This window comes from Gymnodraco acuticeps, unplaced genomic scaffold, assembly GCF_902827175.1.
Source record: "Gymnodraco acuticeps unplaced genomic scaffold, fGymAcu1.1, whole genome shotgun sequence".
In the NCBI taxonomy this organism is placed as follows: Eukaryota; Metazoa; Chordata; class Actinopteri; order Perciformes; family Bathydraconidae; genus Gymnodraco; species Gymnodraco acuticeps.
The window spans coordinates 3,137,656-3,263,786 of NW_022990042.1; the positions used below are offsets into that span (position 1 = coordinate 3,137,656).

General features: G+C 42.3%; 6 protein-coding genes across 7 annotated transcripts; 4 read left to right on the forward strand and 2 right to left on the reverse strand.

The window, feature by feature from the left end:
* Window positions 1-31,833: 31,833 nt before the first annotated feature.
* LOC117545523 (profilin-2-like) lies at window positions 31,834-35,825 on the forward strand. Its single transcript, XM_034215340.1, is given in 4 exon segments — window positions 31,834-32,196; window positions 33,644-33,793; window positions 33,795-33,837; window positions 35,658-35,825. Coding segments are annotated over 4 exon segments (420 nt in total). The 5' UTR covers window positions 31,834-32,067; the 3' UTR covers window positions 35,756-35,825.
* A 4,279-nt stretch (window positions 35,826-40,104) lies between these two features.
* Window positions 40,105-52,249, forward strand: LOC117545620 (protein piccolo-like). The gene is made up of 9 exons (XM_034215473.1): window positions 40,105-40,363; window positions 40,510-40,659; window positions 40,749-40,870; window positions 40,945-41,110; window positions 45,885-46,000; window positions 46,075-48,363; window positions 48,408-49,361; window positions 49,406-52,084; window positions 52,170-52,249. The coding sequence occupies exons 1-9, from the start codon at window positions 40,108-40,110 to the stop codon at window positions 52,173-52,175; spliced, it is 6,738 nt and encodes a 2,245-aa protein (XP_034071364.1). The 5' UTR covers window positions 40,105-40,107; the 3' UTR covers window positions 52,176-52,249.
* A 588-nt stretch (window positions 52,250-52,837) lies between these two features.
* ahsg2 (alpha-2-HS-glycoprotein 2) lies at window positions 52,838-56,337 on the reverse strand. The gene is given in 10 exon segments (XM_034215342.1): window positions 52,838-53,735; window positions 53,737-54,080; window positions 54,194-54,265; window positions 54,363-54,458; window positions 54,557-54,711; window positions 54,813-54,894; window positions 55,164-55,274; window positions 55,983-56,017; window positions 56,020-56,053; window positions 56,055-56,337. Coding segments are annotated over 10 exon segments (1,158 nt in total). The 5' UTR covers window positions 56,184-56,337; the 3' UTR covers window positions 52,838-53,635.
* An 813-nt stretch (window positions 56,338-57,150) lies between these two features.
* On the forward strand, window positions 57,151-74,246 carry LOC117545518 (sentrin-specific protease 5-like). Of its 2 annotated transcripts, XM_034215333.1 has the most exons (11): window positions 60,042-60,247; window positions 65,819-65,947; window positions 66,040-66,821; window positions 66,929-67,034; window positions 67,750-67,897; window positions 67,998-68,045; window positions 70,529-70,606; window positions 70,699-70,836; window positions 70,954-71,038; window positions 71,170-71,220; window positions 73,661-74,246. In XM_034215333.1, the coding sequence occupies exons 3-9, from the start codon at window positions 66,590-66,592 to the stop codon at window positions 71,035-71,037; spliced, it is 834 nt and encodes a 277-aa protein (XP_034071224.1). In that variant the 5' UTR covers window positions 60,042-60,247; window positions 65,819-65,947; window positions 66,040-66,589; the 3' UTR covers window position 71,038; window positions 71,170-71,220; window positions 73,661-74,246. The 2 variants fall into 2 exon arrangements, with proteins under 2 accessions (XP_034071223.1, XP_034071224.1); XM_034215332.1 differs by lacking the exon at window positions 60,042-60,247 and adding an exon at window positions 57,151-57,343 and having other exon boundaries at window positions 65,819-66,821.
* Window positions 74,247-74,685: 439 nt separating this feature from the next.
* LOC117545621 (protein crumbs homolog 1-like) lies at window positions 74,686-88,336 on the reverse strand. The gene is made up of 9 exons (XM_034215475.1): window positions 88,288-88,336; window positions 85,177-86,148; window positions 82,230-82,780; window positions 81,959-82,124; window positions 79,138-80,053; window positions 78,624-78,665; window positions 78,163-78,282; window positions 77,186-77,488; window positions 74,686-74,695 (listed from the first exon to the last, which is right to left on the reverse strand). The coding sequence occupies exons 1-9, from the start codon at window positions 88,334-88,336 to the stop codon at window positions 74,686-74,688; spliced, it is 3,129 nt and encodes a 1,042-aa protein (XP_034071366.1).
* Window positions 88,337-90,200: 1,864 nt separating this feature from the next.
* zbtb41 (zinc finger and BTB domain containing 41) lies at window positions 90,201-99,962 on the forward strand. The gene is made up of 11 exons (XM_034215310.1): window positions 90,201-90,547; window positions 91,508-92,721; window positions 93,641-93,848; window positions 94,651-94,720; window positions 94,982-95,129; window positions 95,244-95,373; window positions 95,498-95,593; window positions 96,455-96,561; window positions 96,669-96,774; window positions 96,873-96,961; window positions 98,571-99,962. Exons 1-11 carry the CDS (start codon window positions 90,420-90,422, stop codon window positions 99,161-99,163), a joined length of 2,889 nt encoding a protein of 962 aa, XP_034071201.1. The 5' UTR covers window positions 90,201-90,419; the 3' UTR covers window positions 99,164-99,962.
* Window positions 99,963-126,131: the final 26,169 nt, after the last annotated feature.

The window sequence follows — 126,131 nt, forward strand, 5'->3', positions numbered from 1 at the left end:
ACTGATAATATCAGAGCTATCCTACAGGAGGCATTTCACGTAAAGAGATCACAGGATCCTGTGGTTCTTGTTTTGTGAAGGTTCTTTGTTGAAAAAGAATTCCCCGGGACTTTAGCAGAGTCATGGAAAGGATCATGAGAATATGAAGGGGTATACCACAACTCAGCAACAATCCCACTGCCTTTCTTAACTCATTATTTACAACACAGCATAGGTCAGTTAACCACATTGATATGACCTTCAAGACAACTTTTTAATGAATTTAAACTGCATTATTGCTCCTTTTTTTACACAAGTCTTCAGTTTGCTTCTGGGTTAATATATCAGTCAGCATGTGGCAGAGCATGCAGTACATCCTGTGATCACCACAACATGTTGTACTCTTTTGGTATAAATTCAAACTCTTTTTAAGAAAGCATTTGTTCTGGATAAATTGACTAGAAGTGCATTTACTAAGCTGTGTTTGAATAAACATATTGCATCATGCATGTCATAGAATTGCCTTTTATCTGTAGCATTTGGAAAGAAAGAAGGGAACTCTGAATAAGCTTTTTATTTAACAATGTCAACACAAATAAAATAAAAATATGCATGTACCCTTTGTTTCCTTACCATCAAAGGGTTAAATACTTGTTTTGAATAGCTCTGCACCAGACAGATACTGTATACTGAGTCACGAGTCTTCCCAAACCATAGAGAACACTGTCCCCTGTGGCCAAGGAGGGAATGTGTTACTTTGAAAGGGTCTCGTGCTTCTTTATCCTTTTTTGGTGATTAACCTTGAAGTGTCAACCATCTAAGCTGGTTTATATCCTTGATTGCTATTTTTATTACAGCATTTGGATAGTAAATGCAAACACTGTACTGTCTACAATGTTCTTCAAAATGCACATTAATAAAGAGACAAAATAGGTGACACAATAAGGTGGTGAAAAAGTATTATAAGAAATAGCACCATGCATTTTACACATGGATATTTACTCATGTTATATAATCCATTCCCATATTATATGCTGGTTTTACTGCTTTCATTCTTTCTGCAAAATACATTGTTTGCAGCCTCTGCTTTATTGATGATCTTTTTTTAACATCTATTTACATATCAGAATATCTTTATTCATTCCACATGGAGGCACATTTGCATTTGTTACAGCAAAAAAAAAGAGCCAAAGACAGCTTAATATTAATCAAGAAGCATGCATAAATAATATTAAAGACAACAACATTAAACAATTTACAAAATACACATCCTGTAACAGTTCTGAGATATAGTAGCCAGGTACAGTATGTATTGTTGCACAGCTAAATGGCAAATATATATACTGGATCCGCACCAGTCTGGTTTCAAGGCAGGTCACTCAACAGAAACTGCCCTCCTTGCTGTCTCTGAGGAACGGCAGCCTCCCTCTCCTCTGTCATCATCCTTTTGGACCTGTCTGCTGCATTCGACACGGTGAATCATCAGATCCTCCTTCACACTCTCCAAGAACTCGGAGTTTCAGGCTCTGCACTTTCCCTCCTAACCTCATACCTCGAAGACCGCACCTACAGGGTAACTTGGAGAGGGTCCAAGTCCGACCCTTGTTAATTAACTACAGGGGTCCCTCAGGGCTCTGTTCTTGGTCCCCTCCTCTTCTCCCTGTACATAAACAGTTCTGTCATTAGCCTGCATGGTTTTTCATACAATTTAGTTTAGTTTAGTTTATTTATTTTTTCGAGCGTGTAAAACCAAAGAAAATACAAATGAAACAAAAGATGATACAGACATGATACAGTACTATACAAATGAATGCAATAACAAAACGAAATATTTAATTAATAATTGAATAATCTGTAGTATCATTGTCTGATATCAATAAACAACAAAACGTTAGCTAATTACACGTCCGAATAGGGGTCGGAAGAAGTTTACACTTATTTAATCCGACCCCTTCTCCCTTTTTTTTAACTTTTTTTTTGTTTTATTTTTACATCTTAATATATGTTAACATACAATATCAATGTATACTTTAACCTTGAATAATTTATATAATCATTCATATAATATATACAGGCAAGTTAGGAGAATGGTCTCTATATATTTATATATATATATATATACAGTGGGGCAAAAAAGTATTTAGTCAGCCACCAATTGTGCAAGTTCTCCCACTTAAAAAGATGAGAGAGGCCTGTAATTTTCATCCTAGGTATACCTCAACTAAAAAAAATCCAGAAAATCACATTGTCTGATTTTTAAAGAATTGATTTGCAAATTATGGTGGAAAATAAGTATTTGGTCAATAACAAAAGTTCATCTCAATACTTTGTTATATACCCTTTGTTGGCAATGACAGAGGTCAAACGTTTTCTGTAAGTCTTCACAAGGTTTTCACACACTGTTGCTGGTATGTTGGCCCATTCCTCCATGCAGATCTCCTCTAGAGCAGTGATGTTTTGGGGCTGTCGCTGGGCAACACAGACTTTCAACTCCCTCCAAAGATTTTCTATGGGGTTGAGATCTGGAGACTGGCTAGGCCACTCCAGGACCTTGAAATGCTTCTTACGAAGCCACTCCTTCGTTGCCCGGGCGGTGTGTTTGGGATCATTGTCATGCTGAAAGACCCAGCCACGTTTCATCTTCAATGCCCTTGCTGATGGAAGGAGGTTGTCACTCAAAATCTCACGATACATGGCCCCATTCATTCTTTCCTTTACACGGATCAGTCGTCCTGGTCCCTTTGCAGAACAACAGCCCCAAAGCATGATGTTTCCACCCCCATGCTTCACAGTAGGTATGGTGTTCTTTGGATGCAACTCAGCATTCTTTCTCCTCCAAACACGTCTAGTTGAGTTTTTACCAAAAAGTTCTATTTTGGTTTCATCTGACCATATGACATTCTCCCAATCCTCTTCTGGATCATCTAAATGCTCTCTAGCAAACTTCAGACGGGCCTGGACATGTACTGGCTTAAGCAGGGGGACACGTCTGGCACTGCAGGATTTGAGTCCCTGGTGGCGTAGTGTGTTACTGATGGTAGCCTTTGTTACTTTGGTCCCAGCTCTCTGCAGGTCATTGACTAGGTCCCCCGTGTGGTTCTGGGATTTTTGCTCACCGTTCTTGTGATCATTTTGACCCCACGGGGTGAGATCTTGCGTGGAGCCCCAGATCGAGGGAGATTATCAGTGGTCTTGTATGTCTTCCATTTTCTAATAATTGCTCCCACAGTTGATTTCTTCACACCAAGCTGCTTACCTATTGCAGATTCAGTCTTCCCAGCCTGGTGCAGGTCTACAATTTTGTTTCTGGTGTCCTTTGACAGCTCTTTGGTCTTGGCCATAGTGGAGTTTGGAGTGTGACTGTTTGAGGTTGTGGACAGGTGTCTTTTATACTGATAACAAGTTCAAACAGGTAACATTGATACAGTTAACGAGTGGAGGACAGAGGAGGCTCTTAAAGAAGAAGTTACAGGTCTGTGAGAGCCAGAAATCTTGTTTGTTTGTAGGTGACCAAATACTTATTTTACCGAGGAATTTACCAATTCATTCATTAAAAATCCTAAAATGTGATTTCCTGGATTTCCTCTCTCATCTTTTTAAGTATTCCTCTCTGAAGAACCAGCACCTTACCGTGGTAGAGAGGTTTGTGTGCCCTGATGAACCTGGGGGCTGTGTTGTCTGGAACCTTGTGTTCCTGGTAGGGTCTCCCATGGCAAATTGGTCTCAGGCAAGGGGCCAGACTAAGATTGGTTCAAAAGACCTCATGAAAGAAAAACTAAGAAGTGAGGATACCCGGCCCGGAGGAAGCCCGGGGTCCCCTTCTGGAGCCAGGCCCAGAAGGAGGACTCGTCGGCGAGCGTCTGGTGGCCGGGCTTGCCACGGAGCCCGGCCGGGCCCAGCCCGAAAAGGCAACGTGGGCAACACCTCCGCTTCTCCGTCCCGCGGGCCCACCACCTACGGGAAACATCGATGGGGTCGGGTGCGCTGCCAGAAGGGTGGCAGTGAAAGCGGAGGGTCTCGACGGACCAGACCCGGGCGACAGAAGCTGGCTTTGGGGACGTGGAACGTCACCTCTCTGGGGGGGAAGGAGCCGGAGCTTGTGCGGGAGGTGGAGCGTTACCAGTTGGATCTGGTTGGGCTCACCTCTACGCACAGCGTCGGCTCTGGAACCTTACTTCTGGATAGGGGTTGGACTCTATTCTTCTCCGGAGTTGCTCAAGGTGTGAGGCGCCGGGCGGGTGTGGGGATACTCACAAGTCCCCGGTTAGGTGCTTCGTTGTTGGAGTTTACCCCAGTGGACGAGAGGGTCGCCTCCCTACGCCTGCGGGTTATGGGGGGGAAAACTCTGACTGTTGTGTGTGCTTATGCACCCAACAGCAGTTCAGAGTATACGGCCTTCTTGGAGACCCTGGAAAGAGTCCTGTATGGGGCTCCTGAAGGGGACTCTTTAATCTTGCTGGGAGACTTCAACGCACATGTGGGCAATGATGGAGACACTTGGAGGGGCGTGATTGGGAGGAACGGCCCCCCTGATCTGAACCGGAGTGGTGGTTTGTTACTGGACTTCTGTGCTAGTCATGGATTGACCATAACAAACACCATGTTCGAACATAAGGATGCTCATAAGTGTACGTGGTACCAGAGCACCCTAGGCAGAAGGTCCATGATCGATTTCGTTATCGTATCATCGGACCTGAGGCCGTATGTTTTGGACACTCGGGTAAAGAGAGGGGCGGAGTTGTCAACTGATCACCATCTGGTGGTGAGTTGGGTCGAGTGGCGGGGGAAGCCTCTGGATAGACCTGGTAAGCCCAAACGTGTAGTTCGGGTGAACTGGGAACGTCTGGAGGAGGCCCAAGTTCAGGAGGCCTTCAACTCACACCTCCGGCGGAGCTTTTCGGGCATTCCTGTGGAGGTTGGGGACATTGAACCAGAGTGGTCGGTGTTCAAAGCCTCTATTGCCGAAGCCGCGGCGGGGAGCTGTGGTCTCAAGGTCCTAGGTGCCTCAAGGGGCGGTAACCCTCGAACCTCCTGGTGGACACCGGTGGTCAGGGAAGCCGTCCGACTGAAGAAGGAGGCCTTCAGGGATTTGTTATCCCGGGGGACTCCCGAGGCAGTTGCAAGGTACCGACAGGCCCGAAGGGCAGCAGCCTCATCCGTGGCCGAGGCAAAGCAGCGGGTGTGGGAGAAGTTCGGAGAAGACATGGAGAAGGACTTTCGGGCGGCACCAAAGTTGTTCTGGAAAACTGTCCGACACCTCAGGAGGGGGAAGCAGGGAACCATCCAAGCTGTGTACAGTAAGGATGGGACGTTGTTGACCTCAACTGATGGAGTGTTAGGGCGTTGGAAGGAACACTTTGAGGAACTCCTGAACCCGACAACTCCGCCCTCTATGTTAGAGGCAGAGCTGGAGTATGACGGGGGATCAACACCAATCTCCCGGGGGGAGGTCACTGAGGTCGTCAAACAACTCCACAGTGGCAAAGCCCCGGGGGTGGATGAGATCCGCCCGGAAATGCTGAAGGCTCTGGGTGTTGAGGGACTGTCATGGTTGACACGTCTCATCAACGTTGCGTGGAAGTCGGAAACAGTGCCGAAGGAGTGGCAGACCGGGGTGGTGGTCCCCCTTTTTAAAAAGGGGGATCAGAGGGTGTGTGCCAATTACAGAGGCATCACACTACTCAGCCTCCCCGGGAAAGTTTAAAAGTTTAGCTTTTTACTCTCGCAAGGATCCTGGAGGGGGCCTGGGAATACGCTTATCCGGTCTACATGTGTTTTGTAGACTTGGAGAAGGCGTATGACCGAGTTCCCAGGGAGTTACTGTGGGAGGTGCTGCGGGAGTATGGGGTGAGGGGGTCTCTACTCAGGGCCATCCAATCTCTGTACTCCCAAAGCGAGAGCTGTGTCCGGGTCCTCGGCAGTAAGTCGGACCCATTTCCGGTGAGGGTTGGCCTCCGCCAGGGCTGCGCTTTGTCACCAATCCTGTTTGTAATATACATGGATCGGATTTCGAGGCGTAGTCATGGGGGGGGGGGTCTGCAGTTCGGTGGACTAAGGATTGCACCACTGCTTTTTGCAGATGATGTGGTTCTAATGGCTTCATCGGTCTGCGACCTTCAGCACTCACTGGATCGGTTCGCAACCGAGTGTGAAGCGGCTGGGATGAGGATCAGCACCTCCAAATCTGAGGCCATGGTTCTCAGCAGGAAACCGATGGACTGTCCACTTCAAGTAGAGAATGAGTCCTTACCCCAAGTGAAGGAGTTCAAGTATCTCGGGGTCTTGTTCTCGAGTGAGGGAACAATGGAGCGTGAGATGGGCCGGAGAATCGGAGCAGCGGGAGCGGTACTGCAGTCGCTTTACCGCACCGTTGTGACGAAAAGGGAGCTGAGCCAGAAGGCAAAGCTCTCTGTCTACCGGGCCATTTTCGTTCCTACCCTCACCTATGGTCATGAAGGATGGGTCATGACCGAAAGAACGAGATCGCGGATACAAGCGGCCGAGATGGGTTTTCTCCGCAGGGTGGCTGGTGTCTCCCTTAGGGATAAGGTGAGAAGTTCGGTCATCAGGGAGGGACTCGGAGTTGAGCCGCTCCTCCTTCGCGTCGAAAGGAGCCAGTTGAGGTGGTTCGGGCACCTAGTTAGGATGCCACCTGGGCGCCTCCCTAGGGAGGTGTTCCAGGCACGTCCAGCTGGGAAGAGACCAAGGGGTAGACCTAGGACCAGGTGGAGGGATTATATCTCTTCGCTGGCCTGGGAGCGCCTTGGGATCCCCCAGTCAGAGCTGGTTGATGTCGCCAGGGAAAAGAAAGTTTGGGGCTCTCTGCTGGAACTGCTACCCCCGCGACCCGACCACGGATAAGCGGAAGAAGATGGATGGATGGATGGATCTTTTTAAGTGGGAGAACTTGCACAATTGGTGGCTGACTAAATACTTTTTTGCCCCACTGTATATACACATATGTACATACACAAATTCATAAATAGAATACAAAACAAGAATAGAAACAGTTATGGTTTAGCAGTGTCCTCCCTGTACCTTGTGAGAATTATGTCTTTATACCTCTTGTTGAATAGTTTGATGTTTGGACATCCCTTTAGCTCCTCACTCAAATTGTTCCAGATCTTCACCCCACAAACAGAAACACAAAAACTTCTCTTTGTTGTGCGCACCCTAACATTAGTGAATATAAATGAACCACGTAAATAATAATTCCCTTGTCTTTCATTGAACAATATCTGAATATTCCCAGGTAATTGAAAGTTTTTTGCCTTAAACATGATTTGTGCAATTTGGAATTCAACAAGATCAGACAGTTTTAATCATTTTAGCTCTAAGAATAATGGGTTTGTATGATCCCTATAGCCGACATTTTTAATAAGTCTTATTGCTCTTTTTTGTAGAATAAATAGGGATTGTGTTGTAGTTTTATAATTACTGCCCCAAACCTCTGCACAGTAACTTAAATAAGGTAACACCAATGAACAGTAAAGAATGTAGAGGGAATTTTGATCAAGAATCTGTTTTGCCTTGTTTAATATTGCAATACTTCTTGAGACTTTGGAATGAATATGTTGTATGTGTGGTTTCCAGCTCAGTTTCTCATCAATTGTGATTCCAAGGAATTTATGTTCTTTAACTCTCTCAATGAAAATCCCATCTATCTTAATGGATGCTAGTGTATTGCTATTTCCAAATATGATTAATGTTGTTTTATTCAAGTTTAATGATAACTTATTACTGTTTAGCCATAACTTTAGTTTGCATATTTCAGCTGTGATCTCTTCCAATAGTAGCTGTACATTGTCCCCAGAACAAAATATATTAGTGTCATCAGCAAACAAAACAAACTTGAGTACTGTCGATACATTGCATATTTCATTAATATACATAATAAATAGTTTCGGCCCCAATACTGACCCCTGGGGCGGACACCGCATGTAATGTCCAAATATGAAGAACAATACTCTCCCAGCTTCACAAACTGTTGCCTGTTGGTTAAATAACTCCTTACCCATTCCAAAACTACACCCCTGATTCCATAACGTTCCAGTTTCTTTATTAATATGTCATGATTAATTGTGTCAAATGCTTTTTTTAGGTCAATGAATATTCCAATGGCATGTTTCTTTTGGTCAATTGAGCTAGTAATTTCTTCAAGTGAGTCTAATAAAGCCATCGATGTTGATCTATTGGCTCTGAATCCGTATTGACTTTCGGTGAGAAGTTTGTGTTTTTCTATGAAATTGTCCAGTCTGTTATTGAAAAGCTTTTCAATAATTTTTGAGAATTGTGGTAGAAGTGAGACAGGTCTATAGTTTGTGAAGTGATGTTTGTTCCCAGCTTTGAACAAAGGTATGACTTTTGCTATTTTCATTTTGTTAGGAAATGCACCAGTTTGGAATGATAAGTTACATATGTGTGTGAATGGTTTTGAAATAACATCTATAACCTTTTTTAATACATTCATGTCAATGTCATCACAATCGGTAGATTTTTTGTTTTTACATTTCGTTACAATATCAACTACTTCCCTTTCATCCACTGCTGTGAGGAACATTGAGAAAGGATTACGTTTTACAGCTTTTTTTCTGATGTTCCTCCATCAGGGATTTTGCCTGCTAATTCAGGTCCAACATTTACAAAGAAATCATTGAAACTGTTGGATACAACAGCCATATTTTCCTCTTCCTTATCCTTGTCAATAAAGTATGTGGGATAACTCCTTTTTCTAGACCCATTTTTTATAATACTATTCAGTATGCTCCATATTCCTTTAATGTTGTTTTTATTTTTGTCTAGTATTTTCCGATAGTATTCACTTTTGCAGGTCCTTATTATAATTGTTAATTTATTTTTATATTTTTTATATCTAATCTCTGTCTCTTTTGTTTTATTTCGCATGAAATCTCTATACAATGAATTTTTCTTTTTACAGGCATTTTGTAAACCCCTTGTGATCCATGGACATTCTACATATCTCATTTTTCTACTGTATTTGACAATTGGGCAGTATGTATTATATAATGATAAACAAATTCTCAGGAATTGATCATATGCACTGTCAATATTGTTTTCTTTGTATAAATCGTCCCATCTTTGTGCCAGTAAAGCATTTTTTAAAGCGTTCATTGCTTCCTCTGATCTAACTCGTCTGTATTGAATAGCATTGTCCGGCATGTTATTACTGTAGTTTCTGTCATAAACTGCAAATACTGGTCGGTGGTCACTTATATCATTTATTAAGAGTCCACTAATGGCGCATTTCCACTGCAGCGGGTAGCCCCGTTTAAGCGTCCTTAACCGTCCTCAAGCGGCCAGGCCGGTTTTTGGTGGCGTTTCCATATAGCCTAGTACCGGCTAGCGGGTACTTTTTCCCTCTTTTTCCGGCCCCATAAAATCGTGGTTCCCTCAGACCAGGGCCAGGGCTGAACTAGTGACGTCAACACTCTCGACTGCTGATTGGTCAGAGAGAATCGTCACAAGATTGCGCGCGAGTTCATCCCTAGCGTTGCATATATATTTAGAAGCAAGCTTGCAGCATTTTTATAAACAGCATTTTGTAAACGGATGAGCTACAAAAATGGCTACGTCTAATAAGAAAAGCACACCGTGGTCGACCGAGGAGGTGACGACGTTCCTATTGAGTATCTCATTGGGGATGATCAAATCCAGCGGGAGCTCGAAGGAACAACTCGAAATGTGAACAAAAACAAAGCCGATCGCCCCGCCTACACTGCGTTGCTACCCCAGGTCCTAAAACTGTAATGGAAATGCGCCACGGCCTCGGACGGCCAGCGAGGCAGCCCTCGGGCTGCCACGCTGGCCGTCCGAGGCCGTGGCGCCTGAGCGAGGACGCTTAGGGACGCTTAAACGGGGCTACCCCGTTGCAGTGGAAATGCGCCATTACTGTATTGTTTTCTATGTCATTTGTTTATGTATTGTCTATGAGAGTAGCACAGTGCGATGTGATTCTGCTGGGTCTAGTAATTTTTGGATATAAACTCATACTGTACATTGTGTTGATAAATTCTTCTGTCATGCTGTGATTATTTGGATTTAGAAGGTCAATATTGAAGTCACCACAAATGAAAACTGTTTTATGAATCACTTTTGAGAATATTTCCTCCATCCAGTCCTTGAAAATCTCAATACTAGAGCCGGGTGCTCTATATATACAACTGATGATTACATTTTTCGTTTTTTCTTTGCAGATTTCAATCGTGATACATTCCAATACATTATCAATCACTGTTGACATATAATTCATCACCTTAAATTGTAAAGTATTGTCCACATACAAGGCTACTCCTCCTCCACCCTTGTTTTGTCTATTTATGTATCTGAGTTCATAGCCCTCCAGCTCAAAGTCTATGCCTTTGTCCTCCGTGATCCAAGTTTCAGATATGGCAATGATGCTAAATGTTTGTTGAAACTGATTTAAATATTCCTTGATGAGGTTAAAGTTTGCATACATGCTTCTGCTGTTGAAGTGAATAATAGATAGCTTGCCCTCTGATGATATGCTCTGGTTGTACTGTTGATCAGTGTAATAACAGCAGTTGTTGATGATAGAAGAAATTATTGTCTGGGTCTATTTCATAATCCAGATCTTTTGTTTTATAGTCAGTGTATTCAAATGTTTTTTAGCAACAGTTGGTCTTGTTCCTTGATCATCTGAGACATATTAAAATGTTCCCCCTGAAGATGATTGCCTCCATTCAGTGTGAGTCATGGTTGTGTGTAAGTGCTTGTTACCTTATGTGTGGTCCAGAACATGAAGATTATTGGTATTTATCCAGATCCTCCATGTTTCTGATGACCAGTACTTGTTGTCCAGGTGTTCTGAATTTTCTTCTGTTTTTTCATGAAGCGAGCCTTTCTGGCTATGTCGCCGTTGTACTTGGTCAGATGCTCGTTGATGTAGACATCTGATCCTTTCAGCTTCCTTCCTTGTTTGAGTAAGGCCGTTTTGTGTTTCCTGTTCACAAACCTGATGAGAATAGCCGGTTTGTTGCCAGCGTTACTCCTTGGCAGGGGGTGGCATGCCTCGATGTTCTCACAGCCCAGTTCGATCCCCTTGGACTGGAGGAAAGCAGCCACCTGTTGCTCCGTGGAGCTGACATCAAGCTCCCCGGGCTCACCCCTGTTGTTAACGGTCACAGCACGAGCGTATGACCGGGGTTTTATGTTGAGCCCGGTAACGATAACATTGTTCATCCTGGTATATTGCTCAAGGTCCTCCACTCTGCTCTCCAGGTAAGTTATCCTCTTGTCCTTCTCAGCATTCTGGATCCGCAGATCCTTAACCTCTTTTACAAGGTCCAAAATAATTTTCTGCTGCAACCTGACAGCAGAGATTTCCTCCGCCAGGAAGTCGAGCGACTTTTTAATGTCCTCGACCTCCTCCGCAGCGATAGTTTTCTTTGGACCCATGAAGTACTTTGATAGAATCCAGCGATTAAGATGTTATATTGTATGTTACGCATGCACAACAGTAAATTGTCAATAGTCGCAAAAACTTCGCTCTGCACGCTGTTGCTGCTGCTGTTGCTGCTGCTCTCGCGATATTCTTAGAATCCGGTCCAATTATACGCTACGCTGACGACACCCAATTAATTATGTCCTTTCCCCGCTCAGAGACCCAGGTCGTCGCACGCATCTCTGCTTGTCTAGCGAACATCTCTCAGTGGATGTCTGCTCACCACCTCAAGCTCAACCTTGACAAGACTGAGCTGCTCTTCCTCCCGGGAAAAGATTGTCCCACTCTTGACCTGACAATCAACATTGGCACCTCTGTTATTTACACGACTCAGACTGCAAGGAATCTGGGTGTGACCCTAGATAACAAACTGTGCTTCACTGCAAACATCGCTGCTACAACCCGCTGCTGCAGATACACGCTTTACAACATCAGGAAGATACGTCCCCAGCTGACTCAGAAAGCGACGCAGGTTCTGGTCCAGGCTCTCGTCATCTCACGCCTAGACTACTGCAACTCCCTCCTGGCTGGTCTACCTGCATGTGCCATCCGACCTCTGCAGCTCATCCAGAATGCAGCGGCTCGTCTGGTCTTCAACCTTCCTAAATGTTCCCACACCACGCCGCTCCTCCGCTCCCTTCACTGGCTTCCGGTAACTGCTAGAATCCACTTCAAGACAATGGTACTTGCGTACCATGCTGTGAATGGATCTGGCCCTTCCTACATCCAGGACATGGTTAAACTGTACACCCCAGCACGTGCACTCCGCTCTGCATCAGCCAAACAGCTCGCTGCACCCGCACTGCGAGGGGGACCCAAGTTCCCATCATCAAAAACATGTGGGTTTGCTATCCTGGCTCCAAAATGGTGGAATGAGCTCCCCATTGACATCAGGACAGCAGATAGCTTGCACATCTTCCGGCGCAGACTGAAAACTCATCTCTTTCGACTCCACTTCGAGTGATAGAATTGCTAACAATGCACTACTAATAAAAGACTGGCTTATCTAAAGCCAGTTGAGTAGCACTTGAAATGTTTTAGCTCTATGAAACCTGATGTACTTATATGATTCTGTTTTCTTCAAGTTTGTATCTTGTTGGTCGAACGCACTTATTGTAAATCGCTTTGGATAAAAGCGTCAGCTAAATGCAATGTAATGTAATATATAGCACATATTGCACATCATTGGTATTGCACAACAAGGGGTGTTATAGTCTTTGTTGTTATATGTGTAGGGGTCTACCAGGGGCCGTGCTGGTTGTATAGTCTGACCGCTGCAGGAAGGAAGGCACAGAGGGTGCAGCAGCCTGTCGCTGATGGAGCTGCACAGTGCAGACAGGGTGTCCTGGAGGGGCGGCGGGACACATTGTCCAGCAGGAAGGACAGCTTGGCTGCCATTTTCATGTCTCCCACCCCCTCCACAGTGTCCAGAGGACTCCTTTCTCCCACCACCTCCACAGTGTCCAGAGGACTCATGTCTCCCACCCCCTGCACAGTGTCCAGAGGACTCCTGTCTCCCACCACCTCCACAGTGTCCAGAGGACTCCTGTCTCCCACCACCTCCACAGTGTCCAGAGGACTCCTGTCTCCCACCACCTCCACAGTGTCCAGAGGACTCCTGTCTTCTACCACCTCCACAGTGAGGACTCCCGTCTCCCACCCCCCCCACAGTGTCCAGAGGACTCCTGTCTTCTACCACCTCCACAGTGAGGACTCCCGTCTCCCACCCCCTCCACAGTGTCCAGAGGACTCCTGTCTCCCACCACCTCCACAGTGTCCAGAGGACTCCTGTCTTCTACCACCTCCACAGTGAGGACTCCCGTCTCCCACCCCCTCCACAGTGTCCAGAGGACTCCTGTCTTCTACCACCTCCACAGTGAGGACTCCTGTCTCCCACCACCTCCACAGTGAGTGTAGAAGTTGTCGATACTTCTTAATACATGCATGTGTGTATGTACAAAGAATACACAATGCATAGGCAAGTGGTGGCTTTATTTATGACCACAGCATGCACAGTGAACATGTACGTTGCATGCCGACTATCAACTGAATGCCCATTACCTTAACACGTCACCGGGTGGCGCACCAGCTACGGTGGCCTGCAAAGGACAAACTTAAATCATATGAGAATGATCTACATCCCTTCTCTTTAGCTGATGTTTCTATCTGAAAGTAAATAACATTTAAGGCAGATGATATTGAACATTCCTTTAGCATTTGGTGACACAAACAATAAACCATTACTAAATACCTTACCAGGTAACAAGAAAAGGAAATGACTAAACATATCACTTTAACAAGTATTGTCCAACAGTGTTACTGCACATATTTAGGGTTTGGTTTGCATGTGCGACCTGATCGTGTTATATATGGCGTGTCACTGTTGTTGCAAGGGAAATGTGATGTGTGTCTTGGTAGTGAAGGGGAACTGTTCTGTGTCAGCTTGCTGTTTCTCTCAGGTGTGTTTGTGGTGTGTGGGGTACACAGTCCATCATAGAGGGGTCGGTGTTTTGAGGGTCGAAATCTTGAGGCTGCTGTTGCTGGGGCGACGGCTCGGGAACAGGAATGATGTGACGACGATTCCGTCTGTATGAAGTCCTGTCGGCTTGGATTATGTAAGAGCGTGGTTTCTCGCTCACTTCCTTGACAACGCCAAGCCGATCGTATCCTTTTGGGGTCTGCATCCCGATCACTTGTCCCTCTGCCAGGGGTTTCAGAGGAGAACTTGAGATGTCATAGTGGCTCTTTAAGATGAGCCGCTTGTTGAGGTTTGGCTGTAACAGTTTGGTGCTCACAGGGATGGCTGCACGTGTTTGTCGCGACATCAGGCGTTCAGCAGGAGAGCCTAACGTCAGATCACGGGGAATGTTTCTGAGATTTACCAGGTTGAGGAAGACATCTGGGCCATCTCTGTGTGAACGTTCCATCAGCTGTTTTGTACTGCGAACTGCTCTCTCTGCTAGTCCGTTTGACTGTCGGTATTCAGGACTGCTGGTGATGTGAACAAAGTCCCACTGTTTTGCAAAGTCCTTGAAATGCTGACTGGTGTACTGTCCAGCATTATCAGAGATGAGTGTGTGTGGTGTGCCGAAAACAGAGAAATGTCTCTTCAATTTAGTTATCACAGTTGATGAGGTCACATCCCGGAGAAGGTCGATTTCAAACCAGCCAGAGTATGAGTCAACCAGCACCTGATACCGTTTTCCATGCCACTCGAAGGCGTCTGTTGCCACTGCGGACCATGGGAGATCTGGCACAGGATGAAGCTGGAGGGGCTCCTTTTGCTGATGGGATCTGGTGCTGTTGCACACTGCACATGAAAGCAACTCCTCAGTGATGTCTCTAGACATTTCTGGCCAAAAGATGATGCTTTCCTGATCTGCGTTTGGTTGCTTCAATGCCGGGGTGTCCTCTGTGCACTATTTTGATGTACTCTCTGTGCAGGGACTGAGGAATGACAGTTTTGTGGCCTTTCATGACAATTCCCTCTTCTACTGTCATTTCATCTCTGTAGGGAAAGAAGAGACGGACAGCAGGTTGGAGCTGATTCTGTCGGATGGGCCATCCTCTATTAATGACTGCACTGAGGGCTTGCAGATCTTTGTCCTCTGCTGTGTGCTTTCTGAGTTCTTCCAGGCGGGCTGTGGAGATGTAGCTCACAGACATAACTTCCTAAGCATCATTTTCAGCAGGGCTTTGAGATGTCTGTGTGGTTGGGGCACGTGAAAGAGTGTCTGATACATACATATACTTTTTGTACACCAAACTGATGTCGTAGCTCTGCAGCCGGAGCAACATTCTCTGCAGACGGGCAGGGGCTGTGTGGATGGGCTTCTTTAAGATAGTCACTAAAGGTTGGTGGTCAGTCTCCACCACTACAGTCTTTCCATACACAGTCTTTGAATTTTGTACAGGCAAACACGACAGCTAGCAGTTATTTTTCAATTTGTGCATACCAATGTCTCTGTGTCAGTGAGGGTGCGTGATGCAAACGCTACTGGCCTGCCATCTTGCATGCACGCTGCTCCAAGTCCGTAGCATGACGCATCACAGGTGAGCGTGACTGGTCTTTTGACATCATAGTATGACAGGACAGGTGGACTTGATAAGCATGATCTAAGAAGGTCAAATGCATCCTGATGCTGCTGGAACCAACACCATGCAGTGTCCTTGTGGATGAGTTTTCTCAGTGGTGCTGCGATGTCGCTGAAGTTCGGGATGAACTTGCCGAGGTAGTTAACCATACCGAGGAAACGCTGTAGTGAGACAACGTCTGTGGGGACTGGCATGTTAGTGATTGCATCTGTCTTAGAAGGGTCTGCCTTTAGGCCTTCACTTGTGAAAATGTGACCTACATATCCTACATGATCCAGGCGAAACTTGGACTTGGCTGGACTCAGCTTTAGGTTGACTTCTCTCACTCGTTCCAGCACCTTCTTGAGGTTGGCATCATACTCAGCAACTCCGTCACCAATGATGATGTCGTCAACGATGACAGAACATGGGTAACCTGCAAACAGCTGTTCCATCGAGCGTTGAAATACCTCACTAGCAGAGCTAATGCCGAAGGGCATCCGTAGGAATCTGTACCGCCCAAATGGAGTACTGAAGGTTGTCAACATGGAGGATTTCTTGTCGAGACGTATCTGCCAGAAAGAGCTTTTAGCATCTAGCACAGAAAACACTTTTGCTCCTGACATCTGTGCTGCAACTTCTTCTACTGTTCTCATAGGGTGATGTGGTCTTTTCAGCGCTGTGTTGAGGTCTTGTGGATTGATACACAGTCTTATTTCCTGCTTGTCTTTTTTGTGTGCTGCCACCATAGATGAGACCCAGTCTGTGGGCTCAGTAACTGGTATAATGACACCTATGTTTTGCATGCGGTTAAGTTCAGCTTTAACTCTGTCTTGCATTGCAATAGGAATGCGGTGGGCAGGTCTAACCACAGGTTGTACACTAGGATCAACTGTCATGGAGTAAGTGATTGGTAGTTCTCCAAGTTCATCATCAAACAGGTCTTTGTACTGCATGAGTGTCTGTGTGGTGAAATCCGTGTTGCTTTCCGTAGTGATCTGGTGGACATCTTTGCTCAATGTGACAATTCCCATGTCCACGCATGCCCGAAATCCCAGTAGTGGCTGCACATCTTTGTTCACTATGAAGAAAGGCAACAAATGGTGCTGCTCCTTTAAGCAGCAAGGCAGTGTGACCAGGCCTTTGGTCTCAATCCTGCTTTCTCCATAAGCAACAAGGTTTATAGAACACGTGGGTTTGCTGTCCTGGCTCCAGGATGGTGGAATGAGCTCCCCATTGACATCAGGACGGCAGATAGCTTGCACATCTTCCGGCGCAAACTGAAAACTCATCTCTTTCGACTCCACTTCGAGCGATAGAACTATTAACGAAGCACTTTTATACTAATAAAGGACTGGCTTTTCTAAAGCCAGTTGAGTAGCACTTGAAATGTTTTTGCTCTATGAAACCTGATGTACTTATATGATTCTGTTTTCTTCAAGTTGTATTTTGTTGGTCGAACGCACTTATTGTAAGTCGCTTTGGATAAAAGCGTCAGCTAAATGCAATGTAATGTAATGTAATAGCAGTCTCTTGCTTCACAAGTTGCTCGCCATTGGTCACTTGTGTGAACGTTTCTTGAGACAACACATTGCATTTAGCTCCTGTGTCAACTTTCATTTCAGTTGGTGTGCCATTAATGTAACAAATCCTTCTTCTTTGTCTTAAGCTTGAGGATTAACACTATCAACACGTCTTTCGATATCTACGCCATCCACATAGAACGTGTCTTCTCTGTGTGTTGTGGGCTCTTCCACTGTTAATTCATGTACAGACTGGATAAAATTATTTCTATTTGAATGACTGTAGCTGCGTGGTTTAGACTTGCAGCATTTTTTGTAGTGATTCACTTTTTCACAGTTATGGCACTTTTGCCCGAAAGCTGGACACTTTTCTCGCATAGCTGCATGGCTGCCTCCACAATTATTACAGTTAGAGATGCTCTGGGAGTGAGCGAGTGACTGTGGCTTTGGCTGATATTTTCTGCTAGAAACAGGTCTCACTGCATCAACACTGGTAGCTTGAACGGCTAACGTCCTGCTGCTTTCCTCTGTCATTTCGTGTATACGGCAGACTGAAACAGCTTTAGCAAGTGTCAGTTCACTGTCTCTCAACAGTTTTTCTTAAAGAGTCATTGATTATGCCACATACTATTCTATCACAGATTAGTTCCTCAGCTAAGTCTCCAAAATGGCAACTTTTAGCTTTTATCTTCAGATCGCTGCTGAATGACTCAATGCTCTCACCTTGCTTCTGATTTCTTGAATGAAACTTGTGCCTTTCCATTATTTTGTTATGTTGAGGGTTGCATATTTCACGGAATTTCCGTAACAAACAGTCCGGGTCCTCCCTTGATTCAGCTGGGGAGATCACCGCAGCGCCGGGGCCTGGCACGCGCACTTCAGCTACATACATAAAGGATCGTTCACGTTCAATGGCTTCTGGTCCAGCGAGATTGAGGAGGATATAAGCCTTAGTCCTGGCAGCCTTGTCTGGGTGCGCTGCGGCGATGAAGATTTCATATTCCCTCTCGAAGATCCGCCAGCTCTCCGCAACGTTTCTTTCAATTCAATTCAATTCAAAACCTTTATTTATCCAGGTAAAATCCCATTGAGATCAATGATCTCCTTTTCAAGGGAGACCTGCAGCAGTAGGTTCCACAAGAAGACATAAACAACAGAACAACAAAAGGACATCATACAGCAAAATGTACAGGGATTACAATTTACATATTTAACCACAAGTACAGGTACCAACAGTATCTGATTTTGTAGCATCCAACCGAGCTTTAAAAACATGTAGTGGTACTAGCTTGGTAATTTTCCATTCTTTTTGCAGACTGTTCCATGTTAGTGGAGCTGCACATTCAAACATTCATTTCCTCCTTCAAACATAACAGGGTCGGGACCATAGATATATATAAACACTAGATGACTCACTCGCGCTGCTGGCCAATGGAGACCGACGTTGCCACATGGCGGCCATCTTGCCACAGGCAGCTCACTCATTCATAACATTATGTCTATGGTGCACTGTTGAAATAACCGTAGATTGCTCCATTTTCAAACGGTTTGGTTCGTTATAAACATCAAAGATGTAGTTATGATACTGCATACTTATAATTATAATCATTAACTTTTTTTTTTCAACATGTCTTGTTGTCTCCTGTATTATAGCCATGCTAATTCTTTCACACACACATACGGGTTTTGGGCCGAGGGCGACACCGTACTTCCGGTATCCACCATTTCACACGAGGTGCAAGCAGAATATGATAGTCTATTGCCTTAATCAATATCTAGTCAACTCTAAAATACCACATATATGCATTGGCATGATAATATTATTGTGACAAGTGGGGTATTCACCTGGTGTTTCTAGAAGATAGACGTAGATGCTGCCAAAATCGACCGAAGGCCACTTTCGAGAGTCGTTTTTCCATACATCTGCAAGCAGTCTGTAAGGGAAATCGGACAACCCACACAGCTCTAGTTTACGCTGGTAACGACCTAGAGCACACCCCTCAAGTCCAGAGATGTAATCCGAAGACATGCAGCGATTTCTTCGGTCGTTAATTCAGAAAAAAAACCTAGTGCGCTCTGCCTGGCTACATTACCTAGCTGTTTATATTAGCACCTCCAGGATATTAGCACCTCCAGGAAAATTGTGTATTTCTATGGAGAGGCGAAGTCACGCCCATCTACTTCCGGACCATGGGACCCCGGAAGCGAAACATTTACATTGAATTCAATGGAGAGAGAACACGTATCTTTTGATCCCGTTTGAATTGTGCCACGAACTACACATATGATGTTTGTCAATCTTAAACAATCATTTCCATGTCAAAAAAGTCACATTTTGTCGTAAAACTGCTCAAATATAAGACTATGAAAAATACGCTACTACAAAGACTACAAATCCCAAATCCCATTCTGGGTCGCGTAAGTGATGTCACAGGCATGCGCGGTGATTTATAATAAGACTCGTAATTAAAGCGAAGAAGAAGAAGATCTCATAACTGATTTATTCCCTCCAATAAATTATAGATCGCTAAAAATAAATTCACTTTTACAAGATGCCTGTGTGCTTTGTACCAGGTTGTAGTCATACAAATTATCATACCACTTGCTCCTTCTATCGATTCCCGTCTGATGAAAGGACCAGGAGTCGCTGGATCAGACATATCAGGTAATATCATAATATACATGTTGTGCATGGAACATAGTCAAGTTAGCTACCTAGCTAGTAGCGACGAGTAGCGAGCACGTTAGTTAGCATTACATTACTTAGCCTTGTCATTTTTAGTAGCCTTACCATGAAGTTATTATTTTATTACATGAAGTAAACCAAAATGTTAAACAGTAACCAAACATGATGGTAAGTATTTCGTGAAACATTTGAAGAGTAGCCTACTGCGCCCTCCACCAGGTGCTAAGGAAGCAGTTCAGGGAGAGTCGAAGGCAGGCATGGAGCTTTGCATGACATTCTTCTGGACGTGTTTCATTGTGATGACAATCTGTTTGTTGGAAAGACAGTCGTTGTGTGCTTATTGAGAGAAAATTGTTAGAAGAGATAATTATTCAAAGTGTTGTTACTTTAAAGTGTTGTTACTGACCTTTTTCTCTTTTATTTTCTTTACCTCACCTGTAACTGCTGAGATGTTGAGGAACATGCACACTGACCTGCTCTGGCAACCTGATTTCCACTGTACGTAATAGTATTTGGTTGTGGTATATTATTTATATACATCAAAGGCACAATGCACCCCCCAGAGACACACATGTATTGAGTGTGATATTTTGCTAGGTCATGTGAAATCATCTTTACATACTAGAAAACTGTAGGAGCGGCAACTTGTTTTGAAATTGAATTTTTAATATCCGATAATAAAGTTGATCTGTTTTCTTTATTCTTCTCTCTTCCCAGCTCCATCCATCACCATTCTCTGTTCCTGCAGGTCCTGCTTGCTAATCAATGCTCATATTTTTTGACACAATTACAAATAAAGTCATTGTATTGTATGACATGAAGTTGTGCTTCATTCGGAGTCAATAATAAATTAATTCTGCCTTCAACTGCGCAATGATTGTGGACTGCACCGACATCCATGTAGCTGCCCCCCAGTAAGATGAACCAAGCAAAGAGGGTCCCCATCATGCCCAAGGACATCCAGCTGGCCCGCCGCATCCGTGGAGAGAGGGCTTAGACTGACCTGAGACCAGCACACCCAAACACAACGGCTCTTTTAAGAGCCACCTACATTTTCAAAGAGTTGCAATCCTACGTTATTATAATGATTAAAGGGATAGTGGAAATCCGCGAATTTTGGGTTTAACTTATGTATTTTTATTAAAAAGAAGCATATTAAACAATTTTTTTTAATTTCATCCGCCTAGTTTCATTTTATTTTCAATTTGACTGCGCCCTCTCAATGAAACGAAATACTTCGGGAATCGTCGGGAATCTTCGGGTGATGACGAGAGCTCAGGAAGACGGGCACAAACAATGGCGGACATTCAATAGCATTTGCATGTGAATAGCCGACCTTTATTATGGTGAATAGATGTGTTTTGTATGGCTGTAGTGCGACAGAAAAATTCTACGTGACACAACGACATTGGATTAACCTTGAGATGCGTTTTTATTCCGTTGAACACAACTTTTGATCACAAATCAAAAAAGGTAAGACGTAATTATTCTAATATTTTTGGAACCGGATGTTGTTTACTTTCTCTTTTCTGGCTGATAGCTCCAGGATTTCGAGGTCTTACAGTGATGACATTACATGTGTGGAATCTGTGGAGTCTCAGCTTTAAATCGTATATCTTGTTTGTGCAGTTAAGATAGTAATAAGGGCATTTCTACCGTGTGTTGTGTGTAAAAAAGCGTTAGCATTAGTTAGCATTTTTTCGCTCAATGCTAATTCAAAGGCTTGGTATTACTCTTGTGTTTTTTCTAGCTAACAATTGTTCTTATTGTCAGTTAGCGGAGTTTCTTACCTTTAAAAGGGTATGAAACATTAATAGTTTCATAAATGTTAAGAAGCCCTGAGACATGTGAGAGAAAAAAAACGGTGGGAGGGGTCCACTGGGGGGACCTTCGGCCTTAACTGGTTAACAATGATTAATATTTGTAAAGGCTACAGGTGATCTTAAGATGCGTGAGCTATGCTTAGGGACCTACCAGTCAAGATTATTTGTGCGTAGGGGTGCATCATCTGGCGCCTGGTCCTGGTCATCCTCGCCATTGCCCATGCCATCACCTCGGGCTCGGGCTCGAACAAATAAGGACGTAATGGTCCATCGTCTGGCTCAATATTGTCACCATCGTCGCTTACTGAACCGGATTCAGATTCAGTTCCTAAAACGACATTTTCGTAGGAAAGCCGAGAGGATGTTTCTGACTCGCTATCATCACTGGATACCTCGTACAATCCTTCTTCTTTGTCTGGTATATTTGCCCTTCCACGTTCATTCTGCATAGACGCCATGGTTTGTTATCGTATCGTCTTCCTGAGTTTTCGTCACTTCCGGTTAGGCTGAGAAACATTTCGTTTCTAAAAAACTTCGGGGAAGCTGCAATAAAGTGCTTCTAACATGCGTAAGGCAATTATTATATTTTTTTAATCAGGTGTGATTGTTTTGGTACGTAATTATGCTTGTATATAAGTTAAAACGAAACTATTTGAGGTTCCATTTCCACTATCCCTTTAAACTGGTTCATGTATCACTTAGTTTACTGAACCGTGATGAATGAAAGTGAAATGAGTGAGGTAGTGGTTTACTGAAGTTACAAAGACATTAATATATGAGTAACAGTAAACACAAGCTTCTGTCAATTATGGATCATTCAAACTATTAATATAAAAATATGTAATAAAGTTCTAAAACAAGTATTCGGTATATTCCTTGATAGCTTTTGGAGAAGGTTGTTTTTAAGTTTACTAAAATCTATCGTTTCAACTGTTTCACTTTATAAAAAAGGAACAGGTGAGTAGAGCATCATTGAGTTTCTTATTCTGTCAGTAAATTATCCAAATGAATGTTTTTCATTATTGTAGTCAACCCTAAACAAATTGATTGTACCTTTTAATGATGACCTTACATGGTCGGCAAAGTTAAATTAACTTCAGAAAATCAAATCTGTTCTGAGAAAAAACTAATAAATGTTTAAAGATAGGAACTTGCCATCCCACTGAAAAACAGTCCGTAGAGATTTAAAGGCGTAGTTGTAGTTCAATCCAACGTTTCATTTGGATTCATTTGACAACAGTCAACTATTTTCATAAAGAATATATATATTTTTCAAAGTCAACTTTATTGTCAATCTTACTCAGTTTGAGAGATCAAAAAGACGTTTAAATAAAATTATACAATTTACAGATATGTATACAAATATATATATCCTATATACACCATCATGTATAATGATGGTGTATGATGTAGAAGGAAGTGTGGTAGATAACAAGTAAATATAGAGTTACATACAGATCCATGTTACAGCAAAAGATGGAATAACTCAGAAGCACGCAGTATAATAATAATTACATGCAACAATTAAATAACTGCTCAGCATCTCCACCACAATCCCAATCTGCTGTGTCCTGTTTTCCTCCCCTCTGCATAACACCCCATCACACATACGAAACACAACGCAGAGTCCGAGGGTGTTAAGAGTATGTTTATTGAAATGTGCTCCTCTCTACTGGCCAACACAGGGAGCATATGCTGGGTGTAGAATTGTTCCAGGAGGAGGAGATTTCCATGCCATGCAGGGTCTTTGGGGATGGGGATGATGATCGCCTCCTTCGTGATCCACACAACAAAGTAGCAGAGACTCCGGTCTGTGATATGCAGCTGCCCTTGGACCTGGTGCCAGTATGGGTGATTCTCCTTGAGAATATATGACCCACCCTCCTCACGGAGACAGAAGGATGGTAACTGGACTGCCTCCGCGATGGTCATGTTCCTCTGGCTGTGTGGACACTTCACCTCCAGCAGGGCAGATGGCTGCACAAGTCCATCGGGTGATGCTCCCAAAACACCCGACTCACTCACAAAGAGACCAGACTCGATTCTAACACTGTCACTTGATAGGCCTCCACAAAAGCCTTCACCCCTTCGGCCTCGTTTACAACCCCCCAGTTGACAGTTGGCGATGTCTCTGGCCAGTGGGTTGTATGCTCCTCTCGCTGTTGGTAAAGTTGAGACACCGGCAGGACTACTTTGGAAGTGCCAGGCTTCCTCCACTGGCACTCAACATCTGTGGAGCTGATCTGCCACATGGCAAATATTGCCAATGCTGCAGCGTGGCTGCATTTGTACATCTCCTGTGCACAATCACAGACAGCGCTCTGCATCGCGCCATCGTCTCCCATGCAGATCTGTAAAAATAAAGTAAGTACCATTTGTTAGCATGCTATAATAGATTGAATGAGCAATAATACAAGAATGGTCCGGATCTGGGGGTGGGAGGGTTTATTTTTCCATAGTTTTGTCCTCTTGTCTGTTGTTATTGTTTGTTTTTTCTGTATTGTTTGTAATTTGTGTTGTATTGGTTGTGATTGTACATTGTATTTTTCTAAATGTGTATGAATACATTTTTGAAAAACATTTGATCAACAATAAAAAAAGGATTTGGTCAGGATCTAGACTCAGTGTGTAGTTTATTAATTAATCAATGCTCTCTACATTAGGAAAACACATACCGGTGTACCAGAGGGAGTCACACACAGCTGTGCCTAGATAACCAAAATCCTTGAATCTACACACAGCAAATAAACTCAAATGACACAACGAGAAAAAGGAGATCACACATACAGTATAGTCGATATAAAACTGGCCGCTTCAATCTGAAGAGCAACTAAAACAAAACACGGGAGTGTACCTTGTTCTTGTGAACACTAATGTTATCCACAGCATACACAGAGACCACAAAGTTCTTAAGGAGAAAACTAGTTGCTAAAACAAAACACGTTAGTGTACCTTGTTAGCTAATGTTAGCTAGCTGACATTAAAGTTACACATTGCACTCATATTACTCACCGAAACCTTGTAAAGCCGGTCCCGCATGCTGGCTCACAGAACCGACTAACTCCCCTTTCATATAGGTACAGTTCTCAACGTGCCTAGACTTGTAGTGATTTTCATCTCGTAAAATACTTTTATTCTCATTCTGAAAGAATGACTTCAATGTATAATTTTCCGCTTCCGGGGTCCCATGGAGGCTTTCGGAAGGGGAGGGACTTCGCCTCTCCATATAGATATATGGCGCGTGTTGCATTGTGGGTAGCTCGTGACGTCACTGTGTGTGAAAGAATAACGTTTATAATAAACCAAACCGTTTGTAAATCACTCACCTCACAACAGCTGTAGCAGTAGTTGTTGACTGTGGCAAGATGGCCGCCGGTGAGCTACACTGGCGACTCGGTGACTCCCCCTTGAGCCATCTAGTGTTTATATATATCTATGGTCGGGACGGCGAAATCTATCCGCCATTGTAGCTGGGGCTAGCTTTAGCCAGCTAGTTAGTGTTAGCACGGTCCGTGGAAAAAAAATGCTCCAGACGAGAGGAGAGGCTCGTGCTGTCTTCTGACACCATGTAGAAGTTGTCGATACTTCTTAATACATGCATGTATGTAGGCCTATGTATGTATGTATGTATGTATGTATGTATGTATGTACAAGGAATACACAATGCATAAGCAAGCTTTACTTATGACCACAGCATGTACAGTGAACATGTACGTAAGGCAAGGCAAGGCAAGTTTATTTATATAGCACTTTTCAACACAAGGCAATTCAAAGTGCTTTACAAAAAATGAAAGACATTAAGAAAATGGCATTTAAAATCAGTCATTAAAAAGAAAAGCTAATAAAAGAAACATTAAAAGAAAAAATACAAGGATAAAAGTTACAGTGCAGTCTAAGATATGTAGTAGTACGTAGTACGTTGCATGCCGAAGTCTATCAACTGAATGTCTATTACCTTTAACACGTCACCGGGTGGCGCACCAGCTACGGTGGCCTGCAAAGGACAAACTTCAATCATATGAGAATGATCTACAGTGAGGACTCCTGTCTCCCACCACCTGCACAGTGAGGACTCCTGTCTCCCACCACCTCCACAGTGTCCAGAGGACTCCCCAGGACAGAGCCGGCCTTCCTTACCAGTCTGTTCAGTCTCTTCCTGTCAGCAGCCGAGATGCTGCTGCCTCAGCAGGCCACACCAGAAAATAGCGGATGCTACAACAGTCAGAAAAGTCTGAAGGAGTGTCCCCTGCACTCCGAAAGACCTCAGTCTCCTCAGCAAAAAGAAGAGGCTTCTCAATTCTTAAATGTCCCCTCCTCGACTCCCCTCCTCGAGACTTAGTCCCGCCCACAGGAGATGCGAGCGGAGGACCGAGGAGGGGAAGCAGCAGACGTTTAAAGAAATGATAACTCCTCTCCTCTGAGCGGTCATATTAAAGCGACGTCCGTTCATTATTACGTGGCAACAGCTGCATCAGCTGTCGATTGTTTTGTCATAGCGCTGTATTTTATAATCTCTGTTAGATCAGCTGAACATTGTTCCCCCACATATTTACTTTGAATTCATTGAGAGTGCGGTATAATGAGACAATAACAGGCTACAGATGCGGACACACACACACAAATATATTTATATAAATATATACAATTTAAAGTATGAGAGCTCAGCACTCTCATAATAACATAACACCAATCAGAGACTGGATATATCCCCCCCCCCCCCCCCTCTCTCTGGTCGCTGAAATGGGGAATTGAAATTACAGGCCAAAAGTTGTATTTACAAGTATTAAAAGTAAGCAGAGGACACCAAACCAACTGAGACCCGTCTGTCCGCCGCATCTACGCACAGTAGCTACAACACACACTGTACCACACCACACACACACACACACACACACACACACACCACACCACACACACACACACACACACACACACACACACACACACACACACACACACACACACACACACACACACACAACACACACACACACACACACACACACACAACACACACACCTACACAGTACACACTGTAGCCTACCACACACACCTACAGCTCCTAAAGCATATCAGGCTACAGCCGTTGTGTATTTTATTATGTGAAGCACTAAATGGTCTTCGAAAAATATCGACTCTTTGTTTGTAGTTATCTATTAAACTAAAGCAAATCAAGAGAGTAGGCCTGTTATACTCAGTGGTATATATTATACACACGGCTCTGCTTTCTGCACGGACCTCACAGCTGTTCTCTCTGGAAATATCGCGACGCGATGAGAGCAGTTTCTAAAATAATATCCAGGGGATGCATGCAGAGCTGTCATTGGCTGAGATAAGTCCGGCCGTGCGTCACGCCTCCACCGTTCCCGGAAATGCATCCGCGGAGGAGCCGTGGAGGAACCATCAGTGTAACCTCGGTTAAAGCTCCTCCAGAGAGCCTCCTCGACGCTCGATCCTCGGTCCTCGGTGTGCATTTAGAGAAATGAGATGTCCTTCAAAATGGCGCGCTGAAATTCATTTCCGGGTCACTACCGGAGGACCGAGGAGTCGAGGAGGGGAAATTTGAGTATTGAGAAGCCTCTCGGGTGTTTTTGTGCTGTGTTTACTTCCTTATTTGGGGCACTACAGAGCCGAGTGCTGTTTGTTTTTTTAAATGATATCGATAGGGGGAAAAAAAGTGTGATCAAATATGTGCTTTACAAAGTTGAGAAAATGTGGCATCTCTTTTTGGACCACGCCGAATCTAAAGTTTCTAAATATCCAGTTATTTAAAAGTGTTTCATTCTTGTTGCTCTTGTTTATTATAACTCAACATTTTTTTTGTTGCATTGAATTTATCCGTAAACCTCAAAACAAAGAACACAATTAAGAAATATAAAATTAATCAACTATTTTAGTTATCTCATGATCTTATGGTATCTCAAAAGTGTTAAGCATTAACCCTTTAACACAAACTGTGAATGCACTTTAAATGAAGGGGACTGAGAATAGATATAAAGCATTTCATGACACAGAACATTATTTTATGTCTCTTATCCAGAGGTGGGAGGAGTACTCAGATCGTGTACTTAAGATATAATAAGATGGACCTTTATTTATCCCTGTGGGGAAATTCAGGAGTTAACAGATTTGTCCACAAAAATAAGATATACAGTAGTAACTGTTAAGATACATACATGTTTAGGTTCAGATAGTTAGATATATTGACATGTAAGTGTGCAGATCAAAGTCATTTGTACTAACAGTGCAGATTTTATGTATGTACAGTAGAGGTTACGGTTAGCCCTTGATCGTGCAGTCTGATGGATGTCAAAGTACCAGAGTGTAGGAATATTCTGTTACAAGTAAAAGTCCTGCATTCAAAATGTTACACCCAGATCTAGGGGAACGTATGGCGCAGCATAAAATTGCCCTCTCCCAACTCTTCCCACTCCCAAGAAATGGTAAACGACAGGAAATCAGCTCTTTGAGATTTAATAAGTCAAAGAGGTGAGACAACCCCAACATAACAAACATTACATTTAGCTGACGCTTTTATCCAAAGCGACTTACTATAAGTGCGTTCGACCAACAAGATACAAACTTGAAGAAAACAGAATCATATAAGTACATCAGGTTTCATAGAGCTAAAACATTTCAAGTGCTACTCAACTGGCTTTAGATGAGCCAGTCCTTTATTAGTATACAAGTGCTTTGTTAGTAATTATATCGCTCGAAGTGGAGTCGAAAGAGATGAGTTTTCAGTCTGCGCCGGAAGGTGTGTAAGCTTTCTGCTGTCCTGATTTCAATGGGGAGCTCATTCCACCATTTTGGAGCTAGGATAGCAAACCCACGTGTTTTTGCTGATGGGAACTTGGGTCCCCCTCGCAGTGCGGGTGCAGCGAGCTGTTTGGCTTATGCAGAGCGGAGTGCACGTGCTGGGGTGTACAGTTTAACCATGTCCTGGATGTAGGAAGGGCCAGATCCATTCGCAGCATGGTACGCAAGTACCATTGTTTTGAAGTGGATTCTAGCAGTTACCGGAAGCCAGTGAAGGGAGCGGAGGAGCGGCGTGGTGTGGGAAAATGTAGGAAGGTTGAAGACCAGACGAGCCGCTGCATTCTGGAGGAGCTGCAGAGGTCGGATGGCACCAGAGGTCGCGTTAACCGAATATTTTCCGTCTGACGGATTTTTTTTAACAATGACAGACAAATCTGAAAGCAGTCCGTCATTTTGACAGGTTAGAACAAACTCGGAACAGCGCCAAAGTTTCCCCGCAGCGAGGCTCCGGTGTTATAAATGCCGTGTTATGCATGCCCTCCAAAAAGGAAATGATACCGTTTCCAAACCTAACTGTGCCGTACAAATCATTGAAATGTCTGTGAGTTTTGGCTTTATCTAGGGCCACACCCAGATTCCTTGCAGTCTGAGTCGGGGAAACAATAGAGGTGCCGATGTTGATTGTCAGGTCAAGAGTGGGACAATCTTTTCCCGGAAGGAAAAGCAGTTCAGTCTTGTCAAGGTTGAGCTTGAGGTGGTGAGCAGACATCCACTGAGAGATGTTCGCTAGACAAGCAGAGATGCGTGTGACGACCTGGGTCTCTGAGCGGGGGAAAGGACATAATTAATTGGGTGTCGTCAGCGTAGCAATGGTATGAAAAACCATGCAGGCTAATGACTGATCCGAGCGAGTTTGTGTACAGGGAGAAGAGGAGGGGACCAAGAACAGAGCCCTGAGGGACCCCTATAGTTAATTGACAAGGGTCGGACTCGGACCCTCTCCAAGTTACCCTGTAGGTACGGTCTTTGAGGTATGAGGTGATGAGGGAAAGTGCAGAGCCTGAAACTCCAAGTTATTGGAGAGTGCGAAGGAGGATCTGATGGTTCACCGTGTCAAATGCAGCAGACAGGTCCAAAAGGATGATGACAGAGGAGAGGGAGGCTGCTTTAGCAGTGTGCAGTTCCTCAGAGACAGCAATGAGAGCCTTTTCTGTGGAGTGACCTGCCTTGAAACCAGACTGGTGCGGATCCAGAAGGTTGTTCTGATGGAGATAACAGGAGAGTTGTTTAAAGACAGCGCCTTCAAGTGTTTTAGACAGGGACGGGAGGAGAGAGACAGGCCTGTAGTTTATAACATCGGACGGGTTGAGAGTGGGTTTCTTTAGGAGAGGGTTTACTCTTGCCTCCTTGAGACTGTTTGGAAAGTGACCAGAAGTTAGAGAAGTGTTGATGAAGGAGGTTTGAGGGGATAGGGTCCAGAGGACAGGTGGTAGGGCGGGCAGAGGTAATGAGGGTAAGAACCTCACTTGGAGAGAGAGGGGGAAAGGAGGTTAGTGTGTGGGTGAAAGGTGGGTCTGGTGACCCAGCGGTGAGTAAAGGTGAGTCAGAAAAAGAGCGAATATCAACCTTTTTTTCAAAGTCGCTTGACAGAAGGGAGGAGTGGGAAGGGGCATTGGGGGGGTCCAAGAGGGTGGAAAAGATGTAAAATAGTTTTTACAGAGTTTCCTTAAACTTGCCTAACAAAACAAATCAAATACAGGCTTATTATACTCTTACCAGTAAACAGGAGATAAAGGTTCAAACTAAAAGAGGGTTTCTCACTCCTAAACAAATCAAAGTGTGTCTACAAAGACATGTAAATGTAGTTTCTCTTTCTAAGGTTTCACAACAAGCAAAAGGACCGGTATAAGTATACATACAGCACAACAGGACAGCTATCTCAATACGCAAGTGTGTTGGGAGTAGGAGAAGTCTAGTCAGAGAGAGGGCAGAGGAACTGCACGGCTGCAGCTTAAATGCTCCTGTCTCCTCAGGTGGACAAATCAGCAGGTTGAAGGTAGCTAATCAGCTAACGGGCACCACCTGCTTGCTTGCTCGCTCGCACACACACACACACACACACACACACACACACACACACACACACACACACACACACACACACACACACACACAACACACACACACACACAACACACACACACACACACACACACACTCACACAGGAGGAGGGAAATATATCTACACACAAATGACATAACGACCCAGGGTCGTAACACTCAGTAAAAGTACAAAAGTATTGGCATCAAAATATACTTAAAGTACCAAAAGTAAAAGTACTGCACAGTGTTTCATTTCAGAATAATATATGATATATTTTGATTATAGTTATTGATGTATTCAAGTGTTCTCAAAGCTGGTAAAGGTGCAGCTAGTTTTAATGACTTTGTATACTGCAGGGTAGATTGTGAATTTACTCCAGGTGGAACTAAAGTCTGATTTAACACTTGATATTTTACATTATGAATCCATATCTGTAAATTAACTAAAGGTACAAAATAAATGTAGTGGAGTAGAAGTACATAGTGGAAATACTCAAGTAAAGTACAAGTATCTCAAAACGTACAGTATTGTATTGAGTTAATGTACTTAGTTGCTTCCCACCTCTTCTCTTATCATATGCATTAACAAATGAACACCAGACTGCAGGGACAGTTTTATCCTACAGGCCATAATACTGCTAAACTCCTGAGCTTGCAGTATTTTTATTATTTAAAAAAAGAATTCGTTTAATGTCTCAAGTGTATTTATGTTCCATTGTTGGAAGAACCTGTGACACAATATTTTCATTGCGCAACTACAATGTAGCTGTGTATTTGACATCAAAACCTTTGAACCTTTGAAATACATGTTCTCTTTGTTTGAGGGCCACATGTTAAACTATATAGATTATATTATATTAGAAGCATGTATTGTCATTTATACAAGTACAATAAGAAGAGTAAAGTTACTCACATTTTAGGACACTTTTTCTGAAGCACTTTTGAAATATGCAATCAGTTCTAACACAATTAGGGGGGAAATAGTATTAGATATATAAGAAAATGTTGAGTAAGGCTTGTGCCGATTACATTTTGAGTGACATATATCTCCAATAATCATGATAAACTCAGATTTAGCAGTCAGTTTAATAAAACTCAGTGCATAACTCACAAGCAAGTCAAAAATACATATAAGGCATGCAAATGAGAGGATCATTTTGAATCCATCTGGCAGATGTACCTCAGGGCACATGTTTCCTCCTCTACTACACAAACTGTCTGATGTGACAGTCTTTTACATTATTCCCACAACACGAACATACATGTAATGAATGAAAGAACTACTGCCTAAATGATTCAATCTGTACATCTTCATGTGCCTTTTTGTGTACCCCGGCATTCCCTCAGACGGTTGCCTCTTGGCTGAGCTCATAAATCCCTCTTTATTCCGCCGCCTGCTGCCATAAAAGCGCCGGGAGCTCATTGTGCGGAGGGATCTGATACAGACTACACCCAGCCGCTGCTTCACTCCCTGGCTTTCTTTGCTGCCCCAGCCTTGACGTTGTTAACGTCGTAGTGCGGGTTAGATTAGAGACTGTCCACTCGTCTCTAGGTTTCCTTCTGATTTGTCTCTCTCCTGTTTGGCAACAGTACTTCCGAAGCAGCAGGGATATCCACATAGCATCAATTTTCTTGAACATGTCTTGGCAAAGCTACGTGGAGAACCTGATGGCCGATGGCAGCTGTCAGGATAGCGCCATTGTTGGTTATACGGACGCCAAATATGTTTGGGCAGCACATGCCGGTGGTACCTTCAACAATATCACGGTAAGGGGTGAACATCGGATAATATGAGTTAAAGTGTGGCTTCGTTTAACAGTGTTTTGCAGGTTATGCACACACAGACGCTCGACAGACTGTGAACTGTTACCTTGCGGGGTCTGAATGAAGCTAACGGTACCGTGCTAGCAGCTAGCTCGTTTATCGGTGGCCTGTCCGTTATTTCCTGCTAAGGAAACGCTGCAGGATTAGACCTCGTGTTGATCAGATAAGACTCCTTGTGGTTTTCACGTACCACTAAAGCGTACAACGACAAGTTGCGGTTAGAAAGCTCTAACAGAATTGTCGAATCAGTGCTATATTAACCAAAGGCTTATTTTGAACCAGCAAGTAGACGGTGTCTGACTGAAGAAAACGGGCATGCTTTTGTGTGGCCGCTTTGATTAGCTAACGTTAAGCTTCACCGGCTACCTGTGGTTAAAAGGCTAACACTGGGGGATGATTGGTTAGCATACGAATAGGCTTCCTCGTCAGTAAAATAAGAAACTCATCTGATAATTCATACATGTATGTTTTTGGTTAGGAATGACAATGTGTTTTTTTCCTTATTCATTGAGAGGGATGGGATGAGAGCTAGTCTGGCTGCGAAGACGTCACTTAACTTCCGCTGCTGCAGGGATTGGATGTGTTCATCCCCAGAAATTCTAGTTGTAATCAATATATTGGCAAGTTTTCAAATTATGTTCATAAACATTCTCTCTTAATTTGCTGCAAATCTTAATGTTGTTTTTATATATAGGGCTGATGCCAGGATAGTCGTTATATTTCGAATAGGGCTACAAATAACAAGCAACTCTCATTATCGATTACTCTGCAGATTAGTCGATGAATCACTCGTTCCAGAACATTTCTAGTCAATACGGTAACTATAATTGATAAGAAAACAGATGTTGTGTATAAAAGTGTTTTGAACCTATTCGGTTTACTATCATGAATGAATATATAAATACCTGAAACTATTAATTGAAATTCAAAATGGTTGCTGGTAAATTGACAAGCTGCAACGATTAGTCAACTAAACGATTACTTTTTTGACAAAGTCATCTCCAACAAACTTTATAATGGGTAAACTGTTTAGTACCTTTTTTCAATACACCAGATTCATCCTCTATAAACTAGAATTAACATTTTTCTAACGCTAAAAACAAAGACTAAACTAGAAACAATCAAATCAGCTAATCATTTATATTAGTTGAGTGTTTAACTCTAGTTGACAGTGTCCACATATTTTTTTTTAAATCATAACTGCTTAATCTTTTTTTATATGGGAGGTACTACTATTTATTTATCTTTAAAACCTAACGGAGTAGTTAATTTATTTTATTTTATACTCCTGAGGAAGTATGCCAGTCATGTACCTGAAAGCGTATAAAGTAAATAATAGTATTTGTAACATGAATAAACTGACATTTCCCAATCCTGTGTATTTTTTCAGTCCCAAGAAATTGATGTCCTCATCGGTAAGGACAGGGAGAGCTTTTACACCAGCGGTATGACTCTGGGTGGAAAGAAGTGTTCAGTCCTCAGAGACAGCCTCCATGATGACGGGGACTGGACAATGGACATCAGGACGAAGAGCGGGGGTAGGAGAACCCACTTACAACGTCACAGTGGGAAGAGCCGGAAAAGGTAACATTGTAGTTCAGAATTGTTAACTTTATCATCCTAACCATTGTTGTGTTGTGTATGAGGGCTACCTCACATGAGTTTTGTGACTCAAGGTTGGACATCCAGGGGTCAGTTTTGATTACATCTACAGCAACATGATCACACTTTTGTTAATTTGAGCTTTTTAACATTTAAAGATGTCACCTCTGGATTTTTCATTCTTGCTATTTAATCTCCTTTTGAGCTAAGACACTTCAGTTATTTCAGATCTAATTGCTCACAACTAGCTAAAGTGAAACATAACCCAAGAGTCACAATAACATATGTCTGCTCGTCATCAAACCGTATCCAGGGTTTGCCTCATGGACTGTATATATCAATGGATGGACGTCACAAATAGTAGGAGTAGTGTTTAGGGGGGGGCCAAAACTGCGATATCAAGCCCCACACACCAGCTAGCTGCTAAGTTGACACAATGGTAGTGGTTTGGCCAGAAAGACTAAGTCTAACTCTTGTATTGTAAATGTATGATCAAATTGACACATGTTTGTATCTCACAGACTGTTATAGAACATTTAACTCGGAGCAGCTGTCAATCCTCACCTCGCTCTCACACTATTTTTATAGTGAAATATAACTAATTAAAACCAAACTTATCAAAACTTTTACAACCATTAGCTTGACAATTAATTCCTAGCGTGACATAAATCACCTTTGTGAAAAATTGAGTTAAAGTTTTTAGTTTATCGTCCGCCGTTTTATATATACAGTCTATGGTTTGCCTACTCCAGTCCATTTGCCTTTGTGGTCCTCAATGTCTGATATTGCTTCAGTGTTTCTCACATGATACTTTCAGTAGTCTGACTCTGTTTTGGTCAGTTATCCCTTTTTATGTGGGGAAACACTGATTGCAATCACAACCAAACTCTGTTTTCCTTTCTTTTTCCCATCACTGTTCCTCTTTTCTGTTGAGTGTCCTCCTGCCTTGCATGTTATACTCAAAGAATGGTTATCAAAAGAGCACTAACATTGCCTGTATTTAAGCACACCCTTAAGTTCCCATTGAGTCCCTGGCATGTATATTAATTAAGTCTTAATTTAGAGAAATTAGCCTATCACTTATGGGCTGTTTTCTGTGTGAGACTCTGGTTCGTCAGTCTGAAGCTGCTGTTAAAAGCAGACGTCAGCAAAAGCTCTCCTAACCAATAACTGCATAAAAGTGTTTTGATGGTGATATTCAACCATGTGTTATGGATGGCCAGTTCTGGGTGAGACATTTATCACTGTGAATATTCCATTAAAAAAAAAAACACAAGTCATTATTTGGTATGTTAATTCAAAAATAATGTAATTATCATAATTTGGCCGTCCAAACTGTACGGATAAGTGCTGCACAATTCATCTACAGTTTATCGTCGTGCAAAATCTGAATTTGTGTTTTTAAATGAGTACCATTTTGAAATGAAGTATTTTGAAGAGGTTTCCCGGCCTACAATTTGGTATTGTTCGGACTTAACAAAATACTTTTGAATACAGATCTTCTACAATTAATTATTATTTATTGATAATGATGTGAAAATAATCCAAATTGCAATATCAGTGAAATTATTTTCAATGATTTATTTCCAACCAAGTTGTACAGCGCTAGTATGGACAATGCATGATTACATTTGTAAAACTAGCATCTATGCTAGCAAATGGCGTGCCCGTGAGCCCTGAATGGCACACAGTTAAATATCTATCTTCACGCTGCTGGTGATGATTTCTTTCTTGGAATGCCTTTCCCTTTTATCCTTTTTTCACTTTTCTTAACTGTCCCTTTTCTATCTCTTCTCTTCCAGTTTTGGTTCTTGTAATGGGCAAAGAAGGGGTCCATGGAGGCGGATTGAATAAGAAGGCTTTCTCAATGGCAAAATACTTGAGGGATTCAGGGTTTTAATGTTTTACAAGCTCACTTAGATCACAATTTGAGGGACAAAAAAAAAAGAAGAGAGAAGAAATAATGCTGTTAAGATTTCTCCTGCAAGCAGTCAAATGTCATGGAAACCTTTTAATAGCAAATGAAGAGTGGTAAGATACTGTGTCACCTTTTTGTTACCCCCTCTTCATCCTGTAAGGGGGTGGGGGGAGGGGGAGACTCTTCAATTTTGTTCATTTCTCTTTTCTTCCTTATGTGCTCCAGTATTGGTTTTTGTCATGGGAAAGGAGGCGGTCCATGGTGGAATACTAAACAAGAAAGCACATTCAATGGCTGACTACCTGAGGAAGGCTGGATATTAAGCAACCTCTCCACCCATCCATCAGCCCACCCCCCCACCCAACCAACCACCCACCCACCGCATTGTGTTGACACTCCTTCCAGGATTAGACGGCATACAATGTAACATCCTACCCAGTGTACCCTTTTTAAAAACGGCCTTTTGTTTGCTAACATCCCCTCTTTTTTTTATTTTATATAAACCCCCCCCAACCCCACTTAAACCTTGTACTTTATTTTTTTTGGCACTGCAGTAATGGCATGTACATTGAAATGTTTATTAACAAAATAAAAGTGTAAAACAAATTGGGATTGGCTTTGTATAACATCACTTACGATAACAAGCAGAAGTACACATGTAACGGCGGTTTTGCTTAACCCTTATGTTGTGTTCGGGTCTCCCGTGACCCGTTTAAATTATATAATAACTACGCTCTAGTTTTTTTTTTATTAACGGAACAAGGCTTCATGATATCCTCCACAACAGCTATATAAACACTAAAAAAACTGATTTTGACAATTTAAGCTAAGTCTGATCGTCTCAACAAAAAAAAAGGTGTATCATTTGGCGTCGGGTCTGGGAAGAACCAGCCGCATTGTTGGGGGTGACTCAGGGGCAAATTTGACCCAATCAAGATTCATCTTTGACTTTAGACACCCCACCCCCTTCATCCGCTGTAACAATAATTTAAAACCTTTTGGGGGGGAGATTGTATTCTAATATTAGTCAGATAAATAATGATCCACTGTCTTCTCTATAGGAAATATGAGTGAATTGAGGTGCAATGTTTTTTGGGGCCATACAATTACAACAGGATTGTGTGGTTATGAATGCATTATAAGTGAGTTATGATGTAGTTAAAACAATATTAGATGATGGTGTTTTGGACTGAGATAAATCCTGGGTCAAAATTAACCCGCGAACATGGTGAACGGTAACAGCTTTTGAACACAACACAAAGGTTAGCAAAACCATAAAAATGGCTGTTTTTTTTGTTTGTTGGCATCTAAAGTTGCATGCATACCCTCTTTAGCAAATCTCTGTTCCTGAGTAATATTCCAGCCAAAACCCATCTTCTCTTCTGCCTCCATCTTGAAAGAAATGTCCTCTGAGAAAGTCCTGTATGTGTGTACCAATTTGCTACCTGTTCCCCTCCATCACATGCTTTTGCTGTTGTACCTGAACGTGGTCTTAATGATGTGGGCTGTCGTTTTGAGTGTAGTGTAAGAAGAAGACATATTCACAACATCCTGCAGTCTGCGGACACCTCCATGACGGCTCGGACATTTGTCAGCTTCTGCTATTTGTACATTTTTCTGTGCATCACTTCCACCATGTGAAGTTATTTTGTACCCTGCCCCCTTTGGACAAATTGTCAAAAGTAAGAGGATTAACAAAGTTTTTCTGATGGAGGATTGTTGGCATCACCTGTTGACTGTAAACCGTAAAGGCGACTTCAGATGTTAAACCGCTTCCTTAGACATCGACGCAACTTTCATCACTAATTGATTTGTAGCTGACTTCATGTCCATTAACCAATGAAACAGCATTTGACTACAGTATGAAGGACTGTACATCGAGGGTTGTTGGGCTCCTTGGAATTATTTGCCTTGTGCTTTAGTCATCAAAGGTGTATTCACAATTGTCATAGTACGGTACTTAGAAGTATATTTAAAAGAAGAAACAAATGAAGCTGTGTTCACTAAAACCTCTTGAAAATGGTGTTGGAATAAGAACATTTGTAAGTTGTCTTGTGAACATTTTCTGAGAATAACTGTATTCTGTGCCATAAAAATTGATCTGATCTGTTTCTACGAGTTGGATTATTAACTGCTGCCCCGGAAAAAGAAGTAACTTTGAATGGCACGCTCCTAAGGGGGATGTTTTGGCATCAGTAATCTCCAGACTTTGTGGAATATGTACAGAATTAAACAATGGAAAAATAAGTTTGCGATATTTTGTCTTTTTTTTCTTGTTGTAAATTCTTTCGGACACAAAATCTGCTATTTCGAATGCCATGAATTGATGAGACATCTTGTTTGCAGACAGATCAATAAAAGTTACTCCAACCAGAGGTAAAGCCAATATGTCCTGTCTGTTGCCTCGTAAGTACATGTTGTCTAATTCAAGAGTTTTATATCATTTATTTTTAATTAAGGTTATCAGTTCACACTTTTTCAATAATGATACATTACATTAGCTGTGACGCATGTCTTTTTGGGACATAGGTTAATCTTGTATTATTCAATCAATACAGCTAATCACTACTGCCTTACCATTAACTTTTGAACAAATAGATTCCACTAGAATTGTATTATGGGAGATGAAGTCAGGATTAACCTCCTACTGAATACCAGAGATAACTACTCAATATTCCTTTGCAGAAAGTTAGAGGACAATCCACATTTCTATTGCATTTGACCAGATGAGAACCAGTAGTGCCAGATATTTCGATAATGATGTTTTTTTTAAGCACAGCCAGTGGTGGAAAAAGTATTCAGATTCGTTATTCTAGTAAAAGCAGTGTTACCACAACAAATACTAACTTTCAAGTCAAATAACTGCATCAACAAGGGTACTTGTGTTAAAGTATGATTAGGATGTACTTCAAGTATTAGGAGTAAAATAACTAATTGCAGAAACAAATATTTGAAAGCAAATCTTCACATTTAAGAAACTGAAACAGTGAAATATATTTTAACAAAAAAGTTCCTAGCAAAAGTACAAGTACTTCAAATGTGCACACAAGGACAGCACTTTAAACGAAAATGTACTAGCCTAAGATTGGTTATAATAAGGGGAAATATGAAGGGTATATTTCAATTTTTGGGCTTTTTTTTTTCATCAACTAAGATGTGTTATATGTTTTCAACTTGAATTGACTAAATGTAAACATATATATTTAAGAGGTACAGTATAAGAAAAGCACAAGTTTCATGTGTGGGCTATTTTCCATAATCCTTTTTGAATTTGCTGAGGGCCAACTAGAACAACAGGCCTCAGTTGGTCCTAAGAGCAACACTAAACTACCCTGCATCCTCAGATGTACACATTTCAGAGTGAGAAGCAGTGGTGGAGTGTAGCTAAGTACATTTACTCAAGTACTATTTTGAAATGCTTTACTTTATTTCCATTGTATGCTACATATGCTTCTACTCCTCTACATTTTAGAGGCACACATTTTATTTGTACTCTTCTACATTCATATTTATTATCTACTTTGTACATGATACGATATGATGATATGCAGTACTGTACTACTAATCTAACCTTCCTCTAAAAAGTACTAAAATGGTCTCAACATTTACAAACTACAAACATTAAAATGTATCCCTTTGGTGATAAAACAGAATAATACTGTGAAAAAAGAGTCAATGTGCATATTGAGTACTTTTACTTTGGATCATTGAAGTATATTTTGATAATAATACTTCTACTTAATTCATAAATGTTACTTCTATGGAGTAAAAGTTATAAATTGGAGTATTTTCAAACCATAGTATTTCTGCTAGAAGTTTATCAGTGGACACATACAGTACAGAGTAGACAAAGACATTTTATTATCTCACGCTATAATATATATTCTGAATCTGCTTGTTCTAGCCACACCAAGTAAAATCTTCAAACCCACACGATAACATGTAAGCTACTTTTTGGTTTGCTATGACAAATTATTGCGAGTAGTGACAGCCACAATCTCAAGGAAAAGCTAAACAGATATTGGCTTCATCTGAAATCATAAATCTAAAAAAAATCAAGACAAATGTGATAAACAAGGCTAAAAACCATGGATGTCCAATAAACGTCAAAAGAAGAACAATTTAATGTGTATCTTTGTTATTCCTCCACTGCCAAAGACTACATGTCAGTAGGGTGTTCAGAGACACAAATGAACGCCCGCCCTTAATTGCTGGATTGGCAGCACCTGCTGTGGTGAGGTGTAATCAATCCCAATCAGGACCAACTGTGTTGAAAAACTGCCTGCAGAGGAGAGAGCACACTGCTACAGCACTGCTAGTGTTCCTGTGTTCCAATGGCGTGTCGAGACAGCGGGGACAGTAGGATTTTACTATGTTTAGGAGTTTTACTGGTTGCTAGTTCATTTAGCCATTGCACAAGACTGACAAAGCCTAAAGCCTTGGATACACTAAGAAGAAACTCTACAAGTAGCAATGGGCAAGCTAAAGGAAGTGAACAGCACCATGGAAGACTCTTAATAGGGCTACATTCTCAGCAAGGAACCACAAAGAACCTTCTGGATGCTGATGCAGATTACCAAGATGACATGGGTATGTAGCTGTAATACTTGCAGTCCTGCAAGTGACTACAAGAGTTGTTAATCATGTCAAGTTTTTTTAAGACTAAGTCCAATGCTTTTATTTTTTACTTGTAGTTGTGTACATTTGAATAACTGTGCAAACCTTACTTTTCAAAGCTTCGGATGAAGGCTATTCAAAGCAAAACAGTGAGGCAGTGGAACGTCTTCTCAAAATGGAACCAAAGGTTGAATGTACAGGCAACTCCATGAGACTTGAAGTCCAAGATGCTGCTTCTACCCCTGGATCTCTCTTCTTTGTGGACAGGGGTATGTTTAACGTGTGGAATGATGCATATACAGCTATTACTTGTACTGTACACAATACTTTTAAAATCTCCTGTCAAATGTATTGTCAGGAAGTGGCTTGTCTCCACTGCCTTTGTCGAAGTTGCCACAAAGCTGCGGTTACACCATCAGATCAACACGGAGAGATTTGGTCTTAGTTGCCCCTTACGATGGCTGCTTTGTCGCTGTTGAGGTGAGATATACTTAATCTTGAAGCAATGCACATTTGAACCATGTACACATGCAACATTTGCTTTCTGGCTTTAGGAGGACTACTACGTTCTCCCATTGCGTTGGTATGGGTTACCAGTGAGGATGTCATGCCCTATGATGAAGCAGTCATCACCTGACCCTCCGAGGATCACCTGCCATGATCAGGGCATGATCGTGAAAACGAGTTGGATAGTCCCTGTTGCTAAAATTGTAGTAAATTGTAAGTAGTTTCCTTTTTCTTTCGATATTTTGTATCTTAATGTTGAAGATAAATATTAATGGATGCCTATATACATTTGATTGTTAGGGCCTATGTATAGTGCATCATTGCAGTCGTTTATTTAGGGGACATCTGTGTTCTTTATGCTATTCCATGTCTGCATTGATTAAACTCTGCACATGGCACACTCCAGTTTAACTTCTCCTGGCAGTCTGTGATATACTTACACTAACTATGATTCCGTATGCATTCTATTAGATCGTTACCTCTGTCATGCGCAATGTCCACTAGTGGCCTGGTATTTGGAATCTATTTTACATTGCATTTAGCTGACGCTTTTATCCAAAGAGACTTACAATAAGTGCATTCGACCAACAAAATACAAACTTGAAGAAAACCGAATCATATAAGTACATCATAGTCTAGCAGCAAGTCCTCAAAAAAGGCTTTAGTTTTTGAGATACCCCTACCCGAGGTAGAACAAATGACAACAATGATTTTTCTTATCTTTAGGGTCTCCCATTAATAAAATTGATTGTTGTCAAATTTTATTTGAGGAAAAAAATGTTTTTTTTGGTTCTTTAGAACTACCCTTGCTCCTGTGGGTATTGTCCACAGTACATGACCATTGCATGTATGATATGTGTAATGTGTATTTGTAAAGCGCTTTGAGCATCTGGAAAAGCGCTATAATAAATGTAAGGAATTATTATTATTATTACCCCAATCCCTGAAAAAGAGCCAAATTAGACCAGGCCGAATGTGGGAAAGGTGACAAAAAGCCCATAACTTGAGAATGACCACTCTTCCTCTTCAGATTTGCTGAGGTATGAACCAGGTGGCTGTCCTACATCACCAAATAGTCAGACAATTATTTAACTAAAGAAATACTGAATTATAGTCCTGTAGACTTCGCTTTAGTTTAGACGGCAATTGTACTTTTTGGTGATAGGAACATAAGACTCCATCACTTTCCTCTCATTTATCAGAAAAACAGAAATCCCTAAAAAATATACCATTACTGAATTGTCTAGGGTGCTATTGAACACTAACCAGTAGTTATATGGAAATATCTGGTACAGTTCTATTGCAAATGAGATTTCTTTAGACATAGGCCTACCTCTTCTCTGATACAGTCACATTCCGAATGGGGGAGAAGTGGCACAATAGCCTATAAGTTAAGAATGCTCACTCTGATGGTCATTATATTTGGAGAGGGAAATACCAGGTGGCTACATCACCAAATAGTCAGAATATGAGTAACCCAATACAATCAAGTGTATTAGTTCTAAATTGCAAGCCTCTAAAACAGGGGTCCCCAAACTTTTTCCTGTGAGGGCCACATAACTTTTCCCTTCTCTGATGGGGGCCGGGTCAGTTTGTAACAGAAAAAGTGTGACGATCGCATGGGTGTCTAAACTTAAACATTTATTGTTTTCTAGAAAGCCACACATAACCAAATATTAATAACCCTTTCTGGGATCTTCACAGAAAAAAAGTCAGGAAATAAATAATAACACTATTAATGAAATAAATAACACTATTTATGAAATAAATAATAACCAAATAACCCTCTCTGGGTTCTTCACAGAAAAAAAGTCCATTGAAAATTACTGTAACTTTCTGTTGTGCCGTGCACAATCTTAACAGGTAAAAGTTTAGCTTAGTTGTCAGAGCAGAATCTCTCAAAATAAATGTGGATTTACGTAAAAAAAACTATTTTTTCGGGGTTCGGGTGTTTTGTTTGATTTTAAACAAACAAAGTCTTGGCTTTCAGAATATGAAACTTTTATTTCTCACTCGCAATCTGCTCTTCCGCAGCGCCGCCCCCCCCCCTCACTCCGCTGAAATTATGAATGTAAAAGTATAGTAATCATAGATAACACGGCAGGGTCCGTTACAGTTTGTTTTCATCTGATTTCAATTAAACAAAGTCTTGGCTTTCAGAACATTAAACTTGTTTCGGCAAATTCAGATGATAAATACAACTTTGAAGCTTCGGCATAATTACAAGCAGAGAGTAACTTAACGTCACAGCAGGCATAACAACAGCCGGTGTTTCTCGTTAGTGTTTTCCCCGGGAAACAAACACAATACACACAAACGCAAAATTACACAAGCACACACACTCACACACACACACGTATACACACACACTCGCGAGCTTCCCCTCCAAACGAAAATATCTTCCCTCGGTAGTATTTTGATCATTTGCTCCGCTAATAATCAATCAGATCGATGGATTCCAGAGAAGAGACAACTTTGAAGGCCTTTTTCTCAAAATGATGACTCGGTGACAGTCATTATATAATGTGACATATTTCGCTTAATATTTGAAGTACAAAAACAATCCTGATATCATTAGAAAGCTAGGAATATCCTCTTTCCAACAGTGTATACAACTCAAAAGGTGTCTTCGGGTCAATGCGACTGATTTAGATGGAGCAGGTCACAACATTTTGACAGGGGCTAGTCTAGCATTCGCGTGGCCAGACTGGAATTTTTTTTTTTTAAATAAATCATAATGTGTCTCTGGTATTGTTCAGGGGGCCGGGCCAAATGTGGAGGCGGGCCGTACCCGGCCCGCGGGCCTTAGTTTGGGGACCACTGCTCTAAAACATAGGTGTAAATAGTACAGGTTTTATTGAAACTTGAACCTTAATTCAAAGTACAGTATATAAATCATCAAATAATTATGTGAGAGGTCAAGTATATAGATAGATACTAGAATATAATGTTAAATGTCAGGTTCCTCAGAAACGTTAGAGGACACATTTTGACATTCTGCACAGCAGGTGCAGAACTCCGTCCAGGGAAGGCCAACAGAGGCACTTTCCACTCTCTCCACACTTTGCGTCTTTGCAATACAAGTGAGTAATGTCTCTCACTTCTGTAAGTGCTGGTGGTTTTGTAAATAGCACTGATTGAATGGCCCCATCTCTGACAATCCACCCCTGCCAACAGGACTCCATAACTTGGGTTTGGGCTGTGACACCATACCGCTGTCTGAAACATTGCTCTTTACATGTTGTTGAAATGCATCCTCTGTTGGCGGCAGATCTTCAGAGGCTGCATCTGTTGTTGATGCAATTATGAACCTCAGTTCATCCAAGTTTGTGCACATCAGTCCAATTTCCTTTTTTCCATATAGCAGAAGCGCAAATTCTCTTGCGACTGGCAAAGACTCTTTCAAGCTGGCAGAGAGTCCAACATGGGCCAGATCTTTGAGCTCGCTGAGATGGGTCTTGAGTTTGGTGAATGCTGTTGTCTTTCCGATTCTGTACAAACTACTTGTTGTGCCACAGCCAGTGAGTGCATGACATGCTGGTAGACATCATTGTAGTTGCCGCCCAGCTTCAGGACCATCTCCAACTAAACGGCCTGTTTGAGAAATTCCAGCCGGTTTCCGTTCCGCCCACAGCACTGAAACAGCTCTGGTCAGGGTCACAAACGACCTGCTATAAACACTATGTTTTAGAGGCTTGTCATTTAGAACTAATACACTTGATTGTATTGGGTTACTCTTATTCTGACTATTTGGTGATGTAGTTCAGCCACCTGGTATTTCCCTCTCCAAATATAATGACCATCAGAGTGAGCATTCTTAACTTATAAGCTATTGTGCCACTTATCCACCATTTGGAATTTGACTATCAGAGAAGAGGTAGGCCTATGTCTAAAGAAATCTCATTTGCAATAGAACTGTACCAGATATTTCCATACAACTACTGGTTAGTGTTCAATAGCACACTAGACAATTCAGTAATGGTATATTTTTTTTTTAGGGATTTCTGTTTTTCTGATAAATGAGAGAAAAGTGATTGAGTCCTATGTTCCTATCACCAAAAAGTACAATTTCCGTCTAAACTAAAGCGAAGTCTACAGGACTATAATTCAGTATTTCTTTAGTTAAATAATTGTCTGACTATTTGGTGATGTAGGACAGCCACCTGGTTCATACCTCAGCAAATCTGAAGAGGAAAAGTGGTCATTCTCAAGTTATGGGCTTTTTTGTCACCTTTCCCATATTCGGCCTGGTCTAATTTGGCTCTTTTTCAGGGATTGGGGTAGTTCTAAAGAACCAAAAAAACATTTTTTTCCCCAAAATAAAATTTGACAACAATCAATTTCATTAATGGGAAACCCTAAAGATAAGAAATTATTGTCATTTGTTCTACCTCGGGTAGGGGTATCTCAAAATCTGAGGGCCCTTCCTGCTAGACTATCAGGTTCCATAGAGCCAAAACATTTCAAGTGCTACTCAACTGGCTTTAGATAAGCCAGTCCTTTATTAGTATATAAGTGCTTTGTTAGTAATTCTATCGCTCCAGGTGGAGTCGAAAGAGATGAGTTTTCAGTCTGCGCCGGAAGATGTGCAGGCTTTCTGCTGTCCTGATGTCAATGGGGAGCTCATTCTACCATTTAGGAGCCAGGATAGCAAACCCACATGTTTTAGCTGATGGGACCCTTTAGGTTGTTGTGCTGGTTTCCCCCAAAGCCTTGTCTACATTGCTCATCTTTTTTTATCTTTGTCAATTTGAAGTATTAAACCACATTTCTCAATTTAACACTTGGTCTGTCTTTTAGCCTTAAGTGATGGGACTCAAACAGTTGAGCTGTTTTCAAATACACATTTTTAAAGGGTCACATTAGTTAAGCCTCTAATCTCAAAATAGTACTGGTATTACAGAAATGGAATTCAACTTTACGTGACAAAGATGTCTGCCCTTTGACTAGATGTGTTTTTTAAAAAGTATAACTTATTACCTTTCAGTGGATGGTAAATGGGAGCCATTGATGAAGGCATCAGCCAGATGTGGGTTCAGTGTAGTCTTGCATCCTGAAGGGGCAGTAATCTCTGTTCGCTATGCACCCTGTCTGGGCATCAAGGTATGGGAGAGTATTTATTTTTATTTGATCTCCTTAAAAAAATGTTGGATAACCAATTGATCTTATTGTTTCAGGATGGCATGTACACCCTTGAATTGGCTGGTGAGGGAGAAACTAAAATCTCCTGTCCATCATTGTCAGCTGTTTCAAAGTTTCCTGGGAAACCATATCAAGGGTCAGAGGATATCAAAGGACCCAAGTTGCCTCAACCTGCAGCTCAGGACACAAAAGCTCCCACTACTGTACAGCCATCCCAAAAATCAACCCCTTTTATAGCGACATCTGCAAGCCAGCCAGAGTCTGACAACCCTCAAGAACAATTACAACAGCCTTTCTACCCCTCCTTCCCCTACTATCCTCAGCCACAACCTGAAAAGCCAACTGCACCTCCCATACCACCCCAGCCTGACACTCCTCAGGGCCAAGTACAGCAGCCCTTCCTCCCCTTTCCCCACTACCCTCAGCCAGTGCCTGAAAAGCAAACTTCCGCTCCCAAACCTCCACAGCCTGACGCCCCACAGGACCCAGTACAGCAGCCCTTCTTCCCCTTCCCCTACTACCCTCAGCCAGAGACTGAACAGCTAACTGCTGCTCCCAAACCTCCACAGCCTGACGCCCCACAGGTCCCAGTACAGCATACCTTCTACCCCTTTCCCAACTACCCTCAGCCAGCACCTAACCAGCCAACTGCAGCCCCCAAACCTCCCCAGCCTGACGCCCCACAGGGCCCAGTACAGCAGCCCTTCTACCCCTTCCCCTACGACCCTCAGCCAGCACCTAACCAGCCAACGGCTGCTCCCAAACCTCCACAGCCTGACGCCCCACAGGGCCCAGTACAGCAGCCCTTCTACCCCTTCCCCTACGACCCTCAGCCAGCACCTAACCAGCCAACGGCTGCTCCCAAACCTCCACAGCCTGATGCCCCACAGGGCCCAGTACAGCAGCCCTTCTTCCCCTTCCCCCACTACCCTCAGCCAGCACCTAACCAGCCAACTGCAGCCCCCAAACCTCCCCAGCCTGACGCCCCCCAGGGCCCAGTACAGCAGCCCTTCTACCCCTTCCCCTACGACCCTCAGCCAGCACCTAACCAGCCAACTGCTGCTCCCAAACCTCCACAGCCGGACGCCCCACAGGGCCCAGTACAGCAGCCCTTCTTCCCCTTACCCTACAACCCTCAGCCAGCACCTAACCAGCCAACTGCTGCTCCCAAACCTCCACAGCCTGACGCCCCACAGAGCCCAGTACAGCAGCCCTTCTTCCCCTTCCCCCACTACCCTCAGCCAGCACCTAACCAGCCAACTGCAGCCCCCAAACCTCCCCAGCCTGACGCCCACAGGGCCCAGTACAGCAGCCCTTCTACCCCTTTCCCAACTACCCTCAGCCAGCACCTAACCAGCCAACTGCTGCTCCCAAACCTCCACAGCCTGACGCCCCACAGGGCCCAGTACAGCAGCCCTTCTACCCCTTTCCCAACTACCCTCAGCCAGCACCTAACCAGCCAACTGCAGCCCCCAAACCTCCCCAGCCTGACGCCCCACAGGGCCCAGTACAGCAGCCCTTCTACCCCTTCCCCTACGACCCTCAGCCAGCACCTAACCAGCCAACGGCTGCTCCCAAACCTCCACAGCCTGACGCCCCACAGGGCCCAGTACAGCAGCCCTTCTTCCCCTTCCCCCACTACCCTCAGCCAGCACCTAACCAGCCAACTGCAGCCCCCCAAACCTCCACAGCCTGACGCCCCACAGGGCCCAGTACAGCAGCCCTTCTACCCCTTCCCCTACGACCCTCAGCCAGCACCTAACCAGCCAACTGCTGCTCCCAAACCTCCACAGCCTGACGCCCCACAGAGCCCAGTACAGCAGCCCTTCTTCCCCTTTCCCCACTACCCTCAGCCAGCACCTAACCAGCCAACTGCAGCCCCCAAACCTCCCCAGCCTGATGCCCCACAGGGCCCAGTACAGCAGCCCTTCTACCCCTTCCCCTACGACCCTCAGCCAGCACCTAACCAGCCAACTGCTGCTCCCAAACCTCCACAGCCTGACGCCCCACAGGGCCCAGTACAGCAGCCCTTCTACCCCTTTCCCAACTACCCTCAGCCAGCACCTAACCAGCCAACTGCAGCCCCCAAACCTCCCCAGCCTGACGCCCCACAGGGCCCAGTACAGCAGCCCTTCTACCCCTTCCCCTACGACCCTCAGCCAGCACCTAACCAGCCAACTGCTGCTCCCAAACCTCCACAGCCTGACGCCCCACAGGGCCCAGTACAGCAGCCCTTCTTCCCCTTACCCTATTACCCTCAGCCAGCACCTAACCAGCCAACAGCTGCTCCCAAACCTCCACAGCCTGACGCCCCACAGGGCCCAGTACAGCAGCCCTTCTTCCCCTTCCCCCCACTACCCTCAGCCAGAGACTGAACAACCAACTGCTGCTCCCAAACCTCCACAGCCTGACGCCCCACAGGGCCCAGTACAGTACCCTCAGCCAGTGCCTGAAAGGCCAACTTCCACTCCCAAACCTCCACAGCCTGACACCCCAGAGGGCCCAGTACAACCGCCCTTCTTCCCCTTCCCCTACTACCCTCAGCCAGAGACTGAACAGCCAACTGCTGCTCCCAAACCTCCACAGCCTGATGCCCCACAGGGCCCAGTACAGCAGCCCTTCTTCCCCTTCCCCTACTACCCTCAGCCAGAGACTGAAAAGTCAACTGCTGCTCCCAAACCTCCACAGCCTGACGCCCCACAGGGCCCAGTACAGCAGCCCTTCTACCCCTTCCCCTACGACCCTCAGCCAGCACCTAACCAGCCAACTGCTGCTCACAAACCTCCACATCCTGACGCCCCACAGGGCCCAGTACAGCAGCCCTTCTACCCCTTTCCCAACTACCCTCAGCCAGCACCTAACCAGCCAACTGCAGCCCCCAAACCACCCCAGCCTGATGCCCCACAGGGCCCAGTACAGCAGCCCTTCTACCCCTTCCCCTACGACCCTCAGCCAGCACCTAACCAGCCAACTGCTGCTCCCAAACCTCCACAGCCTGACGCCCCACAGGGCCCAGTACAGCAGCCCTTCTACCCCTTTCCCAACTACCCTCAGCCAACACCTAACCAGCCAACTGCAGCCCCCAAACTTCCCCAGCCTGACGCCCCACAGGGCCCAGTACAGCAGCCCTTCTACCCCTTCCCCTACGACCCTCAGCCAGCACCTAAACCAGCCAACTGCTGCTCCCAAACCTCCACAGCCTGACGCCCCACAGGGCCCAGTACAGCAGCCCTTCTTCCCCTTCCCCCACTACCCTCAGCCAGCACCTAACCAGCCAACTGCAGCCCCCAAACCTCCCCAGCCTGACGCCCCACAGGGCCCAGTACAGCAGCCCTTCTACCCCCTTCCCCTACGACCCTCAGCCAGCACCTAACCAGCCAACTGCTGCTCCCAAACCTCCACAGCCGGACGCCCCACAGGGCCCAGTACCGCAGCCCTTCTTCCCCTTACCCTATTACCCTCAGCCAGCACCTAACCAGCCAACTGCTGCTCCCAAACCTCCACAGCCTGACGCCCCACAGGGCCCAGTACAGCAGCCCTTCTTCCCCTTTCCCCACTACCCTCAGCCAGAGACTGAACAACCAACTGCTGCTCCCAAACCTCCACAGCCTGATGCCCCACAGGGCCCAGTACAGTACCCTCAGCCAGTGCCTGAAAGGCCAACTTCCACTCCCAAACCTCCACAGCCTGACACCCCAGAGGGCCCAGTACAATTGCCCTTCTTTCCCCTTCCCCTACTACCCTCAGCCAGAGACTGAACAGCCAACTGCTGCTCCCAAACCTCCACAGCCTGATGCCCCACAGGGTCCAGTACAGCAGCCCTTCTTCCCCTTCCCCTACTACCCTCAGCCAGAGACTGAAAAGTCAACTGCTGCTCCCAAACCTCCACAGCCTGACGCCCCACAGGGCCCAGTAAAGCAGCCCTTCTACCCCTTTCCCCACTACCCTCAGCAAGAGACTGAAAAGCAAACTACTGCCCCACAGCCTGAAAAGGCAATGGATGCTCCTAAACAACCACAGCTACAACCCATATATTCACAACTTGTAACTTTACCCCCTGCTACCACCTTGCAGCAACCACAACAGGTCACAGCTCACTCAACAGGCATTCCATACATGCCACCCATGTACTGTCCTCAGTTCTGCCCAGCTGGAATTTCTAATTGCTGTCCTCAAATTGCTTTTCATCAACATCTCCATCAAATAGTCCCTGCTGGACTTGGCATTCCAGATTCACCTTCATTCCATTCAGGACTGCCTTTCCTTCCTTCAAAGGCATATTCTGGTTTTGGCAAGGGCTTGGGATTTGCCCCAAAGCCAACTGAAACATCAATGCAACCTACCACAACTCAGTCCCTTCCATCTCAACATGAAAAGCCAACTTCCGCTCCCAAACCTCCACAGCCTGACGCTCCACAGGGCCCAGTACAGAAGCCCTTCTACCTCTTCCCCAACTACCCTCAGCCAGAGCCTGAACAGCCAACTGCAGCCCCCAAACCTCCACAGCTTGATGCCCCACAGGGCCCAGTACAGCATCCCTTCCACCCCCTCCCCCACTACCCTCAGCCAGCACCTAACCAGCCAAATGCAGCCCCCAAACCTCCCAGCCTGACGCCCCACAGGGCCCAGTACAGCAGCCCTTCTTCCCCTTCCCCCACTACCCTCAGCCAGAGACTGAACAGCCAACTGCTGCTCCCAAACCTCCACATCCTGACGCCCCACAGGGCCCAGTACAGCAGCCCTTCTACCCCTTTCCCAACTACCCTCAGCCAGCACCTAACCAGCCAACTGCAGCCCCCAAACCTCCACAGCCTGACGCCCCACAGGGCCCAGTACAGCAGCCCTTCTAACCCCTTCCCCTACGACCCTCAGCCAGCACCTAACCAGCCAACTGCTGCTCCCAAACCTCCACAGCCTGACGCCCCACAGGGCCCAGTACAGCAGCCCTTCTTTCCCTTCCCCCACTACCCTCAGCCAGAGACTGAAAAGCAAACTACTGCCCCACAGCCTGAAAAGGCAATGGATGCTCCTAAACAACCACAGCTACAACCCATATATTCACAACTTGTAACTTTACCCCCTGCTACCACCTTGCAGCAACCACAACAGGTCACAGCTCACTCAACAGGCATTCCATACATGCCATCCATGTACTGTCCTCAGTTCTGCCCATCTGGTATTTCTAATTGCTGTCCACAAATTGCTTTTCATCAACATCTCCATCAAATAGTCCCTGCTGGACTTGGCATTCCAGATTCACCTTCATTCCATTCAGGACTGCCTTTCCTTCTTTCAATGGCATATTCTGGTTTTGGCAAGGGCTTGGGATTTGCCCCAAAGCCAACTGAAACATCAATGCAACCTACCACAACAACATCTTCACCTATACCTCAGTCCCTTCCATCTCGACATGAAAAGAAACCAAATGTCCAACCACTGGATGGCATTCCTGCTGCAAACCATGATGATTTAATCAACCCAACAAAACCTGAATGGTCAGTTTATCCTTATAGTGTACCAGGATCAGCTTATCCTAATTTGCAATATTTACCACAAGGCCAATTGCCATTTAAATACAATGTGCCTTCTAGACCACAGGCTCCAGGTAATGAACCAGTTAATCAAGTGCTGCAATATGAGCCATATAACATACAGGCCCAAAAGGGCCAATTATCACCCAGGGGCATGAGTTATCCATCAGGGCCTAATTTCATGTCCCATATTGGCCAATACTTACAACTGCAGCATAAAGCAAAGCGGGGAAATGTGCTTCCGGCCAAGGAACTACAGCCATCCAACAAAAAATCCAGTCTATCTAAAGGTCCTGAACCTGATCGTCTTCTGGTCCCGTACTACATGCTTCAAGATGCTCAAACGCGTACCGATAACAAATCAAGGGCCTCTGGCAACGCCTCACAGCCATATGTGACTGCCTCAAAGAAAGTAAATGAACATGAGCAGACTGTGCACTCTTCTGAACCAAAGAGTTATGTGCTTCTACACAGCATGGCCCACCAGGAAGGGAGTCTGATGATGATCCAAAAGGTAAACTATTGTTTTTCACTCTAAATGGTGAATGCGTTTAATGTTTTGTTACAGTGACTTGGACTAATGTGTGCCTCTCTTGCAGGACTGAGCCAACTGCTTCAGAGATGGGGTATGAAAAAGGAAACAGAAATGAGTCCTTAAATGTGAATAAACTATTTAAATGGAATACCTAAGGCTTTTGATGTTTCCTGTTACGCTTGTGGAATTCCAAATTGTATGTCTTTGGTCATTGTCTTGCAAAATGTGAGTAAGGAGGAAAGCAGAATATTGTACTAGTCTCCTTTTGGAGTTGCATTGACAATCACTGACACCCTTTATATTTGCAAGGTTTCAAGTGGACGGCTTGCCCCTTTAACTTGCTGCTATTCAGAATCAAAAGGTGCATTGCCCTTGAACTTATTTGTCTTATTTTTTCTTGCCATGAACTGGTACTTCCTGAACATTGACCCATTCATGTAAACAGACTTACTGTAATTGCCCCATTCGACAATATTGACCCTGAAGTAGAACATTAAACTCTTGTGCCAAGGTGTAACAGTTGGGTGTCTTTATGAAGCGTAAAATATTTTAAAGTGGAATTTTCCTCTTTTGAACGTGTGAATATATATTTAAAAAATGTAAGATTTGTAACTATCATTTTTTACAGTTACAGTGAACTAACCAGTGAACTACCCCCCGCCGAAACATATTTGTTTAAAAACCTGTCAAGACATTGGATGTAATTAACTGAATGTTGGCCAAGAAACAGGCCAATTTCAAAATGTTCTTTATTGGGGAAATGTCAATGGGTTCACAGGGATGTCATTAGCATTAGTCAACACACTGGGCAAACAGTCATTTGTTTCACAATCACCTTTAAATATGTGGCATGACGTATATCAGTGTGTCCTCATCGAACATGTCAATGGCCTTGGGTATACTATTGAATGCGTCTAGGAAATGTAGTGCAGCAGAAATGTTTCAGTACATTTAAAGGTGGGGTAGGTAAGTTTGAGAAACCGGCTCGCGATACACTTGTTATATTCCATGGAATGCTCGTAACATCCCGATGGCAATGAATATCTTAAAAAAACGTCATCTATGGAAGCCGTAGTACTGTAAAAATCACGACCAATCATCTGAGCCGGCCCGGCTAAAATAACTGGATGGCCTACCTGCCTGTCAGCCTTCCATCTGTGCCCTCATCGGTCATGTGCGCGTTCGTTTGTGTTGGAGGAGGGGCTCTGTAAGGAAGTGGCAGATTTTTTTCCGGCTGTGTATTTTCAAATTCTAGTCCACTCGAGCTGGTTCTCCAAAATGACCTACCCCACCTTTAAAGGATGACTGGTGACCAAATGGAACACACAACTTTGACTTGGGACATTTTATTCAGCATCCAATACAAGTATATATTTGATTTAGGCATAATTTGCAATTAATTAGTTTCACTCTATAATGGATTGTTCTTTGTTGAATTGGTGTTACATCTACCAACCACATTAGTCATACATTATTTTAGTGCCAGTGTAGCTGAAATAAGCAAGTATAGAGTCTGTAGGACCTTAACTCTTAAAAGAATATTTTCCTTCCTGGGCACACTGGCACAACAACAATGGGGTCAACCACTGCGTGGGCAGCTGCGACAGGTACATCTATTTTCACAACAACAGGGACCCTCAGCACTGTTTGAGGAATCTGAGTCCGATCCAGCGTCAGCAGCTAGCGCATCATCGGCAGCGAGATCAGCAGCAGGTGCAGCAGCATCAACCACTGGCGGGGCTACAGGTACAACTTCGGATGACTCTGCAGATTCTGAGGACAGGAAGCCACTTGGCTCAGGCTCATGGAGAGTAGTCAGTTTGTGGTACCTCAGACCAAGCTTGGGTGACAGGCTGCCTGTGTGTATGTGGACCATCGGTGGCATGCCAGGAGATGCAGCTGCAGTGCTGTTGGTATCTGCAGCTGCAGTGATGTTGACATCTGCCACAGTGCTGTTGGCATCTATAATAGGCATCTGAAAAAGTGTTTCCATCAACATAAGCTTAGTACAAAAAAAAACTATATTTACTGTTAAGCACAGTTTTGGATATAAATAATAAATTGGAGAACTTAAATACAGTATATTACCATAGTTAAAAACATCTTGCAGTCCACTAAGTGATCAATGCTAGAACCTCTGGCGGTACAAAAACCACGTGCCTGGTGGAAAAAATAAAATCTTTAACTGAATTGTGTTAATTTCAAGCTGTTTTGAGAGGTGCCTTATTAACCAGAGTTCTATGATTTATTTACTTACAGCCATGGCGTCATTCAGGGGAACGCAGGGGTCATCAGTGCAGTTAGCTTCAACTACAACATATTCTGCCAAATAGATTGCCCCCCCAGACACCACCTTAAACAAGGTATTGAGAAGTATTAACAGACTGATAAGCATATTTAACATCCATTAAATCTTAAGGGGGGGAAATAACTTAACGTGATTGGACCCACCTGTGATGACATCCTTCCAACCTCCATAACAGCGTACGTGACGTTTTCAGTCATGTTGTTGAAGGTTGCCAGAGAGGTGTGGACAAAGTCCAGTGCAGTAGTGTCGTTTAGGGGAAGGAGGGTATGACAGCCCAAGCACAAGTCCTCCGTAGATTCTATATGTCATTAAAGAAAGGTTTTTCTTTGTATGGGTTACATGTTTGGGCGTCTTCAGAATGTATGTGGGTGTCATATTGTTGACCAATAAATGTTTTACCTTCTGTTTTACACTTGAATGCTGTGACGGTCATCACTCCGCCAACCCTCTTCAGCAGCACATCACAGTCTCCTTCTACTGCCTGGTAAGAGACAAAGAATCAGTCTACCTGGCAGAAACACGCTATCATTAATTCACAGCCTTATATTGTGGGTATTGTCCACAGTTGGTGACCATTGCATGTATGATATGTGTAATGTGTATTGTAAAGCGCTTTGAGCATCTGGAAAAGCGCTATAATAAATGTAAGGAATTATTATTATTATTATTATTATTATATTATCATAACCATGACATTTGGTCTAATTCATTTAGCTCCAATAGGAAAGCTTCTATGTAGTAATGCCTCACCGTCATTCTTTTAGGCCTCACGGTGCAGTTCGCAAGAGGTGTGGGATCCAGGACATGACAGTCTGTCTCCAGCAGTTCAATCTCCAACTTATATGTGTTGTCTCCATCAGGCTTTGGAAGGAAAAAAACGAATATTAATTACTTTAATTAAAGGGTTCTGATATGGGTTAAAGGTATACTCACCATGAATGTTTTTACTTTATCTATATTATGCACTTTCCCATGACATTTTACTACATGTTTTTTAAGCATAGCATATTTTTTATAGGACATTTTCTTTCCCTTGAAATATTTTTTATGTTCATAAAAAAATATACATTCATCATATCACAGTTTAATCTTCAAAATGATGTGATCCTGTAATGCAGGACATTTTATGTCATGAGTTGTTTGTTATGCATTGCATTCACAAGTTATTGCTTTAAAGTTGAATAACAGCAGATGAAAAAGAGAAACTATCTGTATGGATATTTTTTGCAGCTGCTGATTTACAAAATAATTACACCTGCTGACTCACTCTAAACCCGCCTGACTTAAAAACACTCTACACCTCCTGATTAATGTGACTCTAAACATACTAACTTACACACACTCTAAGGCCGTTTCTCAATGTCGAGTATACCTACTGCAGAGCCACTATTTCAAGTATTCTACGTCATCGAGTGGCGCCGAATGCTGGGCATTTAACATGCATTTAAACAGTCCTTCGGCGCCACTCGATGACGTAGTATACTTGAAATAGTGGCTCTGGAGCAGGTTTACTCGACATGAGAAACGGCCCTAAGTTTCCTGACTTGCGCACGATCTCCACCTGCTGACTTACCTTAGTGTAACCTTGATGTCCTCTATTCTGTCAGTGCATACTTGTAGCCATGAGTGTGCTGGGCGTCTGAGGTAATCCTGAGCCGCCAGAGCAGCCTCCTCTGCCTCAGGGAGTCACACTGAGGTCGCTCTATTGTTGGTCTGAGCCCAACCCCCTAACAGTAGGCCCAGGACCACAGTGACCCCCAGGGTATTCATTTTATTCGATAGATGCAATCAAGAAGTATCAGAGCAGTGGTGCAGATGAGGGTTAGAAGGAGAGGAGAAGCTCATGTAGCCTGCAGAGAATATATCCTGTACTTAAATCAGAAAACTCAGCCAAGTTAAACCCCATGATCTTTCCTCCTGACCTCCTGCGTCACATGTGGATCGTCCTCTGTTTTAGGATTGGTGCCAAAACAAATGGAAGCTGCCCAAAGTCTGCCCGGGACGAGCATGTCTGAGTTCAAGTCCTTCACGGTTCACTAACGAAATGGTGCATCTCAAGGGGTTTATCCCAATCAATAAAAATGTCTATATATATACTATGGCGAGATATGTAGAAATATCGCACACTATCTTGGATTTCCATTAGTAGGCTGTGCAGATTCAACACCAATGTTTCGTGAATGAAATAATAATGTGTGAAGAGATTCATGTTCAGACAAACACCCGTATTGTGTAACCAGCAGACAGCAAGGACCCAATGACTTCAATGACACTTCAGTGAAGAGGATATTTGCCAACAAGAGGGACATAGTTGAGGGACACTCACTGCTACACCCACATATTTGCTCTGTGTTTCACCGTTTGCACAAGGGGTCTACACTCCAGGTCAGGAACAGGCTACTTATCGGAAATAATGATTAAAGTATTACTAGTAAAAGATCCGCTTTTAGGGAACTGAATCGGGGTCAAAACCTACAGATAATCGGATGTAGCTGTGCAAAGGATGTACTCGTCCACATCCTGTGCACGCCTTGGACTTTGGGCTCATACATTGAAGGGATAGTTGGATGTTTTGGAATGGGGTTGTGTGAGGTACCGATAGTTAGTGTATACATACAAATGGCTGCTGGCACGGCCCCAGTTTGGAAAAACCCACAAAAGTTAAGGCAGGTCAACCACGATTAAGCAAGAGAGACCAAGTGGAGTTATAAAGGGAGAAACTCTGAGTTGCATGCTGGTCAGGTTTAAAAGGATTTGAGAAGGAAAACTTACAAAGAAAATGTAACCGTTTTGTTAGGAACATTCCAATTTCCATGAGTGTGGACAAGGGAAAGAAGAAAGAGCAAGGATATAATTATGGAATGGAGGGCTCAGAGTTCACCAGATCCATTGCACTGAGAGTACCCCCTCTTCCAAAAATAAAGACAGACGTGAGTATCTTAGAACAGAAAATGAATGGCAAATTGATGAAGAAGGAGATAAAACAAGTATGTACCTGAGAATAGTTATTACCATTATCTCAAATGCACACAGACAAGAACAAACAGAGGCTTTTATATCCCTCAGTTTAACATTTCTAAAAGGGGTTAAAGGGAATATGTGTACTAATAATCTTACAAAAAAGTACACTAAGAAATGGGGGTTTCACAAACTTCAGAAGTGAGTCATCACAAAGAACTGATAAGAAATGTTAAGTGAAGAAAAAATCAATACTAGTCTCAAATTGGATCCACACAGGATGAAATGCCATTATGTCTGTAATGGGAAATGGAAAGTACAAAATGGGGAGCTGTGGAGCTAAATAAATGTGGAAACATATCCTATTTCATTAGAACATGTATAAGGCAAGGCAAGGCAAGTTTATTTATATAGCACCTTTCAACACAAGGCAATTCAAAGTGCTTTACAAAAAACGAAAGACATTAAGAAAATGGCATTTAAAATCAGTCATTAAAAAGAAAAGATAATAAAATAAACATTAAAAGGGAAAAAAATACATGAAAAAACAAAATACATGGATAAAAGTTACAGTGCAGTCTAAGATGTGAATAGTTCAATTAAAAGCAGCGACAAAAAGAAAGTCTTTAGTCTGGATTTAAAAGTAGTCAGAGTTGCAGCGGACCTGCAGGTTTCTGGGAGTTTGTTCCAGATATTTGGAGCATTATAACTGAACGCTGCTTTACCATGTTTAGTTCTGACTCTGGGGATAGAAAGCTGACCAGTCCCTGAAGACCTGAGAGATCTGGATGGTTCATAATTAGCAGGAGGTCAGAAATGTATTTTGGGCCTAAACCATTCAAAGCTTTATAAACCAGCAGCAGTATTTTGAAATCTATTCTTTGACACACAGGAAGCCAGTGTAAAGATTTCAGAACAGGAGTGATGTGATCCACTTCTTAGTGTTAGTGAGGACTCGAGCAGCAGCGTTCTGAATCAGCTGCAGCTTTCTAATAGATTTTTTAGTGAGACCTGCAAAGACACCATTACAGTAGTCCAGTCTACTGAGGATAAAAGCATGGACAAGTTTTTCCAAATCCTGCTGTGACATTAGTCTTTTAATCCTAGATATATTCTTTAGGTGATAGTAGGCTGATTTAGTAACTGTTTTTAATGTGACTGTTGAAACTCAGGTCAGAGTCCATGACTACACCTAGATTTCTGGCTTTATCTGTTGTTTTGAACATTGCAGACTGAAGCTCAGTGCTAACTTTTATTACGTTCTGCCTTGGCTCCAAAAACCATCACCTCAGTTTTATCTTTGTTTAATTGGAGAAAGTTCTGACACATCCAGTCATTGATTTGTTCAATGCACTTACTCAGTGTTTGAATTGGAGCATAGTCTCCTGGTGAAATTGTTACGTAAATGTGTGTGTCATCCGCATAGCTATGGTAACTTATTTTGTTGATTTTCATTATCTGAGCCAGTGGTAGCATGTAGATGTTAAAGAGAAGAGGCCCCAAGATGGAGCCTTGAGGTACCCCACATGTCATATTTGTCAACTCAGATGTGTATTTACCTATAGAAACAACGTTTTTTCTGTCCTTTAAGTAGGATTCAAACCAATTTAGAACTGTTTCCGAAAGTCCCACCCCAGTTTTTCTAGTCGGTCTAGTAATATGTTGTGGTCCACAGTGTCAAATGCAGCACTGAGATCTAATAATACTAACACTGAAGTTCTGCCACTGTCTGTGTTTAAGTGGGTGTCATTGAAGACCTTTACAAGAGCAGTCTCAGTGCATGTGGTTTGGACGAAAGCATGACTGGAACACATCGAAAACAACCTATTTAAATGCAAGAAATTACTCAACTGTTGAAAAACAACTTTTTCAATGATTTTACCTAGAAATGGCAGGTTTTATATGGGCCTGTAATTGTTCATTACTGAAGCATCTAGATTATTCTTTTTTAGGAGCGGTTTTAATGACTGCAGTTTTCAGGGCCTGTGGAAAAATACCTGAGTGAAGAGATTTGTTTACTATATGAAGTAGATCTGAGGCCATGCAAGGCAAAACATCTTTGAAAAATCCTGTTGGAATAATATCAAGGCAGCAGGAGGAGGATTTCAGAAGTTATATAATGTCCTCTAGGTTTTTATCATTAATCTGATGGAATTGTGTCATGGTGTTTGAATTGATTTTAAGTGGACACAGAGACAACACATTTGCTGTACCTGATGCAGAGGCACTGACTGCTTGTCTGATTTTCTGAATTTTGTCAGTGAAGAAGGAGGCAAAATCATTGCACGCCTTGGTGGATAGAAGTTCAGAGGCTACTGACACTGGGGGGTTAGTTAGTCTGTCGACGGTAGCAAACAAGGCAGGTGCATTGTTTTTGTTTTTGGTAATGATGTCAGAGAAGAAAGACTGTCGTAAGGCCAAGTATAAAACAAAAGATAAAAGTTAAATGACAAATGAGCAAAACAGCAATCTGATGTTGGTGCTGGGAACACACCAAGAGCTACCAGAGAGGAATTATTACTTGACTCAAGGTTGATGAGAATAATTACAAACCATGAAGTTCACCAGTGGTGTACAGTAGGTGGCGGTACGGTTGTCAAAGTAATTTTTGATCCGCCAGCAAAGCGAGAGAAGAAGAAAAGGAAGAATGTGATTGGTCTACGCAGGAGTGACACGTTTGCCCACGCGACTGCCAGTGTGGACTAGATTGTAAACACTCATGGAAGTGCGCTCTATGTTTAAAGGTGATGAAACAGCTAATTTTTTTGTGTAAAATTAAAACTACTTTCATTCACAAACAAGTATATATGGTATCTCTTTACAGACATTAATTAATCCTTCTCCAGAGTTTCAGAGAGGCACACGAGGCAGTAACGGTAAGGCAGCATGTTTAGCTAGCGGCTCACCATTTGTTGTTGTGTCAGTAAACCTAGCTGTGTTAGCTTCTTTAGCCAGTGTATTTCCTTTAAAAATCCTCATATCAAGAAGAAACCACACCTGACAGGGAAAACTGAGTCTTGTGTGGTGTCAAATTCAGGAGGAAATCAAATATATACATATATATGTTAGGCTTGTGCAACTGACAGATTACCTGAACTGCTATGCAAAGCTTTGACAACCATTGGAAATGCATCGTGTATCTCCACATATTTGCCAGATTTCAGATCCTACTAAAGTGTGTACAAATAACTGTTGCTCTAGCAACCAGGATTTTTTTTTTTTACATTTTTGTTGTTGCAATGAAGCTCCAAAGTACCGTGGTAAATTTGGTTTTATATTGGACGTTGGATATTCGACACATTCGAAAAATCTATTTAACACTGGCTTCGATGGACGCATTTTTGTCAAACCAACTTTGATGTGTTAATACAAGGCCTGCCTATATAACACAAAGCTTCTTTTGTCAAAAAACCCACCTTTTGATTTTATACTATTTTTTTAATGTTAAAAAATGCTATAAATCTATTCTGCGGCTTGGCCTTTTCACCTACACATGTCATAACACATCTGATGAACTCAGCTAACTGCCCTACACTTAACACAAAGCTTTTTTTTTCAAAAAAACCCACCCTTTGATTTTATACTATTTTTTTAATGTTAAAAAATGCTATAAATCTATTATGCGGCTTCGCCTTTTCACCTACCCATGTCAAAATACATCTGATGAACTCAGCTAACTGCCCTACACTTAACACAAAGCTTTTTTTACTATTTTTGTAATGTTAAAAAATGCTATAAATCTATTATGCGGCTTGACCTTTTCACCTACCCATGTCAAAACACATCTGATGAACTCAGCTAACTGCCCTAGACTTAACACAAAGCTTTTTTCCCCCAAAAAACGCACCTTTTGATTTTATACTATTTTTTTAATGTTAAAAAATGCTATAAATCTATAATGCGGCTTGAACCTTTCACCTACACATGTCAAAACACATCTGATGAACTCAGCTAACTGCCCTACACTTAACACAAAGCTTTTTTTCCCCAAAAAACCCACCTTTTGATTTTATACTATTTTTTTAATGTTAAAAAATGCTATAAATCTATTATGCGGCTTGACATTTTCACCTACCGATATCAAAACATACCTGTGAACTATATATTATACAAGTTAGCATACAAAAAATGTAGGCAGGCTATACTTGATTTATGTGTACTTTTTACATAAATAAATACAACTTACAACGATGTGAAATATTTACATATGAACAGGAAATCAAATAGATTTATTGGTTATCGCACAGGGTACATTGCCATTGTGCCAGTTCTTTTGGAACATGTGCCATCTGGGTTGCTGTTAGGCACATGTCATGGAACCACCTTCCACATGAGTCACACTGGGTCTACAAAGAAAAACAAATTGAACATTTCATATTGGTGATATGATTTTTTTGTGCATAATTTAAATGACAACATGTTAAAAAAAATCACAGATTTGTCATTTTTTGTCCAGAATATGTTTTAATAACAATAATATATTTTGCACAATATCAGCATAGTGTAATTTTGTGAAGGTGCATATGTATCCTATCTTTTTATGTAACTACTTCTGCTCCTTTAACAAAGTGTTCCTTTAACAACAGGTTATTCCAACGACTAATGCTTTCTGATTTCTTTCTAATCTCCAATACACATTCCTGCATTTAAAATGTCCTTAGAAGCACTTTTATTTCCATAGTTAAGAGTTAATTTCATGTTAAATATCCTTTAATTTATGAGCACCTTTACACTCTATGGAGTTCATCAAACTTTGGGGGGCGCCTAACTCAATCTTGCCTAGGGCAGCAAAAGGGCTAGAGCCGGCCCTGTAGACATGTGTCAATTAAACCCAACAGTAGTAGCATTCACGGTTCCCCAGTGGTATTTGTAATATTATTGCCCTCATCAGTATCAATCACTCAATAGGGGAGCAGATTTCGTATGATGACATTATTGATGATTTTGCATCAAGGAAGGCCAGAAAGGTGAGGTTTTAGTTTTAGCTTGTGTTTTCTGTTGTTATAGTAGTGTAATAGTGTAGATTTTCTTTAGTGTGTTTTTACATGTGTGCTATTTATAATATTTATTCTATATTGTAGTTGTATATTATTCTTAATATTTTATATTATTGTATCTCTGCTCTTGTTACATTTTTTATATATATATGATTGTATATATTTTTTGCCACTTTTAAGTATATAGTGTAACTTATACTGTTTTGAGCAGAATTGTGTGCATTGATTGATTTTCATCTGTTATTCAAATGTTCTAATGAAGGACTTATGAAATAGAGAAATGTAAGTTTCTCTTTCACTTACATTACATTGTTATAATAAGAAATTGCTGTTTGTGCAGAATTTATTTATTTTTTTCCTTCGGCGGGATGTCGGGGGGGGGGGGGACAACTTATAGCTAGACTTTCATTATCATTCTAACAAAATAATTCCTTATATCAATCAATGGAGTCAGAAAAAACACACGGAATACCTTAATCCAGTGGTTCCCAAACTTTTTCAGTCGGGACCCCCTTGGGTATTGGAAATATTTTCGGGACCCCCCAACCCGGTTCCCATCTATATTGGTAGGATTAATTGTTGTAAAAACATTACATTTTCTTTGCTAACAATAAGAAGATACAAAGATCCAACTATCATTTTATATTTTATTATGGATTACACATGAACAAAAGTGAAAAATAGATTTTTAAATTCAAATTTCTTGAAATTGAGAACTTGGTCTCCAAGTGACGTTTCATCTTGTTTGGTTTCATGGTCGCTACTGCTAAGATTTTGAGACAGAGGACACACACTGGTCGTTCCTCCCCACCACGTTAGATGTGAAGCCAAGGGAAATCTATGACTCTTCATACTTTCTTGATTTGGGCTTAGTTGCTGCAAGGCTTGTCGTAGGCTCATCCACTTTTAACTGACGGCTGTGTTAAAAACGTCTCCATTTTGTAAATTTGTTTTCGAGCAGTGTTTGTTTACAATTTCTTCCCGCGCCCCCCCCTGCTGTACCTCCGCGACCCACAGGAGCAAGACGCACAATCCTTTTTGTCTCGTTCGTTCGCCTCCGTCTTTGAGGAGGGACACTAAATGTACCCCCTTACACATCGAACGAAAGAGCACAATAAAATAAATATATATGTTCAAAGTACTACTCACCTCCAGCGCTAAGAACTCCACCTCTGCCTCAGGTAGCACTTCTCGATGGGCTTGGTAGCACTTCTCGATCATGGGCTTGGGGTGCTCAGTGCGTGCGCATGCTCAGTAGCGCTAGGTAGCAAAATTCGACCAAGTACCCCTGACAGGTAGCATTGTGCTGATACAGGCTCTTTGAGCACATTTTCAGATTTGATTTAGTTTGACAGCCCTTATATTTAAATCTTAACATTTTTGAAGGTGATTAGGCTACATGGAATTCTTTAAATGACTTAAAATGGCTAAATATACATCTTCACATAAAACAACCAAAGGTTGACACAGGCCATAGTAATGAAAGTTACTTTTTTTTGTATTATTATGTAGGCATTTTCAAGGATATGCCAACAGAAAGGCACCTCAGGACGACAATAATCCGGATATTATACTAAATCGCTTCCATACAATATAAGGACTTCAGAAATAGTAGGCAAGAGGATATTTTTAACTGACAGTTGAAAACACTGTATATGTCCTATATTGCAACATGGTCAAAAAGACAAAAACAAAGAACTGTTACCAATTTTGATGATGAGGAACATTTTAACAATCAGAGTGTTGGCTTTTTCTCATGCAGATCGGGTACTTTTCTTTGTTCATTGGATGTGTTCATGGAAAGCCAAGCCGCATAATAGATTTATAGCATTTTTTAACATTAAAAAAATAGTATAAAATAAAAAGGTGGGTTTTTTGAAAAAAAAAGCTTTGTGTTAAGTGTAGGGCAGTTAGCTGAGTTCATCAGATGTGTTTTGACATGTGTAGGTGAAAAGGCCAAGCCGCATAATAGATTTATAGCATTTTTTAATGTTAAAAAAATAGTATAAAATCAAAAGGTGGGTTTTTTGACAAAAGAAGCTTTGTGTTATATAGGCAGGCCTTGTATTAACACATCAAAGTTGATTTGACAAAAATTCGTCCATCGAAGCCAGTGTTAAATAGATTTTTCGAATGTGTCGAATATCCAACGTCCAATATAAAACCAAATTTACCACGGTCTCCAAGGTTGCTGTAGGCAATATATAAATACTACAATTAAAGTAAAAATCCTCCATTCCTACCCTTTTATTGGTAAAATGTACTCAAGAGTGAAAGGTGCAGCATAATGGCTACTGTCAGTATATATATATATATATATATATATACTGTATGTGTTGGGTAGCGGCCCGAATGTGTTGCCAATGTGTTGCAGTACAATTACAGTCAGGCTTCCTACGGTCATTAAAAAACCTGGAAAAGTCATGGAAATTCAAAATGCAAATTCCAGGCCCTGGAAAAGTTATTGGAAAACAATATTTTTCCCAAAGATTTGGAAAACTGATGGAAATATAACTAAAGTTGCCTCAAATATAATTTATATGTTATCTAACTGCCGATATAGTAATACTATAACGATAAGAAATACTGTATGGTATAGTAATGAAAACGTAAAATGCATTTAACTGTCGAGGTATTTTGTTGGTGAGAGATTTTTTACAATCACGCCCTCTAGTGTAGGAGCTAGTAAGCCTACTATTGGATTTGTTTTAGATAGGCACAACATGTTTCATATGCAGACTTTATTTTCCAACTTATCATGTTAAAATAAAACATTTTTTCAGAGAGAGTAATTGTTTTGGTCATGGAAAATGAGGTAAAGGTCATGGAGAAGTCATGGAAAAGTCATTGAAATTATTGGTGAAAAAGTGTATGAACCCTGTGCAGTATTTCTTACTTAAAAAAACACAATGACATAAATAGAACTTGAAAATACTAAAAGGTAGGCTCGAATATTTCAAAAGTAACCTAAGTACCAGTGGTGTAAGAACATGTTCATACACCTGAGTACTGCAATATGATGTGTTGTTATATCTTTTTTATTTTCTATAACACTGTATCAAATGCTGATCTGTACTTTCAAAAAAGAGTTTGATGATACTGTGATAAAAGCAAATGCAGATCTAACTGTTCATATTTCATGAAACATTTATGTTATTTTACATTTACATTTTTTTAAGCATTTGATAGTGTTTATACACCATGCCAGTTTGCTTTTGGTAACACAATCTATTGAATCATACTGTAACCCCTGTATCAGGATTTTTGCAACATTGTTACCAATACACAGCTGTATGTACAGTAATCGGGTAATTAGTTACATTTCACCACTGCCTATGTAACTACTACATTACCCATCCATAACCTTCATGCATACCAATAAACCTGATCATAAGTCAGAAAAAACCCATGTGAAACCTTCTATAATAACATGTTCATTCTGTATTGCAGCTGACATTCTACTTGAGATGCTACTGAAAGCAGAATGAAATACAAGGAGAGAGAGCTGTCATGGTGTGGGTGAGGATCTAAAGTATCAGAAGAACGTGGATCTCAATCTGAATCAGTGTTAAAGAGACGGTAATTCATGGCCTAGTCAGTACTTCAGCAGTGTTGCATATGAGCGATCTGACGGGATACCAACAACTCTCATGTGATCCTCCGTCTTTCAGTCTGACCAATCTCTCCCAGATGCAGCGAACACCCGGCCCACGGAGCGAAGCAAAATGCCTCAAGAGGAAAAAGGGATTCCTGTCTTTAGTCAAGGGAATTTCTCCCCTTCCTATACGAGCCAAGAAACACGTGTACTCTAAATTACAGCTTTGGATATGGAGGAAGAGGAGGGAGAAATGCTTTTTCGGAGCAAAGAAAAGAGCTCACAGGATCACCTCCAGCCCTTTACTCAGTGTGAAGACACAGCCAGAGGAAAACAAAGTCCCAACCAATCACACACCAAAGCTCGAAGATTCAGACATAGCATCGGCTCTCAGGTGTGTGACACTGGAGCTTCAGAGGTAACGACCAGAGGGAAAGATTGGCCTGCTGTCGCTTAGTGAATCTCTCAGTCCGTCAGAAACGTTAAATCCATCCAGTTCTTTGCAGAACCAGGTCAAGGACACAAATGTTTCTGAGGGTAACACGAGTCAAACTTTGCTATCTCAGAAAACAGAAGCTTTGGAACAACTCAGTAAAGTTACAGACCCTTTAACACTTTCTCAAACGATGGAACCCGTGTTGAATACAGAAAGTGATGCATGTGGGTTGAACTCACATTTAAATAAAGAAAGGACATTGGTTCAGGCTCAAAGGCTAGAGGCTGGCGTCCCATCTACTCCGCATCATTTGACTTCTGTGGCTCCAGGTCAGAATCAGATTCCAAACAGACACACGAATAATGGCATCAGCATTAAGTCTCCTCCAACTGACGTCAGACTGCTGGCAAAAGACATCCAAGGTACATTACTTTTATATTTACTTTAATCAATATTGTGTCAATATGTTTTGTTAACATTTTCAGTTTTTAGCTGCTTTTAAGATGACTATGTTTCCATGTTTCTCTAGAATTTCTTGAGGACTTCTACAGAATATATGGTAGTTTCATCCCATTACAAAAGAGAGACGTGTTGAGACATCTGAAGAGGAAGTTCAACACGGATTTCAGCGGCAGGTAAATCTTTGTGAAGGACTCTGAATCGGACCGTCTTAAATAACTCCGAATCGGTGGTTCTCTCTGCTTGTTGGATGAAAATCTATTGACTTGATAGCAGTACTTTTTAGTTGCCATACTGCTCCATTTTGTCATAATGGATAATATGTAGCATTTGTCTTCATGAGTTATCAACTAGTCGCTAACGTCAACGCTGTTGTTATCTTCCTGAAACCTTTATAAACCAGTTTTTATCCACATTTAACAATTCGTTTGTTATATCTTTGCCCGTTAGCATTTAGCTTATAGCTCCTCTGGTCTGTGTTCACCAGGAAAACTCTTATATTAACTTAAGTTATTCATTTAGTTGAGTTATCAAAGAAACAAGATAGACAAAGCTTAGCTATTGTCTTGCAATCGCTCCGCCTCTCCATGTGTCTGCTGTATAAACACTGAATTTAGTGTTTTTATGAGTTTTTTTGGGAGAGTTCTATGGATGATTCGTCTCCCGAGAAATACCTCCTGAATATTGAACACTGAAGGAGTCCTGTTCTCAACTGGGACTAGATGACTTCAATGACCGAACTCTTTTTTGTTATTACTTTGATTGAAACACCCCTAGTGGCAGAAAATGACATGCTTTGTTACAAGGTATTTGGAAGTGGAGCATTCAGAATGGAGTCTATAACGACCTTCATCTCTGGACCAATTATATATTGTCTTTTTCTCTGTGCAGGAAAAATATAGTCTTCCAAGAAGTGACCAAATACCAAGATGTGATGTTTCAGGAGCCCGTCCCCTGCTTCCAGGTGCTCTACAAGAAACACACGCTGACTCTGGAGGACTTGTCCACACTGGCCGATCAGAACTGGCTCAACGACCAGGTCAGCATCTCACACACCTTAGGTTTCTCATGCTGATTCTGAGAAGAACATTTTCTGTAAAGAAGAGAAGCCTGAATGTTCAATGTTTTGTCTCTTCAAGGTCATGAACATGTATGGAGAGTTGATTATGGAATCCGCGCATCACAAGGTAAATTCTACCTACATGTTTTTTCCTTTTTTAAATATAATTGGAACACCAGCTTGCTGAAGTTTTTACCTGCCAAGGTTTTTAAAAATATTTCCAGTGTTAAAATACATATTCTTTACCAGTTATGGTATTATAAATTCTTCCAGAAAGTTGGATGAAAGGATTGATACTACTGCCATGTCTGTGTGCTAAACACTAAGCTAGTTTAGCTACCGTTAGCTTAGCTGAAGACTGTGAACAGGGGAATTATTTCTGTTCAAAAGTAACAATATCTGCCAAGCAGCACCTCCAAAGCTCACAGTTTATATAAAACGACAGTTATTGTTTTACAAGGTTATATTTGGGACTATTTGCTGGTCAAATGCTGTGACTTCTTGAAGACTTGTCATCGTTATGGCAACTATTGCCATACAACCACTAGATATAAGGGATTTCCTGAATTGTTGTAAGGTTCCTTTAGTTAGTTAATACTTGCCCATAATTCCCAGAATTGCGCTATTTCTCTATCCAAACTGTGCAGTAAATACTTTGAAAGTGCTTTCAGACACGTTTTATTTCAAGCGTACCCACTATGTTTGAATTTCTGACTAGTATAAATACACATTCTGGAGTTGAGACTAGGAGGCGGAGTCGCTGTCTTACACGCTTCTCTGTGCTCTCTCCTGGGCAGTCATTCATAGGAATCCCGAACCCAATAAAATACCCAATATTAAAGGTGGGCTAGGTCATTTTGGAGAAACCATATCGAGTGCGCTAGAGTTTTTTGTTAGTGTTTAGTCGGCTACTTTTAACCTGACGCACAACAACACAAGTAACTGACATGGCGCGAAAACGTATCTCGGAATTTGTTCTCTCTACAAACGCTAAATCTGCTAAATCATGTGCATAATCTTTATATGTATCAATATCAATTTTGTGGTATTTTAATTATTATTTTATGGTTATAGCTGCTGTAGCCGTGCATAATCTGTGTAATATGTAGCCAATAAATTCCACATTGTTGGTAAAATAATATTTTACATCTTTGTAGTGTGTGTGTGTGTGTGTGCTAGTGCTTTTGTGTGTGCTTTATAGTGCCGTAATAGTGTTCACTGGAGTCCATTGTTATGCCACTGTGTGTGCGTGTGGTTTTGCCCCCCCCCCCCCCCCCACCCCCCCCCCCGTTGGTGCGTAATTAGCACATCGGACAGCACCTCAGCACCCCCACTCAAAATACCTTCCCGCGCCTCTGATGTTGTCTCACTGAAACTTGGTTGAGACATGAAGAATATGTCAGCATAAATGAGGCCACTCCACCCAGCCATATCAATACTCATATTGCCCGAGGCGTGGGCCGAGGAGGTGGAGTTGCAGCAATCTTTGACTCAAGTTTACTTATCATACTAAACCAAAATTAAATTATACCTCCTTTGAAAGTCTCGTTTTTAGTCTTACGCATCCGACCTGGAAAACTTTGCAGCCAATCTTATTTGTTACAGTGTACCGTGCACCAGGACCTTATTCAGAATTCTTAACAGAATTCTCTGAGTTTTTATCAACTTTGGTTCTTAAAACAGATAAAGTAATTATCGTAGGTGACTTTAATATTCATGTTGACGATGATAAAATAGCCTTACTGTTGCATTTAACTCTATATTAGATTATGTTGGTTTTTGTCAGAGTGTAAATAAACCAACCCACTGCTATAATCACACTCTCGACCTTGTTCTGACTTATGGTATTGAAATTGAGCAACTATTAGTCGAACCGCTTAATCCTGCTTTATCCGACCATTTCTTAGTAACTTTTGAAAGTACTGTTACTAGACTACAAAGCATTAGTCAAAAGCTCTGATCCTGTTGCTGCGGTCCTGTGTCCTGAATCATGTGTCCTGCATCCTGAGTCCTGGATCCGGAGTCCTGCATCCTGAGTCCTGGATCCTTAGTCCTGTGTCCTGGATCCTCTATCCTGAGCACTGGATTTGAGTCCTGGACTTCGAGTCGTGGCTGAACCTATCACTGTGGTCCTGCCTGACTCTCATCATACTACTTCCCTGATGGCTCCCACAGGATTGTAGCTGACATCCTCATGGATTCATCTTCCTATTATACACACATGCATTTCCAAACATTCGGTCTATATGCTGTAAAATGTATTATCTCTTCAATGTACACACGGCATCTATTGCACGTCTGTCCGTCCTGGGAGAGGGATCCCTCCTCTGTTGCTCTCCCTGAGGTTTCTCCCATGTTCCCCTTTAAACTGTGGGTTTTCTCCGGAAGTTTTTCCTTGTACGATGTGAGGGTCTAAGGACAGAGGGTGTCGTATTGTCATACTGATATTCTGTACAAACTGTGAAGTCCACTGAGACAAATGAAACATTTGTGATATTGGGCTATATAAATAAACATTGATTGATTGATTGATTGACATTCATTTCCACAGTCTTTAATTATTGTAATTATTATTATTATTTTGTATCTTCTTTTCATCCCAACTCTTAGGTCCATTTTCTGAACAGCTTCTTCCACAGGCAGCTCATGACTAAAGGATACGACGGTGTTAAGAGATGGACGAAGCAGGTTGGGAAAAAATAACTTTAAAGTCTGCATGATAAAATTATGCTGGAACAAAAAGAAGATAAATCAGAGTGGCTTTAATCTTTCCTGCGCAGGTGGACTTGTTTTCCAAGAGCTTGCTTTTGGTGCCCATCCACCTGGAGGTTCACTGGTGTCTGGTGACGGCCGACATAGCAAACAAAAAGATCTGCCTTTACGACTCTCAGGGGAACGCACTGCAGAAGGTCGCCAGGGTAACCTCATGTTTCTTGTCTAACAATCTACTTTAAAAAACGCAGTTGCTTCTCCTGCGCTTAGTTCTTATCCAGTGAGACATTTTAAAGTGTTTCTTTATGTTTTGCTTATTATAGAACATCCTGAAATACTTGATGGTGGAAGCAAGGGAGAGGAAGCAAACTGATTTTGAAAGTGGTTTGGGCTGTGTCGTACGATGAGGTATGTTCCTTTGATGGTGTAAGGTTATTGATAATGATAATATAAATAATGATAATATACATAAGGTCATCTCACAAATGCATAAAACAGAGCTCATGTGATGTCTTGTCTCCCCCTGCTGTCCTTTACAGATAATCCCACAGCAGACCAATGAAAATGACTGCGGAGTTTTTGTCTTGGAGGTACGAGCATGTTTATTTGGCAAAAAGGGATAGTGCAGATAGTTTGAAGCTTGGGGTTGTATGAGGTTCTTATTAGGGGTGCACCGAATGGGAAATTCGTGGCCGAAACCGATACCGAAAATAGGAAACAGTTGGCCGAAAACCGAATGCCGAAAATGATTAATAGAAATATATATATATAATGTATACATTTTTTACCAATGTTGTTCAGCTACCTGATTATGGAAATAGACATGATTATGGCAAAACTTAACTTAAATAATAATCACTATTATGGGTCCATAAAACATTTATTCAGCACTTTTGAATGCATACAGTACATTTATATATGTCATGTATTATTGCTAAAAAACATTATATCGCAGTCTTAGTGTCGCCAACTCGTTTCTAATATGCAAAGACAACAAATGCGTCTATGATGTATTTTCGATCAGACGAGATCTCTCTCCCCCGTCTGTGTGCGAGGGGGCGGGGCAGTTTACACACACGCAGCTGCTACATGCAGCGGAGCACACTGCGGAGATGGCGGAGAGAACGCGCTTCGAGGTGTGGTTAAACTTTACCCGTCTCGATGTGGAGAATACTTGTTACCATAAGTGCAATAAGAGTTTAGCATGTAAGCACGAGCAATTTGTCTAAACATTTAGCAAAAGTGCACCGCATGCAGACGGAGGAATGTACCGGGTTCGACTGTCTTTCTAGCAGCTATGTAGCTCCATCACGAGTAACGTTTCCACGTCAGGTGTTATGTATGCTAGCAGCAACACACGGAGTTAACTACATTATACAAACATGGGTTAATGATTAGAGGAAACTGAGTTATTTAGTTTGTTAAAATTTCAGCTATTCTGTTTACAGTCTGTCATCAGATTATTTAATACGATTTGTTAAAGGCTCAGGGCAATCTCGATGATAAAGGTCAATGTCCCCCCCCCCTGTGAGCCAGCCGCGAGCATGGTCGCCGCGTCTTTATTACGTCATCACAACAACACGTTAGGTTACCAATGTAAGCCTGTTCTGACATTCGGTGATATTTTTTCGGTGCTAAAACCCTTTCGGCCGAAAGCCGAAAGGGCCTTTTTAACCATTTTCGGCCGATAATTTTCGGTGCATCCCTAGTTCTTATCCATAGTCGGTGTATTACCTACACTAGATGGTGGACGGCACACCCGTTTGGAGAAACAGTAAGAAGCGTCAACAGGAAGCTAAATAATGTACTGATGTGGAGGGGGAAGCAACAAAAGGTATACACAAATCCATCAGTTTAAGTGTACACTATTGAGAATATATCACCATTTTACTTCGTCTTCAGACAGCTCTATAGCCTATTTTTCAGACCAGGAAATGAAGCTATTAGGTTTATCAATGCTCTCTTCAAAGCCACTAAACTCAATTTACAAAAAGAGTATTTTTACTTTGATAAAACAAGGCATTTTGTGGTCTATCACTGCCTTTATTGGTTTGGATTTTGTGTGTTATTGTGTGATTTTTGTGTTTTTAAATGGTTAGTTTGGATTCACAAAAGTCTCACAGTACCCAAACTAACTAACCAATTAAAGCAGCTATAGACTAGCAAGTTGCATATTTTGCAAGGTTAAATAAGTGTTTTTTCCAATGAAGTCTAGTAACTTTGAAGATATTTTAGATGGATATCTAAACAGCTTCAGTTGCCTGTTAGAAAGGGATCCTTCATTGCAAGGTAAAGCAGTGAAAATATTCTAAATGTAGCGTACACTCAAACTGATATCGGGTTTTTTTTAATGGGTCTTTCCATTAGTTGGGTAAAATATGTTCTGCGTCGCCCCCATCCACAGCAGTTCATTGCTTGGGTTCCACACGTGGTGACATTTTCTCCTGACTATGGATAAGTATCTTATGCTACACCTCTTCTAAACACCCTAACTATTTATTTGAGTATACTACATTACTTCAATCAGGAGAGACGGTTTTGATGTAATAATACATATTTATTGCCAGGAATACACAAATGAATGTAATGGAGTTTTGGCGATTAGGCCCCGTTGTGCAGGAGTATCATTCGGGAGGGGAGAACCGATCCGATGAAACCCCCCGGGGTCTAGACCCTGGTGGTGGTGAATGGATAGTTGGGGTCGGTCTGAAGGGGAGTGGCTTAGCTTGATCCTGGATTCAGAGGGACAGGAGGTGGAAAGGAGCGGAGGAGGGTTGCGCCGAGTCACCTGAAATGACAACTATCGGAGGGGGGAGAGCAGATTTAAAAGGTTTAGCAGAGCGCTATGATAGGCTTGTGGGAATAGAGCAAAGCGATTGGTTAAGCTGGGGAGTGACACTTATTGAGAGGAGAGAGAGTAGTAACATAGAAATAGTAGATGAATGACTAAAGACGGTCTTCCTGGTTGAACTTGCGCTGAGCTTAATTTCCATAATCGTGGTATTGAACTCATTATATTCTCCTTCACAGTACTCTAGACGCCTCGCTCTGGAAAAACCTCAGCAGTTTTCACAGAAGGACATACCAAAGATACGCAAGAGGATCTACAAAGAGCTCTGTGACTGTGCGCTCCATGAACAGGGCTGACCACGATCAGACAGTTGTGTTTACCCTTTTCACTGATAATATCGGAAAAGGGTAGGAAATAAGCAGCCCACACTTTGAGGGCCTCAGTATCCGCTGTACTGCAGCCCTTCAGCGCTGTGAGTGTTGTAATGTTTTTATGATTACTGTTTTTATGTGATCAATATTTATTCAGGCATGGTATTCAAGAAGAAATTCATGTTCCTGTTAGACCATGGATTGGAGTTTAAACATCTACACTGCACCAACAGAGCCTTAATGTTCGGCCTGTCTTATAAAAAAAAAAGTGTGTTTTCTGATCAAGATTCTGTACACTTTATAAGTGTAATTGTGCCTGTTTCAGCCATTAGACACAGGTGACTGAATGAAGGATATGTATTTTATTCATTTAAAAAAACCGTTTTTGTTTGTTTTAATAATGGAAATAAAAAGATCATACAGTTAAAATAAAGCACAATTTCGAAAAATGTCACAAAATGTATTTTATTATTTGTACAGTCTGTGTCTGTGTCTGCATGCGTGAACGCAGGGTACATTCATCAATACACAAAGAACAATATATATCTAAATAGAGACAGGTATTTGTTTTATATCCAGTGATTATATAACTGCATGCATACGTCTCCCTGTCATAATTCATACACTGATAAGAAAGCAGTGCTCAAGAGAAAAATGGAAATGTAAGGCACAATACAAACTAATGTTAGGTTTTCAGTATGAGAACCAGATTAAATTAATAAATAATATATTTTAATTAATATATTGTGCAATATGTAATATTCATTACCAGATCAATCTTTTCACAACAGAACTGTTTCTATTACTGACCTTATCAGTACACTAGATACAATAAAAAGCTGATTTACACATCAATATACTATAGTATATTTGTTCAAATTATTCCCACACTCTTAAATAGAGCTGAGATCACAAAGATATTCATGAGTTTTAAAGGACTAGTCCATCTGCAGGTCTCCCTTGAAAAAGAGATCAATGATCTCAATGGGACCTACCTGGTTAATTAAAGGTTTGAAATGAAAAAATGAAAGAATATATATTTTCCCTGTTACCTTCAGTGCTATTTATTTATAATAACAATTTTTCTTTTTACCATATTAATAACACTACAGGTATGTATGAGTAAACTTATATATCTTTGGTATTTTGGTGTGAAGAGTTCCTTTAACTATTTAAAAAAAAAGATAATGTAAAAAATTCGAAATGATCCCTTTTTTGTGCTGTGTGCAGATTCCTGATAACCCCTGATATTTGGATACTACATTTTTTGAAAGGGGCCCTACGATTCAAATGTTTAGTTTAATATTAGTCTTTAGCAGTGTTGTGCTAGTTACTTAAAACCAGTAACTAGTTACCATTACTAGTTACTTCATTTCAAAAGTAACGCAGCTACTTTACTCGTTACTTAAACCCAAAAGTAATGCGTTACTGTGAAAAGTATCGTTTTAGTTAATTGAAAAAAGGGGTCCCATTAATGCCCTTATAGCCTTCATTTCAGTACTGTTATTGCATTGGAGAATAATACAATCTGTTGATCAACTTGACATGCATTATATGCAATCTGGATTGCATCGATATTAGCTGGCTTTCCATTTTTGTATATTCTTTCTCCAGGTAGTTGGAAAAAGTTTTCCGTTCCATATGCCGTGTGCCGCCCGGACATGCTATCATGCTAACTAGCTCCCTGAAAGCGGGTGACTCCACTGTAGCAATAGCCTGCATGTGTTCTAAAACATACCGTGCAATGGCTTTATCGACTTTTCCCTAGCCAGCAGTCCCTTGGTTAAAATCCAGCCGCTGTTGCTTCGGTGGAGGTGGAGTGGCGTCGGCTGAGTCTCTGTGGTCTTAGCTACTAGCTTCGTCCCAGCATGTTGTTTTTGCAGATGTTTTAAGAGATTTGAATGACTGGTTTGGGCAGTAGATAGGATCTTTGACCCGCCAGGACACAACTTACATTTAACTAAAACGTTCTTTTCTTTGTGCTCGACAAAAGTGAAATAGTGAGAATATCTCCAGGTGGAGAAACTAGACTTGAGCTCCGCCGCCGCCATGATAGTCTTGTTAGTAAACAACACAAACACGCCCACAGCGCGTCTCCGCATGTGACACAGGAAGTATTTAAGTACATTTACTCAAGTACTGTACTTAAGTACAGTTCTCATCTCTGTTCGCCTGGCTGTTGACTATAGAAAAAAAAAACTAACGGAGTAACGCACCAGATAGTAACGGTAACTGAGTTACTGAATTTAAAAAGTAATGCGTTAGAGTACTAGTTACTACAAAAAATAAACCAATCCAACACTGGTCTTTAGTGCCTCTACTGGGACATGTGTCTCCATGTTTTAATGTTCAAAAAGCTCTTTATTTTTCTCCTCCTGCCTGTGCTGCAGCACCTCTTTTCACCCTCTGTCTGAAACCAGAGCCCAGTTTGCTCCGCCCCTTAGCCTATACCGTACGATGTGTTGCAGCACAAGCCAATAGAAGCGCAAGTGTAACCTAGTGATGTCATTATGTTACCGAAGTAAACAAAGTAGTCCAATGGAGGCGTTTCAGGTAGAGGGGGAGAGAGAGTGTGGGAGAGAAATTCCCTCTGGAGGGAACACAGGGATTTTAGCCTTTGCAGACAATTTACATGCACACAAACGTATAACACACGACAGGAAAGTGAACACCCCAAAAAGCATGATAGGGCCAGAGCCCTAGAGATACTAATCTCTCTAGGGCTCTGGATAGGGCCTCTTTGAGGCCCAATCTCAAACCGCCCCCTACACCCTACCACTACACACTACCCCTCCGTTCGCGCGGAGGGTCCGCCATATTAAGTACTGTTCAAAAACAGCGAGTCTGCAGGTCTGCAGCGGTGCTGACTTGAGACCGGTCTCTACCTGACCGGTCTCAACGCTGTGTGTGTCCGTCAGGAAACACGCTGTTTACAAGTAGTTCCAGCAAACATCCACTGATAAACTGCGATGTTAACAATCTCATGATAACCTCATATGTTTTTAACTTAGGATCATACCTGTGTTTAGTCTAGAAAAAGGTAAATGTGTGCATTTTATTATAAAGCTGTGTATATTTACAGATTGTTGCAAAAACTAAGAAGCTTATAAACATCAGGTTAAAAACTAAAAGAGTTTTACAAAAAAGTAGGCTAACACAATGAAAGATGTTTGGAGTTTTATTTGAGTTATTAATTTACACTTTTTGTCTAAGAGATGCTGATTTGAAACCGTTGTTACATACAGTTACGGCATTTCCTGTTTCTGTCGGAGAGAGGGGAGGCCGTCCCAAAGCTTGCTGCTGTATTTATACCCTTAACCCTTAATGGAGGGAACTTCATTCAGCTGCGATTGTGGCTACAGACGGAGTTCACTCCGTCACGGAGGGGTAGGGTCGAGGGGGTGATTTGGGATTGGGCCTACATTTACTCCAATGTCCCCCTCTTCCTCGTTGAGGATGAAAGCCCAATCAATGTCTGGCTCATCGTCGAGTCGCATCACGAGGAAGGACACCAGCTGGAACATGTTCTGCCACGCGCCCAGGAAGACGTACAGGTAAAAGTCGCTGACATCTATTTGGCAGTGTATCCCTACGTGATCCATATTACACACGCACTCAAAACCGTTCATGTAATTCACGCAGAAGCCGCCGTGCATGCATGGGCTTGAGACACATTCATCAACGTCCTTCTCACACCTGGAAGGAAACATGAGGACAAAGGGGTATTAGAGCAGAAACTAGAAAAAGTACAATGTGATGATAACTCTTTAAAGTTGTCCCAAAGGAAATGATAAACTGAGCTTTCATCTGCCACAAGGGGGCTCTGTCTTCAAACCCAAGTGTTGGTGCAACATTCACCAAGTGGTGAAAGTGCTGAAAATAATTGAGTCATAAAAGAGCTATACTAATTGAAACAATAAAGACACAAGGAAGGAACGAAATATTTATGAAGTAAAAGTATATATATATGTATAATGTTTTTTTGTTTTACTTTATACTTCCACATATTTATTTAGTAATTATATTTCTATCTATTTGTCTTTACATTTTCGCATTTAAATTGACTTTGGATTATCTCTATTTTTATTTCCACATGTTTTTCTTATTTTTATAGATGTATTATTTTATTATGGAACCCCTATAGACAAAACAACGTTCATTAAAGGTCACAAGATTCTCACGTGAGGTTTCATTTGCACTTTTAATTTAATTCTATATTTTTTTGTATCAAAACAAAATGTCAATATAAAACATCCGCCAATCCATTGACAACATGATGGGCCAAGAGGTGCAGTCACCCAAGGGTGAGACACCCGTGATGACAACACACGAGGAGCAAAGAGGATGAGAGATCATAATGTATGTCTTACCACTGTCCTACGAAACCAGGCATACAGTGACAGCTGTCCTCTTCAGAGCAGTTCCCTCCATTAAAGCAGTTGTAGTCCCATCTTGTACCAGCGCATGTCGATACAGGTAAATGGGGACTTCTTTATAAAGAGCACAATAGCAAATGTCAATGTCCTTCACTTTTAATGTTCCCCACAAAACCTCTGAAGCCTCATTTAACCACTTGTTAGCAACCCCCCTCTTTTTAGACAGTTAAAACATTCAACATTTAACAAGACTGACTTATTTTTAGTCATAGAACAAAACGATTAGCTTTAGAACCGATAGCTAGTTTGAACTATATACCTTATATCAGGAATCTTAACAAATCAACATTGACTTCATAAACTCATTTCCAGGTTTTAGGACTCATTCCTGCAGCACTATATATTTACTATGTTTTGTTAAATAAAACGGAAATGTTTTACATAAAAGCACTTACGGACGAGTCTCAATGTACCATGGGATTTCCGGAATGTTCTCGCTGTAAGAAACCAGTTTGTTTATTATTAGCGGTAAAAAAAGTACTTGCATTCTTTACTTAAGTACAAATACAATGGTTTTATAATACTCCATTACAAGTAAAAGTCCTTAATACAAATGTACTAAATTAGAAGTAGAATGATCAGTTTAGCAGTACTATAGTATGATGAGTTGAGCCAATTTGAGCTACTTAAAAAAACTGTCATATCATGTATGTAAAAATGTGCTAGCAACTTGAGTGTTGTATACATGTGGTGGTGTGAAAAGTACAATATTTGCCTCCAAAGTGTAGTTGAGTTCAAGTAAATGTAGTTAAAAAAAAAATACTCAAATAAGAAACAAGTACACCAATGTCGAAATAGTGCTTTAGTACGATACTTGAGTAAATGTGCTTTGCTCATCCCACCACTGAAAAATAAATACAACTCATTACCCACACAGGCATGTTCCTTCTAAACTGCGAAATAACTCACTTGCAGTATTCACCCGTCAAACCCAGAGGGCAGAGGCACCCGTAGCTCCGGAAACCTTTGAGGCACGTGGCGCCTTCGCTGCAATTGCTGTTTTCACACATATCAGCTTCCAGGTCACACTGTTTGCCGCTGTACCACACCTCACACACACACTCGAACCCCTCCGGGAGGTTGATGCAGTGTCCGTTAATGCAGGGGCTGGAGATGCAGGAGTCTGCTTGCTTTTCACACAGTGGACCCGTCCACTCGGAGGGACATATGCAGTGGTGCAGGTCAAACAGGTCCTCACACACACCGTCATTGTTACAGGGGTTGGGTGCACACACTCTACCTCCCCAGCAGCCGTAATTTGGGGCAACACCAGGGGTTATCATCACAAACTGCTCCTCCTGAGGTCTCGGGACGTTGAACTCCGTGTCCAGGTGGAAAGGCAGAAGAAGGCCTCCGATCTCCACAAGACCCAGGCAGCCAGACATGTTCACCCCAGCCTCAGAGCTTAACCCCCCTAGGAAGATATATGCTCCCTCCCTAAGAAAATCCAGGTCCCCAGATGTTGTTCTGGACATACTAACCTCAGTCTTGCCTCCATCAACAATCATGATCCATCTTGACGTTGGGAGGGTCTGGTTCTCCAGGCTGATCTCCACAGTGTGCCACTCTCCATCACTGATCGGACCCTCGCTTCGTACGGTCACCTTGTTGGAGTCTTTTGCCCCAGCCTGGAGCTCCATGACCACATGAGAGTCCAGGAGGGAGATGGTGACCTGGTCTGAGTCCTTATGTGCATTCAGTAAGGTGGCAGCGGACTGTCTTGTGCGGAAGCTGATGGAGAAACTGTCGAGGTTGCGCTTAATCTTCCCATTGCTCCGGTATTTCAAAACACTGCTTTCAACACGGAATGTCACGTTAGACAAACCTGAGGGGGAGAAATGAAAGTAATTTAAATTAGCTGATGTTTAGTTTATACTTTCTATGCCATATTGCATCATAAACACACTTATGATGCGTTATAATCTACTTAAAGCTCTGTATGATTATAGTTTTGAGCATTCATAGATATTCATAATGCTTTATAACAAAAATCATACACATTGTATTTCATAATAATAATACTTCATAATTGCTGGTCACTGATTTGTTTCAGAAAGACCATAGTAAACTAGAGAATGCAATTCCTGAAGAAATTGCTAGTGGGAATGCTTTATGCTGAAAATCTGAAGCTAAACTGCTATGCTGAAATGTAATGTGTAAGAAGAAAGTGAATCATTGAGATTGAAATGATACATGAAGACTGGGGGCTTGAATGTGTGATGAGAGAAGAAAAGAAAGTAAAAAGGCTTGGAAAAGCAGCAGAATATTTGAACTGCAAACTTCTGAACTAACTTGATGGCGAATGATCTGTCGCCATGGCAACGTGATTTGATGACACCCCATAATACGCTTCGATGCGTTGATGGCTGCATCGTTACCAAACCTGTGAAGTTTTGGGGCGTTTGGAGCAGTTTCACTGAAGTTATGAGAAAACTATGTTTCAAGGCGAGCATTGTGTTTCCATGGTAATGGCATTTGAAGAAATCTCAAAACTGTCCCGTAGATGTCTTCACGGCTGGACTGTTAGCACACATGTGAAGTTTGAGCACTTTTTGAACATTTTCATAGGAGTTATAGCGACATCATGGAAAATTCCATGGAAACGGCATATGGTGAGATCTCAGATTTGGCGTAGAGCTGTTGAGGCATGGACCGGTGATATACATGTGAAGATTGGGGGACGATTGTTAACAGCATTCCAACTAACTGATATATAATATAGTATAATTCCAATTGTTGTAATACATTATAATCACTGTTATGATGCATTAATGTGATTATATAAATGACCACATATAACTTCTAATCACATTTTAATGCATTGTTACAGTAATTAACAATGATGTAATAGTATGATACTTGACTCTTTATGTAATAATTTTATTTATTATAAAGTATTATTACCAATCATATTGACATGTTTGAGTGCCCAAAAGATAACAAAGCTAGCTCAGTATACTCTTTATCTGTCCTGAAGAACATTATCAAAACTATCATTATTTATTTATTTTATTATTTAGTAATATTTTATGCAGGAGTTATTTGAACTTATCTTACAAAATAAATATAAAAAAAGCCAAAATAAACCTATTGTCAATTGTCTTTCAAAGTGCACAACAGACAAAACATTAAACAGCCACCTTATTGTGTCATCTAATGGCACATCAGGCAATCCTCTAACAAACAGAGGAACAAGACTTCCAAAAGCTGTAACCACATCAAAAAAGAAAAGAAAATTGGCCATTATTTGCAGAAAAGGGAGAAAACGTCAAATATGTGTGTAGTAAAAAACACTTAATGGATTGGCTTTGATGGGGTGGCTTTACAGCTGTATACCACCTCCTTTTCTCTTTGTGTTAACATGTGACACCTCCAGGAAGACTTATCATCATGAACCTCCGCAGGCATGTGGCGGCCGACGTAATCTGACCGGGGATTACCGGGTTTTAGAGGAATCCTATGCAATATCCCTGTCTCAACTCTGTTCCCTTCTGAACTCAGCCACTGTGTAATTAATCAGCACCCGCACCAGCGAGACCACACACTGCAGATTGAAACCATTGAAATTGACAAGAAAAGAAAAAAACATACACCTATTTTATGCTTTTAGTTGGCGATGTGCTTATACATTCAGTTGGCTGTATACACTTTACTATCCCTAGCATAGATCTCAACGGTATTTATAAGACAGGAATAGCAAGACTTTAGGATCTCAACTCAGGTCACTTACACTCAAAGCCCTGAGAGCGGGGTTGACAAACAGCAGGGAAGGGGCAGGTTAACAGCTCGCACCATTTGACCTCCTCACAGCCCTGCCCCGCAGTGTTAGGCGGACAGTTGCAGATGAAGTCGTCCCACATGGAGTAACACCCTCCTCCGTTGAGACAGGGGTTGACCTAATGGAGAGAAAACAACCCAAATGAATCACGTTGTAAAAATCAGTAAAGAATGAGAATTGAGCCTTATCTCACTAAAGACGTAGCAGTATTGGTATCACTCACAGCACAGGCATTGTCACTGCTGCATCCTTGTGCAACGTTGACAAGTTGCTCCAGGATGTAAGATTCCACTGGAGTTTCAATGGGATAGAACTGAAGTCGCTTGTTGTTAATCCTTAGATCCTGGACGCATCCCTTAAAGTAGCCACCAAAGGAAGCTGAGACCCTCGGGTCTGGAAGCCCCCCAACGAAAACCAGATCCCCAGTATGAGCATCGATAGGCCTGATGAACATATGGCCCTGGTTCTGGGCCGACTGGAACAACATGGCGGCCATTCCTTTCAGCATCACAGTCACCAGATGAAAATGTCCGTCACTGATCGCAGTCCGACCAACGAGGGTCTCAAAGTTGTTGACCTGAACTTTGATCCTTCCTTCTTCCAACCACAGGCGGAGGTACTGGCTGGTGCTGTTGGCCAGGATGAGGAGCAGGCCGCTGGACTGTCTCGTGCGAAGGAACAGGGATATGTTCACAGAGTCACCTGGCTCGTCATCCAATGAGAAGGAAGCATAATTCTCCACGTCTTGGTTGCCAAACCTTGCTGTGACATACTCTGCATGGGTACAAGGAAGAGAGATGGAAGATGGAAGAGAGAGAAAAGGGCGTGAAAGCCAAACTTAAACCATACAATTTTGGGCAATATGCCTATTTGCTTTCTTTAGGCAGGTCACATAAGAGGATTGATGCCACAAAATCTTATTGACCATAGACTGTAAAGAAGTGGGCGTAGTCCCTTCGGCGTCAACTATTGGTTTTTATGGACTATTGTTTACAAGTTTGGCACGTTATCTGTCACCATCTTGTTTTTTTGAGGGAAGAAAACTTAAAACCATAAACTCATACGTAAAATGTTTACTGAGGTAGGTAATACAACAAGAGAGAGGATAGGGTCATTTTCTAAAACCAATGGAAATAATCCAGATTTAAGGCTTCTAATTCGTTTCCACATCGGTTTTTACTTTTTAGAACTGGACACTTGGTTTTGACAGATGGGTAACATTTGACTATTCCTAGCACAGTTTTCACAATGGCAAGTGCCCTACGTTCATGGAAAAAGGAAACTGCTGGAGAAACTAACCAATGCAAATGCCTCAGCATGGTACGATTCAATAAGACTCACTGATTTGTCAAGTCCAGTCAGGTGAGCAACTGAAACCCACGTTTCTTTAATCCTCTGCCCAGGTGTGTGGCTGAGCACGGGGCTATTTCTACTGGCACTGTAAGCTCCTTTACAGTCTAATGACTAATGTTAACCTCCTGCTGGGTGGCTCCCTTCACAGTTAACCTTTGAGATGTATTGCACTGACGTTGAACTTGCTTTGACCTGTAAAGGTTGTGGATTAAAAACCCTAATGAGTACAATAAATAGTTAAATGAACAAGTCAAAGTATTTATTGTGCAGTAAAATGTTCCCTGTCAGTGTTTTCCGTTTCTATATTATGGCTTTCATTGATTAATTTTACTGTTGTAAATGATTAATTAAAATGTTATGTTTATTTCAATATTTTAATTATATTTGATTTATCTTTTGTTGGACATTTTACTTTTACGTCTTCTTTTTAAATACTTTTTAATTATAATTTGATTGCACATTCTTACCTTTACCAATCAATTTATATTTCATACTAAAATGACCAACTGTCTCCCGAGGTATAAATAAAGTATTCTGATTCTGGCGAAGGCTGCACTCATTGTAACTCCTCCTACAGTTGTGAATATACATCAGCAATATATAATATTCCATAACATCATTATGGTTGTTTCTTTGCATCTCCTGTGAGAACAACGCATTTATAAAAAGTGAACATTTCCTACATTTCTCAGAAAACCAGTTACATTTGAGCTGATCCAAGAGGCTTTTTAAAGAGTTTATTTAGCTTAAGGCGTTGAGCTATTTTTCTCAAATGGAACACGGTCCAGTTATCACCAACATTAAAAATCCACAAACGATAGGAAGGGGGTTAAAAAATTGTAATCCAAAAAACGTAACTAAAGCTGTCAGATAAATGTAGTGGAGTGAAAGGGACAAGATTATCCTCTGAGAGAGTAGAAGTATGATACAAAAATGGTATTGGATATTTGTATTAAAGGTCTCATGACATGGCCATTCCTACTGATCATAATTCCATTGTTGAGGTCTACTAGAATAGATTTACATTGTTCAATGTTCCAAACTCACATTGGTTTTCTCATACAGCATCTCTGTATAGTATGTGTATTTACTCTCTGTCCTCCCCCCCCTCCCTATGAGCCCACTGTGCTCTGATTGGTCAGCTCGCCCACTCTGTTCTGATGAGTCCACCACCGTACAGCGGAACATCAGTGTTTATGTGTTACAATGGCGTTTGTTAGCAACCAGAAAATACCAGTAATGACAAACAGATGAGAATGCTGCGTGGGGTCTGGGTGCCGTGTTGGCGGGACGTTGCGGGGCTCGCTGCTCCGCCCTTTGAGACTTGAGGAGCGGACAGTGTGAGCTGTATAATATTACTGGTGTCGTGTCTTGGTTGCTGCGTGGGGTCTGCGAGACAGCGAGACCCGGCGGAGCTCAGCCTGAACTCAGCCTGCGCACACACACGTGAGTGTGTGGGGAACTGTGAGTGGAGATCCACGCAGCTGCGGCTGAGAAAAGATACGGCTGAGTGAGTGTGAGGAGCTCCACGGATTGGTCCATTTGGTCGTTGTTATGTCACTTGGTACCAGGAAGAAAAAAGAAAATCTCCAACGAGGCGTTAGGGCAGCATAGACAGGTATTTTCTGTGTTAGAGTTTTACTCGCTACAGGGTGTACATTGAGGGTTTGTGACTCTGCAGACCGTTTACATGCAGAAAAAGCTATATAACACACAAGGGGACGGGTAATAACCGGAAAAGCATGACATGACACATGACACATTAAAGTGCAGTTCTTAAGGAAATGTACATTGTTAGAATCCTCTGTGTGTCTTACCCTCGGCACAGTTGTCCCCCTCATAGGGCCTGAAGCACTCACAGGTGTAGCTCCTCCACCCCTGGCTCACGCAGCGCCCTCTGATCTGACACGGGCTGTCATCGCACCTGTCTCTGTCGCTGCACCCCTCACTGACGTTTACCTGGGCGTCTGAACCATCTGGCACTGCAGACGGCAACACCAGACGTGAGTCCACAAGTACATCTCTGAAGCAGCCCAGAAAAGCAGGCGGGTGGTCTTCTTCATCGGCTCCTCCGCCTGAACTCCAGTTCCCTCTGACTGCTCCGATGAAGAGGCTGTGACGGACTGACCCTGGCTCGGGGAGAGCAGGCGCTGGCTCCAGCAGCTGGACCTCAGAGATGGAGGCCCTGGTGCAGCTTTCTTCAGTGTAGAGCAGCTGGATCATGCTGACCGCACCACCCAACGATGCTTCAACCGTGTACCACTTGTTGTTGGACAAATACTCCGGTAGCTCCTGAACCAGAGTGCTGGAGCCTTGACCCTCGAGAGTACGGAGGCCAAGATGCCCATCCGTTAGCTCAATGCTGAGGAGAAGGTCGTCCACTCTGCGCTGCAGCAGGGTGCCGTAGGGTCTCTCCGTCCTGAAGCTGAATGTCACATTTAGGGGAGCTTCTGGGTCAAGAAGCTGAGTCTCTACGTAAATGTAGCCTTTGGTCTCGAATGAGAAGATGCTGGGGGTCTGGCATTTAGGGCCCGTAAAGCCAGCAATACAGATGCACGTGTAGGTGTGCTCACCATGGACAAGTAAAGGGGAGCACATTCCTCTGTTCTCACACTGGTTGTCATCACAGCCTGAAAGTGCGGTTGTGCAGTTTTCTCCCCCGTACAGGCGCCCGGTCTGGCTCTGTTGGGAGCAAAGGCACCTGAAAGCGCCATCGTGGCTCTCATACAGACCACCGTTTTGGCATGGCTGCTTTTCACAACTGCTGAGGTCGTCTTCGGAGAAAGTGCCTGGAGGGACAGATGAAAATGAGTTCTTAAAAATCATTCAAAGAATACATCCCCCTGAGATTACCTTTTGTATCTACATTCCTCACCCAGTGTTTCTAATGATCATTCAATCAAATACTGTTCCATGCCTCCATATTGAACCAAGGACAATAATGGATAATGGAGAAATGTCTTGATAATTTGAAGTTAATGGGATTTGTGTTTAACACTTTCACATAAAAAGTCTATTACTAACGCAGGTACGCTACTTGTCTGTGCAAGTGCCAAAGTGATTAAATAGTGCAGTTTTATTGAAAATCGATGTGATTGTGAAGTACTGAGCAATGAACTACTGGATAAATGACACTAGGATAACACTGCAAAAGCTGTGTGAGAGTTTGTAAACAACTGTTTTGATATAGTGTTGCTGCCCTCATTTACTTCCATTCATTAAGACTTTCCTCAGTTTTATAATTCTTGGTTCACTGTGGAGGCATGCGAGGGAAACAAAGTTTTCTTCAAGAATTCAAGGTAACAAAGGGTGAGGTGATATACAGTGGGGCAAAAAAGTATTTAGTCAGCCACCAATTGTGCAAGTTCTGCCACTTAAAAAGATGAGAGAGGCCTGTAATTTTCATCCTAGGTACACTTCAACTATGAGAGACAGAATGGGGGGAAAGAATCCAGGAAATCACATTGTAGGATTTTTAATGAATTAATTGGTAAATTCCTCGGTAAAATAAGTATTTGGTCACCTACTGTACAAACAAGATTTCTGGCTCTCACAGACCTGTAACTTCTTCTTTAAGAGCCTCCTCTGTCCTCCACTTGTTAACTGTATTAATGGCACCTGTTTGAACTCCTTATCAGAATAAAAGACACCTGTCCACAACCTCAAACAGTCACACTCAAAACTCCACTATGGCCAAGACCAAAGAGCTGTCAAAGGACACCAGAAACAAAATTGTAGACCTGCACCAGGCTGGGAAGACTGAATCTGCAATAGGTAAGCAGCTTGGTGTGAAGAAATCAACTGTGGGAGCAATTATTAGAAAATGGAAGACATACAAGACCACTGATAATCTCCCTCGATCTGGGGCTCCATGCAAGATCTCACCCCGTAGGGACAAAATGATCACAAGAACGGTGAGCAAAAATCCCAGAACCACACGGGGGACCTAGTCAATGACCTGCAGAGAGCTGGGACCAAAGTAACAAAGGCTACCATCAGTAACACACTACGCCGCCAGGGACTCAAATCCTGCAGTGCCAGACGTGTCCCCCTGCTTAAGCCAGTACATGTCCAGACCCGTCTGAAGTTTCCTAGAGAGCATTTAGATGATCCAGAAGAGGATTGGGAGAATGTCATATGGTCAGATGAAACCAAAATAGAACTTTTTGGTAAAAACTCAACTAGACGTGTTTGGAGGAGAAAGAATGCTGAGTTGCATCCAAAGAACACCATACCTACTGTGAAACATGGGGGTGGAAACATCATGCTTTGGGGCTGTTTTTCTGCAAAGGGACCAGGACGACTGATCCGTGTAAAGGAAAGAATGAATGGGGCCATGTATCGTGAGATTTTGAGTGACAACCTCCTTCCATCAGCAAGGGCATTGAAGATGAAACGTGGCTGGGTCTTTCAGCATGACAATGATCCCAAACACACCGCCCGGGCAACGAAGGAATGGCTTCGTAAGAAGCATTTCAAGGTCCTGGAGTGGCCTAGCCAGTCTCCAGATCTCAACCCCATAGAAAATCTTTGGAGGGAGTTGAAAGTCTGTGTTGCCCAGCGACAGCCCCAAAACATCACTGCTCTAGAGGAGATCTGCATGGAGGAATGGGCCAAAATACCAGCAACAGTGTGTGAAAACCTTGTGAAGACTTACAGAAAACGTTTGACCTCTGTCATTGCCAACAAAGGGTATATAACAAAGTATTGAGATTAACTTTTGTTATTGACCAAATACTTATTTTCCACCATAATTTGCAAATCATTTCTTTAAAAATCAGACAGTGATTTTCTGGATTATTTTTTTTCTCATTTTGTCTCTCATAGTTGAGGTATACCTAGGATGAAATGTACAGGCCTCTCATCTTTTTAAGTGGGAGAACTTGCACAATTGGTGGCTGACTAAATACTTTTTTGCCCCACTGTACACATGGTCAGTTTGGGGCTGAAGTATTCCTTGAACGAATTGGACTGCATGGTCGTTTTAAACATGAGAGTCAATAAGATTAGCACACATTGACACATCTGTGTGTAGAGATAAAGCACCTACAGAATGAGGATTAGAAACCACAAAAACAATTAAATACCCCAAATAACTGTTTCATTAGAAGTTGGAATACATTTAAAATGTAAATAATTTAGAGTGTGTAGCGTGTTTTCCAACAGACTTAATGGTATTTCCAAACATGATCATGATGAGGTAAGATAAGTGATGAATTTGGCTACATTTGCTTTAAATAAATATCATTATTATTTGTATTATTTGCTTTAATATGTTGTTTTCTTTTTGTTATTACTCTTCATGGTCTGTTTTTTTTTTTCATTTAAAATACCTTTTTATTGTTTAATTGGATTGTCAATTTACAATAGTTCGAATGTGTTTCATTTGCATTTCAATTATTTTATACATTTTCATAAAGCACTCTGAGCTTTATCTCTTGCTCTATAAATAAAGGTTGTAATTATAATTAGTTTATATTTTTTTGTTATCACTAACTTCCCTTGCGTAGATGAAAATCTAAAAATACAGGCCATACCCTTTTTCAACAACATACCTTTAGTTTTATCAACTCAAATATATTAAAAACATTCTTCAAATAATTGTAATCTCATTTAGTAAAATACATGTACACTTTATCCAAATATTACCTGCAAAAAGCAACCATAATGTCCACACATGCACGCTGAATCTCCACATTGTCCTCAACAAGTGCTCCGATAGACTATCTGTTGGTCAGGATCTTCACCTCAGGTCAGAGGCAGTGAGCAGTTCCATCTTCAGCCTGCTCCTCTCTGTGTTTTCTGAAATGCCTGGAGCGTTGTAACACACAGCAGAGGGATTAGGCTAATGCACTTACAATGTCTTATACATTCAATTAGTTTGGAGGGATTCACTCAGGAAGCTAATTTGAGAAACCTCAACAATCCTCCCTGAAGTCTGATGTTCACTTATATAAGTGTCTGCTGGTCATAACAACGGGATTAAAGAGGTGATAAGTAGCTTGACCTTAAATCCAGTTTCACTTTATTACAGCCTCAGTGATATGGAGGAGGAAATATTCCCACAATTCAGCAAAGAATACACACACTTAACCATGGAGATAATAAACATTAAAAGCAAATGCAAACACGTGTACTACACACTGTGGCCTGTGTTGAGTATTTGGCTGCAGCATGTGGAGCGAGGCAAAGTCTTTGAAAGAGGTCATGTTCTTATCTGTGATGGTTTGCCGTCATTAAAACGTAACTGAGGTCATTGTCATTTATCTAAATGGACCGAAGAGCGTTCAATTGGCTAATACTGTTCTTTGTAGTGTTACTTGTTTTGCAGTCACTCTTGATTTTACATTAGGACTTGGACATGGATCCAATATGTAAAATAAAAACTGAAATAAATGCAAATGTATCATAATATTAGAACCTACGTTTATTAGGAATTGTGTGTGTGCCTGAAAAATGTGCAATTTATTTGCACACATATAGACTCATATGATAAACCTTAGGTAAAGTAAGTGGTTGAATTATAAATTAAAATGTTTTTCTTAAAGGTAAGTCAAATACCTTTTTTTTTTAAAACACACAATTAATCCTGCAAGACCAAGTTTAGTTAAAGTGTAAAAGTAAAAGTAGCCTTCTCACTAAACAGCAACAATGGCTCTGTCAGTGTTAAAATATATTCAAATATCATTAGTGATGCCTTAACATTTCATTCTGAGTAATATCACAGTAAAATACATGTAATTCAAGTCCATGAGCCTGCAGCACTGAAAAGCGCAGACTGTAAAACCTGTCATAGCTAACATCGACTACATTACCCATGATCCCCTCGTCTCATGGACCCTCTCGTGAACCTTATTAACAACGCGTCCTCGTCGTTTAAGTGTTTGAGTTTTCATACGTTTATATGATAATGAACTTCCAAAAGTTTGTATTTATTTAAGTATTTATTTTAAACGTAATTTGTAAACATATAAACGAGAGCTTTATGGAGCATTTAAGGACAAAAGCCAAAGCAGCCAATGGGAAAACGGTTTGTTACGGAGTCGGACATTTCTAAAGGATGCAAAAGTGGGGCGTCGCAGACCTACATCCACGGTTCAGGAAATTATTATTACTCCGTTTATTTTCCCCGTTACGTGTGTCGTCTTGGCTTTGCAGTGTTTTGTATAGGCGGCTCGTTTCTCTAAGGTAGGACGTCAATCAAACATCCCGATATAGAAAGTGTATTTCCGGGGTAGCAGTAAGTGTCGTTTGTCAACACTCTCCTCGGAGGGGGCCCGTCCGCCAGTCTGATAACATGTTAGGGGTCCTTGAGGTGGAGGAGAGGTGTATGCAAATGTATTTATTAGCTACATTTCACATCTTTGTCAGAGTTTTTGAGCTAAATGTTGATAACAAATAGCTTTCCTTTCTGCTTTGTTTGAATACAATTGAGAAATATACCACACACGTATGTTTTAAATCGTTATTGTGCTTATTTTCATGCACAATTTCCCATTCTTGATAACATTTCACCATAATACACCCCTTTGTGTCAGCTACCTACTGTTAATATACCATTAATGTGTGGTCAATGTACATGCTAAGCCATTTTGTATTCTTGTACATCACAATCCTATCAATTTGAAGCAACCCCCAGCAGTGGTGTACAGTAACTCAAGTACTCTGCTTAGAGTATTTCAATTTGTTGCTCCTTTGTCATTCGTTAAATCGTTTACTTTTACTTCACTACAATAATTGAATACCTTTAGTTACTTAACTGATTTGGATTTATAATATGAAATATTATCAAGTGTTAAATCAGACTTTAGTTCCACCTGGAGTAAATTCACAAGCTACCCTGCAGTATACAAAGTCATTCAAACTAGCTGCAGCTTTGAGAACACTTTCATGATCAATCATTATAACATATATATTATTCTGAAATGGACCAATCTGCATAATGAGTACTTTTTACTTTTGGTACTTTAAGTATATTATGATGCCAAAACCTTTGTACTTTTACATGAGTAACATTTTGATTGCAGGACTTTTACTAGTAACACTCTGGTACTTTTACTCAAGTACAGTACCTGAGTACTTCTTCCACCTGTGAACCCCAGTCATTCAGAGCATTTCATGTTTCATCTGAGCCCTGTTTGTATTTAGCTGTTTTCCAGAAGGGATTCATGGTCCCCCAACAGCCTCACCAATGAAGAAGAAGCCATCTAATCCACTGCGTCCCAAGCGCAGAAGCCAGGTCAGCACCAGCAATGACTTCTCCTCTGAGCCCGGCCCTGTGCCGCACTTCACCGCCCAACAGAACTCTGAAACTGTCCCAGAATCCTCCTCACACATCAGGCACATGGCCATGTCCCAGCACAGCCACAACCTCCTCAAGTTCCTGAATGAAGACCGAACCCGCCAAAGGTTCTGCGACGTGTCGGTGTCTGTGGGTGGGAAGCTTTACAGCGCCCACAAGGTGGTGTTGGCTCACGGGAGCAGTTACTTCCACGCAGAGCTCTCGAAAAACCCTGCCACAGCGCACGTGACTCTGGACCATGTGGAGGACTCAGTTTTCCAACTCCTGCTTGGCTTTTTGTACACCTCTGAGTGCGTTGTTGCAGAGACAGACCTCCAGAATCTAACTGAAGCGGCACGATTCTTAGACATGATGGATATACTCAAGCTGCTGTGTGAGGAAGGGGACCCAGTCTGTGTGGTCCACGCTCAGGATGAGATAGGAGGGTCTCCTGAGGTGGAAATGACCTCCATCGACTCACCTCCGAGTGACACAGACATCCAGAGCCCATGTGATGTTTATTTCATGGAAAACCCCTCGCAGGACCGCTTGTCTGAGAGTCACACTGATGCACAGCAGGACATCTCGACTGAGAAAGAGAAGACGGCGGCGACTACGCGCAGATCGGCTCGCAGGAGGAGAACACCCACCAAGTATCAGAGAGACAATGTCATCACCACTTCTGAGGAAAAACAAAGGACTGTAGTGCAGAGAGCTGAAGGAAGAATGAAAGAAGCAGGAAAGCTGGAGTTGGAAAAACAAGCGCCTAAACTGGACGTAGCAGAGATATCTCAACCAGGAGACATAGTGGACGAGGAAGTGGAGGAAGAGGAGAGAGACATGAATGAGGCCGTGGTCACCCAGAGTGAAGACAAGAGCGCAGGGCAGCAGGGTGCAGATGAAGAAAGGGTGGTGCAGCAGGCGGATGGAGAGGTGGAAGTGCATGCACCAGCAGCAGCAGCAGCAGGAAGCTCCACCAAGAGTCGAGTTTATCCTGAAGGTCTGGCTCCGGTCATCATCAAAACCTCCACCAAGAAGATCCTCAAGTGCCCCAAATGTGACAAGACCTTCGACCGAGCAGGTGGGAACCATGAAGTAGTTCTACCTCTAGTTTCACAGTCCACACCAGGTGGAGATGTTGAACACAAGCATCGTCACTATCAGGTTTATTACTAAAATGCTTCATCTTTTCTTACATGGTTTAGGGATATAGCTGCAATTTTAAATAGGTTGTTCCTTTTCAAACACATTTTGTATTATTAGATATATACATTTGTGAAAAATGTCCATCAAACTTTACCACTAAGATGCCCTATAATGCTTTTTTGGGTTTTCCCCTTCCTATAGTGCACACAGACCTGATTGTATAGGTCTGTGTGCATTTCAATGGTCTACAAGGCCCTGTGTTTCTCTCCCACACACTCCCCCCCTCTACTTGATACATCTCCATCTGGTTTCAGACAGAGGGTGAAAAGAGGTGCTGCAGCACAGGCAGTATGGGAAAAATAAAGAGCTTTCTGAACATTAAAGCATGGAGACATGTCACAGTAGAGACACTAAATACTAATATGAACCTTAAAATGAGCAGAATAGGGCTCCTTTTTATAGGGGATGTCACGTATTTTCACGCCCCAAACACCAATAAGAATATTTCTATACAAAACCATTTTTTTGTTTAAGCATACCAATGGCCATTTTAATATTTTTTTCAAATAGTTACGATTTAAAAAATGTGCAATTCCTAAAATATTGTGAATCTGATTGCACTCAAGACAATTGTATTTCGTCGTCTTTTTCAAATGGTGCAACCCATGTAAAAACCCATGATTACATATATTGGAGGATAAGATTGGCTCCTTCTAGAGTAGACGATACCAATCCGATTTAAAATATTTTCTTTTTGAAAAGCCTTTGATCAGCCCCGATAACGATCTCCCTGAGATCTTATCAATACATTCCCCACAATGTAATAACTTGTGCACCTTTCCTGCATGTTTTAGGAAAGTATGAGAGTCACACCAGAGTGCACACGGGAGAGAAACCGTTCCAGTGTGACATCTGTCTGCAGCGCTACTCCACCAAGTCCAACCTGACCGTCCACAAGAAGAAGCATGCCAGCGATGCCCCCTTCCAGAAGAAGGAGCACAAATGCCCCTTCTGTAACAAACTCCATGCCAGCAAGAAGACCCTGGCCAAGCACGTGAGGAGGTGAGGCAGAGCGCACACACAATGAAATATATCATCTACATAATATGAGATTATTCCTCCACAGGCACTTCTGATTCGGTTAGTGCAACAACTAGAACAAATAATATAAAAAAGTCATAGTATAGCATGTCAAAAAGTTAAAAAAATGTCATAGTATAGTACAGGGCTGTTCAATTGGCGGCCCGCGGGCCAAATTCGGCCCCGGGGTGATATTTACTGGCCCTTTGAGTATCATGTTAAAAAGTTTTTTTTTTTGGGCCTGAGTGCCTTTATTCCAGAGAGGGTGTTACATTGAGAGATAGAGGGGAAGACATTGCCTGAAAACTTCTGCGGGCTCGGGTTTCGAACCCACCTACTAGCTACTGTAGTGACAACTCCTGTCATTTATTGCATCTCTGCGTGAATGATTAGATAATTTCACCTAAATGAAATCAAATGAAATGATGTTGATGGTTAAATGAGCTTCACATGTAGGCCTACTGAGTTCTATATATAAAGGCCTTGGGGCTATGTTGTTTGATTTAATTAAACACAATATAAGCACTCCACTATGCTGTTGTAGTATTTACTGTATCTGAAGCTCTTAATATGATTGCTCATATTTCAAGCCATCGTTTCCCCGGCCCCTTGCTTTGGAGCATTTTCATCAACCGGCCCCATTCCAAACTAATTGAATAGCCCTTGATCTAAAGTATGTCTAAAATTATAAAAATGAAAGTCATATGATATTATGTCAAAAATGTTCATACTGGTCGGTCAAATTATACCATGATGATGTCATGTTTTTTCTTCCTCCTGCAAGGTTTCATCCAGACCACATCCAAGAGTTTCTCACCAAGAGGAAGAGGAAGAGTGAAGTCTGGAAATGTGCTGTAAGAATGGGTTTCTGTCATATTATGAACTTATTATGTAAGATAAACTTAAAGGGACTGTTTGGAAAATGTAATTTAGCCTCATAAAAGCTTAAAAAGTCCATATCAGTCTTAAGTGCACACCATAATAATATTTTCACCAACCTTAGCCAACCATTTTCCGACCAGGAATGGATCGATGATGATGAATCAATGCATTTGTGAAATCAATAAATGTATGAAAGAGTAAATTATGATTGTATTGATCTTCTTTGTAACTAGATCTGTCTGAAGACCTTCACCCGCAAGCCTCATCTGCAGGAGCACATGATCCTCCACACGCAGGACCGGCCCTTTAAATGCTCCTTCTGCGACGAATACTTCAGGTCCAGGTTTGCCAGGCTGAAACACCAAGAGAAGTTCCACTTAGGTGAGAAGAATAGTATCCCTACAGATTAAAATTAAATGCATAATTAAATGTCAAAGATGTCTTCAAAACTTTAAAATGATGTCACGGAGAGTTTGTGTCTTTTCTCGTTTTCAGGTCCTTTTCCCTGTGAGATTTGTGGGCGCCAGTTTAATGACACCGGCAACAGAAAGAGGCACATAGAGTGCACGCATGGAGGAAAGAGGAAGTGGACCTGCTTTGTTTGTGGGAAATCTGTGCGGGAAAGGTGTGCATCTCTTTTCTTAACTTTCCCTCACATTGTCCTTATCTGCAACTCTTATTTTGAAGAATAGAATCATTGTTACAGTAACTGTGTGCATTTATTGAGATGCTTTCTTATCTTCTTTCAGGACAACGTTGAGAGAGCACTTGAGGATCCACAGTGGGGAGAAGCCTCACCTCTGTAGTATCTGTGGCCAGAGTTTCCGTCATAGCAGCTCCTACAGGTGGGTCCGCTCACATTTAAAGATTGTGTTGATGACATTTTTAACAGACCAATAAGTGACCATCGCCAGGGCACCCTCGACAAAAAGTCAATGGGATTTCTCCATTGGATTTCGATAGCCAGAAGTAAAAAGCTAACTATGGAGCCAGATTTGGGTCAATATTCTAGCGCGCAAAACAAGCTACTCACGAGCGAAAAATATGCTGTAGTACATCGCTCCATCACAGCGGGCGGAGCTGCAGGTGATAATGCAGAGCTGCGTGTCTCCGTCAGCAGCAGCTGATCGCTGATCTCTCTCTCCTGTCCGATTAGACTTCACTCGCGTTTATGTCCATATCGATCCAATCTAGCTGGAGGCTCCTGCTGGGTGCACTGTCCTGCGAGAAACCGGGACCTGGCTCGTGGTGGGGAGAGTCGGGGCTATGGCGTATAGGGCATACACACGGAGCCGTTTGACCCCCCAGAGTGTTCCGTCCGCAGATCTACCCACCTTGGGACCCGTTATCGTTTGAGGGGGCTGTTTCCGCGGTTCCGTTACGGTAGAAAAAAGTAGCAGATGCAACCCGAACCGTCTCCATGTAAACGGGGCCTTAGTAGTCTCATTTAGCCACATTTAGCAACCACCATTTTTATGACACATAGAATCTACGGACATTCAAAGTAGGGTATTTACTAAAAACAATTGTTTCGTGGAGCAAAATGTGAAAATCTCCTCGGCTTGTGTTAACCACAGACTTTATTTTACAAAAATGCATTAAAACATTTTTGGAATTTGAGATGAGGGAAACTGAAGTTGTAAAATGCTAACTCATTCCCAGGTTTTAGGACTCACTCCTCAATATGTGTACTGTTTCTTTGGCAGGCTCCATCTCAGAGTGCACCACGACGATAAGCGCTATGAGTGTGGCGAATGTGGGAAAACCTTCATACGCCACGATCACCTGACCAAACATCAGAAAATACACTCTGGTACAAAAAAAAAGTTTCTCTTTGCATTTCAGTACCATGGGATATACTTTGTACTCTTCCCCGTCTCCAGTCAGCAGTGACTTTAATTTGAGCAATGTTCATTACAGGTGAGAAGGCCCACCAATGTGAAGAATGTGGAAAGTGCTTCAGACGCCATGATCACCTGACGGTCCACTACAAAAGTATTCATTTGGGAGAGAAAGTCTGGCAGAAGTGTGTCATTTTACAAATCACATTCACACTCATTCTTTTTTTAGGTGTTGATGTAACATTTCTTATATTGTATCTTATAATGTCAACTTTGTCCACAGATATAAAACGGCTGTGCATCAGTGTGAGGTTTGCAAGAAAGAATTCAAAGGAAAGTCCAGTCTAGAAATGCACTTCAGGACACACTCAGGTAAGGAAACCAAGAGGGTCATGGATATATCAGCTTGAAAACCCAATATGAGAGCAGAACAATGGCATTTGGATGCATTTACCCAGAGGTGGGAGAAGCACTCAGATCTTGTACTTAAGTAAAAGTAGAAGTACCAGAGTGTAGGAATATTCTAAATGTTACTCAGTAAAAGTACAAAAGTATTAGCATCAAAATATACTTAAAGTACCAAAAGTAAAGTAGTCATTGTGCAGATTGGTCCATTTCAGAATAATATATATGATATGTTTTCTAATGATTGACCATGAAAGTGTTCTCAAAGCTGGTAAAGGAGCAGCTAGTTTGAATGGCTTTGTATACTGCAGGGTAGCTTGTGGATTTACTCCAGGTGGAACTAAAGTCTGATTTAACACTTTGATTATATTTCACATCAATCATCCACATCTGTGAAGTCACTAAAGATATTAAATAAATGTAGTGGAGTAAAAGTACACCATTTACCTCTGAGTTGTAGTGGGTAAGAAGTATGAAGTAGCATTAAATGGAAATATGGTGAAGTAAAAGTATCTCAAAATTGTACTTAAGTACAGTACTTGAGTAAATGTACATAGTTACTTCCCACCTCTGCATTTAACTGCCCCGAATGTGACCCCAAACCCCCCAAAAGAAAGAAACTTAATATTTTATTCATCCTTATTCACCTAACCCTATTCTAACCCATTCACCTTATTCACCTCATTCACCCTAACCCTCATCTACTCTCTATATAGACAGTTTTGTGTTCATACTGTATGTAAGCCCTAACAAGATGTGATTTTAAGAGGTTAAGATAATAAAATGGAGTTACAAAATATGCTGTAATATTAATGCTGTAGCATTAATTGTTGGGGATATTATTCTTTCAAAAATGTTTACTCACAACACGCTAACGTATTGCTATCGCTAACAATATGAGATGCTCTATTTCAACAATGTTAGGCTGAAAAAGAAGCATTCCCACTGAAATGGATTGTGGTGATCTTTGAGGGGATGCAGTGATTCTTACCAAGTTAAACTAGAAAAGCTCTAAATGTTTGCTAGCTGCTAGCTTGATACCTGATGACATTTAAGGCAAAACGTGTTCTGGTGCAGCACAGCATTAGCCTGATCTCAGGTCATTTAGGCCTAATTTGGTTCCTAATCTACACTGATGAAAAATCTATATTTGTGAGATTACAAAAAAATGTGCTAGCTGCAGTAGCTGGTAGGCTAATTTATGAAGTGTCAAATGCTATAAGCTAGAAGCGGGGACTACTCCACACTTAGGAAGACAAATGTGTTTTCTCATTTCACATTCACTAAGCCCTGCACCACTTAGTTACTGTGGCTACACTCTAGTCAAAACATGAACAGTTATCATATTGGTAGAGATACCAAAGTCAATTGCGATTTGAAAAAAAGAAATTGTCTTTGATTTAATACAGGAAAAAAAGAGTGTTTTCATTACTAGCTAATATACTGAAGCTTAAGGTTGCTTAAAAGTTGTGTTACTAGTTGATTATTTAATTAGTAGATATGGAAATAAGGAAGAGAAATGTTTATGAATTGCAGGATAGAAATGGCTATGAAAATACATTTGTTCTCTTGTCAGGAGAGAAACCCCACAGATGTCCCGAGTGCAACCAGACATTTCGTATAAAGAAGACCCTGACGAAGCACATGGTGATCCACTCTGACGCTCGTCCCTTTAACTGCCCCCAATGCAGCGCCACCTTTAAAAGAAAAGACAAGCTCAAGTACCACGTTGACCACGTGCACAGTGTTCGCTTCTCTGAGCAGCCCCTCGGCACGGACAAAATGATCTCCCTTCCTTTTGAGGAGCCCTCTAAGGGATACCACGCCGAACCCAAGCCAGTCCTCCAGAGCCCGCCTGCTCCTGCTAACGTCTGCGTACCCGTCACTTTGGTTCCTGTGCGGATGGCGGGAGGAGCACAGGATCCCACCACTCTCTCCTCCCAAACTCACAGTGTTGTGAGCATGCAGGGGCACCAGCAGAACTCAAGCTACCAGGCTGCTACAGATCTGGCTTTCTTGGAAAAGTACACCCTCACTCCGCAGCCGGCCAACGTCGTGAGGGCCGATCAGATGCTAGACCCCCGGGAGCAGTCCTACCTCGGCACCCTGCTGGGACTGGACTCTGCTCCCTCTGTGCAGAACATCTCCAACTCTGACCATTCACACTGACAGACTAAAACTGGACCTTTAACGCACAAACTTTAATTTAATAAGAACTGAAGCTACAGTATTCACCACTGACATACAGATGGCATTAATTCTTCGTCCATTTCAATTCATTACACTTATAACACAAAGTATTCTGGTGAAGCACAAGATAGTCTGATCTCAGGTCATTTCTGCCTCGCAAAATAAATGTATTTGTGTGAGCTGTACAAAAATAAGAGAAATTCATACATTTAAATTGTCTTTGTTGTTGTTTCTATTAAGTGAAATGATGACAAATCTCACCTTAACTCTATAAAACTGAAGAACAGTTGTAGTAAATGTTTTTGTACCAGTTATTATGAGATGACAACACACTTTAAATGTTACAAATACCAAGGCTTGCCCCTTTCTTCAGGGTGTAAAATTACGTTTCTGTTTTTAAAGATGGTTGATTTCTTTGGTCTCACAGAATAACCTGCCTTTTAAGGATTTACCTTCTTTTTTTTATGGTATTCATGTTTTTTTTAAGGAATCTGTTGATTGGCGGACCAGTAATTGATGACAATTTCTGATTAACTAATGTGCAGTAAAGGTTTCACTCATACACCGTTCATATGAGATTAGAGGTTGATGAATTTTCGAGATAAAAACTTGAAAGTGAAAACAGTAATGACATTACGAGTGGTCAATCGTGTATTTGAGTGCTTTGACAGTTACATTAATTGTAGGTTAAGTTTCAAACCGTTCAAACTCACATTCTAAAACAGTGGTGGTGCTCCCCTCAAACTTTGTCATGATCAATAAAATCTATTTGAAAATATGAATGTTTGTTTAACTGGGCCGGGCACACTTTTAAATCATCAGCGTCGCGCATCATTAGTCATATACATAAATAGCTATCTATATATTTGATCTTATGCTATATATATAATATATTTACAAAAATGCGTTTAAAAAGCTTGCTCTGCTCATAGAAAGCGTGCTGCTTACAAAATCAAACGTAGCATAAAGCCTATGCTTTGCTATTGTTGGTTGGCTTGGTGAATGTTGCTCTCAGTATGTTAAAAAATAACGGAAAAAGTCATACTACTTACAATAAAAAAAATTGAGTATGTCCGAAGTCAAAGTATAGTATTTATTTCAATATGAAAATAAAATAGTTTGTCAATACTTTTATGAAAAAAGTATAGTAATGTGGTGAAAAAAGGAAAATGTTATAGTATGTCATAAAATCATAGTAAATCATTTTGGAAATATCATGAAAAGATCTAAAGTATAGTACTTAAAAAACAGTATGAAAATAAATCGTGGTTTAATATGTCAAAAATGTAATTTAAAAAAGTCATGGTATGGTATGTCGGAAAATCATAACAAAACATAGTAGGCCTATAGTAGGTCGAACATTTCTTTTTAAAGTATGTCAAGAAGTTAATTAAAAAACGATACATAGTATATTGATCAAAGAAAATATGAAAAAAGGCCATAGTGTAGTTAGTATGTTGGAATAAATGTTATTGTATTGAATGTTGAAAAATATGACCAACAAGTTATATGTCAAAAATAGAATTAAAAAAATCATATTCTAGTATCTCTAAAAATGTAATGGTAAAGCCATTTTAAAACACTATGAAACAAATAAATATATATACTGTATATGATTAAGATATATACATACAGACCTGTATTTAGTATATTACACTGAACAAAAATATAAATGCAACACTTTTGTTTTTGCTCCCATTTTTCATGAGATAAACTCAAAGATCTAAAACATTTTCTATATACACAAAATAACCATTTCTCTCAAATATTGTTCACAAATCTGAAAAAATCTGTGATAGTGAGCACTTCTCCTTTGCCGAGATAATCCATCCCACCTCACAGGTGTGGCATATCAAGATGCTGATTAGACAGCATGATTATTGCACAGGTGTGCCTTAGGCTGCCACAATAAAAGGCCACTCTGAAATGTTCAGTTTTATCACACAGCACAATGCCACAGATGTCGCAAGTTTTGAGGGAGCGTGCAATTGGCATGCTGACAGCAGGAATGTCCACCAGCGCTGTTGCCCGTGAATTGAATGTTAATTTCTCTACCATAAGCCGTCTCCAAAGGCGTTTCAGAGAATTTGGCAGTACATACCACGTGTAACCACACCAGCCCAGGACCTCCACATCCAGCATGTTCACCTCCAAGATCGTCTGAGACCAGCCACTCAGACAGCTGCTGCAACAATCGGTTTGCATAACCAAAGAATTTCTGCACAAACTGTCAGAAACCGTCTCAGTTAAGCTCATCTGCATGCTCGTCGTCCTCATCAGGGTCTCGACCTGACTCCGGTTCGTCGTCGTAACCGACTTGAGTGGGCAAATGCTCACATTCGATGGCGTCTGGCACGTTGGAGAGGTGTTCTCTTCACGGATGAATCCCGGTTTTCACTGTTCAGGGCAGATGGCAGACAGCGTGTGTGGCGTCGTGTGGGTGAGCGGTTTTCTGATGTCAATGTTGTGAATCGAGTGGCCCATTACATTACATTGCATTTAGCTGACGCTTTTATCCAAAGCGACTTACAATAAGTACATTCGACCAGGAAGACACAACCTTGAAGAAAACAGAATCATACAAGTACATCAGGTTTCATAGAGCCAAACATTTCAAGTGCTACTCAACTGGCTTTCGGTAAGCCAGTCCTTTATTAGTATATAAGTGCTTTGTTAATAATTCTATCGCTCGAAGTGGAGTCGAAAGAGATGAGTTTTCAGTCTGCGCCGGAAGATGTGCAAACTATCTGCTGTCCTGATGTCAATAGGGAGCTCATTCCACCATCTTGGAGCCAGGATAGCAAACCCACGTGTTTTTGCTGATGGGAACTTGGGTCCCCCTCGCAGCGAGGGTGCAGCGAGTCGTTTGGCTGATGCAGAGCGTAGTGCACGCACTGGGGTGTACAGTTTAACCATGTCCTGGATGTACGAAGGGCCAGATCCATTCGCAGCATGGTAAGCAAGTACCAGTGTCTTGAAGTGGATTCTAGCAGTTACCGGAAGCCAGTGAAGGGAGCGGAGGAGCGGAGTGGTGTGGGAAAATTTAGGAAGGTTGAAGACCAGACGAGCCGCTGCATTCTGGGTGAGCTGCAGAGGTCGGATGGCACATGCAGGTAGACCAGCCAGGAGGGAGTTGCAGTAGTCTAGGCGTGAGATGACGAGAGCCTGGACCAGAACCTGCGTCGCTTTCTGGGTCAGCTGGGGACGTATCCTCCTGATGTTGTAAAGCGTGTATCTGCAGCAGCGGGTTGTAGCAGCGATGTTTAAAGTGAAGGACAGGTTGTTATCTAGGGGCACACCCAGATTCCTTGCAGTCTGAGTCGGGGAAACAACAGAGGTGCCGATGTTGATTGTTAGGTCAAGAGTGGGACAATCTTTTCCCGGAAGGAAAAGCAGCTCAGTCTTGTCAAGGTTGGGCTTGAGGTGATGAGCAGACATCCACTGAGAGATGTCAGCTAGACAAGCAGAGATGCGTGCGACGACCTGGGTCTCTGAGCGGGGAAAGGACAGAATTAATTGGGTGTCGTCAGCGTAGCAGTGGTATGAAAAACCATGCGGGCTAATGACTGATCCGAGCGAGTTTGTGTACAGGGAGAAGAGGAGGGGACCAAGAACAGAGCCCTGAGGGACCCCTGTAGTTAATTGACAAGGGTCGGACTCAGACCCTCTCCAAGTTACCCTGTAGTTACGGTCTTTGAGGTATGAGGTGAGGAGGGAAAGTGCAGAGCCTGAAACTCCAAGTTTTTGGAGAGTGCGAAGGAGGATCTGATGATTCACCGTGTCGAATGCAGCAGACAGGTCCAACAGGATGATGACAGAGGAGAGGGATGCTGTTTTGGCAGTGTGCAGTTCCTCAGTGACAGCAATGAGAGCAGTTTCTGTGGAGTGACCTGCCTTGAAACCAGACTGGTGCGGATCCAGAAGGTTGTTCTGATGGAGATAACAGGAGAGTTGTTTAAAGACAGCGCGTTCAAGTGTTTTAGACAGGAACGGGAGTAGAGAGACAGGCCTCTAGTTTATAACATCAGACGGGTTGAGAGTGGGTTTCTTTAGGAGAGGGTTTACTCTTGCCTCCTTGAGACTGTTTGGAAAGTGACCAGAAGTTAGAGAAGTGTTGATGAAATGGGAGAGAAACGGTAGAATATCAGGAGCGATAGTCTGAAGGAGGTTTGAAGGAATGGGGTCCAGAGGACAGGTGGTAGGGCGGGCAGAGGTAATGAGGGTAAGAACCTCACTTGGAGAGAGAGGGGAAAAGGAGGTTAGTGTGTGGGTGGAAGGAGGGTCTGGTGACCCAGCGGTGAGTAAAGGTGAGTCAGAAAAAGAAGAGCGAATATCATCAACCTTTTTTTCAAAGTGGTTAACAAAGTCGCTTGACAGAAGTGAGGAGGGGGGAGGGGCTTTGGGAGGGTCCAAGAGGGTGGAGAAGATGGAAAATAGTTTTTTGGGATTGGAATAGGAAGATTGGATCTTATCTTGAAAGAAAGTGCTTTTTGCCTGAGAGATCGAAGCAGAGAAAGAGGAGAGGAGAGCCTGATAGGTTAGGAGGTCGTCACAGTGTTTGGATTTCCACCGTTTTCGCTCTGCTGCCCTAAGGACGGTTCTATTAGCACACAGTGCATCATTTAGCCAGGAAGCAGGAGGGGACTGATGAGCCTGCCGAGATGTGAGAGGACAGAGAGAGTCCAGAGAGGATGAGAGAGTAGAGAGGAGAGTTTCTGCAGCAGAGTTTGGAGGTAGTAGTTGGAACGAGTCCGAGGAAGGGAGATGAGGCAAAGGTAGAGGGGGGGGGAGGGAACGAAGGTTACGGCGGACAGGTGCAGGATGAGAAGAGATTAGTTTGTTATGTTTGGAAACGGGTAGAGAGAATGAAATGAAGAAGTGATCGGATGTGTGGAGCGGGTTTACAGAGAGGTTAGAAGTAGCGCAGTTCCTTGAGAATATGAGATCAAGGACATTGCCAGCTTTATGAGTTGGTGGGGAAGGAGACAGTGAGAAAGCAAAGGCGGTTAACAGAGATGTTAGTTCGTCTATTTTCCCTGTCTGGAGGTTGAAGTCTCCGAGAAGTACAGCGGGAGGGACAGTTTCAGGGATGTGTGAGAGGAGATTATCTAATTCCTCCAAGAAGTCCCCCAAGGCGGTAGAGAACAACAATGGTTAATTGTATAGGATGGGTTACTGTGACTGCATGGAATTCAAAGGTGGAAGGAGTGAAGTTAGGTAGCTTGAAGAGGGAAAAGCTCCATTTGGGAGAGAGCAGGAGACCAGTGCCACCTCCTCTGCCAGTGGGTCTGGGTGTATGGGAGAAGGAATATGCTGTGGAGAGAGCTGCTGGGGTGGATGTGTTGAATGGAGTAATCCAGGTCTCAATGAGAGCAAGGAAATCCAGGGACTGCAGGGAGGCGTAGCCAGAGATGAAGTCAGCCTTAGGAACAGCTGACTGGCAGTTCCACAGGCCACCTGAAACTAGATGTTGGATCTCAGTGGAGCATGTGGGATAGATGAGAGCAGGCCGGTTATAGCGATTAGGAGATACACAGGGCCAGTGATAATTGTGAGAAGACACATGAACAGGAAAGGAGAAAATACACATGATTATAGCCTGAGGGGCTAGAAAACTAAAGAAAAGATAAATAAGACACCAGCGGTAATTAGCTGAATCAGAGTAGGATTTGCCTCCTCTTTGCCTCCCTCGTGACTCCAACAGGACTCCAATGTCTTTGTCAGTCTTCGGCTGTCTGACGCTACCATGGTGGTGGTGGGGTTATGGTATGGGCAGGCGTATGTTATGGACGACGAACACAGGTGCATTTTATTGATGGCATTGTGAATGCACAGAGATACCGTGACGAGATCCTGAGGCCCATTGTTGTGCCATTCATCCACGACCATCACCTCATGTTGCAGCATGATAATGCACGGCCCCATGTTGCAAGGATCTGTACACAATTCCTGGAGGCTGAAAACATCCCAGTTCTTGCATGGCCAGCATACTCACCGGACATGTCACCCATTGAGCATGTTTGGGATGCTCTGGATCGGCGTATACGACAGCGTGTTCCAGTTCCTGCCAATATCCAGCAACTTCGCACAGCCATTGAAGAGGAGTGGACCAACATTCCACAGGCCACAATCAACAACCTGATCAACTCTATGCGAAGGAGATGTGTTGCACTGTGTGAGGCAAATGGTGGTCACACCAGATACTGACTGGTTTTCGGAACCCCCCAGACCCCCCTCAATAAAGCAAAAATGCACGTTTCAGAGTGGCCTTTTATTGTGGCCAGCCTAAGGCACACCTGTGCAATAATCATGCTGTCTAATCAGCATCTTGATATGCCACACCTGTGAGGTGGGATGGATTATCTCGGCAAAGGAGAAGTGCTCACTATCACAGATTTTTTCAGATTTGTGAACAATATTTGAGATAAATGGTTATTTTGTGTATATAGAAAATGTTTTAGATCTTTGAGTTCATCTCATGAAAAATGGGAGCAAAAACAAAAGTGTTGCATTTATATTTTTGTTCAGTGTAGATAAATGTTAATTATTTGTTGTATTAAGAGTGATATTTAATTATTGTTGTGACCAGTCGGAACCTGATACTTAAGTTGCACGTGCATTGGTGTGATTACGGAGCCAGAAAGCGATGCACGTTTACTCGTGTGCGCGGTGCGCCGTGTGTTTTTTTTTTTTTTAAATGGCGAAGCAAATTAAGTTGTTTGACTGTGGGGTAAAAAGTTCGGCCAACCCGTCAACATCTGAAACGAATGTTCAAAGTGATTCAACTGATAAAGCGCAAGATGAACCCGAACGAAAGCAAAGAGGAAATGTGTAAAGTCTTGGGAGGCAAAATATATATGTACATTCTGCTCCGTTGTGCATTCACTTCCGGTAAAAGTTCCTTCAAAATAAGAGTCCCGATCTTATCAAAATAAAAGTGCTAAACGAAACTTTAACCAATCTCGAACCTACCCTTTCTTTAGGAGAGGGTTTACTCTTGCCTCCTTGACACTGTTTGGAAAGTGACCAGAAGTTAGAGAAGTGTTGATGAAATGGGAGAGAAACGGTAGAATATCAGGAGCGATAGTCTGAAGGAGGTTTGAAGGGATGGGGTCCAGAGGACAGGTGGTAGGGCAGGCAGAGGTAATGAGGGTAAGAACCTCACTTGGAGAGAGAGGGGAAAAGGAGGTTAGTGTATAGGTGGAAGGAGGGTCTGGTGACCCAGCGGTGAGTAAAGGTGAGTCAGAAAAAGAAGAGCGAATATCATCAACCTTTTTTTCAAAGTGGTTAACAAAGTCGCTTGACAGAAGTGAGGAGGGGGGAGGGGCTTTGGGAGGGTCCAAGAGGGTGGAGAAGATGGAAAATAGTTTTTTGGGATTGGAATAGGAAGATTGGATCTTATCTTGAAAGAAAGTGCTTTTTGCCTGAGAGATCGAAGCAGAGAAAGAGGAGAGGAGAGCCTGATAGGTTAGGAGGTCGTCACAGTGTTTGGATTTCCACCGTTTCCGCTCTGCTGCCCTAAGGACGGTTCTATAAGCACGCAGTGCATCATTTAGCCAGGGAGCAGGAGGGGACTGATGAGCCTGCCGAGATGTGAGAGGACAGAGAGAGTCCAGAGAGGATGAGAGAGTAGAGAGGAGAGTTTCTGCAGCAGAGTTGGAGGTAGTAGTTGGAACGAGTCCGAGGAAGGGAGATGAGGCAAAGGTAGAGGGGGGGAGGGGGGGGGGAGGGGGGGGAGGGGGGGGGAGGGAACGAAGGTTACGGCGGACAGGTGCAGGATGAGAAGAGATTAGTTTGTTATGTTTGGAAAGGGGTAGAGAGAAGGAAATGAAAGAAGTGATCGGATGTGTGGAGCGGGTTTACAGAGAGGTTAGAAGTAGCGCAGTTCCTTGAGAATATGAGATCAAGGACATTGCCAGCTTTATGAGTTGGTGGGGAAGGAGACAGTGAGAAAGCAAAGGCGGTTAACAGAGATGTTAGTTTGTCTATCTTCCCTGTCTGGAGGTTGAAGTCTCCGAGAAGTACAGCAGGAGGGACAGTTTCAGGGATGTGTGAGAGGAGATTATCTAATTCCTCCAAGAAGTCCCCCAAGGCGCCTGGTGGACGGTAGAGAACAACAATGGTTAATTGTATAGGATGGGTTACTGTGACGGCATGGAATTCAAAGGTGGAAGGAGTGAAGTTAGGTAGCTTGAAGAGGGAAAAGCTCCATTTGGGAGAGAGCAGGAGACCAGTGCCACCTCCTCTGCCAGTGGGTCTGGGTGTATGGGAGAAGGAATATGCTGTGGAGAGAGCTGCTGGGGTGGATGTGTTGAATGGAGTAATCCAGGTCTCAGTGAGAGCAAGGAAATCCAGGGACTGCAGGGAGGCGTAGCCAGAGATGAAGTCAGCCTTAGGAACAGCTGACTGGCAGTTCCACAGGCCACCTGAAACTAGATGTTGGATCTCAGTGGAGCATGTGGGATAGATGAGAGCAGGCCGGTTATAGCGATTAGGAGATACACGGGGCCAGTGATAATTGCGAGATGAACACATGAACAGGAAAGGAGAAAATACACATGATTATAGCCTGAGGGGCTAGAAAACTAAAGAAAAGATAAATAAGACACCAGCGGTAATTAGCTGAATCAGAGTAGGATTTGCCTCCTCTTTGCCTCCCTCGTGACTCCAACAGGACTCCAATGTCTTTGTCAGTCTTCGGCTGTCTGACGCTACCATGGTGGTGGTGGGGTTATGGTATGGGCAGGCGTATGTTATGGACGACGAACACAGGGTGCATTTTATTGATGGCATTGTGAATGCACAGAGATACCGTGACGAGATCCTGAGGCCCATTGTTGTGCCATTCATCCACGACCATCACCTCATGTTGCAGCATGATAATGCACGGCCCCATGTTGCAAGGATCTGTACACAATTCCTGGAGGCTGAAAACATCCCAGTTCTTGCATGGCCAGCATACTCACCGGACATGTCACCCATTGAGCATGTTTGGGATGCTCTGGATCGGCGTATACGACAGCGTGTTCCAGTTCCTGCCAATATCCAGCAAACTTCGCACAGCCATTGAAGAGGAGTGGACCAACATTCCACAGGCCACAATCAACAACCTGATCAACTCTATGCGAAGGAGATGTGTTGCACTGCGTGAGGCAAATGGTGGTCACACCAGATACTGACTGGTTTTCGGAACCCCCCAGACCCCCCAATAAAGCAAAAATGCACGTTTCAGAGTGGCCTTTTATTGTGGCCAGCCTAAGGCACACCTGTGCAATAATCATGCTGTCTAATCAGCATCTTGATATGCCACACCTGTGAGGTGGGATGGATTATCTCGGCAAAGGAGAAGTGCTCACTATCACAGATTTTTTCAGATTTGTGAACAATATTTGAGAGAAATGGTTATTTTGTGTATATAGAAAATGTTTTAGATCTTTGAGTTCATCTCATGAAAAATGGGAGCAAAAAACAAAAGTTGTTGCATTTATATTTTTGTTCAGTGTAGATAAATGTTAATTATTTGTTGTATTAAGAGTGATATTTAATTATTGTTGTGACCAGTCGGAACCTGATACTTAAGTTGCACGTGCATTGGTGTGATTACGGAGCCAGAAAGCGATGCACGTTTACTCGTGTGCGCGGTGCGCCGTGTGTTTTTTTTTTTTTTTAAATGGCGAAGCAAATTAAGTTGTTTGACTGTGGGGTAAAAAGTTCGGCCAACCCGTCAACATCTGAAACGAATGTTCAAAGTGATTCAACTGATAAAGCGCAAGATGAACCCGAACGAAAGCAAAAGAGGAAATGTGTAAAGTCCTTGGGAGGCAAAATATATATGTACATTTCTGCTCCGTTGTGCATTCACTTCCGGTAAAAGTTCCTTCAAAATAAGAGTCCCGATCTTATCAAAATAAAAGTGCTAAACGAAACTTTACATAGAAAAATATTGGCCTACAATATATAATCACTTCTATAAAAAGGTAACACATTTAAAATATAGTTAGACATATTAAAGGTAATTTACAGCATTAATAATGAATATCTAATTCTTAACGTCAATGGTTTTCATTTATTTAACATTAGAATGTATAGTCTGGCCAATGACAGAACCACAATCAAGACTTCAATGCTGAAGGGCCAAATGGATCTATGGTGGGGATCAGCACAAAGGTCAAAGAAAACCCACATTTGAAAAGGGAGACCAACGGATGACCAAGAAACTAATGACTTGCTCAATCATTTGTGAGGGATCTGTGAAGAACATGACAACAGCTTGCACTACTGGTATTTCAACCCAGTCTCACTGCCTTTCGTGTTATAGTCATGACATTTAATCTATTGATTCGTGTTCACCATCACGATTTCCCCTTTTTTTCGTGTCACACAGAACGATTTGATAAAGCAATGTATTTCTATTGGTTTATGTTTCGTGCCTGCATGCACGTCTTTTTTCCGTTTGGGTCTTGGAAGACCGGAGCTGTGGGGGTTCATAAAAACATTTTCTTACTCAATATCAAGCCACGATATTGCTTTTATTTTAAATTGTATAATGTCGGACTTTTTCTGTCGTCTGTGAGGAAAAGAAATGGGGCTCAGAGCCTCAAAATACTGAAATCTGTATTTTTTAAAATCTTTTTTTCCTTCTAATTTGTTATTCTTTTCTAAATAACACACTGTTATTTACTCAATAACATACAATTATCCTTGTTTTTATTTATTTGTTTAATTCCATAATCTCTGGCTTTTTTTGGCGTCCGTCAGGACTTAATTTAAAAATAAAAATAACCGGAAACAGACGTAGGCCTCTAAGGGAAATTCGAGCATCATTGCGATAACACAGCCACTGAACTGATTACCAAGATCCTCAGCTATGGTTTAAGCTCGCTGATTGGATGTTTGTAGCCGCAATGCACTTAGGGATATGATGTTAATTGCGATATGAAATCCGAAAAACATTTCTGAGTTTAGGATGGCCGAAGACACTACACTACCCATAATCCCCAGCTATCGTTAGGACTACTGTCCCCGTGATTAATCTTCAAGCTCTGGGATTGGATGTTGGAGTGGCAGTGCGCCCAAGGTTACGCGCGAGTGTCAAACAGCGGTTGGAAATGGAACGAAATCACGCCAGACTATCCAAAACTGGAATCGAACGCCCCCCCCAGAACTACACATGCTGGCTATTGTGTTTCGCAAAATGTTCTATGGGACGTCTCTACTGAACGTTTTCGTTTTTTCCCACAATTAGAAGTTGCCAGTATTAAACACATTGGTGTTATCAAATGTAAAACATATAATTAATAAATGGGTGAACATCGCTTGTGTCCATAATGCGCAGCATTAATATATACCCACATGACAGCTCATTGCTACTTTGTAATTCTACTCCACTACAATTCAGAGGTTAACCTGGTATTTTTACTCCACTACACTTATTTGAGTTACTTTTCAGATTCTGATTAATGATGTGAAATATAAACAACCTTTAAATCAGACTTTAGTTACACCTGAGTAAAATTCAGGGAAGGTGATTGTCATGTGCCAACAATCAGGAGAGATATTTGATAGTTGGTGCTTGAGAAGACTAAACATTTATCTGCAGATCCCTATAAAGTATATTCCTTATTCGTTATTCTCTACTAATAGTTCATTAAAGACTGTATATTATGGCTATTTTGCACATCCCTTTCAAGATTTCAAGATTTTCTAAGGTTTATTGACATATCATATACACAACTATAGTGTAGTTATGCAATGAATGAAAACCGTGGGTCGCAGATTCCTCAACAGTGCATTACAAGACATCTATCGATATGTGCTCCGGAACTATCTATATATAAAAAAAACACTGGCCGTTTCTCAATCTCGGGGATACTGGCTTGGTAGTCGCGTACTTCCAAGTCGCTTCCTTCAGAAACGAAGCAAGTATACTTCCAAGCCACGGCTTCGGAAAACGAAGAAGAATGGAACAGGCTAACAAGTGTGCCACTCTCTCTAACGGTTTCAACATAAACTGTACCGAAAAGAAATACCTCACAATGTCTATCTAATTATGAACTTGCTTTACTTTCACGGAACACATTTTTGGTGATAACCAAATGTAACAAAGTAACATATTTACCAACACATGTTCTACGCCACTACATACTTACATTTAAATGTGTGCTGCGTCGGTTCAGCCATTCTCCGCAAGGGTTTTTGAAATTGGTCCGTGCGCAAAGCATTGTGGGGATTTTAAGGACTACCCATGTGCAGCCTCGAAATTTCCCCCCAAACCAAGGACGCGGCCTCGGTGGAATTCCAAGTATGCTGGACATTGGAATGGTCCTGCTGCGCCACTTGATGACGTAGCATCCTTGAAATATTGGCTTGGAAGCCAGTATCCAGTAGTAATGATTTTATGTGCTTTTTTAATGATAAAATTGTTACTCTTAGAAACAAAATTAATGACCTCTTGCCTTTGACCAGTATAGTGTTATCAAACAGCTCCCGGAAACGTAAGTTATAATATTACTAGATAGTAAACTAGAATGCTTTTCAGCCATAAACCTTGAACAATTAAATTCAATGATTCTCTCTTCTAAACCATCAACGTTGTTAGCAGATTTATACTTAAACCTTTTGTCTCCTGCAGCAGAAAGGTGAATAATCTCAGCAGTTCAAGTTTAGCCATTCATCACGGCATTATTTATTATAGGCACACATCTCAAGAGGCTTGAGGACAGAGAGAGAAGGGGCGTGACTTCCAATGGTCTTATTTCATTTCATTTCAAACCTTTATTTAGACAGATAAATCCCATTGAGATCATTGATTTTTTTTTCAAGGGAGACCTGCTCAAGTAGTTCCACATGAAACATAAAAACATAAATAGAACAACAAAAGGACATCATACAGCATCATTTACATAATTATCCACATAAACAGGTACCTATATCTTCCGATTGAGTAGTATCCAACCGAGCTTTAAAAAGATTTAGTGGCACCAGATTGTTCAGTTTCCATTTAATTTGCAGACTATTCCAAGACAGAGGAGCTGCGCATCTAAAAGCTGTCTTCCCTAAGACAGTCCTAGCAGTTGGCACATTTAATAAAACCACAGCATTCGATCTCAGGCAGTACTACAGTAGCCACTTACAATTGTCCGTGAGATCAGGGAGCAGATATAAGATGGAAGTTTCCCTAACATGGCTTTGTATATAAAAATGTACCAGTGACTGAGCCTCCGTACAGTTAGTGAAAGCAAACCAGCCCTTGCATACAGGGTACAGTGATGGGTTAATGCTTTACAGTTTGTCACAAATCTCAGTGCACTGTGATACGCAGCATCTAACTTGACCAGGCAATTGGCAGGTGCATTCATATACATAAAATCACCATAGTCCAGCACAGGTAAAAAGGTCACAGTGACTAGCCTTATACCCCAGGTAGTGACATCACAATCATGTGGTACAGCCCTAACCAATGAACACAGTTAGTAGTCACAGCTACTTACATAAACAATATATGGTACACACAGTAATACATGGAGTCATACACCCTGACAACCCTAATAACTTCAGACCAATCTCGAACCTACCCTTTCTGTCAAAAGTTCTGGAACGCGCTGTAGCGTCACAACTTAAACATCATCTTTCTGCTAATAACCTCTATGAAACTTTTCAATCCGGATTCCGCTCAAACCACAGTACCGAAACTGCACTCCTCAAAATTACAAATTACCTTCTCCTCTCCTCCGATGCTGGTAACCTCAACATCCTCATCCTCCTTGACCTCAGCGCTGCCTTCGACACCATCAATCACTCCATCCTCCTCACCCGTCTTGAAACCACCTTCAACATCACCGGCACTGCCCTCTCTTGGTTCACCTCATACCTCTCTGACAGAAACCAGTTCATCTACATCAATAACTGCAAATCCCCCACCGCTCCTCTCCCCCAAGGTGTCCCTCAAGGTTCAGTTCTCGGCCCCCTCCTCTTCATCCTTTACCTGCTTCCCCTTGGTCATATAATCCGCCGTCATGGACTTCAATTCCACTGCTTTGCCGACGACATCCAGCTTCTCATCTCCACCAAGTCCATCTCCACTGCTACCCACTCCATCCTGACAAACTGCATCACTGAAATAAAATCCTGGCTCCAACTTAACTTCCTGAAACTCAACTGTGATAAATCTGAAATAATAATCATTGGACAAAACAAGCTCACCACACCTATCCATAACTTCACCCTCAATATAGACGGCTTCCCAGTTCAAACCTCCCCTCACATCCGGAACCTAGGCATCATATTTGACCAAACCCTCTCCTACAACAAATACATCAAACAGATCACAAAGACAGCCTTTTTCCACCTCAAAAACATCGCCCGTTTACGTCCATCCCTCTCTCCCACTGCTGCCGAAACCCTCATCCACGCCTTCATCACCTCCCGTCTAGATTATTGCAACAGCCTCCTCTACGGTTCACCTGCAAAAATCCTCAAAAAACTTCAATATATCCAGAACTCCGCCGCCCGTCTACTCACCCACACCCGAATCCGTGAACACATTACACCCGTCCTCATCAAGCTCCACTGGCTCCCCATCCCCCAGAGAATTCAGTACAAGATCCTCCTGATGACATACAAAGCCCTCCATAACCTGGCCCCATCCTACCTGACTGACCTCCTCCACAGACACATTCCCACTCGCTCCCTCCGCTCTGCTACTGCCAACCTCCTGTCCCTCTCCACCCGGACCAACCTCAAGTCCTGGGGCGACAGAGCCTTCTCCGTTGCTGCACCCACCCTCTGGAACTCACTACCCCAATCCATCAGAGATTCTTCCTCCCTCACAGCATTCAAAACATCACTCAAAACCCACCTGTTCAACACTGCATTCAACCACTGACCACCCCCCTCCCCCCCTATTTTCTGTTTTGTTTATCTCTTTTTGTATTTCTTTGTATCTATTTTTTAAATTGTTGTTGTTGTTTTCTCTTGTCTTTATTTTTCTTAACTCTCTGTCAAAGCGTCTTTGAGTTTCATGAAAAGCGCTATAAAAGTCCCATGTATTATTATTATTATTATTACATGTCTGTATGTTATATCTCAACAAACATGTATGTTAGACCCAATTCCAACTAAGCTGTTGAAGGAAGTTTTTTCATTAATTAGCACTTCTTTATTAAATATTATGAATATGTCTTTATTATCAGGCTATGTTCCACAATCATTCAAAGTAGCAGTGATAAAACCGCTTCTTAAAAAGCACAACCTCGATCCAGAGTTTTTAGCCAATTATAGACCTATTTCTAATCTTCCGTTCCTCTCAAAAATTCTTGCGAAAGCAGTCGCAAAACAGTTGTGTGACACGGCAGGCAAAAACATCGTTTTTCAAGTACTGGTCAATTTTGAGATTTTGTGCTATTTTGAATCTATAACATGTTTTCTTTCAGGCTTTTGGAAGGAAAACGTACAAAATACACATTTAAGTGTTTATTTTACTATAGTTTGTCTATTTGCGTCTGTAGATTTCTCCTAAATTCACCAAAAGTTAGCATTCTAACGTAACATAAAGTACCGCGACCGCTGTGTGCACCATGTCATCAGAGATATCGTTGGAAAGCTGTGTCTCTCCTGCACAATCACATCGGATCCAAATATGGTAATTTCCTTTGTATCAGCAACCAATCGTGAAAGCACAAAGGGGTCTTAAACAAAGAAACTAAATCTCATTGGCTGGTGTCAATTTCTGACAACGTGATTCGTTCAGATGCGTCACGTGGTGTGCTAAAACACTTCCTGGTTAGCTTTCCGCTAGAAATTGAAATCTCAAAATGGCAAAAGAACGGCGAAAAAAACGTTCACAGAGAAGACGACAACAATTGTCACTTGCACGAAGCAAGGTTATACAAAAAACAAATGACCCCGAACATGAAATACCTTCATGGAGTGCGTCGATGCGCAAGCTGTCATCCAAAGAACAGGAGGGTTTAGCTAGCGCCTCACTGCAATCTTTAAAGGTCGTTTTCTCAAAATGAGTTTTTTTTCTCCTACTCTGAGTTCAATATGTCAACTTCAGTAGCACGCACATACACCAAACCTTCCAGTTATATTCCTATCAATATTATGAAGGCTTTTACAGAAGGGTTTGTTCATATATTATTCATAGCCTGAATTATACAACATTGTATACCTAAACACATGGCCAAAATGGATATTTTAGGGCTGTTGACAGTATTTTCTGATTTATGGAGTGATAAAAAGAGATATCCAATATCCCTTCTGTAAAAGCCTTAGATACTAATATGACTACAAAATGAAACAAGAATTTTGAACCTGGCTTTATCCAAAGTTCAGATTTCGATTCCTGAAATGTGTTAAAATATGTGCATATTTAATGAAATAATGGGTAATTTGCATATTTAAACATGCTATTTCAGAAAACTTGTAATACAAAAAACAATTGCCTTATTGTAAGTAATTAACTGGAGCAATTTCTAGCTGATACCTTTTAAGATAAACAAATTACCGCCTTAAAAAACAATGATTTATTTGAAGATTTTAAGTCTGGCTTTAGAACACATCATAGCACAGAGACAGCTCTGGTTAAAGTCACAAATGACATTCTAATAGCCTCTGACAAGGGACTTGTCTCTATTCTTGTTTTGCTCGATCTCAGTGCTGCATTTGATACTATCGATCATGATATCTTATTGCAAAGACTAGAGCACTTCGTTGGCACACAGGGAACTGCTTTAGGCTGGTTTAGGTCCTATCTATCTGAACGCTCTCAGTTTGTACGTGTCAATGATGAATCTTCCACGCAAATCAAAGTTAGCCATGGAGTGCCACAGGGCTCAGTGCTCGGACCTATTTTGTTCATATTATATATGCTTCCGTTAGGCAATATTATAAGGAATCATTCTGTAAATTTTCATTGTTATGCGGATGATACTCAACTATATTTATCAATCAAGCCTGATGAAATTAATCATCTAAATAAAATTCAAGACTGCCTCAAGGACTTAAAAACGTGGATGACCTTAAACTTTTTGATGTTAAACACGACCAAAACTGAAGTTATTGTACTTGGCCCGAAGAATCTACGAAACAAATTATCTAAAGATATACTAACTATGGATGGCATTCATTTGGCCTCCAGTGAGACTGTAAGGAATCTTGGTGTTATATTTGATCAGGATTTATCCTTTAACGGCCACATAAAATCAATTTCAAGGACCGCCTACTTCCATCTACGTAACACTGCAAAAATCAGGCATATCTTGCCTCAAAACGATGCAGAGAAACTAGTCCATGCATTTGTTACTTCAAGGCTGGATTATTGTAACTCTTTATTATCAGGGTGTACCAAGAAGTCAGTCAAGTCGCTTCAGCTGATTCAAAATGCTGTAGCTCGTGTACTAACCAGAGTTAGGAAAAGGGACCACATTACTCCTGTTCTGGCTGCCTTACACTGGCTCCCTATAGAACACAGGATAGAATTTAAAATTCTTCTTCTCGCCTACAAAGCCCTTAATGGGCAGGCGCCATCTTACCTTAAAGAACTCATTATACCCTACTGTCCTACTAGGGCATTGCGTTCCAAGAATGCAGGGTTGTTGGTTGTTCCTAGAGTGTCTAAAAGTACAATGGGAGCCAGAGCCTTTTCTTATCAAGCTCCACATTTGTGGAATCAGCTTCCAGTTTGTGTTCGGGCGGCAGACACCCTATCCGTTTTTAAGAGTGCGCTTAAGACCTTCCTTTTTGATAAAGCTTATAGTTAGGGCTGATTAGATTCAGCCCCTAGTTTTGCTGATATAGGCTTAGTTTGTCGGGGGACATCTTACTTCTTCCTTCTCTCTGTCTATACCTGTGTACTCTCATGTTCCGATTAACCCAGCTTCCCCACATTTCTTTCTTTTTGGTGTCTATATACGCTGGGATCCGGAGTCATGGATGATCCTGCGGTCCTGTGTCCTGCATCGCAAGCCCTGGATCTTGAGGCGTGGCTGTGGTCCTGGATCATAGGTCCTGGATGGATATCCTCGTGGATTCATCTTCCTATTATACACACATGCATTTCCAAACATTACTACTACCTATGTTGCAAATGTATTATCTTTTCAATTTACACACGGCATCTATTGCACGTCTGTCCGTCCTGGGAGAGGGATCCCTCCTCTGTTGCTCTCCCTGAGGTTTCTCCCATTTTTCCCTTTAAAACTGTGGGTTTTCTCCGGAAGTTTTTCCTTGTAGGCTACGATGTGAGGGTCTAAGGCAGGGGCGGACTGGGACTACAAATCAGCCCGGGACTCTCGAACGGCCCACTACGGTACCGCCGGCCCACCGCCGGGTCGGGGGGGGGGGTGCTAGTGACACAGAGGTAGACATTAAGGGTAAGTCCACCGGCCCGGACTTGTATTATCACTGGCCCCATCATTGTAACCACTGGCCCGGAGCATTCGTCCAAAAAAAAATCCACTAATAATGAAGAAAATGAACACATTTGTTGCAATAGTAATTTATGCATTAACTACATTACTACTTGTACTATAACATTTGAATCATCAGTTCTTCCACATTTTCCTCAATTGTTCATATTTGGTTTATTAAAATAATGATATTGTGGTCATTGTTAAAAAAAATTCTGCTATTATTATTGTAATATCTTGGATATTAACAGACAACGGAACAGTTGGTTATTTAACAGGACACTTTATTGCTCCCTCCGGTGGTACTCTCGCACCACCCCCACTTACTGTAACTGTCGTAAACATGCCGTAACGTATATGACAACTCCCCTTGTAGTCAGTTAACAATACTATGACATCTCCCTTTTTCCCTTTTAACAATATCAACACATATCAATAACTTAGATATATTTTCTTTAACAATATCAACACATCAATAACTATGACATCTCCCCCTTTTTTTATTAATTTTTTTACAATATCAACACCCTTTTTGGTAACACTTTATATTAAGGTACACAAATTAACCATCAACTAGTTGTTAATTAGCATGCATATTAGCAGTATAATGGCTCTCTATTAGTAATTATACAACACTTATTAATGCCGTATTCTACATGACCATATTCTACAAGTAATAAGCCATTAGTTGAGAGTTTTTCCTCAATAACACTCTAATTAGTGCTTATTTATTGCAAGTAAGGAAGTTGTTGGACATGAGTTTTGGTCTTAATATGCGCTGCTTAATATGGGCGTAATAAGGCAGTAGTAGCACAAGAATAGTAATTCTCCCATAATAACACTTAACAAATATGATCTATTCTTATGGAACAAGACATGAAACTTTAAGTGTTAATTAAGTCTAAACAACTCAAAATTAGGTATTTATATCTTATAATATGTTTTGGGGTATTGACAGTTCAGCTACAAATAGCAAGGTGATATTGACCTGTATGTTTCATATTTGCACATTTATATTTTTGTAAAATGTGTACTGAAGGTTAGACCCGGGTACAAGAAGTAGGAGAACGTGAACGGAATATAATGGCAGTAGACATCCATGAGTACACTGCCACTAATTTTCCCGATGCAACCTGAAGAGTAAAAGGGTCAAGTCCGTCAGAAAGCAATGACTGTAAGTGTGAGCCTTACACTTACACTGTAAGGATTAGTAACATGTATTGTGTTTATGTGATGACATGTGGAGATGTTTAAACTCAATGAGAAAATGCGTTAGCATTCGCATACATGGTAGCGTTAGCATACATGCTAGCGTTAGCCATACTAGCCTGTATACATGCTTATCGTACAGCTAGCATTAGCTATGTTTACCTTGTTTACACTAAGCGGTCCTAATGTGTTCATCTGTGTATGTTACACTTGCATGTATGAGATCATTAAGTGCCTTGTAACTTCTTTTTTTATAGTTTCACTCCGTTTGAATGTCAGTAGACTGCAAATAAGTCAATAAAGGAGCATGGCTGCTCATTCCCTGGCTCTCAAAAGAGTTTGGCTGGCTGTTTAATCTATGTTCACACTGAGACAACACAGAGAGAGAACAGTACACCTATTGTGTAAGAACATACAAGCAGGTCACACAGTATGATCACAAATACATAAACTCTGTTAAAAATCAGTTTTTATTAAAAAGTACAGGCTGCATATATGTTCTCAGCCTTGGAGAAACTTGACATGTTTTGGTACATGTATGTGTCTGAACCTCTCTTCAGTGGTTCATTAATAAAACAGATATTTCAACGTGTGCCTACTTTGTTCATGTACTGTTGAGGTTAATTTCAGTAGTTGTGTACTATCATGTATTTACAAAGTGTGAAGAGGAGGCAACTTTAGAATAGGGAACCTGTTCTGGTCAATTAGAGTCAAACTAATAGCTTATTGGTTATGAACAAGACTTCACTTTAGAATAGGGAACATGTTCTTAGATATAAATAGCTAATTTTGAGTTGTTTAGACTTAATTAACACTTATAGTTTCATGTCTTGATACATAAGAATAGATCATATGTGTTAAGTGTTATTATGGGAGAATTACTATTGTTGTGGTACTACTGCCTTATTAGGCCCATATTGGGCAGCGCATATTAAGACCAAAACTCATGTACAATAAGTTCCTTACTTGCAACAAATAAGCACTAATTAGAGGGTTAATGAGGAAAAAACTCTCAACTAATGGCTTATTACTTGTAGAATATGGTCATGTAGAATAAGGCATTAATAAGTGTTTTATAATGACTAATAAAGAGCCAATATACTGCTAATATGCATGTTAATTAACAACTAGTTGATGGTTAATTTGTGTACCTTAATATAATGTGTTACCCCCTTTTTTTATTATTGAACTGTCCCCTCACAGGTCAAGTCTCTGGACAGGTCTAACAGGTCTACCAGACCTGGTTTGGATCAGTCTATCAGTGTTCCTTGTTGGACCAGGCGAGCCATGTTCTGGGCTCATCTGAATGTCTGGTGTGTTATTCCTGGGATTTGTGTCGTCGTTCGCTGGAGGCCCCGCTACGGGCACCGCTTGGAGATGTCGACGGTTACGTCTGTACAGAGCTCCGTCTCGATGAGATAAGACCTCTGTGTAACACTCTCACCTACCACTACTGCAGGTGTGGACCAGGTCTTTTGATTGTCCAGTCTGGTGAGAACATGGTCTTCTCGCTGCAGTGGTGTGAGCTCTCTCACGCCATGGCGCTTGTTATAGTAGAAGGCCTGTTTGCTCTTCTCCGCAGCATCTCGAGCTCTGATGTGATGTCTGCTCGGCCACTTTGGTTGCAGGTTCTTGGCCAGAGTGGGCAGCGTCGTCCTGATTTTCCTGCCCATTAGGAGCTCTGCCGGACTGACACCCGTACTGCTGTGTGGAGAAGAACGGTAAACCATTAAAGCAAGTAGGGGGTCCTTTTGTCTCAGAATCCCCTTTGCCGTTTGGACTGCACGTTCAGCATAACCGTTTCCTTGTGGGTTGTGGGGACTAGAGGTTGTGTGCTTAAAGTCCATGTCACAGGCAAAGCCTCTGAAGACATCGCTGCTGAATTGCGGTCCGTTGTCACTGACAACCTCCTCCGTTATTCCGTGCCGGGCAAACGTGGCTCTCAGCTTCAAGATCACATGTGCACTAGTCGTGGTAGGCATGTGGAGTATCTCCAGGTATCTAGAGTAGTAGTCAGCTATGACTAGGTAACTCTCTCTCTCATGTTCACATAAATCTATGCCAATTCTCTTCCACGGCCTGTCTGGGAGAGGTGTTGACAGGAGAGGCTCTCTGTTCTGTGCTCTCCTCTGCTCACGACAGTACATGCAGTTCTCGACTTTGTGTGTGATCTGTGGGGCTATGCCAGGCCACCACACCGAAGTGTTGGCCCTGTCTCTGCACTTGTTAAGACCTTGATGGTCCTCATGTATGCGTTCTAGTATCTCTGACCTCAATCTCCCTGGTATCACTATTCTACTCCCTCTGGTCACTACCCCATCATGCATAGACAGTTCGTTCCTAACGGGAAAGTACTCCCTAACACAGGTGTTTATGTGAGCTAGGTGTTCAGGCCACCCCTCTTATATGTACCTGATCACTTCTTGGAGCTGCTCGTCCGCTGCCGTCTCCGCGCGGATGCTGTCTATCTTTTTCGGCGATGCTGGAATGCTGCTCATCACAGCTGCTACGTAACACTCCACGTCTGTGTCTCTACTGAGCTCCTTGTCTTCCTGTGGGCTCCTGGACAGTGTGTCTGCCACCACCAGGGTTTTCCCCGGCGCATACTCAGCCTCCGGGTTGAACCTCATCAACCGCATGAGGAGTCGCTGGCAGCGGAGTGGCACATTGTCGAGATCCCTGGAGTTCATCAGTGGGATGAGGGGTTTGTGATCCGTAATCAGTTTGAATGCTGGTAGGCCGTAGAGATACATCTGAAACCTCTCACACGCCCACACGCTCGCCAGGCACTCCTTCTCTATCTGAGCGTACCTGGTTTCAGCGTCGCTCAGTTGCCTTGAGCAGTATGCTACCGGTCTCCAGTCCTCGCCATGGAGCTGCAGCAGGACACCGCCTATCCCATAACTGCTTGCGTCTGCTGAGACCACTGTGCTCCTGTTAACATCATAGTACACCAGGGTAGGTGACGTTGTGAGGAGCTCTTTAACTCGCTCAAAGGCTGCTTGTTGCGCCGGACCCCACATCCACACTGAGTCTGCTTTTAACAGTGCATATAGTGGCTGGCCCACTGTGGCGAGGTCTGGAATATATTTCCCCAGGTAGTTGATCATGCCGAGTGCTCTCTTTAGTTCCTGCACGTTTTCTGGTGGTTCAAGTTTGCTGACACTTTGGCCGGGTCGGGTCGTACACCATCTTTGTTGATCACCTGACCCAGGAAGTGCAGCTCCTCCTTTCTCAGCACACACTTCTCATTGTTCAGCTTCAGGCCTGCAGACTCCAGCCGATCCAGAACCTTCTGCAGCCGCTCATCATGTTCGCTGGTGTTGCTGCCATGGATGATGATGTCGTCCATGTAGACGGCAACGCCATCCAGCCCTTCCAGCGTCTCTACCATCTTCCTCTGAAATATCTCAGGTGCGCTGCTTATCCCAAAGGGAAGACGTTTATCATCCCCTCTGATGTCGGCAAGATGAATCTCTCCCTTTTGACAGCCTTATTAAGCTTCTTTAAGTCCACACAGATGCGTGTTTTTCCAGACTTTTTCTGGACTGGCACCATGGGTGCGCACCACTCTGTTGGGTCAGTCACGGCTTCAATGATGTCGTTGGCTTCCATCCTCTCCAACTCCTCTTTCACTGCACCCAGGAGCGGTATGGGGACCCGGCGTGCTGTGCATACTGCATAGGGCTGGTTATTGTCCTTTAGAGCTATCTTCACAGGCTGTGTTTTCAGTAGGCCAAACTCCTGTTCACTGGTGTTGACCTCGCCCACTCGCTTTACTAACCCCATAGCTACAGCTACTGGCGTGCTGAGTAGGTTATTCACACTCTGCCCTCTAATGACATAGAGCCTGCATGTGTATGTTTTTCCCTTGTAGCTGGTCTGAGTTATAAACTGCCCTAAACAGTTCAATCCACCCCCGGGACCACTCAGCACCTTCTTTGGCCTCTGTAGAACCCTTTTTAGCTCCAGTGTTTTGTACACAGTTTCGCTTATGATACTACAATCGGCTCCAGTATCTATTTTAAATTCTACAGGTGAGCTGCCAATCTCTAATGTGACTGTCCATTCATTATCATTGTGAGGCATGCTATTAACTGAGCCCAGATAATAATACTGTCCATCTTCTGATCCCTCACCCTCAGTCACTTCTCTCACCTGCTTGCTCTTGCACACCCTTTCCCAGTGTCCACTTTTCCCACAATTATTGCAAGTAGACCTCCTTGCTGGGCAGTCATCCTGCTGGCTGTGTAGCATTTTGCCGCACCGCCAGCACTTCCTGTGGTCATTCTCACTCTCTCTCTCCTGGCGCCTCTCTCTCTGTGGGTGCCGCCACTTCTGTGTTGCACGTCTGCTATGCCGTTGTGCTACTTCCTGCACGGCGTAAGCCCGCTCCCCCTGCTGGTTAACTTGAGCTTTTACCTCCTCTGATTGACGCGCCTCTTGTACCGTCATCTCCAGAGTGAGGTTAGGGATCAGCTGTAGCCTCTGAGACAGATCCTTGTCTAGAATTCCCACCACGATTCTGTCTCTTATGTTTTCCTCACGAGCCGTTCCGAAGTTGCAATGTTCCGACAGCTCATATAGTGCGCGGATGAATGTCTCTGCGCGCTCTCCCGCGCGCTGCACTCTCTGGTTGAAACATGCCCGTTCATGTATAACGTTGCGTCTCGGGATGAAATATGCGTCAAATTTCGCCAGTACAACATCATACTGCGACTAATTTTCCTCTTCCCCGTAGGTAAAAGAGCTGAGAATGTTCTCTGCTTCCTTCCCGAGCGCATACACCAGCGTGCTTACTTGAACTGGACCTTCTTCTTTGTCCAACTTAGTAGCTGTCCTTTACCGTGTAAACCGTTTCTTCCAGTCTGACCATTCGGCGGGTTTCTCGAAACAAAAACTCTGGTGGTTGAAACTTTGCCATCCTCGACCACTTCTGACACCATGTAATATCTTGGATATTAACAGACAACGGAACAGTTGGTTATTTAACAGGACGCTTTATTGCTCCCTCCGGTGGTACTCTCGCGCCACCCCCACTTACTGTAACTGTCGTAAACATGCCGTAACGTATATGACAACTCCCCTTGTAGTCAGTTAACAATACTATGACAATTACGAGTATTATTATTTGTATAATGCACTTTCTGCCTTCCTGTCATTAGGAATTAGATATGTAATGGCTATGTAGTAGATTAGATTAGAACCTTCATTATCCTAAACTGCTGGGACATTTCGCCAATAACTTTATATTGTCTACTCTTCACTTAGCCTACTTGTCAGCATAGCTCGGCATTGATGTACAGAGCCGACAGAAGACCTTGTTTATATTGGCATCATATTGAGAGGTGCAGCCAGTGACGCATCCTAAAACCAGGAAGTAAGCTGCTGGTTCCCTCGACAAAAAGCAATGGGATTTCTCCACAAGGTTTTGGAAAATAGCTGGAAATAAGGTCTGTGGAAAACAAACCTGTTTGATAAATGCACGTTTTGTTCAGCCGGATAATCTCCACATGTCTACCCTACTTTTATAATTTTTGAATCATAAATCTAATCGATAGATTATAAAAGGGTTTTAGGATGCGTCACTGCACCACTCTATAGAAGCCAACTCCATTGATCAAACTGCCTGAAATTTTCTCTCCCTCTTCTTCTCATGCTCCCTGTCACTCTCCTTTAACTCCTCCGGTGACTTTCTTTTATTAGGGCCTGAGCACGAAGTGCAAAGACCTATTGAAATCGTCAGCAGTATTATTCTTATTTTACCGGTTCTGCACTTTCGACCTGTTTTTGAGGGGCTTGCGACACTATTCATGTAGCGACATTTGGCAACGCCGCCAGGACGGGTGAACATGTTGACATTCTGGATTCGATGGGTGAACAATTTCAAACTTGCTCTCTAGCGCCACCTGTGAACATTCAGTTTTTCGAACAAATTTACAAAGTCCCAGCGTAACTCTGACGGACCTGAAATTTTGCACACTTATCTGGGTGCAGCAGCTCTACATATTATCTCATAATCCCCATCAAATCCCGAAGCTCCGCCTACTTTGATTTTTTTTAATTTCATAATGTGAAAAACATTGAAATATTAACTTAAATTCCAATTTCTTGATTTTCCAAACCAAACTTAGTGCACAGCATCAATGGAGGGTCAGACACATTACCGTACAAAATGAGCACGAGGTGTGGAAAAATGTGGCCGATATCAATCAAAACGTATTAGCAAAAGGGTGTGGCCTACACATAAATGCTCACAATTCATCCAAAATGTATCCAAATATCACAGATTTCGGTGGATAGGTTCACCGTGTCTTGGGGAATAGGCACAACCAAAAAAATTCATTTCGGACAATAGGGGGGGCCAAAAACACAACTAATTTATATCTCAAGAACCGATGGACTAAAAATATATATGTTGTCATAGACATACTGGCAGGGTGAGTATAAACTGAGATTTAAAGGGTCGCAACCAATGAAAAATGTGGGCATGTCCTATTCAGTTTTTTCTCCAAATCGAAGGGTTAAAAAAAGTACCGAGCCATAAGTAGGGGAAAAAATGAGTTACGGCCTTTAAATTCAGAACGCATGTCACAGCCCACAACCTTTTCCAGACTGATCGTACGTTTTAGCAAATATGGCTCAGTAGTGCCCCCTATTGTGCGGTAGTCAAATATAGTTTATTCGAACTACCCGAAACTTGGCACAGAGATTCCTCGTGGAAATGTGGACATATTTCAAAATGGCTTCCATTATCCCCGCCCCCCATGAAGTCGGCCATTTTGAAATATCTCAATTTTAAGCGCATTTTCGCATACTTCTCCTAGGAAAATGATCGGAAAAATTCCAAACCAGGACAAGATTAGCCCATATCCAATGTGATGCTAAATTGCGAATGAATAGTCGACTGCTCAAATGGGGAGCTCGTAAGCTAACAGAACATGTACCAATTTTGACGATTTAAATGCCACAAAATCGCTAAAATGACTTTCGGACGCAAAACTTGGAACACACGTCACAACCCACGTCTTTTTCCAGACTGTACAAAAAAAACGTACATTTTTGTACAACAGCTCAGTAGCGCCCCCTATTGTGCGATAGTCACATATAGTTTCTCCAAACTACCCGAATCTTGCCACAGACATTACTGATGGAATTGCGGACATATTTCAGACATAGCTTCCATTAGCCCCGTCCCCCAGAAAGTCGGCCATTTTGAAAAATCGGTGTTATTCATGCATTTTAAGCGCATTTTCGCAAACACCTCCTCGGGAAAAGATCGGAAAAATTCCAGTCCAGGACAAGTTAAGCCCATATCCAATATCATG

What these genes read in the sequence shown, in the direction of transcription:
- LOC117545621 (XM_034215475.1), bottom strand. Translation starts at nt 88,336, where the DNA reads ATGCAGTCCAATTCGTTCAAGGAATACTTCAGCCCCAAACTGACCATG. An exon ending in CAGCCCCAAACTGACCATGT is followed by an intron (nt 86,149 to 88,287) that starts GTACAGTGGGGC and finishes CTGTCCCTCCAG; the next exon opens with GCACTTTCTCCGAAGACGAC. An exon ending in CCTGGTTTCGTAGGACAGTG is followed by an intron (nt 77,489 to 78,162) that starts GTAAGACATACA and finishes GTTTCCTTCCAG; the next exon opens with GTGTGAGAAGGACGTTGATG.
- LOC117545620 (XM_034215473.1), top strand. Translation starts at nt 40,108, where the DNA reads ATGGCGTGTCGAGACAGCGGGGACAGTAGGATTTTACTATGTTTAGGA. An exon ending in TCTCTTCTTTGTGGACAGGG is followed by an intron (nt 40,660 to 40,748) that starts GTATGTTTAACG and finishes ATGTATTGTCAG; the next exon opens with GAAGTGGCTTGTCTCCACTG. An exon ending in CTGACGCCCCACAGGGCCCA is followed by an intron (nt 49,362 to 49,405) that starts GTACAGCAGCCC and finishes ACCCTCAGCCAG; the next exon opens with CACCTAACCAGCCAACTGCT.
- LOC117545518 (XM_034215332.1), top strand. Translation starts at nt 66,590, where the DNA reads ATGGAACCCGTGTTGAATACAGAAAGTGATGCATGTGGGTTGAACTCA. An exon ending in AACACGGATTTCAGCGGCAG is followed by an intron (nt 67,035 to 67,749) that starts GTAAATCTTTGT and finishes TTCTCTGTGCAG; the next exon opens with GAAAAATATAGTCTTCCAAG. An exon ending in AGAACTGGCTCAACGACCAG is followed by an intron (nt 67,898 to 67,997) that starts GTCAGCATCTCA and finishes TGTCTCTTCAAG; the next exon opens with GTCATGAACATGTATGGAGA.
- zbtb41 (XM_034215310.1), top strand. Translation starts at nt 90,420, where the DNA reads ATGCAAAAGTGGGGCGTCGCAGACCTACATCCACGGTTCAGGAAATTA. An exon ending in AGGCGGCTCGTTTCTCTAAG is followed by an intron (nt 90,548 to 91,507) that starts GTAGGACGTCAA and finishes GTTTGTATTTAG; the next exon opens with CTGTTTTCCAGAAGGGATTC. An exon ending in CGTCATAGCAGCTCCTACAG is followed by an intron (nt 95,594 to 96,454) that starts GTGGGTCCGCTC and finishes TTTCTTTGGCAG; the next exon opens with GCTCCATCTCAGAGTGCACC.